The following is a 144,179-nucleotide window of genomic DNA, read 5'->3' as shown; positions in this document are numbered from 1 at the left end:
AGGAAGATTAACCCATCAGTGACAGATGGCGGGGAGTAGAAATTATAAGTGGGAGAGATATTAGTGGTATATTGCAATAATGACCGAAGGAGAGTGGTGTTTGTTATTTCAAAAATAAGAAATATGTATATAAATCTAAAAAAAGGGTAAAACATCATTACTATAGTCTCGAATAGGGATGTATTATTCTTATAAGGAAATTAGTTTAAAAAAAAATCTTTCCTTTAATTGTGTTCTTTCAAATAAGAAGAATAAAAAGTTACAATATGATGTGACACTATACCAACACTACTTATAAATTACCAGCAAACTACTACAAAACTGGCAATGAATTCATAGGCCTTTTCCTGTTTTCTTATTTTTAGCCTTAGGCTTTCCTTTTCCTAATCATTTAGAAATTATAACTCATAGACTTCTTTTTATTTTATTTTAATGTTTATTTTTCAGAGACAGTGAGCACAGGTGGGGGAGAGGCGGAGAGAGAGGGAGACAGAGGATCCAAAGTGGGCTCTGTGTTGACAGCAGAGAGCCAGGTATGGGACTCAAATTCACAAACCTCGTGATCATGACCTGAGCTGAAGTAGGACACTTAACCAATTGAGCCACCCATGCTCCCCTCAGAGACTTCTTTTAAAGTTATATCACTGTTATATTTAGTAATTTGTACATAGAGGTAGAATTCATATTGTTAATATGTCTAAGAATTACCATAACTCGAGAACACCCCTCAAAGGCCAGAATCATATATTATGCTTCGTTAGATTTCAGTACAAAGCACAATATCTGATGCATAGTAGATAATTTTGCTATATTTGATAAACTACAGAAATCCCAGTGAAATTTGGATTTCAGATAAACAATGAACTTTTTTGGTATAAACATGCCACATTTCAAATAAACAACAAATAACTTTTTGAGTAGGCCCCAAACATTGTATTACATGGTATATATTTACATGTTCATTGTTTTTATGAAATCTAAATTTCATATTTTATCTGGCAACCCTAATAGATGTTCACTAATGTTAAAGGAATGAGTGAATGCTTGTATGTGGTCTTTTTTATTGTGATACAATATATGTAACATAAAATGTATCATTTTAACCACTTTTAAATGTAGGATTCAGTGGCATTTAGTACATTCCCATTGTTGTGCAAATATTACCACAATCCATCACCAGACTTGTTCACCATCCCAAACCGAACCTCTGTACCCATTAAACAATAACTCCCCATTACCCCATCTCTCAGTTTCTGGTAATCACTATTCCACTTTCTGTCTCTATGAATTTGTCTATTCTAGATCACTCACATAAGTGGAATTATGCAATATTTATCTTTGGTGTCTGCTTATTTCACTTAGCATAATGTTTTCAAGGTTCACCTATGTTGTATTATGTATTAGAATTTCCTTCCTTTTTAAGGCTGAATATATGCGTTTTTATTAGAGCATCTTCTTAGGATGCTGGCATAAAGATCACCCTGTAATGCTCATACAGCTTTCAAGCTTTGCCCCAGTTCCAGCACTTTGAGAGCCAGAATTGTGATTCTTCCTATTGCCTATTTCGTTCAAGTCAACAGCTTTCCATTCCCAGGAAGAACACAAAGTGGGGTCAGAGGTCAACACCACCTGTAACAGAATCATTCAACAAACTCATTCCCTTCTTCTGTCCCTTAGTGTTGCTGCCTTCAGCAATCATACCTTCTCCCTTTTCTGGACTCTGTAGCTTATCATCCCAATCCTTCCAGACCAGCCACCATTCTAGCTCAGCTGAATTTCCTGATTGTCTAGCCATAGATCCCTAACAACCTTCTTCCCAACTGCTACTCTGTACTGGGGGTGATAGCCCATTACAATATGTTCAGTAAGCAGTTTTAGTGAATATTTGCTAGCATAAGTTGAGTTCTTTTTTATTATTTTGAAAAATTTACAATCACTGACACATTGTTGGCCATTTGAAATGATGTTTGCTGACTATACATTTAATTCCATGGTAAAACTTTTAAAAATCTTTGAATTTATGTTTATATAACAATATTTTGATACAGCTGAGATTTGTTTAATTTTCAGCTCTATTAAAGCAATTTTGTACCATTCTTCATATATATGAGATGGTTGCTAGGGAACTATTCAATGTAAATATCAAGTAATTCAGGTTTGTGCTTCAAAGGGCAAAGAGCTAAATTTGAGAGATCAGAGGGAGATAATAGTGGGGTTTTTTTCCCACTTGAAAAAATAGAGAGATATTGCAAAGTCTCCTTATGTTCCTATGCAAGGTGAGTCAACCATGGCACCCCATGCCTTGCCTCTCATGACACTTACCACATCTTACAGTAAGGATGGCTTTGTATTCCCTCTTGTTTCCTCCTCAGTTCCCTAACACAAACTCAGGTCTACTGTAGGCTCTCAATAAACACTTCTTGTTTAAGTAAACAAAGGGATAAACTTGCTAGACAAATAGAGTAGCTCCTTTGCTTTTTCTCCACTTTGCCAGGATTTTTCTTTCTTCTAGAAGCAACAATCAGTTATGCAGGCAATCTAGCACTGGGAAATGGATGTAACCCATCATCCTGACCCTCACACTGAGAGTGATTAGCTCAGGAATGGCATCGTGATCCAAACTTGACCAAATCACAATCAATTTTGGATTTTTGCTGTAACTCCTAGAAAAAGAGAAGCCCTCTTTCCCCTGAGTCACGATGGGTCTCCCTATCAGTAAAGCCAACATAGAGAGAGCAGACCTGACCAAGAGAAAGACTGAGGCCTCCTGCCAAACCTTGAGCACCTGAATCCAATTCTGCCTGAACTTTTCTATCTCTGTACTTTTCACCTTCAGCAGTCAATATTTTCTCTTTCACTGTTTAAGAGTTTGAGTTTTCCGTCACTTGTGAACAAGAGTCTTGCCTGAAGTAGCAAGTTTTAAGGTAGATGGCCCACTTGAAAAACCATAATAGTTATGAGCAAGATTTCTCATTGTGGAGGTAATTTAAATAGCTCTCAAATTTAACTGTTGTTGTTGTTGTTGTTAACTGTATAGTAGACATTGTTGTTGTCCTTTTCCAAATCTATAACTCCACATTGAATTAGCCAGGCATTTTGAGTAGAATCAACCTTACTTCCTACTATGGTACTCTAAGCACTTGAAATCCTTGTCTCACAGTGATCGTTTAAGGATAGGTATATGGCCTTAGTTGATCCAACCAGAGTGAAAACCAGAACTTAACACTCAATGGTTTTAGAAAGAAAAATCTCCCTTCTGAATGGATGTGGTGGGCAGCTATATGACCTGGAGTTGCTGCAGCTATTTTGCTACCATGAGGAAAGCCAGCCTGAAGGGAGTCAACACATAGAGAAAGACAAAGCTGTGAAAATTAGGAAAAAGTAAAGTCTAATTTTTGATCAATATAGTCTACCTCTGGGCTTTTTAGTTCATGAATGAGTATGTTCTATTTATTGTTGAAGCCAATTGAATTTAGTGTTCTGGGGTTTGGTGTTTAGTGTTCTTGGGTTTGGGAATATTATGTTAAAATATCTTAATTAAACCACAATCAGTCAACTGATAAAATAAGAAAACTCACTGCAGAGTGCCTTATTTTGCTAAAATACCTCTTTTGAGGAGCCAAAAGCACCATATTTGAAAGTACCTACCAAAGATCATGGCGAGTAGAAATACAAGAAATATTGACTTAATTGCTGAGTGTTATTTTTAATACTAGCTATCATTTTAGTTATACCAGGCAATGCTAAGGATTTGACATGCACTTTTTCATTTAATTCTCACATCAAATTACAATAACCATAATGATTGGTTCAGGGTTGGACATATGACCCAAGCTATCCAGAGTGAATCTCAAAACTTTTGTAGGAGATACAGAAGAAGAGGCTTGCTTTTTCCATTGGATATGAAGTTGCAAGAATACAGGCCAGAATCATCTTCACATAATTGATGAAGGTCCTCTCTGAGAATGGGACCAACACAGAAGAAACAAAGCTAAGAGTTAAAGAAAAAGCAGATCTTAACGTAATCATTTAAAGTTCTGTGCTCAAAGTTTTCACCTATTCTGTATCATTTATCTGCTTCTGTGTGTGAAACAAACAAATAAGTTCAGTGGCTTAAAACAATAAGCATTTATATTTGCTCACAAGTCTATGCATCAACTGAGTAGCTATGTTGACCTGGTCAGGCCAGTTCATTTTGACTAGGCTTACTTATATGTATGTGGTCATCTAGGGACTGACTGGTCTATGAGAGCTTCATTTACATACATGGTGGTGAATTGTCTGTAGGCTGGGGCTAAAGAGAACTATAATTGATCTTTCATTGTCTGACAGGAGAGTCCATGCTTGCTCACATGGCTATAACAGTGTTTTAGGGAGGGAGCAGAGAGTGTATAAGGACTGTTTACTCTTGTATAAGGACCATCACTTCTGCCAAATGCTATTGGCAGGTCACAGGGAAGCCCAGATTCAAGTGGGAGGGAATAGATTCTGTGTCTTGTTGGAAGTCCCATTGGAAAGAGTGTGGATGCAGGGAGGCATGAAGAATTGGTTTTGAAATAAATCTACCACATGGGCCTAAATTAAGTTCTACTCTTAGATGTCGCAGTTATGTGAAGCAATAAATTCACTTTTTTAAATGGTTTTTTTATGTTTATTCATTTTTGAGAGACAGAGAGAGAGACAGAGTGTAAGCATGGGATGGGGCAGAGAGAGAGCGAGACACAAAATCTGAAGCAGGCTCCAGGTTCTGAGCCAGACAGGGGGCTTGAACCCACGAATCATGAGATCATGACCTGAGCCAAAGTCGGACGCTCAACCGACTGAGCCACCCAACAATAAATTCACTTTTTAATCAAACTTATTTAAATCTAGTTTTCTATCTCTCATATCTCTGTGTTTTAACTGATACAATGATTGCCTCCCCTTTGTAGCTGTATTTTGGGCTCCTCTAGAGTGAGAGTCACATACACATTTAGGTCCCTCAAAGTTACTCTTATTAGGTGCCTGAAAATGTTACTGTTTTAAGCTACTGTAGTAGAGGAAGCATCATACCAGGACTGTCCAATAGTAGCCACTAGTTATATGTGACTATTGAGCACTGAAATGTGTCTAATATATATAACAAACTTTTAATAGTATTCATTTTTTTAGTATTCAATTTTTTTAAAATTGATATTGAAATAGCCACAGGTGGCTAATGATTAGCCTTGCAGCACACATCTTGACTGATAATCTCACCTATGCCCCAGGCTGGCTGAATGACTATGGGTCAGTCATAGAAGCCTTCTAGTGTTAGATCCCTTACCTATTTGATGAAGTGATTAGACAAAGTGTTATCTAAACAAACTCTTAACTTTAACATTCTATGATTTTAAGTAATTCAGTAATTTCTGCTGGAAGGATGAAAAATTCTGAGGGAAGTTCGGTATTTTGTGAGGATATACAAATGGTATGAAAGATTTTTTTTCTTCTTTAAAGTAGCATTTATAGCTCTTTTTCTTGCATCAAAAGTCATATGTGAGCACTAAGGAAAACTGACAATAAAGGAAAGAAGAAAATCAAAGTCGACTGTAACTGGGATGAACATATAATTTATTGTCCAAACAGGCACTTTTGAGAGTGGAAAGGGCACTAATGACAATCACAATGGGACAAGTAGAATCAGGAACTGTCCCAGACCAACTAGGCTATATGGCCACTGTGTACATAACCCACAATGTGCCTTAATAGAAACTAACAGCATAACATGCGGCTAACACAATGTGTCCAGGTGTATATGCTTTCTGTTACCTGTCATACTACAGGGATAGATTTTATAGTATATAAAGAAAGAAATGGATGATATAGCTAACAGTCAATTCTTCAAAAAATAATTGTTTCCTCTGGCTAGAGCTTCAAAAGGTATTGAGCAATGATGAATTAAAGATCGGGATACCAGGAGAGTACCTCTATAAAATATTGCAGACTAAAAACAAACCCATGTCTTTTAACAGCCACTCAAACACAGGGTAGAATTTGCCTCTTCTATTACTAGAATTAGAAGTCTTTTGTGAAGATACTATTTCTTTAATTCTAGGAAAATAGAAAAAAATAATCTCTCATTTATGTGAATGATAATTTGCTTACAAAATAAGATAGTTTTAACTATGACAATAATAGTGGTGGTTTTTACTTTCTTATTACAACATTGGAAATAATTTTACTTTGAAAATAAAATAGACCTTGAAAAGATCAACTACTATCAATTTTATGTAGCATTTCAACCAATAATAACTACTTCATTTTCTTTTTTTTCTGAACCTAGCTGTATCTTTATATTTAAAGTGCATTTCTGGTGGACAGTATATAGTTGGTTCTGTTTTTAATCCAGAAACTGATAATATCTGTCGTTTAATTGAACTATTTAGGCCATTAATATTTAATGTTAGTATTGATAAAATTGGATTTAAATCTATCACCTTAGTTTTGTTTCTTCTTTATCCTAGCTGCTTCATCATTTCCTTTTTCTTCTCTTGCCTTCTTCTGATTTTTTTTTGTTTTTTTTTTAAGTTTTTATTTAAATTCCAGTTAGCTAACATACAGTGTAATACTACTTTCAGGTGTACAATGAAGTTATTCATCAATTCAGTACTATACCCAGTGCTTATCATAACAAGTGCACTCCTTAATCCCAGTCACCTATTTCACCCATCTTCACACACCTCCTCTCTGGTAACTATCAGTTTGTTCTCTATAGTTAAGAGTTTGTGTCTTGGGTTGCCTCCCTCTCTCTCTCTTTCCCCTTTGCTTTTTCTCTTGTTTCTTAAATTCCACATATGAGTGAAATCATATGGTATTTGTCTTTCTTTCACTGACTTATTTCACATAGCACAATACTCTCTAGCTTTATCCACATTGTCGCAAATGGCAAGATTTCATTCTTTTTATGGCTAGGTGATATTCCATTGCATATATATATATCACATCTTCTTTATCTATTCATCCACCCATGGACATTTGGGCTGTTTCTGTAATTTGGCTACTGTAGATAATGCTGCTATAAACATTGGGGTGCATTTATCCCTTTAAATTAGCATTTGCTTATTCTTTGGGTAAATACCTAGTAGTGAAATTGCTGGATTCTAAGGGTAGTTCTATTCTGCCTTTTTTGAGGAACCTCCATACTGGTTTTCAGAGTGGCTGCACGAGTTTACATTCCCACCAACACTGCAACAGGGTTTCCTTTACTCCACATCTTCTCCAGCCCCTGTTGTTTCTTGTATTGTTGAATTTAGCCATTCTAACAGGTGTGAGGTGATATCTCATTGTAGTTTTGATTTGTATCTCCCTGATGAAGAGTGATGTTGAGTATCTTTTCATGTATCTGTTAGCCATCTATATGTCTTCTTTAAAAAAATGTCTATTTGTGTCTTCTGCCCATTTTTTCATTGGATTGCTCGGGGTTTTGGCGTTGAGTTTTATAAGTTCTTTGTATATTTTGGATATTAACACTTTATCATGTATGTCATTTGCAAATATCTTCTCCCATAACACAGGTTACCTTTCAGTTTTCTTGCCTTCTTTTGGATTATTTTTATGATACCATTTTATCTTTTCTATGGACTTTTTGGCTATAATTCTTTGTTATATCTTTAGAGTGGTGGCTGTAGGTTTTACAATATGCATCTTTGATCACAATCTCCCTTTAAAAATTATACCATTTCTCACATAATGTAAAATGCTTACATCGTTGTTCCATTCTTCCCCTTCCACCCCACAAGTTATTGTTATCATACATTTACTTCTACATATGATATTTTTTATCATTGCAACACTGGAAAACAATCTTACTTTGAAAATAAAAGACATGAAAAGACAAATTTTATCATTTTTATATAACATTTCAACCAATATTAATGACTTTCTTTTCTTTTAACTCACCATGAGATGTTATTAATTTCTGCTTTAAGCAGTCAATTGTCTTTTGAAGAAATTTTATTATATAAAAATTTAAATATACCCACATACTTACTTTTTCTAACACTTTTTATTCCTTTATTAAGATTTAATTTCCATCTAGATTTAATTTTCCTTTTATCTGAGAATCATTTTTTTCTTGTTGTATAGATCTGCTGATATTCTCAGCTCTGTTTGTGTAAAAAAATTATTTCCTTTTCTTTAATTTTTGGAAGATATTTTCCCTGGATATTGAATTCTTAGTTTGACAATTTTTAGCCAGATTCTAGTTTGGCAATTTTTTCAAAACTTTAAAGATGTCATTGCATTTCTGAATTGCAATTTTTTTCTAATGAGAAATCTGCAGTTATTCTTTATTTTCTCCGGACACTTCTAAGATTTTGTCCTTATCGTTAATTTTTAGCAACTTGCATATGATGTGGCTTTATGTGGGTTTTTGTGTGTTTATTCTGCTGTGTTTGTTGAGTTTCAGATTTGTGGTTTTATGGTTTCTATTAAATTTGGAAACAATTTTAGTCATTAATATTCCAGTCTTCCCCTCTAAGTGCAAACTTCAATTACACATGTTTTAGACTATTTAATATTGTACCACAGGTCACTGAAACTCTACAGTTTTTTTTTTTCGTCTTTTCTTCCTTTTTGTGTATCAACTGGGAGAGTTTCTATTGATTTCTATGTCTTCAAGTTCACTGATCTTTCCTTCTGCAGTGTCTAAAAACTCCATTAAGCCCAACAAATCAGGTTTTTTTTTCATCTCAAATATTGTCTTTTTCAGTGCTAAAATTTTCATGTGATTTTTCTTTATTTTAGAGAGAGGGAGCACAAGCAGGGGAGAGGGGTAGAGGGAGAGAAAAAGAAAATCTCAGTCTCCATGCTCAGCACAGAGCCCAATATGGGGCTCAATCCCACAACCCTGGGATCATGACCTGAGCTAAAATCAAGAGTTAGTTGCTCAGTCAACTGAGCCACCCAGGTGTCTCTCAGTGTAACTGTGTAACTCTTCCTTTTTTTTGTTTTTTTTTTTTTGGTAACTTGGGCAGGGATGGTCTTTTTTTTTTTGAGAGAGAGAGTATGTGCATGTGTACACAAGCACAGGAAGTGCAGACAGAGAGATGGAGAGAGAGAATCCCAAGCAGGCTCCATGCTGTCAATGCAGAGCCCAACTCAGAGCTGAAACTCATGAACCATGAGATCATGACCTAAGCCAAAATCAAGAATCAGACACTTAACCAACTGAGCCACCCACGTGCCCCAAGAGTATTCTTAACACTAGTGCTAGTGAGCCCTACTGTTAAGGTATGACCTTTCTGGGGTTCCTATTGAATGTCCAAGGAGTTCAACAAGGGCTCTCTACTATAGCTTATTACAACTCAACTCTCTCCCAGTCCTGTGAATCTCCTGGCCCTGTGTGAGTAATTGGAATTGCTCAGCTTATAGATCCTCAATCATTTTTGACCAGCCTTATGGAGTTTAACCCTATGCATGTGTAGCTCAGTGTTCACTGGTAGACTCAAGGATAACTCTTGAAGTGTTTTGGAGCTCTTTCTCTGTTCTTCTTTCTTTCCAGTTCTCATCAGTTCAAACTGCAGGTGTTTTGCCTCTCTTAAATCTCGTATCTGTCACCTCAGCTTATTGAGAGTGTCATTTTCTGTTTTGCTTACCTTTCTCCTTACCATATTCCAGAAAGTGCCTTCAGGCACAAAGCTGGAGTGATCATAAGGTTTGCCTCGTTTATTTTTTTTCTTAGTCACGCACTGCCTGTTGCCCAATATATGAAAACAGTTGTTTCTTTATATATTTTTTCAAGTTTTCTGTTTGTTGTTGTTGTTGTTGTTGTTGTTTTTAATGGTAGGAGGGCAAGTCAGGTTCCAGTTACTCTTTAATGGCCAAGGATGCTCATGAGCCTAGCCCAGATTATTAACCGTGGTTGACCTGTCTTGACTCTTTGTTAGGGAAGTTTCTGTTTTCCCCTCCAGGTACTGCTGCTATATTAGTTGAGAACCCTGATATCACTGTACAGAAGTATGTTCAGTCTGATATACTCCTGAAAGCTGGAGACAGAACATTGAAATCTTAGAAAAAGAAAACATAGCATGGCCTACTTCCTGAGGCTATTATTTCTGCTGTAGCTCAAGGATCATGTCCCCAGTATAGCTGAGCCAGATGTCCAGACTGGTGAACCTTGTTGCTACCAGGGATTTACTCAGGATCTTGGCCATTATTTGTTAACCCAGAAGGTCTTAATTTCATTAACATTCTCTAAACTGTTTATGAACATCTGCATACAGTATGTATGAAATATTTCACAATACAGATTAACAGTTTTGCTAACAGTAAGGATAAAATGTTGGAATTATGAAGTTCACATTTTGTATTTTAACCATTGTGAGGCAAACATATTCTGGTGGGCACAGTGTTACCGTAAAATAAAAAGCAAGCACACAAACAAACAAAGAAATAAAAACTTACATGCCTGGGAATGCAAGCTGGTGCAGCTACTCTGGAACACAGTATAGAGGTTCCTCAAAAAACTAAAAATAGAACTACCCTACAACCCAGCAATTGCACTACTAGGTATTTATCCAAGGGATACAGGTGTGCTGTCTTGAAGGGACACATGCACCCCAATGTTTATAGCAGCATTATCAAAAATAGCTAAAGCGTGGAAAGAGCCCAAATGTCCATCAATGGATGAATGGATAAAGAAGATGTGGTGTATATACACACACACACACAATGGAGTATTACTCGGCAATCAAAAAGAATGAAATCTTGCCATTTGTAGCTATGTGGATGGAACTGGAGGGTATTATGCTAAGTGAAATTAGTCAGTCAAAGACAAATATCATATGACTTCATATGAAGAGTTTAAGAGACAAAACAGATGAACATAAGGGAAGGGAAAGAAAAATAATATAAAAACAGGGAGGAGGACAAAACAGAAGAGACTCATAAATATGGAGAACAAACAGAGGGTTACTGGAGGGATTGTGGGAAGGGGGATGGGCTAAATGGGTAAGGGGCACTAAGGAATCTACTCCTGAAATCATTGTTGCATCATATGCTAACTAACTTGGATGCAAATTTTTTAAAAATTAATTAAAAAAAAGAATGAAAGTAAAAAAAAAAAAGATGCCTACCCCTAAACAAAGTTTAATGATAGAGGTGAGGGAGTAATTGATGGATCAAGGGCCCAGATGGTATAGCATCAAGGAACTGGAAGAGACACCCTTCATGCTCAAAACTAGAGGAAAGGAATACATGTGAATGGTTTATATAAATTATTTTGTAGGTGAGAGATCTGAAAATTCAGAGAATTTCTGCATAATGGCCTAAGTTTTGTCAATGAAAGTGGGCTGAAAGTGAGTGGAGAATTGGATGAGATTTGTACAGATTTGGAGTAGTAGTTGAGGGAAAGGAAGCTCAAGGGATTAGTAGGAGAAGCCAAGGATCTGGCTGCAGTTTGAAATTATGATTTTATGGCGGCAGCATCTGTAAGACTGGGAGATTTTTTGCCTAGTGGTGTCCAACCGCTCAGGTGTAGGAAAGAGAAGATGATAGTTTGAAGTTCTAATTCAGTTTTTGTTGCATTGAGTTGAGAGGGTAGGGTTTCAGAGTTTTTCTGAGTAGTAATTCAAAGCTTTCTTTAGATAATCAAAATCCACCTTTTAAAACTTGTCTCTCATCTCCTATAAGGGGGAGAGGTAAAATCAGTCCCCCAAGGGTTCTCTTGGGAAGAACAAAGTATAGTATTATTTGGAAGAATTATTTCTTGGAGTTGTGAGTGAGACCCCCAAATGTATATTGAGGCAATAAATGATGCTCACTAAAATGATATGCATGAGAGAGGGAGGAAATTTTGGTTTGCTTCAACAGAGAAGGAAAGAGTACAAAAACAAGAAGAAAGAAGGAAGGAAGAGAGAGGGGCTACTGATGTCTAACCCCAATACAATATAACAACTCCTCACGGTCATCGCTAAATATTCAGGGACATTCTCACAAAGACTTAGTGGAAACTAATTTATCATGTCAACTACACCAGGGACTGAATTTCACATACAGGTTAATGCAAGATGTACAAATGCAGGAAATACAGACATAGGATCTGGAAGCAGAGTAGATCATGAGAATTTCAGTTTCTAGGACTGGACATTAGCGATCCCTGACAAGTTCACCTTCAGAGGCAGGAAAGCCCCATGATAGCTTCTAAAGGGCAGGATTCAGACTGATCCCTCTGTATCTCCTGACTGCCTATCATATGCCTTATACATACAAAGCATTCAATAGATAACTCTATTCTGAGTCATCCTCCTTGAGGATGAATGCTACCTTTTACAAGAAGAACAGAAGGAAAAGAGTGACTGGATCTCTGACCTTTCACTGCCTTCAAATAAACAACACAAAGCACAGCTCAGCACTGTCATTTTCAAATAACAAGGGCACGACATTTTCAAACATTAGAGTACTGTGATAGCACATGTAAATTTTCCAAGAGAGACTGTATAACCAGAAACATGTGTGCATTCCAGAACTATTATACCCTTGTAACAACCCTGTGCCAAAACTGATAGGCATCTGTTCTGAAAGGTGAATGCTGGCTCTCAGTTCTCCTCTGGTCCAGAAACTTATCTGGAAAAAAATTTGTCAGGTTGGTCACTTTTGGAGCTAATGCTGGATTAACCAATCATATTAAATTTGTGTTTAAGATGACAGCAAAGCTGGGGCACCACATTTTTTTTTTTTCAATGAAATGCTTCCAAGTATAGGAAAATGTGTTGGGCAAGGTTTAGTTTGTGTTTTGTTTTTTATTTTTTAATTTTAGATTATACTGGGAGCTGATGAGATGTGAATAGGAAAGTTTTCCTCAACCTTGTTAGGATCCCTGGCTGAGTCTGACAATTAAACTGATAAAGACAGATTAACAAAAGAAAAGCGTACACATTTTATTGACATTTTACATGTACACAGGGGCTTTCACAGGAGAATGAAGACCTAAAGAAAAGACCAGAGTAGGAAGGTGTTCCTTTTTGAAGAATGAAACAAAGAATTCGTGAAGAATTGGTAAGATACAGGGGTTTGGGTTCAGGTAGCAAGTGGTGAAGAAGTAACTACAAGATAAGCATAAGTTTAACAAGGTTTGTACAGATTTCTTGACCTCAAATTCCCCATCTCTGGTTATAAGAATGTCACCCTTCTTCCTTGTACAGGAAGAATATCTTTTACATCGGAGTTTCACGAGTTGTTTCAGGGAAGAAGGGTAAGGAGGATGGTGGCAAGTTATCTTCCTTCTTCTGCCCTTTTCTCAAAATCCTCCAGCTTAAGACATTCAAATGCCACATTCTCATATTTTGGGATACCATGTCCTGAACCCCGTAAGATGGAAACTATACTTTTCTTAGTTTTGTTAATAATTATGTTCAAAAATTACACCGTAGCACTGCCTGGGTGGCTCAGTTGGTTGAGCGCCGCCTCTTAATTTCAGCTCAGGTCATGATCTCAGTTCATGGGATTGAGCCCCTTGTCGGGCTCTGTGCCGGCAGCATGGGTCCTGCTTGGGATTCTCTTCACCGCCCACACCCCTCTGCCTTTTCCCTCATTCATGCTTTCTCTCTCAAATAAACACTTTTTAAAAAATTACCCTGGAGGTGGATATTTTCAGCAGACATAATGGTGTTGCATCCTAAACAAAGAGGTATCAAACAAGTTGGAATAGTAACTAAAGAAAAAGAAATTATCCAAGTTCATTTGACAGAGATAAAGGGCAGAAAACATGTCACAATTTTGCAGTACTCATTCAGCTATCAAGTCTTAAGCAACTCAAGCTTACAGTTAACAATATGTTGACTAATAAAAATCCTTGGGGGACTGATTTAACGAATAGATAAGAATTATTCAAAGATTAATTATAATTAGCATATCAACTGTATGCAAATTAACTACTTCTGAAAGTACTTGAGGGTATTGAAGGTGCTTAGAAACAGTTGATAATCTACATTATTTTAAACATTCTGCTAACACTAATACAATTAAATTGTACTGTTCATAAGCAAGGAATTATTTTTGACAAAGATGAACTCTATTCCAATTTAACTCAATCTCAGAAGTTCTAAATCACACAAAATCGGAATATTGTGAGGAGTATTTTGAAAGGTTTTATTGTATTTTTTAAGTTCTCTTTTTTCCTTTTTTTTTTTTGTCTTTTTAGTGATATTGGGAAGGAGTTCCAGAAGATGTGGCCATAATTGACATGAGTACAAGAAGGTCCAAAGATATATTGTATAAACTATTAAAACCTATCTTAAAATATACCCTAATTGGTCACAAAGCTTTCCATAGCACATATAACATCTGAATGACCAGATTGGTATCTTCTTTTTAACTACATCCTTGTGCCCAATGGGATACAGGGAAAGATTTAAAAAAGAAAGAAAGAAAGAAAGAAGAAAAAGAAAAGAAAAAGAGAAAGAAAACCACTTCCCCTGCCTACCATAAGTTCTCCAACTGGAACCCAGTAAATTAGACAGACAAAAGACAGATTAACAAGAGAAAAACAAACAAGTTTACTAACGTATATTTCACACGTATCTGAGAGAAACTCAGGGATTAGTAACTCAAAGGGGTGGCTAGACCTTGGGCTTATATAGCATTATAACAATGGAATCATAATTTTTTTAGAGCAGCTGCAAGACAAAGGGAAAATACCTCAAGATTCTAGGGCTCAAATCATGGGAAGACAACTATCTGGGAAACTAATGGTAGATAAAGGCTGGTTAGTAAAGTTTGTTACGTAGATTCCTCGGGTGCTGTCTCCAGGCTGATAAGGGACTAAAGTTGTTCTTTATGTGTTCTTCCTGGGGGAGGGGGAGGAAGGGCATCTTTGTAAATTTATGTCTTGCTTTTAGATAAATAGGAGGAGAGCTTTTTTCATATTTGCTTTTTTTCGATTGCCTTCAGCTCAAAATCATCCTTATGCCAAAGTGGCATGTTTTGGGTGGCAAAGTCTTCTACCCTTCAAAGGACAAGATTTTGTTTATTCCTCCCCAAACTTAACAAAACTCTCTGCATTTGAAAATGTGAGAACAAGATAACTTTTTATGAGATATAAATAAACTTTTTCTAATTAATATCAAAAGCAAGTCCATTAGCCCATTAACCAAGGTAAAATCAAGGCAATATTATCATATTATCAGGAATACTATAGGTGGGAAAATATCTTATTGGCCTATTAAAGAAGCTTCATATCAAAGACAGTTTCCAGGCTATACTAAGTGTCCTGAAAGAGTAATTTTAGCATAAATATCTTGAAGCTTAAGTATCCTTTATGTATTTCAATGCTAAAGAGAAACTATAAATTCTTTGTATTTGCTTTTTTCCCTTTTGAGATATCAAATGTGGCAAATAGATAACAATTTTAGGAAAGTCTTATGACTTCAAAAAGTTAAAATTTCAATGTGTACCCTAAATCTCTACCCAAGTATCTTATAAAGACCTCATGTTCTCCTCTGCTTAAAACCTTCCAACAACTCCCTGCTGCATTTCCCTTAAGGTTCAAACTCATCAGCATGTCTTACACAGACATTTGAGGATCAGGTTTCCTCTTCACTCTCCGTTTCTTACACCCAAATCTTCAACACTATTATCATCTCTCTGTGTACCGGTTCTGAGCACTTTATTCTCTCTTCTGACTCCCTGATTTGCAAATGCTGTTTCTATATCAGTGATGCCTTTCCAGCCTCATCTATTGGCAACCTAACAGTTAAAGCTTCAACCACCCAGAAAACCTGATCGTGTATCTTCAACCCTCTCCCGCTTACATTAAAAAGGAAAAATTGTGGTGGAGACCTCCTTTGTGCTTTACCTAGTTGTGCTGGTACTGCACTGAATTTTGGGGGTTTTTTGCACCGAATTTTAATGATTGATTTCCTCATATCTTCTCTCTACCAGAAGTCTAATTACTTGAGGCTGAGGACAGTTGGGTTTTTTTGTTTGCTTGTTTGTTTTCAGTAGCTTGAACAGAGATTGAAACATGGTAGTTTTTTAATAAACACACATTAGATAACTTAATTTTCAAAAATTTTGAACAGCCACAGTGAATGTATTTCTGCATCTTTATGGGTCTGGATTACCAAGCCTACAGGCTCATTCTGCTATCTTTATCTTCTTTTAAGTCTCTGCTTAAATGTCATCTTATCAGAATGGCCTTTCCTAATCTCCCTATTGAAACATATCACTCAATTCTCATCTATTACCCTCGTTCTACCCTGCCTTGCTAGTTTTCTACATAGCAGTTATCATTTTCTGAAATACACACATATATATATATAATTTTTTTTTCTGTCTCTCCCCCTGGAATGTAAGTTCCTTGAGAGCAGTCTTTGTTTTGTTCTCTACTGTATCTCTAGTCCCCAAAATCATGTCTGAAACATAGAGAGTATAAATTTTATTCATTTAATAAATATTTATTGAGTGCCAGGTACTCTTCTAAGTGCTTAGGATACATTGGTGAACAAAGTAAGCTTTTTCCCTTGTGAGTTGCCAGCGGGAGGAAGTTGTGGGGGAAGAAAAAAAAAATAAAAAATCAACATAATAAATGAGGAAAATATTTCCTAGCTTGGAAGATGTTACGAGAAAATGAATGTAGAGTAAAAAGGATTAGGTGTGTGAAGGGGACAGTTTACGCTATTAAATAGGGTGGTCAAATAAATATTTATGAATAAATAAATGTTTATTGAACAATACATATTTGTTCAATGAATGAATGAATATCTTATATTTCATATAGTCAGCTATTTTATATATATTTAAACTAGGATTAGTTAAATAACTTTAGCTCACTAACAACAACATGAATGAAAACCTTTGGAATAGAAAATTACTTTGTTTGAATGGAATATTTTACCTAATGTAAGAAAAAAAGTTACATGATTCATCCTACTCAGTTTAGGCAGCTAGAGGAGGAGCAAACTCTCCTAAATTATCAGTCCATCGCTCTTTCCATCACATCAGACTGGTTCAAATCCAAACTTTCATTTCTGAGTTGACCTACTAGCCTTACAGAAACACAGCACATCTTGTGTATGTAGGTAAAGTCAACTTGTTTTTCTGTATGTCAGTCTTCCATGCTATGAAACAGGATAAGGAAGAACAGATTTGCCATCTGGTATGCAGGCATATCACTAGAAATATAGTGTTCCTAAATGAACTTTCTTCTAACTTCCCACTCTTGCTCATTTGTCTTATATATCTATGTAATTACTTATTCATATATTCAAACATTTTTATTGAGTGCCAATTCTGGTCCAGGGACTGTGCTAAGCCCTTAGGATGTAGAGACGATTGCCACTTGATTTAACAAAGTCTATCCATGAATTCATTCCATAATTATTTGTTGACTATGTACTTTGTGTCAGGCATTGTTCTAGGTGTTGGGAAGGCAGCAAAGAACAAAAAATGCAAATTCACTGCTCTCTTGTCAGTTGCATTTTGGGAGATGAAACAAATAATAATCAACTAAACATATAGACACACAATATGTTAGGCTGTTAATTCCTAAGAAGAGAAAATGAGGAAGGAAATGGAGTGATGGGATACAGCTGCCTATTTATTTATTTATAGTTGGTATTTTATTTTATTTTATTTTATTTATTTATTTAAAAAAAATTTTTTTAACATTTATTTATTTTTGAGACAGAGAGAGACAGAGCATGAACAGGGGAGGGGCAGAGAGAGAGGGAGACACAGAATCTGAAACAGGCTCCAGGCTCTGAGCTGTCAGCACAGAGCCCGACGCGGGGCTCGAACTCACGGACCGTGAGATCAGGACCTGAGCCGAAGTCGGACGCTTAACCGACCAAGCCACCCAGGCGCCCCAAGAGTTGGTATTTTAAATAGAACTCTCCAAGAAGGCCTACCTGAGCAAGACTTGAATGAAGTCTTCTGAGCAAGACTTGAATGAAATAAAGTAGAAAACCCTGTAAAGATGTAAAGAAGAGGGGTGCTTGGGTGGCTCAGGTCATGATCTCACGGTTTGTGAGTTTGAGCCCTACGCTGGGCTCTGTGCTGACAGCTCAGAGCCTGGAGCCTGCTTTAGATTCTGTCTGTCTGTCTCTGTCTCTGTCTCTGTCTCTCTCTCTCTCTGCCCCTCCCCAACTTACACTCTCTGTCTCAAAAGTAAATAAACATTAAGTTAAAAAATGTGAAGAAGAGCATTCAAGACAGAAGGCACTGCCTGAGGCTGACTGTCTTTGGCAGTGGGTTCTAGATACAAGGCAGCCTATCTCAGTGGTGTGCTAGAGCCAGCTTGAACATGCCCTCAAGAGCCAACTATGCTGACTTTTTCCATGTTTAGTCACATTTGTAGCTTGAAATCAACCTTGTGGAAGTATTTATGTCATGAAAATCAACAAACATAACAAATCAGAGTTTTTCTCCCAAAGAGACTCTGTTCCCATGCACTGAGGGAGGGGAGACTGGTAGAGGTGAAACCATTTACTTAGGGGCCAAATTTGACTTCTGTGAGATCAGTTCTCTTGGTGGAGACCTAGCCAAAAGGTTCTGGTTGTTTCTTTATGTATCCCTTCCTGGACCCCAACACTTGAGGTGGGGGAGTAACCTTAGTAGTCACTGCTCCCAGTAATTGGTAAATGGCATCAATGAAAAAGCCCTTCCTCCCTACTCTTGCACTTATGTGTCACTCCCAATTTTTTAAAATGTTTAGATAACACCTGTTTTATCATGTTCACAGTACCACCAACAGCTAAACCTGAAAGAATAAAAAAGCTAAGTAAAGGACAAGAACAGAAAATACTACCAAGTGAGTAGGGCATAATAATAGCAATAATAACATTAAGGTACCCAAATAGAAATATAGAGTGCATTTGTTAAGTCCCAAAATACTCAACATAATGGAACTGTTATCACAGTTTTTAAAGCTTTATGTCAAGTATTAACATGATAGAAATGATAGGTAACTGATACATTAAAAGAAATGTCATACAACTTGTTTTTTTCAATTAATTGACAGTGTATGCAGTTTCAATTAATAAGTAATATGTATATGTATATATGTAATATGTAATAAGAGAGAATCTTATTTTTACCCATTTTATATAAGCAATAGAAGATTTAGTTTATAAATGGGGATCCTGTACAGAGATACAGTAGTTAAAAACAAAATAAAGTGTTTACTGATTATAACCCTTTGGTTGCAAGTAATAGAAAAAACTTGAGTGGCTTACAGAAAAGAAAGAGAAAGAGAGTGAAAAGAGTTAGTTAGACTCATGGGTGAGAACATCATTACACCTTAGGAAGAACTGGACCTAGAAACTGGAAAGCCTGATAGACAGGCAATATAGCCTTTGTTAGTTAGTGTTGCTCTCTCTTTGTATCAGCTTCAATCTTTTATTCTTTCATGCAGACCATTTATCTCCACTCCTAACTCACACGGTAGAATATAGTTGTCCAGTACTTCTGAGTTAGGGTGTTGCCTTTCTAATCACTTAAGAACACTGACTGAGAGTTTTTCCTCCTGTATCTAAGTTTCTAGGTGGAAGAATTTGATTGACATACTTTGCTAGGCTGCCCATTCTTGGCCTAATTAGCTATGGCCATAGGAACTGGGCTCTCGCATTACAAATATGGCTGCTGAAAGCCCATCATGTGAAGAGAGTCAAGGAATTGAGAGAGAGAGAGAGAGAGTTCACAGAGAAAGAACATGTATTTTGGGGCTAAGCAAATATTCTATAAGTGCCCCCATCAAAATACTTCATACCAAATTCAATAGCAGAAACGGACTCAAAAAATCACCTAGTTCAATCCACTGCCCTGTGCAGTGATCTCTTCCATCCTCTCTCTGATGGATACATTCAGCCTCTGCTTGAGCATACAACAGAGAGCTGACTAAAGCATGAGGCCGCTCATTCCAATGTGAGGCAGTTTTATTGTTAGAAGGTTCATTCTTGCACTGAGCTGAAATTTGCCTCTCTATAACTTTAATCCCTTCTACTTTGTGGAACAATAAATAATATGCTTAAGTCCTCTTTTTACATGACAGCCCTTCACTTATTTGAGGACGACTAACATGTTCTTCACTGGTTTTCCCCAGGTTCAACATCTCCAACTCCTTCAAACATTCCTTTTCTGATATGGATCCCTCATCCTTTGCTATTTTAATAGCTAGTTTGCTTTTGATTGTCTAAAAAAGACGTTCCTACTCTAAATGTATAAAGCAATAAAGGAATCACCCTGGCTCACATCACTGGCAAGTCTACTAGAGTCAGTCTTCAGAAACTAGGTGATCCAGCAGATCCCTTCCTCATTCATTCGTCAGCAAATGCTTGAGAAGTATCTACTCTGTGCCAGACATTTGTATTAGGTGCTTGAAATACATCAAGGCCAAAACAAACTGCCATTCTAGAGCTTATATTCCAATGAGAGGGGGACAGATGGAAAGCAATACATATAAAAAAATAAACTCCATGGTACATTAGAATGTGGTAAGTGCCTTTAATAAAAAGAGTAGAGCAAGGAAAAGGGGACTGAGATAATTGGAGCAGGGTGGCAGGTGGCTGTATTTAGTAGTGTGATCAGGGTGCATCTCCCTGAGATTTGAATAAAGGCTTAAGGAAGAGAGAATTGGGGGAGGCATGGGAAGTAGGCAAAAGTATTTGCAGGAAGAGCAGAGAAACAGTTTAAATGAAGGCCCTAAGGAAAGACAGTGCTTGGCATGTTCCAGGAACAGCAAAAAAGGCTAGCACATGGCAAAGAATGAGCGAAGGGGAAAGTCATCAGGATTGAAGACAGAGGACAGGGGACCAGATCATCTAGGATTATAAGTTTTTATAAGGATCCTGCCTTTTACTCAGAATGAAATCAGGTTCCATTTCAGGGGTCTGAGCACAAGAGTGACATGACCTTACCTACATTTAAAAAGAGTCTTCCTATCTCCTACTCAAAATAGATTGTTGGGAGGTAAAAGTTTCTTTCTGTCTTTCTGTAGGTTTTACATTTAGGTAAGTTCATTTTGTGATTATAGTGTGGTTGTTTGCAATGATCAGAGCTGCATACCTCCACATTTGTGTCCATCAAGAGGGAGATGATGATTATTACCCTCATCAAATGATAGCAAATTTCATGCTGATAGACCCACTCCTGAACCAATCCCTGGGCTCAAAGGAATGCCATATTCTGATTGGCCTTAACTAAGAATTACCCAAAACGATCACTACGGAAGGCCAATGATTACCTTGATTGGGTTCTCCATGAAGCTGGAAATAAAGGCTCAACTACTCCACAGTAGAGAATAGAACAAATATTGAGCTGCCAACAATAATGCCCTCCAGAAATATACCGGTCTAATGATTACTGTTTTCTTAGCACTTATTCTAAGTAAACATAATCTATGGGCAAAATTTGAGTAGAATACTTTCATTCCATTAACAAATCCTAAGATCGTAATTGTTTTTGCTCGATGCTTTATGATTTCTTTAGAGGTTCTGTCATCAAACCATATATCCCCTAATATGTAGAGTGTTTTGCAGCTGTTTCTTTATTTTTTTTTTAAGTTTATTTATTTATTTTGAGAGAGACAGAGAGAGAATGCAAGCAGGGGAGGGGCAGAGAGAGAGAGGGAGAGAGAGAATCCCAAGCAGGCTCTGTGCTGTAAGTGCAGAGCCGCATGTGGGGCTTGAACTCATGAACCGTGAGATCAGGACCTGAGCCGAAACTGAGAGTTGGGCACTTAACTAACTGAGCCACCCAGGCACCCCTTTAGCTGTTTCTTTTAACCTAAATATGAGACCTTACATTCCTTTCAATACCATCTTGAATGTGGATTCTATCTTCCTGACGCAGGTTATCTGTCATTTGCAAATTTGGTAAACATACTTCATTGTGAATATTAAATAAGGACAAAATCATATTCTTCTTTCTTTTCTTAAAAAGCCGCTTTGTTTCTCTAATCGAAAGTGGGTGTAGGGGGTCCGGGGATCATGGACGGAGGTGACAATGCTCCAAGAGAGACATCTATTGTAAAATAATTAAGAGATTTAACCAAATCTGAACTATTTTCAGCTCTCATTTCTCGGTTTTTCATTGCCAGTGTTAAGGAGCAAATGTATTCAAACTACTTAGAAAACTTAGAAATATTAAAAGATTTTGAAAAGGCCGATGGTTTCCATCTGTTATTTGGTTTCTTTCTTTGTGAAGTTATCAAAGAAGAATTTAGTCAGGAAGAGCTACTCATTCCAGGAATGAGCTGAAAACCTGCATTTTTATTTGCAAATCACTTGTCAGTTATCATTTATGTGGCTATTTACATAAAGCTACGTGAATTATAATGTGGATTTTATAATATATTTATAACATTTCAGAGTTTACAATATTTTAAAGCAAAATGATGTTGTTTCCTTTGTATGTAGCATGTTTTTTCACCTTTTACTTTTCTGTGTATTTTTCTTTACTTTTCTCATTCTCTTCCCTACTTTAGTTCTTTATGCATGATCATTCTAAAAACTGCTGATCCACTCAAACTATTGTGTTCTCTTCCAAGAATAATCTCTATTATATGCACAGTATAGGAAGGACAGCCAGCTATGCTGAGCTTTTTTCAGTGAGCATGTAGATAAGCAGTCACTTTTGCTGAATACAAAAGAGGCAATGTTTGTGCAAAGACAGTCCTTTGCTCACTGCCATCTAATCCTTTCATTTTTTAATGTAAAATGTATTTTTATCAAAGTAACACATGCACAAAGCTTAACAAGTAAATAGTTCTGGAAGATTTATCACAAAATAAACAAAACCAAAACTATACTCTTCTGTCTCACCCTTTCCTTATCCCCAAGTACCATGCCCCAGAAACAACCACTTTGAACTCTTTTCCCTGATTTTTTTGGTATTTACCTCTATGCTTCTGAATAATATACTCACTTGCTATTTTCTCACCTATCAATTCTAGACATTATCTGTTGACTTTCTACTTTGGAGTATGAGAATTCATATTCCCACCACACACACACACACACACACACACACACGCACACATCCATACTTCTCTTCTATCCTCTCATGATAGTGTTTCATAATATTAATTTTGTTAATATTCAATGCTCGCATTGTGTGAAGACATAACTATTTTTTACAACTGATCCATAGAGTGCACTGTGACTTATTTCCTTACAACTTTTTATTTATCTGAGTTAATTTCTTACTCTATGCTTGCCAACAGCATTACAAAACTGCTCAATATAGTCAGACATTTTTGGTCTATATAAGTTCTTTGTTTTGTCTTAGAGACATCTTTCCTGGGGCCCTCTGGTCTCCTATCATATTGGAACCCAAGAACTGCTATATAGCTGTGTAGCTGTTGGCCTGAGTGTTCTTTGATCAATATCTAATTTATTTCTCCTCTCTTACACGTTGGATGTCTGGCTTCCAGGATACCATATTTTCTTTACTGATATATTCCCTCATTGGGAAATATATCTTCCAGAAGATATCAAAGAAGAAATGCATAGGGAACAAACTTTTTGACATATAAATTTAGTGTATTTAGAAGCATGTTTATTCTATTTTCACACAGATTGATAGTTTTGAAAGGAATCCTTTTTCTCAGTAGTCAGGAAGCTTTGTGCTATGTTTCCTAGGGAAGGAGACAGGTGGGCATTGACAGGTGAAAAAGAGTACCTGAGTACAGTTTTATCTCTAATTTCTCTTATTGTAAGTGGGGCTGAGCATTTATTTTTGTTTTTATTTTTCTGTAATATTTGTTCAGATTCTATTTGTATGCTTTACTTATTTTTTCTATTTGGCTGTTGACTTTTTTATTTGTAGTAACTCCTTATATATTAAGGAATCAGCCCTCTTTCTTACAATAGGAATTGCTAATATTTCCCCACAAGGGCTCACTAACCTGAAAGACAATTTGATAGTATTTTTAAAAATTTAAAAATGCATTCTACCCAGGAATTTAGTTTGTTGTATAAAATGACTTAGAAACACAAATATTGATTGCAGAATTATTTGTAAATACTAAAATTGGAGGCAACCTAAATGTTCATCAATGAGATCCAGTGAGATACATCATCATTTACTCATTTAGTGGAATATTATGCAGCCATATACAAAGAAAGAGACAGTTCTAAATGTACCAATAAGGAAAGATTTCTATGATATATTTTTAAAGTTGAAACATAAGTTGCAGAAGTGTGTACTGTAGTTATTACTTTGAAATAAAAACTGATACTATGTATCTAATCAATTTATGCATTAGAACATTATGCAATAAACTGGTAAGATGGGTTGCTTCTGTAACACAGCAGCTGGGGAGAAGAAATAGGTGCTTTTTCTTTTTGTAACAGCTTTATTGATATATAATTTATATGATATGAAATTCACCAATATTGAGTATATAATTCAATAAATTTTAGTATATTTGGTATATGTACAACTATCACTACAATCTAGTTTCAGAACATTTCCATCAGCCTAAAAAGAAACCTATGTTAATTTACAATTATTACCCATTTTGTCTGTAGGTATTTACCCTTTCTGGGCATTTTGTATATGCTTTTATACCTTTGGAATTTACTTTATCTATTTTGAATTTATATCACCTATTCAAAGATACATATCAAAAAAATAAACGATATAACTGATCACATTATTATTCTCTCTTCTCATAAGAAGAAACTGCTTTATGAAAACGTTAAAGGAAGCCTTTGGTACTATATGCAGATGAGAGGAGACAGGAATAAAATCAGAACACTATGAACAAGATCCTATTTCCTACTTTTATTGCATCCATATTAGACCTCATTTTGTCTTAGCATACACTGAAATTTAGATTTAATCATTTTTCACATAAGTGTAAATCTCTGTAAAAGGTCAAAACATTTACCACTCAGAAGGGAAAGAACAAATTGTTACACTGAAAAAAGATATGGGTATGAAAATAATACTGTACAGGCACTCACTTTTTATTGCCTTTTTTTTTTTTAGGAATCCATAAACACTAATATAATCTTGTCATATATTACAAAGGTTGGCCATGTGCTAATGTTGAGATTAATAATCTGTCTCATGGTTAACTCATAAAAATCATGTAAATTTAGATTTGGATGAGGTTTCAAAACTTATCTATGACATTTTCCCAGATTTATTCCACTAGATACCAGCCAATCTAATTACTTCAATGACATCTTTAACCTTTGTGAAAATCTCTATATCGATTTATTATATGAATACTGTTGATTGCTAACAATCCAAGAGCTAAATTTGTTACCGGTTTCTTGTTGAGTGAATAACAGTTAATAAGTAAAATAACTATGATGATAGCAGTCTTTATTGAATATTTACCATAACCCATCACTGAACTAGAGAGATACTTTACATACATTAAGGCATTTAGACCTCACGACCATCTAGGATGAAGTCCCTATTTTAAATCCCTTTTTCATTTTCAGTAATAAATCCCATATTTTCAGTAACAGAAACTTTTTCCTGGAGGAGTTAGTGAACATACCTAATGTCACATAGCTGCTAAATGAAAGAGCTCAAATCTGAAACTAGTTTTTAATCAACATGTTTTTGTGATATACATTGTTACATTAGCCTCTTTTTGACTCCATGTTATATTTTTGTCCATTTGTCTTACTCCTTATTTGACTTTGATATTTCGTCTAGTATTTTATATGTCTTGACTTGTAAAGAACTTTAAATCTTTTCTAGAAAGTGGAGGGTTTAAATAAACAATCATATTGACTATTATTTGTTCATACTCTTGTACTTTATTAGGAGAAAAAATAGAGAAAAACGTGGTTTTGTGAATATTACAATATCTTTTGCCATTTAAGGACAAGCTTCCCTCATGGAGACAGTTTGTCTTTCACCATCAATCAATATCGATTGAGTCAATATGGAGAATACAGAAAATTATGCTAGAGTTCCTGTCCTTTGGGAGCTTACATATTTAATTGTTGAGGGAAATACATGTACAAAACCACAAATATATGAAAAGTGATAGGACTGATAATGGGTCCTTTATATATTGTAAGTCAATGGTGAAGGCAAAGGCATTGTTGGAAATAGATTTTTTTTAAAAAATATTTATTTATTTTTGAAGGAGAGAGAGAGACAGACAGAACACGAGGGGGGGGAAGAGCAGAGAGAGAGGGAGACACAGAATTCAAAGCAGGATCCAGGCTCTGGGCTGTCAGCACAGACCCCAATGCGGGGCTCAAACCCACAAACCGTGAGATCATGACCCCAACGGAATCATGACCCCAACTTCACCGACTGAGCCACCCAGGCGCCCCCGAAATAGATTTTTTTTAAGGATTGCCAATCCCTGAGGTAAATAACATTTGTATACTTTTAAGAGTTCTATAGCAAAATATTTGGACAAGATGCTCTTTAAGGTCTGTCCACCTTAAAAATAGTATTATTTTATGAATTGTATAGAACGTACCGGTTAGTGCAGTGAAATACCAATCAATAAAGGAGTAACAGGGTTGCATGTAGGAGGTATAGACCCAGAGTGGGCACTGAGAGTAACTGGAGAATACGGAGAATACTTGTCGTGTGTGTGTGTGTGTGTGTGTGTGTGTGTGTGTGTGTTGTAGTTCGGGGTGATGGATGGAGAAGAGGGTAAGTTGCCGGCCAGAGTCACCCCACTAAGCACATTTCCCCAAAATGGATGCTTGTTCAAATTTTGTCGAGCCCCTGAAAAACATGTTAAAGGAAAGGTCCAATATACTATTAGAATTAAAATGAAGACTGTGAGATACACAGAAAAGGGAGTCAATTTGTGTGGCCCATTTCAATGTTCCTTCCATCCCTAACCAATGAAGACTGAGGCACCACTCTCATCCCTGCATTTTTCATACCTACTGTCGCTGCATTTTTCATACCTACTCTTTATTACAAGGCTCCACCTGTGTTCTTTTCCATCCAAGGTACTGTGACTGTTTCCTGTAAGTGCTCATTATCATCAGCTGAGGTGAGAATTACATTCTCCCAGTTGGCAGGGAACTTCAAGGGTCTGGAAGCAAAAATCTAGGTTCAGTCTGATTTGTACAAAGCAGTGGTTTCATTTAGTGGGGTAAAGGTTTTGTGTGTGTGTGTTTGTTTGAGAGAATGGAGAGGGTCTGCAAATAAAAGATGGCGTAGGAGGACAGCTATAAAATGGTTTTCCCTTTGCCCAAGTAGGTCGAGGGTGGCCAAGTTGGGACCTGGTTTGGAGTTAAAAGTGGAGGCTGCTTGGTGGCAGTCGTGCAGTTCTGGGACCACCCCCGTGAGATCCAGGGCAATGGGTGTGAAGGGTTGAGAGGTGTTCCATCCACGCTGCCCAAGAAAGACATCAGGGACTTCTCAGAGGCGCGTGCAAAAAGAAGCTAGGCTGCCCTGCTCCACCGCAGCAGGCCTGCGCCCACAGGGCGGAGGGCGGAGGGCCCCAGGCGCGCGGCCGCGCGGAGGAAGAGGCGGCGGCGACGGCGCCCACTCCCCCTCGTCCCCGCGCCCCGCGGCTCGCCTCCCGCAGCCGGGCGCCGGCGCGCTCGGCTCTTTCCGCCGCCGCCGCTGCCGCGCGCTGCCCCGTGCGCTCCGACACCTTCGGCAATTTCCGTCGGGCCCTGGCCGCCATTTTCTAGCCGCTTGTGTGTCTCGCTGGCTGCGTGGCTCGGTTCTTGTGAGCGAAGCTTTGTCCGGTTCGGCAATGGACGGGTATGTAATGGGGCCGGGAAGGAAGTGTGTGAGAGGGGATTTGGACCCTCCTTCGGCCCGGTTCGGGGTCGGCCAGAAACCCTCCGGCGGCCCCTCCCAGGGCTGGGCTGCCGTTACCCAACCCCCGCCCCATCGCACACACCCCTCCCTTCGCTTCCCCCGGCGGGCTCTGGTCGAGAAAATGAGAAGAAAGCGGGCTCGTAGACTGGAGAGGCATTGGGGCGATGGCGGGGGCGACGACCCCGGAGAGGGAGCGGGCACGGACTTGGCGGCGGGGGATGGGGTGCGAACCCCAGAACGTCTGGCCCGTCCCTGCCCCCTCTAGGAGCCATTTCGATCCGTAACCTGGGACCCGAACCCTGGGTAGCCGCGCCTGTGGGAGCGAATGTTGTGGCCAAAGAGAGAGGCCTGTGTGGGGGTTGTTAGGGGATGGGAGAAAGGCGTCTGTGTGCACCCCAGCCGTCCTCCATCTGCCCGGCCTCGCCCGGCGGGCCCAGGCTGGGGGAGATGCCGGTGGCGGGAGCTCGGGGGAAAGCTAAGTGGGAGCCGCTGGGGAAGGGGGGGGGGCGGGGAGGGCGTGCGGCGGCGGGAGGAAGGGGGAAGGCAGATGTCATACTCCTTTGTTTTCACTTGAGTCTGGTAGTGGGGGCGGGAGACCGAAAAAAAATGCCTTTTTGTGGGGGCCTAAACGTTCAAGGCTTGGCAAAAGGGCCCAGAAATTAAATCATCTGAAAAACCCAAGTGTTTGTGGTCGGCATCAGTCACATGGGCAAAGGCCAACAGCCATGGCAGAAACAAGAGCAGATAGTCAACACAGGGCCATTTTTTTTTTTAGCCACTTTGACCGGTTTCGGGAAAAACAAAAAGCCAGAACCGTGCTGCATCTTTGAGAGCCCTAGTGCAGGTAGAATGCTGAGTGAGGTGAGGGCAAGGGCTTAGGGAAGCGACCGGGACCGGGGTCTCCCTGGTACTTAATGCTCTACATCTGAAAAGACTCTTAATGATTTAATTGTTGGAAAGGAGGCACCCTTGAGGGCGAAAAGAGAGCTGTATTGGGCCCATTTGGGGGTATAAAAACGAATCATTTAAAAAGTACATCTATTAGAATCATTGGCAGTATATGAAGAGTCCTGTAAAATATGAGTTTATTTTAATTAAGTGTTTGGAGTTTGGTGTTTTTAAAAGATATTAAGGGAAGACCATATCAAAGTGAACAAAGTAACCAAACTTAAGTTGTCCGAGAGGTTATCTAGAGATAATTTTCCACATGAAATCTAGATCTAAAGAAGTTTGCTATTTCCCCAGGTTAACATGAAAATTGACGGCAAAAGTTGGCACTGGAATTCATGTTTTCTGATTCTGTCAGGATAACTAAATTGTTTTAAGTTTTAAACTATTAATCTAAGTATACTAGCTTTGTGGAAATGGCATTATAGTTCTTGGGGTTTTGTTCTTTTTGATATTTAATAGGTTATTAAAAAATACCATGAGTTTAGTGATTTCATCTTAAGTTTGAAAGCAGTTTTTAGAAAACTGAGTTTAAAATAGTACAAAGAATTGTCACTGACCATCTGTGTATCTGTTTTCCATTTGCATGGTTAGTGGAAGATTTATGAATGGTGAACTACCCTAAAGTTTTAGAGACCAACAGTGATCATTAAAAGAATAAGAGGTTGAAACTATTTTTTTTTCTTTACAGAATTGTCACTGAGGTTGCAGTTGGCGTCAAGGTAGGAAAAAATTGAAACTAATGAAAACAGAATGGCCGAATCTACTATTACCATCAATGGAAATTTTTAAGTTAGCTTTTGAAAGTTAGAGTTAACAAAACCCAAGTGTAAAGTGTTTCATTTAATTTTAAAAGTTGGATTATATAATTTATAATCTAAATAGACAAAACTAAGTTTTTCTAGAAAGGCTGTGAGAACATTCTAAAGTAGGTATGAATGGTGTTCAGGGAATTAAAAATGCTTTCAGACATGACTTTTTGTGAATATAAAAATGATATCCCAATTTTCTGAGGGGAAGTTACGGTTTTAAGTGGGCAGATAAGTGATTTGACATAAATCATATAATTTTATTAATCTAAGTGTTTTTAACTTTTGATTATGAAGACTAAAATGTGTCCGTAGTGAGCCACATTAGAAATCAGTTATCTTGATCTTTAAAACAAGCGAAACTTGTTTCAGTAATTAGCTTCAAATTAGAGTCAGAAGTTAAGAGCTGGTTTGTCTTTCTATTAAAGGAAAATAGCTGTTATGGTACAGATCATTTGGAATCTTTCCCTCACTTTTTGGCCAGGAAAACTACTCCTTTAGACCTTAGTTCTAATACTTAGGCCTTTGATTTCCTTGAATCGTTGCACATTTTAACAGCATAATATGTTAAAATTTTTGTTTGCAAACCTGTCTGCCGTGTTTGGGCATGGTCCTGGTCTTCTGTCTTTTTAATTTTTCAAGCCTGGCACAACATACTCCAAACCTGATATACAGATACTTGTTGGATACAGTAACATTTCCCCCTTTCAAGCGTGAGTAGTCTTGAGAGGCTGTGTCCTTAGTATAGTGATGGTGACTGTTCACAGTATTTTTTGTGATAGTCTTTAGAATACTTTAGGGAATATTTTGTATTTCCTTGCTTATTTTCTGTCCTCTGCCCTGTAGTGCACTGGATACTTTTCCATTCTTTAAATTTTTTTTTTTAATGTTTTATTTATTTTTGAGAGAGAGAGGGAGGGAGACAGAGCACCATTGGAGTGTGGGGCAGAGAGAGAGACAGACAGAGAGAGAGAGAGAGAGAGAGAGAGAGAGAGAGAGAATCTAAAGCAGGCTCCAGGCTCTGAGCTGTCAGCACAGAGCCCAACACGGGACTTGAACCTATGAACTATGAGATCATGACCTGAGCCTGAGGTTATGACCTGAGTAAAAGTTGGATGCTTAACTAACTAAGCCATCCACTTACCATGCTTTAATATTTAGGCTTATTTGTTGAGTTTCTACTATGTACATTGGGGGAGAAAGAGCTTTTTCTGGGGAAGGCATTTTTATTTGGCAGTGTTACTTTGTAAGTTGAGGTAGTTGCAGGATTTGAAATCGGGAATAGCTCAAGAGTGCAAGATGTAAAATGTATAGTTACCATTCAATTAGGTAGGTATCCTGTAGAATTTTGTAAAAGAATGAATGACCCAAGTCTGAGTTGTTCACTGTTAGTGGGTGAGGAGAGAAGGAATTCAGACAGGAGCCACCATGAGTAGGCCCAGAGATAGGAGGAGACTCGGGATTGGATGTCCAGGTATGGTTTATTGGTTCTACCAGTTTCTGTGTTAGTGGTTTGAGGAGAAAAAAATGGAAAATGATGTAAAAATAATTGCCAACCATTTTTTTAATCCTTTGTTCAATATAAAAGTTTGAATAACCGAACTTTTGTTTTATGAACTTTTCTGAGACAGTGGTTAAGAATTTTTGCTTTGGAGTCATGCATATGTACAAGTAGTTAAGTTCTCATTGTATATATATTTCTATGTGCCCTTAAAAAAATTTAAAGTGGAAGGTATGTCTCCCCAAAGCCCAGTCCTGTTTCTCAGGTGTAGGTAATTATGTTAAATTTTTCCTGGTGCTTTTTTCCCCTCTGAGGTGTTACCATTTTGTATATTATCAAACATTAGCATCCTTGCTTACTTACACAGGTGGATTCATAACACATGTACTGGCCCACATCTTGCCTTTTAAAAACGTAACTTTATTGAGATTCAATTTGATATAAAATAAACTGGACATATTTTAAGTATACAGCATCTATGAGACCATTACCACAATCAAGATAATGAACATATCATTTTGCCCTTTTGTAACCCTTCCTTCTGCCTTTCTTTCTCCAACCACTGATCTGCTTTCTGTCACTATAGGTTGTTGGCATTTTATAGAATTTTAAATGAATCCGTATGTACTCCCCTTTTATTTGGTCTTATTTCACTGTGTGATTATTTTGAAGTTTACCCGTGTTGTCTGTCAATAGTCCATTCCTTTTTATTGCTTAGTAGTATTACATTTTATGGATATACAGCAATTTATCATTCAACTCTTGATGGACATTTGGTTTTTTTCCAGTTTTTGACTATTGTAAATAAAGCTGTGAACGTTCCTGTAAAAGTCTTTGTGTGAACTTTTCGTTTGTCTTGGGGAAATACCTTTGATGGGAATGGTTAGATCATATGATACACATATGTTCTTAACTTTTTAAGAAACTGCAGACTATTTTCCAAAGTGGTTGTATAATTTTACATTGCCACCAATAGGGTATGAGATTTCCATTCCTTCTGCATCCTTTCCAATGCTTGTCTTTCTGATTCTAGACATTCTAGAGGGGGTGAAGTGGTAATCTTGTGGTTTTAATTTGCATTTCACTAATGTCTGTTATGTTAAATATCTTTTCATGTGTTTTCTTTTGCCAGCTGCATATCATCTTTGGTGAAGTATCTCTTGAGATCACCTGCCCACTTTTTAAATTGGGTTACTATTGAGTTTTAAGAAGCCTTCATTCTGGTTATAAGTCCTTTATCAGATATATGGTTCGTAGATTTTTTTTTTTTTTTGCCATTTGTAATTTCATTCTCTCAGTAGTGTCTTTTAAAGAACAGCAATTTTTAATTCTGATGACCTTTACCATTTTTGTCTTCTTATGGCTTGTACTTTTCATGTCTTGTTTAAGCCATCTTTGCCTAACCCAAGGTCACAAAGATTTTTTTCCTTTGATTTGTAATAGAAGTTTCATAGTTTTGGGTTTTGCATTTGAGGTTTTTTTTTCTTTTTTTAATATGGTGCATTTCTTTTTTGGGGGGTATGGAGTTAAACTTTTTCCAGCACTGTTGAAAAGGCTGTCTTTTGTTCATTGAATTGGCTTTTGCACCTTTGTCAAAAATCAGCTATCTGTATGAGTGGTTCTATTTCTGTACTGTATCCTTTTCCATTGACCCATTTTTGTCCATGTAGATGCCAAAAACATACTGTCTTAATTACTGTGACTTTATGTTAAGGCTTGACATCAAGCAATCATGGTTTTCTTTATTTTTTTTTAAAGTTGTATTGGCTCTTCTATGTCCTTCATATTTTTATAGGAGTCAGTTTCTACAGAAAAGCTTGCTGGGATTTTATTGGAAGTAACTTGAATGTAAAAAGCAATTTGAGGTAAATTGACATCCTGACAATGTTGAAGTTTCCCACTCATGAACACAGTTTATCCATTTATTTAGATCTTCTTTAATTTCTTTTAGCAGTGTTTAGGTTTTTTTAAATTTATTTTGAGAGAGAGTGAGAGTGCACATGTGTGCAGGCATGAGGGAGGGGCAGAGAGAAGGGGAGAGAGAGACTCCCAAGCGGGCTCTGTACTGACAGTGAGGAGCCGGATGCAGGGCTCAAACCCACAAACCGTGAGATCATGATCTGAGCCGAAATCAGGCACTGGATGCTTAACCCACTGAGCCACCCAGGCGCCCCAGCAGTGTTTAGTTTTCATTGTACAGTTTTTGGACATTTTTGTCAGATTTATTCCTATTTCAATATTTTTTGGTGCTGTTATAAATGGTATTTTTAAAATCTCAGTTTCTAGTTAGTAGTGGAGAAAAACACAAATATTTTGTGTATTGTTCTTGTATTATTCACTCTTGCCAAACTCACTTGTTAAGATATAATAGCTTTTTTTGTAGACGCTATCAGGTTTTCTACATAGACCATCTTACTTTTTCCTTTCCTATCTGGATGCCGTTTTTTTTTCCTGTGATATCTTAGTACAGTGCTGAATAGAAGTGATGATATTAGGGTGAACCCCTAAATGCTATTCTTTCTTAAATGTTTGGGCAATTCACCAGTTTTCTTTGTGGAGGTTTTAAATGACACATTTAGTTTATTTAATAGATCCAGGACTATTCAAGTTATCTATTTCTTCTTAAGTGAACTTTGGTGATTTGTGCCTTCCGTGTGAATTAGTCCATTTCATCCAAGTTACTGAGTGTATTTGCATAGAGTTGTTTATGATAATTACCTTTTTATACTGTTGATGTCTGTAGAATCTGTAGTGCTGTCACTTTTTTCATTCCTGATATTGATCATTTGTGTCTTTTTTTCGTTGTCAGTCTAGCTAGAGATTATTGATTTTGTTAATAGTCTCGAAAAATCAGCTTTTGGTTTCATTGAGTTTTCTGTGTCCTATTTTATTGATAACTACTGTTTTAATTTTCTTCTGCTTTGCATTTAGTTCTTTTTCAAGTTAGTTATGTTGAAGCTGGTATTGTTAACGTGATACTTTTCTAACATAGAGGTTTAGTGCTATGTATTTTCCTTTTTTTATTTTTTTAATTAAAAATTTTTTAATGTTTTTATTTATTTTGGAGAGACAGAGTGTGAGCAGGGGAGGGGCAGAGAGAGGGAGACACAGAATCTGAAGCAGGCTCCAGGTTTTGAGCTGTTAGCACAGCTGGGCTTGAACTTGTGAACTGCAAGATCATGACCTGAGCCAAAGTCAGATGCTTCACTGACTAAGCCACCGAGGTGCCCCTATATATTACCCTCCTAAGTACAGCTTTCGTGGCCTCTCTCAGTTTTTTTTTTTTTTTTTTTTTTTTTTAAAGTTTATTCATTTCGAGAGAAAGAGAGAGAACCCCAAGCAGGCTCTGCACTGTCAGTGCAGAGCCGGATGTGGGGCTGGAACTCGGGAACCATGAAATCATGACCTGAGCTGAAATCAAGAGATCCATACTTAACCGGCTGAGCTACCCAAGCTGAGTTACCTAAGCACCCCTGCATCTCTCTAATTTTGACATGCATACTTTTTATTCAGTTCAAAATGCATTGTAATACATTTTTCTGCCCCATGTGTTGAGAAGTATGTTATTTATTTAATTGCCAAATATTATGAGTGTTCCATAGATGTTTGTTACTTTTTTCATTTAATTTTTTTATTTTTTAGTTTGTTTTTGAGAGAGCTAGAGCCCACGCGCACTTGCACACACGCATGTGGGAGAGGGGCAGAGAGAGAGGGAGACACACTCTGAAACAGGCTCCAAGCTCCAAGCTCCAAGCTGTCAGCACAGAACCTGATACGGGGCTCGAATCCATGGACTGTGAGATAATGACCTGGGCTGAAGTTGGGTGCTTAACCAACAGATGCCCAGACGCCCCAATGTGTCTATTATTTTAATTCAATTCCATTGTGGCTAGAGAACATACTGTAAGACTTGAATCTTTGTAAATTTGTTGAGACTTGTTTTATGATCCTAATATCATATATCTTAAGTTTTATGTGCACTTGATAGAGATGTGTGTTCTGCTCTTGGGTAGTGTTTTATAAATGTCATTTGTTTATTGATAATGTTGTTGAAGTGATCTCTGTCCTTCTTGATTTTCTGTGTATTGTGCTATCACATTGAGAGAAGGATATTGAAATTTCCTCTTTTACCTGTGCATGTCTAAGTTTCTCCTTGCAGTTCCAGTTTTTATTTATTTATTTTTTTTAAGTTTATGATTAGTACATAAATGTTTAGGATTACTATGTCTTCTTTGTGCATTGACTCCTTTTTTATTATGTAGTGACCATTTTATCCTTGTTAATACTCTTTGCTTTAAAATCTACTTTTATGATATAGCCATTCTGGCTTTCTTTTGAATAGGGTTCACATGGCATATCTTTTTCCATTCTTTTACTTTCAACCTATTTGTGTCCTTAGATTTAAAATGTGTTTTTTGTAGATAGCATAAAGTTGGAATTCCATTTTTACATCCAACTTACACTCTCTTGTTTTGACTAATAAGAGTTTTAAAACTACTACTTTGCTGTTTTTCTGTTTGTGCTTTGTGTTCTTTGTTCCCTTTTTCTGCTATCTTTTGGATGGATACTGTTTTAATTCCATTATATCTCTTGTTAACTGATTAGCTTATAACTCTGGTTATATTGGTGGCTGGTTTTAGGAGTTGTATCATACATCTTTAACTTACAGTCTTCTTTCAAGACTTATTTCTTCTCTCTTGGCCTCTGTACTATTGGTATCGTATATTTTACTTTTGTATATGTTACACGTCATATATTATTTGTTGAAACAGCTAATTATCTTTTTTTTTTTTTTTTTTAATTTTTTTTTTTTTCAACATTTTTAATTTATTTTGGGACAGAGAGAGACAGAGCATGAACGGGGGAGGGGCAGAGAGAGAGGGAGACACAGAATCGGAAACAGGCTCCAGGCTCCGAGCCATCAGCCCAGAGCCTGACGCGGGGCTCGAACTCACGGACCGTGAGATCGTGACCTGGCTGAAGTCGGACGCTTAACTGACTGCGCCACCCAGGCGCCCCGCTAATTATCTTTTAAATAATACTTAAACAGTAAGAAAAATATTTTCTATATTACTCATAACACAGTTGTGTGCATGCATTGAATTTTCGGGGGGATTTTCCACAGATTCCCAGAGCTGCCTCTGTGCAACTCTCTTTGGTACTTTGCTTCAGAAACCCTACTTGCTTTGGTCTCCTTGGACTCATGTCCTCTTAGGGAGTTTTTGAAGTTTGGCCATTTTCTCCACCTGGGCTGTGCCATGGCCTGGTCTTTCAAGATAGTAAGCTGGGGCAATCATGGACTGACCTTGTTTTCTGAATTTCAGGGATCATTGTCCATCATTGTCTGGTTCTTGAAAACCATTGTTACACGTGTCATGTGTAAATTTTTTTTTTTTTTTTTTTAAGTTTCAGTGGGAAACTCGTGCATATTACACTGTCTTGCCTGGAAGTACAAGTCCACCTATTTTTTCCTTTTTTCAAAAAAAATTACATAATGTGGTCTGTAGTTCTAGATCTGCCTCATTCTTTGTTATGTGGCTACACCACGATGTAGTTTCTATGTTGATGACATAGTTTGATTCTAGTTTGTAGTTAAAGAGTATGTGGAAATATTTACAATGGAAGTAAAAATCCTGTGTCAAATGAAATTTACAGTTAAAAAGTTTATGAAAACCAGAATGCCAAAAGGATTCTTTCCACAACTATGTATGGGAATGCCTGGGAATCTTTGTTACACTTCTGTGTAAAATTGATTTCCTGTACACATTGTAGGTACATTTTCTTACAGATTATTATTTTGAATTTCTTCATGTAGTGTTGGACATATAGATTTATTTGTATTATTAAGGAGTATAGTTTTTTTTTTATTTGATCTTAAATGTTTTTAGCTTCAAGTCCTTTACTTTTTAGATGAGATTATAATAGTTTTGAAGATTAAATGTGATTATGCATAAAAAGTATTTTTCACAAACCAGGTCCTCAGTTAATATTAACTGATTTGCACTACATATAGAATATCTGAATTTTATAACTTTAGGGTTTGTTGAAATTTCATTTTTCATTACCCTTATAAATTTGATGTAGCTACTCAGTTGATTTTAGACTTGTTTCTTTTTGGTTAGCTTAGTGAGAGTATAAAAATAAATTTGTGAGTTTTTTTTAAAGATTTTTTAAAAAATTTATTTATTCTGCGTGGGGGCAGAAAGAGAGGGAGAGAGAATTCTTAGCAGGCTCCACATTCAGCACAGAGTCTGACAAGGGGCTTAAACTCATGATCAGGAGATCATGACCTGAGCTGAAATCACAAGTTGGGTGCTTAACCAACTGAGCCACCCAGGCGCCTCGGAAATTTATGAATTTTTAATAAAGAGATTTATTGCATTTCTGTAAAATGGTTTTTTTGTTCTTTGTAATTTGTAATTAACTTCATGGTTTCATTTTTATACTCTTAACCATTTTGCCACTGAAATCGCAGTGTAATCGGCCTTTTACTGAGGAAAACAGAAATGAATGAAGTGATTGCACAGTAATTCAAGATTATACTCCTTGTGGTAAAATGTTAACTTTTTGGATGGATAGTTTAAACAGTGAAATTGGTGCTAGCTCTCATACTAAATTAACTACTAAATGAAGCCTTTAAAACTGGACAATAGAGGACATATTTGTTAAAATAAGTTATTAGCATTTTCCATGTTGGATCTCACTGGTATATAGAAAGCACTGTTTGTAAATTGCTGAACTTAACTGTTTGAGATGTGAATTCACCAACGTGGGCTTTTTAGATAATTGCAGTGAAATAATGCGATCGAATATAACTGGTTGGTTGTAATAAGTGTGTTATTAAAAACTTCTGTTTGGACTTTTAGAGTGTGATTTTTCTTAAAATGCTATATGCATGCTTAGGTGTTTATATTTGAATTGCAAGTTGCAGACATTTATAGTGTGTCTACAAAATGCCAACACTGTTAACTGGCAGTTCAGAAACACTGAGAATATGTGCTCTTTGAGGGTAGAGGTAGGGACCTTATTTGTTTTATTGTTCTTCCATCATCAGTAGTATGTGTTAAGTAGTACATACACACTAAATATTTAATAACTCCTAATGGGTCTGGCTTCAGTATGCTTATCATCTCAAGCCACTTATCAGTGAAAAGATAAACATCAATTTTATTTCATAACATTCTTCCTATTTGCTGGAGATCCAAAAGAGCTGTGTCTTCTAGGACCTCATCTGGTTAAAGAGATAACACAAGGTTTAAGCAAGTGCCTATGACTGTTATAAAAGATTAGTCTGGTTTGGTAGGATCAGAGTAGACCTCACGAAAGTAGTGAGTTGTGACCTATACATTAAAAATAGTTGGGGAGAGGAGGTGAGTAGTGTATGGTGAGGGAATGACATGGCCAGAGTTGTGATAATGGGCTGGCACAAATTGAGAACCACTGAATAGCTTTTGTGTCAGTAGATTTGTATATGAATTTGAGAGAAAGATGGCATATAGGTTGTAGAAGGTCTCAAGTGCAGGTTATGAAATCTGTACTTGATCTGGTAGGCACTATTCTGTAAATACTGTTAAGTTCCCATACATAAGAAGTAGCTCATTATTATCCTCTTGTTAGAATTTGGAGAATTAACTCCAAAAAGACTGGCTTTGGTATTATGTGGGGTGCTATAAATTAGAATCATGAATCTATAAATTTAAAATTTAAACTCTTATGTGGTCTATTTGTGTTGCTAAAGTGTAATATTTAGTTTTGGACATACTGCATTAGGGGCTTAAGGTGGTTAAGTAATATTTTTACTTTAGAAGTGGTAAAAGTATCACAGAAACTTATGAAAGATGTGTTTTTGAACAATGATTTTTTATACCTATTGTGAAATTTGAACATAGAAAAAGACCTGATAGTTATGAACCACTATTTGTCACTTAGTCCCAATAATCATCAATAAACCATTGCTAGAATTTGTGATATTCACTGTACTTTTCTATGTTATTTAAAAAAAAATTTTTTTTTTAATGTTTATTCATTTTTGAAAGAGAGAGAGAAAGAGCACAAGCAGGGGTGGGGCGGAGAGAAAGGGGGACACAGAAACTGAAACAGGCTCCAGGCTCTGAGCTGTCAGCACAGAGCCCGATGTGGGGCTCGAACTCACGAACTGCGAGATCATGACCTGAGCCGAAGTCGGATGCTTAACTGACTGAGCCTCCCAGGCGCCCCTCTCCTATGTTATTTTGAGATGAGTAGCAGATACAGTATTTTACTTGTAATGTTTTGGTGTGTCTCATAAAGATAAGATTTTTTTTTTTTTTTTTTTGATATAACCACAATACTGTTAGGACAGAAAAAAAAAAACATTCCTTAATGTTATCAAGTGCCAAATTAATGTTAAAATTTTTAATTTGGGGGCATCTGGGTGGCTCAGTCAGTTGAGCATCCAACTTTAGCTTAGGTCATGATCTCATGGTCTGTGAGTTCGAGTCCTGTGTCCGGTTCTGTGCTGACAGCTCAGAGCCTGAGGTCTGCTTCTGATTTTGTGGATCCCCCTCTCTCTGCCCCTCCACCTCTTGTGCTCTGTGTCTCTCTCTCAAAAACTAAATAAAAACATAAAAAGAAAATTGAGTAAAAAAACATTTTAATTGTCTCATAAAGGTCAAAGTATTTGTTACAGGGTTTTTGTTTTGTTTTTTGTTTTTTTTTTTTTTGTTTTTTTTTCGGTGAGGAGAGATAAGGATGAAACAAGATGAGCAAATTCAATAGGTTGATAAGCCTTTTTTTAGTTTTTTTTTTAATCTGCATGTTATCCTTTCACTCGTGAAGTTTTTTTTTAACATTGCATTTTATTAAACATTTTTTTTCATGTTTTATTTTATTTTTGAGAGAGAGAGAGAGACAGAGAGAGGGAGCAGGGGAGGGACAAAGAATCTGAATCAGGCTTCAGGCTCTGAGCTATCAGCACAGAGCCCTGCACAGAGCCTGATGCGGGGCTGGAAATCACAGGCAGTAAGCTCATGACCTGAAATGAAGTCGGATGCTTAACCAGCTAAGCCACCCAGGCGTCTCATTGCATTTTATTTTTGAAGAATACTTGTTGATTCCACAGAATTGCCCCCCGAGTCTGCATCTACTAATTGTGTTCTGATGTTATAATTTAAAATGTTCATGTATCTGTCAATTGGTGTTGGATCTAGAGACTGTCATATTCTTTTTGTTTGTTTTTGGTAATATTTTATAAGTGGTGGTATGTTTTTACATTAGAAGACATATATTTGATTTTTGTGTGTGTCTGTAATGTTATTCCCAATAATATTTCTTATAATAACTTCTTTCACCTTTTTTGTGTTCATCATTGTCTGCTCAACATAGTTCAGTAGACATCTGTTATCAGTATTCTTAAAGGATATGTAAAAGAAATGTATCTTAAAGTTCACTTAAAATTTATATGATGGAAAGACAGTATTAAAGTTCAACTTAAATTGTAGTTATTGATGGTAGACAAGAATTTTTTAGTGGAGGTCTTGTCAAGAGCATGTGATTTAGAATTTGCTAGCAGGCTAGAGTATGGCCTCTCTATAACATTGAAGGTAATCTCTGAGCTTTAGTTTAACAGATTTTTAAATGGTCTTAATAGGACTTACCTCAAAAGTTGTTTTGGAGATTAAATGAAATAACATGTAAGATTTAGCACAGAATGGCACATAAGTGCTCAAATGAGGATCATGGTTGTTACTGTAGCTCTTTACTCTGTACACCTGATTTGGGAGGAACACCACAGTGGACTCCCAAATATGAACTTTTTTAACTGGCTATTAGAGACAAAATTTTTTCTTTAAAAATTAAAATTAAAATTTTTAAAAAGCTTATTTATTTTTGAGAGAGAGTGTATGCACACATGTGCCAGGTAGGGGAGGGGCAGAGAGAGAGGGAGACTAGGATCTGAAGCCAGCTCCCCGCTGACAGCAGAGTCTCTGATGCGGCGCTCAAACTCATGAGCCACAAGATCATTATCTGAGCTGAAGTCAAATGCTTAACTGACTGAACCGCACTGGTGCCCCCAAATTAAATTTTTTATTGAAGTATAGTTGACATACATAGTATTAGTTTCAGGTGTACATAAGTTTTTTCAATATCTTACTAATTTTTTTTAGTAATCTCTGTAATCTCAAGTAATCTTTAGTAATCTCAAGACCCCAAAATCAAAGGAGTCGCATGCTTTTCCAAGCTGAGCCAGCCAGGTACCCCCTCAAGTGTACATAAGTGTTTTTTTTTGTTTTTTTGTTTTTTTGTTTTTTTTAACATTTATTTATTTTTGAGAGAGAGAGAGAGAGCATGAACAGGGGAGGGCCAGAGGAAGAGGGAGACACAGAATCTGAAACAGGCTCCAGGCTCTGAGCTGTCAGCACAGAGCCTGACGCGGGGCTCGAACCCACAGACTGCGAGATCGTGACCTGAGCCGAAGTCGGATGCTTAACCGACTGAGCCACCCAGGCGCCCCTGTACATAAGCTTTTTCTTCCTTTTTTTTTTTTTTTTTTTTTAAAGGAGGAGAGATTATTTATTTACGTTTAAGAGGAGGCAAGATCTTTGAATCTGGGAAGATTTATTTTATTTTTTTATTTTCAACATTTATTTTTGAGACAGAGAGAGACACAGCATGAACAGGGGAGGGACAGAGAGAGAGGGAAACACAGAATCGGAAGCAGGCTCCAGGCTCTGAGCCATCAGCCCAGAGCCCGACGCGGGGCTCGAACTCGCGGACCGCGAGATCGTGACCTGAGCCGAAGTCGGACGCTTAACCGACTGAGCCACCCAGGCGCCCCCCTGTACATAAGTTTTTAAGAGAGCTTTGAGTCCAGGTTAAAAATAGCTGGGCAGATAACCCTACAGAGAGAATTAGTAAATTAAAACATAAAAATTACTCAGAATTTAACACAGAGCAACAAAAAAGCAGAGGTTAAAAGAGGAAAGGAAGAGAAATTCTAACAAATTATCTAGACTAGCAGAAAGTGAAAGTTAAAGATTGCAGGGAAGTGGAATATGAAAGTTTAAAAACCTCCTAATTTACCAAAATTGATGAGCTTCATGAATTCTTCGATTTAGGAAGCACAAGAAAACCTAGCCACATCACAGTGAAAGAGCAAGCCATTAGACACACGGAAGAGCTTTAAAGCAGCCATAGAAAAACCAGATTTCCCAAGGAGTAACAACTGTAAAGATACAATATGCTTCTTTAGCAACATGGGGATCCAGAAGATGGTGAAATAGTATCTTCAAGGTGTTGAATGAAAATAAGTACCTACCTGTTATTTTGTAGTCCGCTAAATTATCACTTAAAGAGAAGAACAAAATAGTCATTTCAGAAACCCCTTTTCCCTTCACCCTCCCCCAAAAAAGGCAATTGAGGAAATTTATCAACAGACTCACTGAAGAATTTCTAGAGTTTATGCTGTAGGAAGAAAGCTGATGACTCCAGAAAGGAGGTTTGGGGTAGGAAAAGTAAGGTTAACCAAGAAGTTGGTAGGCCTGTGGGTAAATATTGACAGTATGAGAAAGTGATAGCAGTGATTGTTTGATTTGGGGTTTAAAAAGTTGAACTAAAAATATTATAACAACGTGTAAGAGAGTAGTTGAGTAACTGATGTTTAAGTTCTGATGCTTCTAATACTGTTTTGAGCTATGGTGTCCATTATAATAGCCACTAGTCATACGTAGTCATTGAGCACTTGACATATGGCTAGTCTAAATTGATCTCCAGTTGTAAAATGTACATAAACTTCCAAGACTTAGTATGATTAAAAAAAAGTAATTTTATATTTATTACATGTTGATATTATTTTGTGTTCAATAAAATTGTGTTCTTTTTTTGTCTTTTAAAAATATGGTTATTAGAACATTTAAAAGATCGTCTTACATTATAAGATCATCCTATATGCTCATCTTACATTTCTTTTGGACTGTACCAGTCTGGAGGGTGGAAATTTTAAGACTAAAGTGAATCAGATAAATTTATATTTTAAAATTGTAAGGGTCAACACAGTAAACATAGGGATAGAATATATAACTTCTAAAATAATTGGAGAATTGGGGTGACTAAAATTAAAGACATCTAATCCAAAAGAATTCAGGGGGGAAAAAAGTAAAAAAGGTCACAAAGTGAACTCATTTTAATGGTGTTAGGAAAGGTTCATTGGAGGTTTCCTTTCAGCCTTTAAATATAGAATTTTGAAGGTATGGAGTTGGACTTAATTTAACCCTTTTCCCAAAGGGTTAAAGTCTCCATTTTCAAATACCATCACATTGGGAATTACAATTTGAATGTATGAACTTTGGTGGTCATTAACATTCAGTTCATTGCATCCTGTATTTCCCTCCACTTCCACTCCAGGTAACCACTATCTTGAATTTGGTGTTTGCCATTCCTGTGAATGTCTGTACTTTCCCTGTGTGTGTTATTTATGTTTTGTGTCATAAGCAATATATGGTTTTGTTTTACATGTTTAAACTATGTATATGTGCCACATGCTGCTTGTATTCTCTAACTTGTTCTTTTTGTTCAATGTTATTATTTTTTAATTTTTTAACGTTTGTTTACTTTTGAGAGAGCACAAACAGGGGAGGGGCAGAGAGAGAGGGAGAAACAGAATCTGAAGCAGGCTCCAGGCTCTGAGCTGTCAGCACAGAACCTGATGCAGGGCTCGAACTCTGACTGTGAGATAGGTCATGACCTGAGCCAAAGTCAGACGCTTAACCAACTGAGCCACCCAGGTCCCCATTTTTGTTTTTTTTAACCCAGGTTTACATGTGGCTCTAATTCATTTTCATTGCCATATGGTATATGATTATGTGAATGTACCTTGCCCTACTGACAAATATTGAGGTTGTTTCTAATTTTTTCCTGTTATAAATTACTGCTGTGAGTATTCTTGTGCATGCATTAATAAATGCCACTATTCAGGTTTCTCTGGAAGTGGAATTGCTGGATTATATTGTGTGTCTATTTGCAAGTTGATATTGACATGTTGCATTCCTAAATGGTTGTGCTAATTTATACTTTACTAGCAGTGTATGAGAATTCTTGTTTCTGTACGTCTTCTCTGATAATTGGCGTTGTTGGAATTTTTAATTGTCAGACTGAGGAACATGTGAATAGATCTCTTGTTTTAGTTTGAATTCCCTGAGAAATGGATACATTTTCTTATTTATAGGCCGTTCTTGTTAAATACCTGTTCATGGATATAGTCTATCCATTTTCTTTTTAATGTAGTTTTTATCCTTTTTTAAATTGTTTCCTAGGAGTTTTACACATTATGGGTCCTAAAGCCATGTTACTTACGTACATTAACTCCTGTCTGTGGCTTGTGGTTTTTTTTTTTTTTTTTCATTGAATAGAATTTGGAAATTTTAATGTCACATTTATGTTTTAGTTCTAAGAAATTTTTCTTTAACTCAAGATCTTATATATAGTGGTTTTTATCATGAAAGTTTTGAAGTTTTGGTTTTCACATTTAGGGCCTCAGTCTACCTGGAATTTAACTTTATGATAAAGTTTAATGATTTTTCCCCCCTTATGAATAACCCATTTAGTACCAACTTAATTGAATAGTTCATGTTTTTTCCCCACTGATCTGCAGTGTCAGCTGTCAGATTTCCATAGATGGATGGAACTGTTTCTGGGCTATCTGTTCTGTTTCATTGTTTGTCTATCCTGTACCAGTACCACAGTGTCTTAATTTAGTGTAGCATCACAGTAAGTCTTGGAACCTTGTAGAGTGAATTTCACAACTTTGTTCTTCAAAATTGTCTTGGCACTTTCTTTACCATGTGTATTTTAAGATCAGTCGGCTGAGTTCCATGAAGACTTTTTGGTTTTGATTATATTGCACTAAGTTTGGGGAGCTTGACTGGTTCAGTCGGTTGAGCATCTGACTCTTGATTCGGCTCAGGTCATGATCTCATGGTTCGTGAGATGGAGCCCTGTGCCAGGCTCTGCACTGACTGCACAGCGTGCTTGGGATTCTCTTTCTGCCCCTCCCCTGCTCCTGTGCATGCTCTCCCTCTGTCTCTCAAACATTTAAAGAAGTTTATAGGATAATTGTAATATTATATTTACATTATCAATAAAATAAGATGGCAGTGCTTGAGCTCAAAGGTAGGAAACTAACATTTGAAAAATTTACCTCTTTCTTCCCCATAATATTTTCTGCAATTATAGAGGTTATGCTTAATGCGTTAGCCAAAAAGGAAAGTAAATTAAATCACCAGTGATTTTACCGAAGTTAATCAGCACTGTATATACTTCCCATCATTTCCTCTATATATTACAAAGATTTTATGCAGCTTATATATAAAGGGTGAGGAAAGAGGGATACGTCTTTGATAAATAGTTCAATTTCTTCCAAAGTTACTAGTTTATTTACTGCTTTCTTAGAAAATTATATTTTACTGGGCTTCAGATATCTCAGAATTCTATAGCATTTTTAAATTCCTTTTTATTGCTAATTTTGATAATTTGTATTCTGTTTATTTCTCTTGTCAGAGACCTTATTTTACTGGTCTGTAAAAAGAATCAGCTTTTCTTATTTTTTTTTTGTTTCTGTAATTGATTAATCTGTGCTTTTATCCTTATTTTTCTGCCTCACATGAGATTTATTTTATTGTCTTTTAGTCCACTTGAGATCCTGAACTCATTGACTTTCTTGTTTAAAAATGGATTCAGGGGGCGCTCAGTCTGTTGAGCGTACGATTTTGGCTCAGGTCATGATCTCACGGTTCATGATTTCAAGCCCTATGTCAGGCTCTGTGTTGACAGTTCAGAGCCTGGAACCTGCTTCAGATTCTGTCTCCTCTCTTTGCCCCTTCTCTGCGTGCGTGCTCTCTCTGTCTCTAAACTAAATAAACATTAAAAAATTTTTTTTCTCAGACTGTCTTATTGTACTGTACTCACCCTTGTGATGAAATAATGGCTATGCAAGGAGATGAAGTGAGGTGAATGACATAGGTGCATTGTGATGTAGGATTAGGATGCTCTTGACCTTCTGACAATACCTCAGAAGAAGGATCATCTACTTCCAGGCTATGGTTGGCCATGAGTAACTGAAATTATAGGTAAGAGGGGACAACTGTATATGACTTGAAAATATTTTCTCCCATTCTGTAGGTCCTCAGGTTGCCTTTGGTGTCAAACCAAAATATCATTGCCTAGACCCTTGTTAAGGAGCTTAGCACCTATGTTTTCTTTGAGTTTTATGCTTTCAGATCTTATATTCAAGTATTTAATTCATTTTGAGTTAGTTTTTGTGTATAGTTTGAGATAGTAGTCTAGTTTCATTCTTTTTATATGTGGCTGTTCAGTTTTCCCAGCACCATTTATTGAAGAGACTGTTTCCCCATTGTATATTTTTGCCTCCTTTGTCATAAATTAATTGACCATATATGTGTGTGTGTGTGTATGTATATGTATGTATGGTTGCATTTCTTTTCTATTGATCTATGTATCTAGCTTTTATGCCAGTACCATCGTGTTTTGATTACTAGTTTGAAATTAGGGAGTGTGATGCCTTCAGCTTTGTTCTTCTTTATCAAGATTGCTTTAACTCTTCAGGGTCCTTTGTGGTTCCGTACAAATAGTAGGATTGTGTGTTCTATTTCTGTGAAAAATGCTGTTGGAATTTTGATAGGGATTGCATTGAATTTGTAGATTGCTTTGGGTAGTATGAACATTTTAATGATACTGATTTTTTTCCAAACCAGGAGCACAGAATGTCTTTCCATTTATTTGTGTCAATTTTTTTTCCCTTTTTAAATTTTTTTAAAACTTCATTATTAAACTTTCAAGATACATAAAAAGGAGTGTGAATGGTAATGGTACAATAATACACAAATCCTTCCTGTTGGATAATATTAAAGTAAATCTCAGAGATCATTTCATGTCCTCACTAAATACTTTATTGTGTGTCTCTAACATAATAATCTCCTAAGGATGATATTGATACCATTATTATACCTTAATAAAATTTAAAATAATTTCTTAATATCTAATTTCTAGCAGTAAGAATTTTCCATTTGCCTCAGAAATGTCTTGGTGCCTGGGTGGCTCAGTCAGTTAAGTGTCTGACTTTGGCTCAGGTCATGATCGCACAGTTTGTGGGTTTGAGCTCCGTGTCAGGCTCTGCGCAGACAGCTCAGAACCTAGAACCTGCTTCAGATTCTGTGTCTCCCTCGCTCTCTCTGCCCCTTTCCTGCTTGTGCTGTCTCTCTGAATAAATAAACATTAAAAAAAAAATGTTTTTTTTCTCTTTCAAATCAGATTCCAAGGAAAGTCAGTATGCTGATTTGGTTAACGTCTTTTAAGTCTCTATAAAGATAACTATGAATCAGTTTGCCTTCCATTCCCTTTATTGCTTTTTCTTTTATTGCTTATTAGAGAAACTGGGTCATCTATTCTGTACGGTTTTCCACTTTGTTGATTTTGGTGATTATACTTCCATGTCATTGTTTTACATGTTCCTCATGTCCTGTTTCCTGAGGTGAGGCTTGATCAGATTCAGGTTTAATTTTTAGCAGGAATATTTTGTAGATGCACTGTGTGTTTTTCCTGTTGTATCACACCAGGAGGAACATATCTCATTATCTTTTTGTGACGTTAACATTTATCAGGAGGTTCAGGTTTGGTTAGCATGATGTATCCAGTATAGAGTGCTCCCATTATCCTTTCATACCTTCTTGATTTTATTAGTTAATAATTGCAGTTTCGTTGGGTATTGCAAAAATGGTGATCCACTCCTCCCCCTGCCCCCGCCTATTTTAGATTTTTCTGTTAACTTTTTACGTCAGTATTTTGTCATACTGGAATTCCCTTTTTATAAGAAAACAGGCTTCTACATTTATTTCCCAGTCTTATTGCAATGATCATTCTTTAAGAAGTCTTTAATTTTTCATTTTGAGCTTTTGAGAGCTTATAACACCAGTAGCTATGATACTTACTTGCTTGAAGTATCATTTCTTGTTCTAGATCTTAGCCATTTCTTTAAAAAAAATCCTGGTTTCTTTGGGTGAGTAGTGGTCCTTAAGAGACCACAGTAACGTGGGTGCAAAGGTGCTAATTGCTGTTAGGTGGTCATTCAAAGCCCTTTTAGTGAACAGAGCTAGCAAATAATTTGGAGACATAATATTGTGAGCTCATTTGTTATTTCCAATTTAACTTTACAGTTTTTACTTTTCTGATTTTATATTTCTACCTCTTGTATAAATTGAATAATTTTGCTTGCTAACATTAAAATTGTAACACATGTACATATATATACACTAGTTAAAAAGGAACATCAGTATTACACTGACATTATAATTACTGAATACAGTTTAATGTTTCTTTGCAGTTATTTTTGTCCTTATAGTATAAAAACAGAATATCAAAGTTTATTGAAAGAATTCTGTGTGTGGTTCTACTACCAAGCTGATAGGTTTCATGTTTTCATTTGGTTTTGATTTTTAGGGATTTTTTCCCCCTAACATTTTTGGCTAAATTTTCCCAAATCAAAAGTAAAATAAACTACATTTATAGAAGTCTGGTTAATACTTCCTGTCCACTCTCCTTTGCTTTGTCTATCCCATTATAGGTGTCATTTTCATCAGTTTTTGGCTTATCCTTCTTTTGTGTAATGTAAACAAATGTGAATTGCTTCCTACATTCTCCTTCCCATCACCCTAGAGAGAGTGACAGTGTATATAGGTTATAACAGCTACAACTTCCTTTTTAATGATAAGTTTATCCTGGAGATCACTCCATGGCTGTACAGGGAAATTTTTGTCTTTTTTTTTTTTTTTTTTTTTGTACTGCTGTATAGAAAATATATGAGTGCCTCCATTCCCGATAGCTTGTTGAATTGAGTATATTGTTCAGTGATTGGGGTTTTGCCAGTCTGATAGATGAGGTGGCACCTAAATGTAGTATTAATTTGAATTTGTTTTTTTCTATGATCAGGGTTAAACAGCTTTTCATATTAATCTTTTGCCCAGTTTTTTAAATGGGGTAACTAGTCTTTCTAAAATTTTATAATAGTCTGCATTTGAAGTTTATATTCTCATTTTGATCCAAGTTATATAGGAATTATTTCAGAATTTCATCTGATTAGAACATTGAATTTTCAGAGTGCTGCCTGGGTAGCTCAGCTGGTTAAGTGTTTGACTCTTTGATTTCAGCTCAGGTCATGATCTCAGGGTCGGGAGATCGAGCCTCTTTCTGCCCCTTACTCACTGTATCTCTCTCTATTAAAAGAAAAAAAAAAGGTAAAACAATTGAATTTTGTTCAATTTTTTTCCCCTCAAAATATTCTGTTTGAGCAAATACGGTTTGCACAATTTCTTCTTTATGGAATTTATTGAGTTATTACATAGATTATGATCTGCTTTTGAGACTTTCACAGGTATTTAAATACAAGGATGAATTGCACATAACTGAAACATATCAGAGAATTTAAAAAACCGTAGTATACTAATATACTAGAATGCTACGAAGCTGTTGATAAAATGAACTAGATTAGTAGTGTTGATCTTTTATTTAAAAAATCTCTAAGCTGTTTTATTAAATGAAAGGAGAATGGTGTTAAGCAGCAGGTATGGTGTGATTGTTTTGTATGAATATTAAAAATGTAGATATATATACATTTTTGGAAAGGAATTGTATTGAATTTAAGGACAAATTTTGGACTGTGGAGAACTTTACGTTTTCTATCATTTTGGACTTGAAGTTTCTAAATATTTGGAATTAATATGGAATGTTTTCAGTGCTGTTGTATATGCTTATGTGTTACCCTGCTATGAGTAGTGACTGCCCAGAATTATTTTATCTTTTTCATATTTTGTCATGTAAATGACAAAAATGTTTTGTTTTATATTTTTAGTTTTGTGAAAATGGTATGCCTGTTTTCTGTTTCTCTCACTTGTGTTTTACCTTAACAGTGTTTTTAATTATTAGCCATGCTTTTGTATATAGTTATGTAATACTCTTTGCAATGTAGTATTCATCTGTTAAAATACCCTGATCTATCTCTTTTCTTGTTGGAATTCCTCTGGGTCATTTACTGTTTTTGACTTTAAGAATAATGCTGCTCTGAACATATTTGTACTACTTGGTTCATGTGTGCAAAAGTTTTTGAGGGTACATATCTAAGGACAAGTATTGCTAGGATGTACAGTGTGTTAAACTTCATAAGGTAGTACAGATTATTTGTCGGTGTTTTGCTCCAGTTAATGTTAACAGTAGTATACAAGAGTTCTTACTGTTTCAGATTCTCATCAGCACTTGGTCAAGTGTTAAATTCCTTGGTTTTTGCCATCTTGGTATGTAATAATTTCTTTGGTCTTTCTTTATATTTCCCTAATTATTAATGAGGCGTTACATCTTTATTTTCCCCCGACATATTTATGGTCATTAGTGTTTCTTTTGTGAAATTTTATGAAATATCTATTTATGTCTTTGCCTAATAAAAATTTGAATTTAACCAACTTCATAGTTTTTTATGTATTGCTATTGATTTCCTGTTATTTATGTTACTCATATCATTTCCTAGTTTGTAGATTTCCTTTTCACTTAATACTGTGTTTTGATGAATAAAAACTGCTAATTTTAATGTATAGAGTTTTAATATGGCCATGAGTTCCCATTGCCATCATAATTAAAATTATTTATGTGTTCTTTTTCCACCATTTGAATCTTTGCCTTGTTCTTATTGATATCTTTGCTGTTGATTGTTGGAAATCTTTAAAGCCATCTCTAGTAATAGTTTTTATGTTTTCATCTGTTGTTGGGATACAGTTTCTTTTAGAGAAATTTTGTGGCTACTCTGTAGGAGTATTTTCTCACACGGTTCATTTTCTTGTGTTATAACTTAAAAAGTCCTTACATGACCTGAGGGTCATAAAGATATCTTCATATGTTACAAAAATTTTTAAATTAATGCCTCTGACATTTGTCTAACCCATCAGAAAATTACTATTTTTTGTGTATTGTATTAGATAGGGATCCAATTTCAATTTTTGTGACCTTATAGAGATAACCAGTTAAATAAAAATGGCAGTGCCATTTCTTCACATTACAGGTAAAAATATGTGTTAGGGTGAAGGCTAAGTTACTGTAATAAAATGCAGAACATAGTGGCAGAAATAGGCAAGTTTATTTCTCATAAGCCAAAATCCTGCTGGCTTAAAATGGTATCAGTTTGTACCATAAAGGTTATTCACTAGGCCAGCTTCATCTTGTGGCTTCCTTATTTCCTAAGCTTTTGTTCTTGTCTGCATGGTTTGGTGATGTATAATTGTGCTGTCTTGTTTCATTTTTTTCCTTTGATCATTCTCAACCTGAGGTTTGTCAAGGACACCAGGAATAGTCATGTGAGTGAGTTCCTTCCTTTCTGAAAATCTAGTTTTTCTCAGGAACTTGATGTTGGCATCCTTGCCCCATGACTTTCTGTCGTGGTTCCTTCTTCTCCAGAAAAGAAAGTCTTTGGGCAGTTCTTAGTCCTGAAACCTGGCAGAGCCCAGGACTCTTGTCAGCCTCAGCCTCCAGTTATTGCTTGCCTTCCTGGTAGTTTCAGCAGCTCTTCCACCTGGGAGTGATGGATGGTACTTGGATTGTACTATTATGATGAACATAATATCTAATAATAAAATTTAAAAAATTTCAAATACTGGAATGATTGTAAAATGTCATTTAAATGTGCTTTTATACTTATCCTATATGTTTACGCTTATGTTTTCTTTGACGTAGAAGTTGTATCTTTCCATGTTAGCATTTTTCTGATTGTTTTTGTGGGATACTAATTTCTCATGAAATGGTCATTATACAGGAAAAAGTTTCTGTGGTCAGATTTTAAAAAGATGTCACTGTGTATCTTAACACTTCATTTCTTTTTTTAACGGAATCTAAAATCAATTGACATCCATCTTAGATGAATTAATTATAAAAATATGTATTTTTAGTAGAGATTGTTATTCCGAATTTAAGTTCTAATTTAGTTTGTTTCCATAGCCAGTATTGTAGAACAACCATCAATCACGATTCTGTTGAGTCATTTGATTTTATATCTTTTCCAAGTTAAGCATCAGTGTCAAGATATAGCAAATAAAATTGTCCTATAAGTTAATGTGGAAACATTAACGTTATTGGTACTATAGAATCACTTATTTTGGGCAAAGTAGTGGTAAGCTTTATATTCAGTGGAAAGGCCAACATAACTTTAAAAAAAAAATTTTTTTTTTAATGTTTATTTTTGACAGAGTGTGAGCAAGCATGAGAGGGGGAGGGGCAGAGAGAGAGGGAGACACAGAATCTGAAGCAGGCTCCAGGCTCTGAGCTGTCAGCATGGAGCCCAACGCGGAGCCTGAACTCACAGACCGTGAGATCATGACCTGGGCCCAAGTTGGACGCTCAACCGACTGAGCCACCCAGGCACCCCATAACTTTTTTTAAAAATAATGTTTATAAACATATTTTCAGTAATTTTGGTAAAAATATCAAGAATTGCAAATAATTTTATATTCTGACTCTGTTATGAAGGCTGTTAAACCTACTGTATTTTAGCAGCATGTGTGAAATCATTTGAGGGAGAAACAAGACCACAAATAGAATGTTAAAAAAAAAATTAATTCATTAATGAACATATGTTGTAGGAAGGAGAGTGTTCTGCACACCACACATCAGAATTACAGGCTTTTATACTTCAGAAGACCTAAGATTCCTCACCCCTTATCTCCAGAGTTACTTATGAACCCCCACTGGTATGGAAGGATTATGACTCCCGCAAACATCTAAAAAGTAAACTAATAATATATATATATATACATGAAAACAGGTCAAGTATACTTTTGAAAAGTATGGGAGTCTGTGTTTTCTGAGAACTTGGGCAACTGTTAATAATAATCAGCATTCATTCGTCAACAGTTATATATGGACCCTGTGCTTGGTTGACACTTCAGAATATTATAGTGAACACTGCTGCGGTGGGCTAGGCACACTGGTAACCACTGTTTGTGTGTTACAGCATTTAATCCCAAGGATTTTAATTAAATACTTTCTCCAATGAGGAAGTTAAAACTTAAGATAGTTATTTACTAGTTACATAGCTGGTAGGTGGAAACTGAACTACAGAGCCCCTTTTCTTAATGCAATATTGCATACTTGTAAAAACAATGAAAACTAGGTTAATCTATTATATCAGTAGACTGAAAAAAGAAAAATCACATTTGACAAATCTAACATCCACTTATGACAAAGGCTAGAAATAGATGAGAACTTCCTCAACTTGATGAAAAATATCTACAAAAAATAAAAAACCTACAGGTAACATCTTACTTAATGGTGAGAAACTCAACACTTTCTAAGATTAGGTACAAGGAAAGGACATTCCATCTCCTCACTTCCTTTCAACATCCTATTGGAAGCTTTTGCTAATGTGGTAGGGCAAGAAAAGAGAAAAGGTACACAGATCAAGAAAGAAGAGATAAAATTGTTGTTCACAGATGACATGGTATATGTAGAAAATCTGAAAGAACTGAAAAAAATCTAGAACTAAGAAGCAATAATTGCACTGTTGCAGGATTCAAGTTCATATACAAACATCGGCTGCTTTCCTATATATCAGTGGTGAACAAGTGCAATTTGAGATTAAAAACACAGTATCACTGACAGAACCGCAGAAAGTGAAATACCTAGGTATAAATCTGACAAAATATATAGAAGATCTATGTGAGGAAAACTGCAAAACTCTGATTAATGAACCAAAAACCAAAATAAATGGAGAGATATTCCATGTTTGTGGATAGTAAGACTCAGTATTGTCACGATACCGGTTCTTTCCAGCTTGACGTACAGATTTAGTGCAATCCTAGTCCCAATTACAGCCAGTTATTTTATGGATATTAACAAACAGATTCTAAAGTTTCTGTGGAGAGGCAGAAGACCCCAGAATAGTCAAGACAATATTGAAGAAGAACAGAATCGGAGGACTGATCCTGCCCAATTTCAGCACTTACTGTGAAGCTACCGTAATTGAGACAGTGTGGTTTTGGTGAAAGAATAGACAAATAGGTCAGTGGAGCAGAATAGAGATCCTAGTATAGAGCCCCCTGTAAACATAGTCAGTTTATCTTTGATGACAGAGCAAAGGCAAGACAGTGGAGCAAATATGGCGTTTTTAACAAATGCTGCTGGAATAATTGGACATCTACTTGCAAAAGAATGAATCCAGACACAGTTAACACTCTTCTGAAAAATTAACTCAAAAATTAACTCATAAACCTAAATGTAAAATGCAAAACTAAAATTCTTAGAAGATCATATAGGAGAAAACCTATATGATCTTGGGTATGATGATGCCTTTTTAGATATAACACCAACGACACAGTCCATGAAAATATAATTGATATGCTGGACCACATTAAAATTAAAAACTTCTCTTTAAAAGGCAGTATCAAGAGAATTAGAAGCTAAGCCCCAGACTGGAGAAGGCATTTGCAAAAGATACATCTGATAAAGGACAAAACAGATCAAGAACTCTTAGAACTTAACAGTGGGAAAACAATTAGAAAATGGACCAAAGACCGTGATAGTCACTTCACCAAAGACGACGTACAGATGGCAAAGAAGCATATGAAAAGATATTCCACAAAATATGTCATTGAGGAAATGTAAACTGAAACAAGATACACACCTATCAGAATTGCCAAAATGTGGAGCACTGACAATCTTTAATGCTGACGAGAATGTGAAGCAACAGGAATTTTCGTATGTTGTTGGTGGGAATGCAAAATGGTATAATCACTTTGAAAAACAGTTTGGCAGTTTTTTTTTTTTTTAAATTTTTTTTTTTTCAACGTTTTTTATTTATTTTTGGTACAGAGAGAGACAGAGCATGAATGGGGGAGGGGCAGAGAGAGAGGAAGACACAGAATCGGAAACAGGCTCCAGGCTCCGAGCCATCAGCCCAGAGCCTGACGCGGGGCTCGAACTCACGGACCGCGAGATCGTGACCTGGCTGAAGTCGGACGCTTAACCGACTGCGCCACCCAGGCGCCCCCAGTTTGGCAGTTTTATAAAACTAAATGTACTCTTACCACACAATGCAGCAATTGTGCATCTTGGTATTTACCCAGAGGAGTTGAAAACTTAATGTACACACAAAACCCTGCACACAGATATTTATAGCAGCCTTATAGTCAAAACTTGGGAGCATCCAAAAGTCTTTGTGGTATGTCTAGACACTGGGATAATTTTCAGAAGTAAAAGAAAATGACCTATCAAGCCAAGAAAAGATAAGGGGGAACCTTAAATCCACGTTACTAAATGAAAGAAGCCATTCTGAGAAGTCTACATACTGTATGATTCTAACTATACAACGTCCTGGAAAAGGCAGAACTCTAGAGACCGTAAAAACTTAAGTGATCACCAGGGATGGGGTTGGGGAAGGATGAATAAAGCAGAGCACAGAGAATTTCTTAGGTCAGTGAAAATCCTCTATATGATATTATAATGATAGAAATACATCCTAACACATTTGTTCAAACCTGCTGAATGTACAACATCAATACCCTCCGGTAAACTGCAGACTTTCAGTGATTATGATGTGTCCATGCAGGTTGATCCTTGGTAAAAACTGTACCACTGTGGTGGGAGTTGTTGATCATGAGGGAGGCTATGTATGTATGGGGGAAGGGAGTAAATAGAAGTCTCTGTTGGCTGCCTTCTCAATTTTCTTGCAAACCTAAAGCTGCTCTTAAAAATTAAAAGAAAATAAAGAAAGCTTGGAAACATTTTTATTATTGGTAGTGAGCCAATACTTAGGTGAAAGGAAGAAAGGAAGCCCTGTTGGCTTTGTGGAAAAGAGAGAGATTGACAAGAAAGTTAATTTTCTATTTTAGTGGTTACAATTTTAAAATACTTTAAAATACTGCCAATAGTGTATGTAACACCTGACATTTGTTTTTCAGCGAATACTTGGAAAATACAGATAAGTGATGGATTAATATTTTTAAGTTTAAAGATAACTTATGTTAATGTGTTTGTTTTTTCTAGAGAGGATCTGACGAACTACTCTCAGGCAGTGTTCTCAGTAGTCCAAACTCTAATATGAGCAGCATGGTGGTTACAGGTAAGTGTTACTCTCTTAACAGTGTTTAATTTAATTATTTGCCATTTTATGGGTCAGAATATTAAAACTAATATTTAGTCTGCTTTACCAGAATAGCTTTTTATAATTTATGGTAAATCTTTTAAATGTTCCTGTTGGAAAAAAGAAATGTTTCTGTTGAAACACTACAGAGGAAGTTTTATTAGAGTATATATGTGTCAAGTAAAATACCTAAAATTGGTCACTTTTGTGGAGAAGTAGTGTTTTTGCCCTTTCTTTAATCACAAAAATATAAACTTTTCCTTTCATGTTAAAAGTCCCCTCATTCTTGCCCCTTTTATCCTTTTGTTTTCAGTTTTTGTGTTTGAGTGTCTTACAGAAAAATTTTTTATAATAGTTCCCCTCACCTCCCCGGGCTTGTTTTCCAAGTTTTGCAGTGGATGCCTGAAACTGTAGATGGTACAAAACCCTGTATATACAGTGTTTTTTCCTGTACATACATATCTATAAAGCTTAATTTATAAATTAGGCACATTAAGAGATTAACGAAAACTAAAAATAGGACAGTGATAACAATAAACTGTAATAAAAGCTATGTGAATGTGCATACTCTCTCCCTCTGTCTCTCAAAATATTGTATTATACTCACCCTTTGTTTTCCTGTGATGGTGTGAGATTATAAAATGGCTGTGTGATGAGATGAAGCAAGGTGAATGATGTATAGGCATTGTGATGCAGTGTTAGGGTACTGTTGGCCTTTTGACAGTATTTTAGAAGGAGGATCATCTGCTTCTGGATCATGGTTGACTACTGGTAACAAATCATGGAAAGTGAAACAGCAGATAAAGGGGATTACTATATTTGAAGTATTCTCTATCCCACAAGCTCTAAAGCCCAACTAAATAAAAGTCAAAATATTGAGCTAGATAGTTTTCATTTCTGTGTGCTTTCAACCTTTTTTTCTTTGCTATAACAATATTTTAATTCTTTGAATTGGGTTTTTTAATGTTTTCTCCATATTATCTTCATAGGGTATTTTTCTTAAATTGTATATATGTCTGAAATAAAGTTGGTTGTGTGTAAGGTCTGTCTAAACAAATATAAACTAATTTTTAGACTCTTGTTTTATGGATCAAAATTTGATATGGGGATAATGATGATGATAATGACGATGAATTAATTATTCTGCCTATACCCCTGCATTTTACACTGTTTACCTAAAACTGAAGTTCCTTTTTTCTGAACCCTTTCCTGAATTACTTGCTTGAGGAATTAATTGTTTTGGGTAGTAAAAGGATTGTAAAAAACTAGAAGCATTTTGATTTATTTCAGGTAGCCATTGCTTATGTATAGGTGCGCCTTGGCACACACATACATATGCCTGGCAGTTCAGTTAAGTAAAAACTATAATGAAGTACTTAACGTAGTCATAATGATGTGATAATGAATTTGCCCACACATCATTATTATTGACTTTTCCGTGATTACAAAACAAAATCACTAGGCCATGATTTTGATAGTCAAAATACTGTGTACAAATAATTGAACAAATAGGTTCAAATGTCTAACGCTGCTTTGCCACTTTGATTTTTTTAAAACAATACATATAGTGATGAATAGTTGAAATGTTTTAAAAATTAGTATGTAGGGCTATGACAGAATAACTGATAGCACCTTTTCCTTCTCCTTCCATGTGCCCTCCAAAAAAAAATAATAACTACAAAACTGTATAAAATATATTGTCTTGAATTGATGAGCAGACAGTACCAGATAGATCTGAGATCTAATTTAATTGCTTGCCTAAACAAAACCACACCCCCTAAGGAAGACATGACTCAGTCTTTTTTTGTGAACTATCATTCATAATATCCCCCATACCATCAAAAATTACAAATTATGGAAAGAAGCATGAAAACATTCCATCTAATAGAGAAGCATTCAACAGGAGCGGACACCAAAGTGACCTAGATAGTGGAATTAACACACAAGGATTATAGATATTTTTAAAGCTATAAAGGAAAATACTAGTGAGTGAACACACAGAGACTGTGTGTTGATGTTTATATGACAACAGTTAGCACTAAGTGAAGATAAATAGAATTTTACAGTTGTAAGGTTTTTATTATTTACATGAAGTGATAGAATATTAACTCTAACTTAAAGTAGATTCTATTAAGGTTGCATACTGAAATAATTAAAAAAAACATACAAGGAAGTACAGTTAAAAGTGAATAAAGAAAAGGTTGGGAGGACTGATTCCCTGTTTTCAAGTTACAATAAAGCTGAGTAATCAAAACAGTATCATAGTGGCATAAAGAAAGATAAATAGATGAATAGAACAGAATAGAATCCAGAAATAAACCTACATAATTATGGACAACTGGTTTTTGACTAAGGTATCTATGCAAAAACCAAAAACAAAACACCAAAACACACTTGGATGTGTACCCCATACCATATTGAAGAATTAACTCTGAGTGGACCTAGAAGAAACATAGTAAAAAAATTTTGTGACCTTGGATTAGGCAGACGTTTCTTTGATAGGACCCCAAAAGTACTATAAAAGAACAAGTGGGATTTCATCAGCTTTTAGACTCTAAGTTCTTTTGCAGATACTGATAGTAGAATGAAAACACAAACCATAGAGTAGCAGAATATCTTTACAGAGCATATGGAACTTTGATCCAGAATATATATAAATTCAGACTGTATAAATGCTAAAACTTAATAAGGCAACAAACAACCTAGTGTAATAAATTGGCAAAAATACTTGATAGTTCAGCAAAAACATATGGCAAATAAGCACATGAAAAAGATGCTCTATGTCATTAATCATTAGATGCAAATTGAAGTGAGATAACATTACGCACCTATTATAATGGCTAATATTTAAGAGATTGACCATACTAAGTGTTGGAAAGGATGTGGATGAACTGTAACTCTCATGTTGGTGAGAACGTAAACTTGAAGAACTACTTGGACAAAATAATCTTGCAGATTCTTAAAAAGTTAAACTACCAAATGACGTTTGTCAGCTGTTTATCTCTTAGGCATTTATGCATGAAAAATGAAGGCATATGTTCATTTAAAAAAACCCAAAAAACTAAAAAACTCAGTTGAATGTTCATAATAGCTTGTTTGTAATAAGCAAAGCCATAAACAATCCACATGTCCATCAACAGATGAATGGATAAATAGATTGCAATTTTGGCCTCGTATTCCTTTGCGTACAATGAAATACTACTCAGACATGTAGAATAAGCTATTTTTCTTTTATGAAAGCTGTCTGCCCAATGTGGGGCTTGAATTCATGACCCCAACATCAAGAGTCTTATGCTTTACTGAGCCAGTCAGCCACTCCTAGAATAAGATATTGATGCATGTAATAGCAGGGATAAATACCCAAATAATGCTACTCTGTAAAAGAAATGGACGGGGGAGGGGAAATACATTCTGTATGAATTCATTTGTATAAAACCCAAGGAGATACAAACTGAAGCAGATTGGATTTGGGAGTGGGGAGGAGCAAGGGGGATGGGTTGCAAAGGGTACAAGGAAATTTAGGGGTGAATGATATATATACTTTCTTAGGGTGAAGATTTCGTGGATGTTTGCATATGTCAGAACTTGTCAAATTGTATACTTTAAATGTATGCAGCTTATTGCATGTGAATAATACCTCAGAAGGGCTGTTTAAAAGGAAAAAGCCCATGGAGGAATTAAAATGGAATATTATCAAATATTCTGTTAGTGCAGTGCAAGAGAAGAACACCATGAAAACACCAGGCAATAAGAAAATAAATAGATGTTAAACATAAATGTGTAAATGTAAATTAGCAAAAAAAAACCCCAAAAAACAGAAAAACCCTTTAATCTGCTGTAGTAACCACTAGCTATATGAGGCCATGAACTGTGCTGTTCCTAATGGAGATGTATGCCTTTGTGTTTCAAAAACATAGTATCAAAAGTAATAATGTAAAATATTTCATTTTTTAAAATATTGACTATATGTTGATATGGTAATATTTCAGGTATATTGATCTAAAATCTATTCTTAAAATTAATTTCACTCCTCATTTTTTGACGTGGTTAATAGAATATTTAAAATTATATGACTTGCAGAATATTTCCTTTGGACATTAGTGGTCTAAGAAGTCCAATTAAAAGGCAAAGATTGTCAGACTGGATTAAAAAGCAAGGTCTGACTGCATTATCTTCTAGAGTCAGGTTGAAGTACACAGATAGGCTGAAAGTAAAGAGGAGTGAAAATAATATTCTGTGCAAACAACAAGCACAAGAAAGTTCATCTGATTATATTAGCCTCAGAGTAAAATTCAAGACAGGAGTATTACCAGATATAAAAATATCATATTTTGTAGTGCTTAAAGGGTTAATATATTGAAAAACACTTTATACCAGTAATAACAGACCTTCAAAGTTTATGAAAAAATACACGTATGTGTAAAACTAAAGAGAGAAACCAGTCTATAATCATTGTTGGATATTTTAACATCTTATAGTAATTGATAAGACAGATCTTTAAAATAAATAGAGGATTTGAACAGTGCTGAACATTCAGCTGGGCTTAACTCACATTCACAAAACTATACCCTAACTGCAGAAAAACTTGTCAAGTGTATATATAGCACCATGATCGACTATATATTAGGACATAAAATAATAGATTTCAAATGACTGAAAGCTCATATAGTATCTGATCATAGTAGAATTTAAGAATCACCAAATATTTGAAAATTGAACTACACAATTCTGAATAATACATGTTTTGAAGATATAAAGGGCATCTTTCTGACTGAATGAAAGTGAAAATATTAAAATTTGTTGGCTCATTTGAGAAAGTACATGGGGAAAATATGTCTATGTATATACCCATATTAGAAAATACCTACTTTAGAAAAAGCTTTAGAGGTGCCTGAGTGGCTCAGTCAGTTAAGCATCAAACTCTTGATTTCGGCTCAGGTCAGGATCTCATGGTTCAGGAGTTCAAGCCTTGTGTCAGGTTCTACGTTGGCAGTGTGGATGGAGCCTGCTTGAGATTCTCTCTCTCCCTGTCTGTCTGCCCCTCCGCTGCTTGTGCATATGTATGCTCTCCTTGTCTCTCTCAAATAAGCATTTTTTTAAAAAGTTTAATCTGTCAAGAAAAGAAAGCTATATTACCAATATCAGGAATGAAAGTAGAGGTACCACTACAGATCCTACAGAAACTAACTGGAAAATAAGGCAGTACTGCAAAGAGTAGTAATACCAATAAATTCAGCAACCTAGGTGATATAGACAAGATCCTTCACAAACCTAACTTACTAAAACTGACATGAACTGTTACTCCATAATAAATACAGATTAGCTCTATGTCTATTATAAAAATTAGATTAGTAATCTTCTCACAAAGATTACTCCAGGCGTAGGTGATTTCACTCATAGGTGAGTTTACTCAGATATGGGTGGTTTCACTGTTGTATTTTATGAAACTTCAAAGTAGGAAATAATAGCCATCTTCAGTATACTGCTTTTAGAAAAAGAGAAGCAGAGAATACTCCAAATTCACTTTGTGATGCTGCTATAACTGATACCAGAGGATATAAGAAATCAAGATTTCAAACCAATATTTTTCATTAACATAAATGCAGATATTCTTAACAAAATGTTACATTTTAGAATTATCATTTGTAAATGATAATTCATGATTATTAATTGAGGCGGACCCAAGGATTGTAAGGTTTAACATTTCAAAGTGAACTCAGTGTAATTTATCACAATAATAGAATGAAGGGGAAAAAATGTCAATAGGAGAATAGGACAGATACAATAGGACAGATACAGCATTCATTCATGATAAAACTCAGAAAACTGGTAAGGGAACTTCCACAGGTTGAGTGAGGGACATCCAGTAAGAGCCTAAAACAAATTCCATTCTTTAATGGTGAAATATTGAATGTTTTCTCTTTAAATTTTTTTTTTTTCAACGTTTTTTATTTTTATTTTTGGGACAGAGAGAGACAGAGCATGAACGGGGGAGGGGCAGAGAGAGAGGGAGACACAGAATCGGAAACAGGCTCCAGGCTCCGAGCCATCAGCCCAGAGCCCGACGCGGGGCTCGAACTCACGGACCGCGAGATCGTGACCTGGCTGAAGTCGGACGCTTAACCGACTGCGCCACCCAGGCGCCCCTGAATGTTTTCTCTTTAAAAGCAGGAATGAAGTAATGTCTGTTTTCACATTTTCTCCTGCTTTTTCTTTACATAGGGCAAATAAAATAGCATAAAGATTAGAAAGGAAGAAGTAAAACTATCTTCTGCTCAGTAAACATAATTTTTAAAATAAAAAACCCAAAGGAATCTAAAAAATGTTGCATAGAACTGATCAGTGAATTTAGAATGGTTATATGATGCCAGTTCAGTATACAAAAATTGTTTCCTGATATTATTAGCAAATTCCTGGAAAATGAAATGAAAAAAATCCATTTACAAAAATACCAGAAACACAAATATCAAGGAATACATTTAACAAATAATTTGGGAGACAAGTATACCAGTAACTATATAAGATGCTACAAAGAGATATTAAAGACCTGAATGAGAAAGAAACCATGTTCATGAATTAGAAGGCTCAATATGTTAAAATGTCATTTTCCCCCATATTGGATGGAATTGAATCTATAAGTCAGTCAAGCTCACTCAACAGGCTTTTAAATTGAAATTGACAAGTTGATTCTAAAATTTATGTGGAAATAAAAAAGGACCTAGATTAAAACCATTTTCCAAAAGAAAAAAAAAGTGACACTATCTGATTTCAAGATTCACTGTAAATTTGTGGTAATCAAACAGTTTAATATTAGCAGGATTAGTATTTATAGAATAGTGTGCAGAAAGAAGCTCCTATATTTATGATCAACTGATTATTTACAAAGGTGCCTTGGTCATTCATTTGGGGAAATGGTGCCAGAAAACAGAAACACATATGAAAAAAAAGAAACAAACTACCTGATACTGTACAGAAAAGTTAGATGGATGTATATCTAAACCTAAAAAACTAAATACATAAAGCATTTTGAAAAAATATAGAGTATATATCTAACCTTCAGGTAAATGAAGATTTTTTTTTTTAGAGAACACACAAAAACCACTACCCATAAAAGAATAATTTATAAACTAGACATTTCATCTAAATGAAAAACTCATCCAAAGTCATTGTTAAGACAATGAACAGGCAAGGCACGGGTTGGGTAAAGATCCTAATATTCACATATTTGTGCATATATCTGACAAAGGACTTGTATCCAAAATAGCTTAAGAATTCTTTCACATCTGTAAGCACAAACAGCCTAATTTTTTTTGAAATAGACCAAAGAAGGTATATGAATGGCTGATAAATGCACAAAAATATTTGTCATCAGGAAAACACAAGTTATAACTGCTGTGAGGTATGTCACACCCACTGGAATTTAAGCTAAAATTAAATGGATTGGCAATGTAAATGTTGATGAGGAAGGATGTGGAGCAATTGGAACAACTTGCCATTGCTGGTGAAAGTGTAAAATAGTTTGGAAAACAACTTTGGCAGTATTTTATAAAGTTAAACATGAAGACAGCTTATGACCTCGTACTTTCTGGTCTAGGTTTTTACGCAGTGTAAACATGTTCACTGTAAGACTTGTACAAATGTGTATAAAAAACTTGATTTATGATGGTCCCAAACTTGAAATTACCCAAATGTCTGTAAATAGGAAAATGTCAGTGAATTGTAGTATAATCAAACAGTAGGTTACTACTTACTCATAACAAAAGAATGATTATTAACACAAAAACATGAGTGAATATTAGACCTTCTATGAACCAAAAGAAGCTAGACACAAGAGTACTCACTGTGTGATTCCATTTTTATAAAGAACAGATAATCAAGTTTTAGTATAGTAGCCAGAATAAGGGTTGCCTGTGGGTGTTCGGATGAACAGGAAGTACAAGGGAATTAATTCTCTGTGGTGTTGGACATGTTCTATATGGATTTACAAAGTTTTCAAACAAGTCCAAAATTCGTTTGAAACTGTAGAATACCTCTGGGAACCATGAGCTAGTCCTAGTTTTATCTTGCTGAAATGTGAAATATGAGAAGGGGAGTGACTAAAGTTGAGTTCTGATAGGTTAGAGGTTTGCATATAAGATTTGATTTGTTATGTTAGGGATCTTGGACTTTACCAGATTTACATTTTAGAAAAGATTTTTCTTCCATTTGTGTTTCGTGGGGTATGGAGTGAAGGTTACTACTGTACACAGGGTAGACAGTTAAACACTGTACTGTAATCTTCAGAGATATTAAGGTGTTCTGAATTTTAGGTTCTTAGAATATGGAAGAAATAATGTATCAAGAAATTAGAACTTCTGAGTTATTTGGAAGTAGACTGGTTTGGGAGAAGTATTCATTTGGGTTTAGATAATCACTAGATTGATGGATGATAGTCCCATTAACAAAGGGAAGATCATGGAAAAGGAGATTGGGTTTTGGTGGAAAGAAACAATAATTTGTTACTATCTTTTTAAAAGTATCTTTAGGAAAGACAATGTACTTCAGTGACTAAAGAATGATTGAGTCTTGTGTTCTGATGGAATAAAATTCCTTAAAGCCTTGTTTTAACATAAGAAATTTACATGCTTTCAATTTATTTTACCTTCATTCACATTGGAAACCCTGAGTTTTAAGATGTTTTTTCCTTAACAAAAAAGATGAGAGTCTGTACATGATCTCACAGACCCCAATTTGAATATTATTGCTTATAAGAGCAAACAGCATAAAAGACCTTTAAAAACTTGTGATTCTACTTGCCTGGAAAAATATGCCATTGTCAGGGTACTTGGGTGACTCAGTTAAGCAACTGACTTCAGGTCATGATCTCACGGTTCGTGGGTTCTTGCCCCGCGTTGGGTTCTATGCTGACAGCTCTGAGCCTAGAGCCTGCTTGGGATTCTGTGTCTCCCTCTCTTTCTGCCCCTCCCCACTCATACTGTCCCTCCCTCCCTCACTCTCTTTCTCAAAAATAAATAAAACATTAAAAAAGTTTATTAAAAAAAAATGCCATTGTCATCCAAGTGTCTCAAAAAGGTACTTTTACAGACAGTATTACAAGGAAACTTTTATGATTATCAGATACAGAAGAGGATTTCATTCTCCTATTCCAGCTTTATCCAAAATGTTTCCTCAAAATCACTTTACTATAGAATTCTGTTTCTAAAAATGTCTGTTCAATGGCCTTTCCCTCATCTGTCCAGACTTTCTTTCTATATACATGCCAGTTTTTTGTGTCAGAAAAAGAAAAATTTTTTTTTAGAAGTGAGAAAAGTTAACGTCATTAGAATTTTAGTCTCAGGTAAATAAGAAGTCCCTGCATTAAGAATATTTTGTAATAGAGGCGCCTGGGTGGCTCAGTCAGTTAAGCAGCCGACTTCAGCTCAGGTCATGATCTCACGGTGCGTGAGTTTGAGCCCCGCATCGGGCTCTGTGCTGACAGCTCAGAACCTGGAGCCTGTTTCAGATTCTGTGTCTCCCTCTCTCTCTCTCTGACCCTCCCCCGTTCATGCTCTGTCTCTCTCTGTCTCAAAAATAAATAAATGTTAAAAAAAAATTTTAAAAAAGAATATTTTGTAATATATTCCTTCAGAAATAAAAGTGAAACATTAAAAAAATAAAAAAACCTAGCTCCGACTAGTATTGGATTTGGCTTTTATTGAAAGGAATGACTAGTTTTCATTGGGGAGGAGGTTTGACAATTGTAAAACATGGTCTCTTTAATTTTTTGAGTCATTTCTTCATAGCTCTGGATATGGACTGTCCCTTTAAAGTATACATATTTCTGCCAGTAATTCTGATTGTTATTCTATAATAGTAGGATTTAAATATTGTTAAAAGTGTGATATTTTGCTTTATGTGAAAAAACTGAAATCATCCCATAGATTCTGGTATATGTTACTCAGAATTCTTTGAGATTTTAATTTTTATGTGAAGACATTTTTATATAATGCCATTTCATTTTGCTATAATGCTTTGAAGTATTCCAGCACATGAGTCTTCTAGTTTAGCCTTCTATTTTTTCCTAGCTCATGTGTAAGGTACTTCTGGCAAGTAGGCTGTGCAGTGCAGCTTCTTGAAAATGCAGAGTTATAGCCAGTTTTTACATTAAGCCTAAGATTTTTTGTGTGGTGGCTGTTGGACCTGACTAAACAGCTAGCAGAATAACAGAAGTATCTTTCTGTATATACCTGCATTTCTGGTCAATTCTTCTTTGGGTTTTCTGTTTTCCCAGATAGGAATGTAAAGAATATGAGCATTCATTTTTTGTAACTCAGGTTTTTTTTTATTTTTTATTTTTCTAAAGCCAACAGCTTTTATAACATTATGCTTTGCCCTGAAGCTTAACTAAAACTGATTGGAATTGAAACTGCTTTTCCTCTCAGTTTCACATTTGATAAGGATGCTACCAATGCTTTTTTATAAATGGCTGGGTCTGAAAGACTTCAGAGAATGAGAATGTACTTATCTTTTGTTAAATAGTTTCCACTGTATAAATAAGTGGAAGTATAAAGTTTTGTAATGTTGCACTTCAGGCTGATGCAGTTGAAAGTATAGAATTAGAAAATTGGTGAATGAGTGGGACTAAGGTAATAGATTTGCAAATTAAATGAGCAGGTGGTTTTTGAGACCCAGGTTTTACATGAGGAAGTAAAGATAGGACTTTGGGGCCAGTACAGCTTGAGGAATTCCCACCATTACTGGGAATGCGTGCTTAACAGAAAGTTCAAACAACTATACAGTGAGTCAGGGAAGTAAGAAAACTAGATGTGAATTGTTAGGGGTGCTGTGAGAACAGAGATAATGGTAAGTATGAGAGGGCTTACAGTATTTTGGCCATGGATGGATTTAACAAATTACCCAGAATCTTGGTGAGACTGTTACGTGAAAACTGTGATAAACACCAGTAAAAAGCAAAGGTCAGTCAAGGGAAAAAAGAGACTGATTAAAGGTGAATGAACATGGTCACTTTAGAATTGAGGTAGAAAACCACTTTTGAATTTGGCAGAGAAGTATTCAAATAGAAACAGTTTTTGCATATTTTTACATACTATTTTGTTTCAAATTTGAGAAGAACATCGTAAGCAGAAGGCTTTAAGAAGGCTGAATAATATATGGAAAATAATATTAAAGATTTCTGCAATTTATATACAACCTGTATGCATAAATAAAAGTATTACTATATTGTTGTTGCCTAAGTTCTTAGAAATCATTTTAATTGTTACTGGTTTTACATACACAAACCAAAAGTTTCTGGATTTACTTGAGGAGTGGAAGGGAAAAGATCATGGAAAGAGGTTCAAATTATTCTTTGCCTTTGAAGAATCCTAGATCTGTAACCCAGAGAGACCCAATCTTCCTTACTTCTCTGATAGGGTAATAAATGGCATATGTGTTTTATAAGCTAAGGGCTGTATATTTTCCTGTGCCCATTTTCTTTTCTAGGGCTGGAGTGTTTTTATATATGAAAGTATGCTTTAGTCAATATGATTAAAGAAGTCCTTATTTCCCAGTTTCATGTTCTCATAGTCTCATATCTAAAATGAAAACTTTAATAATATTTCACACCAAAATATAAATATTTAGTACTAAAGTATGAATATTTAGTAGCTACCCCTTCTAAACTATTAACTAACTGAGGGAATATCAGAGTGTGACAAAAGTGTAAGTTTTGATGTTACATGGTCTTTGGAAGAAAAGGACAGATCCTATCTTGGCAATTGTGTATAATGCAATATTTGTCTTTGGGATCCTTGTATAGTGTGGTGGGTTAAGACCACAGGCCATGGAGTCCTATTTCCTGAGTTTCAGTCTTTTTCTATTACTTCCTGTCTTTTACTACTTAATGTCTGACCTTGGTCGACTTAACTAGCTCTTATCCATAAATGGGATTGTACTATAGAGTTGTACAGTGTTTGGCATGTGGTTAATTTGCAGGGAATGTTAAATATTGATGTAAAAGAAAAGTAGCTTCAAAAAATAAGGTTATTTATTTTCTTTGACTTTTCAAAATGATTCTACCTTTCCATATTATTTAACTGTTTTACTAACGTTCACAATTCACACTGCCTAGGAATTACCCAACACAAATCCAGAACAATAAACTATCCTATTTTCTTTATAATGGGAAATTGCAAGCTGTTAACCTTTTGAGGATCATATTCTAAAAATAACTTAAAAAGGGAAGCCTTTATGTATGCAGTAATAGATAGTATCTTTATTGTGATGTACTTTTTTTTTGCTTTTTTTTTCCCCAGAAAGAAAAGGACAGACTAAATTAGGAAAAACTGAAATTTACTGATACCATAACCTATAACTCCTGGGGCTCTAGATTGGATTATGAAGTATTCATTCTTGTTATTCCAACAAATGAACAAATGAGAACACAAACTGTCAGGATTCTGTACTCCGTTTGCTTTGCCAAGAAATGGCTGTAGTCTTACATAAGAGTATATGTTTGTATGCCAATTATAAGTCTTAAAGTATACATGTATTCTTAAATTCCTGCTTTACTTACATTTTCGGCTAACAGACCCAGTCATGATTTTGTTCAATAAAATGCCACAAAAGAGAAAATTCAGCCTCTTTCTTCTTTCTAATATATTCAGATGCTTGTGCATGTACAAATCGTCCTTAGTTATGAAGTATAGAGGGCTTCCTTTAGTTTTTCTTATTTCTGGAGTGATTAGGAGCTAGCCAGCAAGATTTTCATGGTAATATATCCAGAGGCCAGAGCCTACTACTCTTCTGTACAAAGCCATCCAAAGAGGATTTCTAAAGGCATTGGCTGGCCATTCCTGTATGTAAACTTCAGTAAAGCTCTTAGCATAAAATATGACTTAAATTTAACTTAATAAGTTAATTATCAAGTGAGTTCACATATTATTTCCTAGAGATACCTTCTTTAATCATCCAATAAAGTCACTATCACACCACCTTCTTCTGGTTCTCTGCTAAGTCCATTTTAATCAACAACATTTTGCTTTGCTTTATTCATAGCAGTTAATCACTATAAGAGATATTTTGTTCATGTAAGTTAGTCCACCTCTCCTACTAGACTGTAAGAGAGCATTGGGGATCTTACTGATCATTTTGTTCACTGCTGTATCTCCCAGAGCCTCAAACAGTGCTAAACATGTTCTTGACACTCAGTAACTGTTTTTTTTTTGATATTCAGTAACTCTTAAAGAATCAGTGTGTAAATGAATTTTAAAGCCACTTAGAAATCAAATTGATCTTAGAATTTTATAGATATTGTTGAATATGTATACATACACAACACACACATATAATGTTTATGGGTAGTGTTGATTTGGGGAGTACCATGAAGTACCTAAAATTATACACAAGTGGAGTATACATATTTCTCAGTGTTATTGAGGATCCTTCATTTTAGTTAGTTTCAGAAATATCCCTTAGTCTTTAGACAATTAGGAACTACTCTTGTGGAATATTGGATAGATTGCAAGTCCTTCAAACAGTTTTACATAAAATATCACCAATTTTGTGTCTTTAGTAGGACTTTTCTTTTTGGTGAGGCTTTGGAATAAAGGCAGGTAACTAATTTGTTGGATAAAAATATATCAGTTTATTTTAAAGGTCAGAATAACAGTAAGTTAATGAAGTCCATGAGTGTTTTATATTACATAGATGTTGATAGTGACAAAATACTTAGGTGGATTAAGTGATAATATTAGTAAATTAGGAGAGACTTATTGTAGTTAAGCTGTAATGTGGATTGACTGCATGATTATTTTTACAGCATTGCCTTCTTTGATTCCACTTTTTGAGTACAATATTTTTCAAATTAAACCATTAATAATTTCTTATCACCCTAATTTTTGCTAAGTCAATATTTCACACTTTTTGTGTTTCTGTTAGTCTATAATAAGATGATTAAATTGTAAGATAATTGTGTTCTTTAGCCATTGGAAAATTTCTTTCTGAAATTGCATTTTAATACGCTTTACGTGTGTGTGTGTGTGTGTGTGTGTATACATACACACACTCTGTTCAGAAACATTTACCCAGTAGTTACCTTAATTGGTAACATAATTTTATTTGATAATAATTGGTGGATATGATTTTTCTCTCTCCCTTTGAAAGCCCAGTTTTTTAATTTTTAGAAATTATGCAGGCATACTCAGCTATGTTTTTAAGTTAAAAAAAAAATTTTTTTTTAAATGTTTATTTTTGAGAGACAGAGACACAGGGGAGAGAGAGAGAGAGAGAGGGAGACACAGAATCCAAAGCAGTCTCCAAGGCTCTGAGCTCTGAGCACAGAGCCCGACATGGGGCTCGAACCCACGAACCGTGAGATCATGACCTGAACTGAAGTCAGATGCTCAACGGACGGAGCCACCCAGGCGCCCCTTTAAAAATTTTTTTTTAATGTTTATGTTTATTTTTGAGACAGAGAGAGACAGATCATGAGCAGGGGAAGGGCAGAGAAAGAGGGAGACACAGAAAGCGAAGCAGGCTCCAGGCTCTGAGCTGTGAGCACAGAGCCCAATGTGACCCAGGGCTCAATTAAGTTCTTTTTTAAACTTTGTTTTGTGGAGTTTCTTTTTTTTACACAAATGGGGAAAATTAATAAACTATTTTTTTAAATGTCTTTCAGCCAATGGTAATGATAGTAAAAAATTTAAAGGAGAAGATAAAATGGATGGTGCCCCTTCTCGTGTACTTCATATTCGAAAGTTACCTGGTGAAGTGACAGAAACTGAAGTTATTGCTTTAGGCTTACCTTTTGGTAAAGTGACCAACATCCTTATGCTGAAAGGAAAAAATCAGGTATGCTTCTTTCAGGACTTACAAAACTGTTAAGCCCCAAGCTATCCTGTGTGTGTGAATTAGCTATCTCCTAATAAAAGGGTAGAATATAGTAGGTCCTAACTTTTGTAAAAGAGCATAACAGAAGTTCTTGACTTTTCCTGGTAATGGTGTTTCGGAAATTAATACTAGGGAGCCAAAATGAATGAGTTACTGTAGTTTTAAATTTTGCCTTTTGAATTCACTTTTGGACTCTAATTGAACAGTTGTTATAATGAGATTGTGGAAAATACAAATGAAATATTTCTTTCATTGTGGCTTTGATATCAGAAAACAGGGTGGATACTAGTAGCATCTTCTCCTTTAAGTTTATCTCATGGAAGTGTTTATCTGATAGCATTAGAAGAAAACAGTCATTAATCCTAGATAATTCTTCATTTAATAAATGTATCTGTGGCAGAGGTGCCCTGGCATATTAAAATTTTGCTTTAAAATTTCTAATGATATCATTTAGAAGAACTCATGAAATTTAACATGCTCTTAAATATAATAAATGTCACTAATCTGATATTTAATTCTTAATTTTTTTCTTTCTCTCTTGAGTTATACTGCTTTAAAAATGACTAAGATTTCTTATGTCTCTAAGAGTGGTAAAATTCTGATGTTAGAAAACATTTAGATTTTATTTTCTTTAGCTTTTGTTGGGGGACTATATTTGTGGTATATGGAAAATAAGGATAAGTAAGGATAACTTACTTGAACATCTAAATGTAACTGGGAAGGTTATAGTCTTGTACTGATTTTTCTTATTAACTGAATATATTACACAGATACTGAGGTTTATTTGAATATAATTCATGGTATTAAAATGTTTGCTATTTAAATTTTCAGGCATTTTTGGAACTAGCAACAGAGGAAGCCGCTATTACTATGGTTAATTACTATTCTGCTGTGACACCTCATCTCCGTAACCAACCAATTTATATCCAGTACTCCAATCACAAAGAACTAAAAACAGATAATACATTAAACCAAGTGAGTATGTGTAGGTACACAAATAAAATGGCCTAAGACATATTAAGAGTCTGAAACATATTAACAGAAAGTAAAAATTTTTAACCATTCAGAAGCTATGGGCATTTCTTGTTATTTTAAAGACATTTTCTTGCAGTATGTCCCTAAGTATTAAATATTATGTTAATTTACAAAATGTATGTGAAGTCTATTATGTGCATGTTTTAAATTGGTACTTGATGAAGTAAATAATATTTTTTCAAAGCTTTAAGGTTCTAGTCAAAATGTTCATTTTCATGTTGCGAGTTCAAATTTTTGTATAGAAACTGCACATGAGATTGGGCTTACTATTAGCGTAAACTGTACAGGTCTGTTGCTTAGAGTTTTAAGGTATGTTTAATACCTTTAGTTATTAATAACAAAATTAGAAATAAAAATGTTAGAAATAAAAATATTTCTATAAGAAACTTAAGACCTGTAGGTCTTATGAAAATATTTTTATTGAAGATGTGTGAATGGTTTTCTGGTGGGAGTGGGGGTGTTTGGGAATGTAAGAATTGAGAATATATGAATATATTGAATTTTTTTAAGTGTGATGTAGAAGATACCAATTATTTAAAATTAATATGTATATATTTTTTAAATAGCATAGGAATGATTTTAGACCTAAAAACATAGCATTTAAGGAATGGTCTTTTGGCTCTTTTAATACAGTTTTTAGCTAATTATATGTTTTATGTTTCAGTAAAATATAAACTATCTGGCTGTTTGTCTTACTGAAAATGTAATAGAAAATAATTCCTCATATATTTTAACCTTCATAAAAACTGACCTTTCCAGATAATTTTGATAGTTGATAAATATTTAAAATTTTTTGTCTAAAGACCAGGCTGAATTTTCAGCTGGGTTTTGTTTTAATTTGGTAATAATTTTCATTCCTTTTGAACCAGAAATTGTACTTCTAGGAATTTATGAGGAAATATGCTAAAAGATATTCTATATTTATTTTACTCAGAATTTAAAATGGCATTCAGTATTTCAATTTTATTTATATATTAGTATTTTTAGTAATTTGTGAATGCATTCTCATTTTAAAAGATTCCATTGCAGGGAACATGAAAAAAGATAAGGCATCTATAGACAAATGCATGTAAGGGAAGGGGATTTATAATTTTAAATAGAATACTTAGTGAAAACCCCATGAACAGGTGACATTTCAGTTACAAACTTCAAAGTGATTTGGAAATAAATACAATTATTCTGGCCTGGACTATTCCAGACATAGGGAACAATCAATGCAACAGTTGCTTGTGTTGGGAAAACAAAACAAAACAATTGTTTTTGCAGCCATATTTTTAATTTTCAGAAGCCCTTTAATCTTTTTTGATAATCCTTTTTAGGTTACAATTGGTCAGTGTTTTGTGATTTCACAATTCTTTAAGGATACTACTAATTAATAGTATTTTTAAAAATACCTCACTCTATCTAAATTATGTCATTCTTTCAGTGTTAGCTGTTATGTTTATCTTCTGTCCATCTGTCTGTCTTCCTCCCCCCAGTTGTGTTTATATATTTTAGAAAGGACAATTAGGTTTTATTGGACTGGTATGCTTTCCTCTAGAGTAAAATAAGGAGTTTGGACACTGAGCTGGGATCCCATAAATCCCAAAGAGCACCTTATTCTGGGCCTGTAAAACTCTCTTTAGAATTTCTTTCTTTTAGGGGAGGATTTTGTTGTTGTTGTTTTTTTAATGATAAGGGAGAGAGATGATGAGGGAATGGGAGAAAGAGGAATTTGTTCATTACGCAGACTTTCCATTAACCCTTTGATTTTCGTCCTAGGACTCTGCCAATTTCTAATCTGACATAATGTGGCGGTTAACAGTGCAAACCCTGTTTGTTCTGTGTTCACTAAGTCTTCTTTGTTCCCATTTGTTTCCATTTATTTTCTGCATTCCAGGAATTTTGGTAAAAGTATTCTATGCTAATGAAGACATTCTCTCTATTCAGTGTTTGGGTTTATTCCATGTTGTATTAATTTATAGGCATTTTAAATTTTAATTCCAGTGTAGGTAACACAGTGTTAATTAGTTTTAGGTGCACAATATAGTGATTCAGCAATTCTGTATGTTACTCAGTGCTTATCATGATAAGGGTACTCTTTAATCCCCATCACCTCATTTATAGGCATTTTTCTGGGCTTTCATAAATAGAAGAGAGTCCAATAAATATGAGTCAACCTTGAATTCTTCCATGATCCTTCCTCAAATTACCAAGTCTTACCAGTTCACTCTTGTTAATATCTGCCTAGTTTTCATCATCTTTCTTGCTACTTTAGTAGCTCAGACACAGTTACCTTTTGGCTGTACTGTGATAACAGCTCTCTTATTGATCTGCTTTTTTGCTTTCCCCTCTTGAATTCTTTCTCCCTCCCTACTTCCTCTCCCCTTCCCTATTAGTCTCTTTCCCCTCACCCTGTCCCTCTCTCTTAAATATATATATTTATATATATTTTTTAATAGTTGGTTTATTTATTTTGAGAGTAGGGGAGAGTGTGTGCAAGTAGGGGAGGGACAGAGAGAGAGGGAGGGGGAGAGAGAGAGAGAGAGAGAGAGAGAATGAATGAATGAATGAATGAGTGAATATATATCCCAACCAGGCTCCACACTGGCAGTGCAGAGCTCCATGTGGTGTTCGAAGTCATGAACTGTGAGATCATGACCTGAGACGAAATCACGAGTCAGGTACTTAACCAGCTGAGTCACCCAGGTACCCCTAAGTATGTATATATCTTTGTAAAACAGACAAATCTGATTTTAGTTATTCTCCTGCAGCCATATCCTTTTCATGCTCAGGATAAAGCCCTTCAGAAGAGATGGCTACTATTTCTGTCTTACAGCTGTATGTTTCCCTGTGCTTCTATCCAAAAGTAATTGTAAATCCTCCAACCTGGCATGCTTTCTCTTATTTCCAGTCTTTTGAGGCCACTATGTTTCTGTGATGTCACTCTTGCCTGGAATATTAAGGCCTGCCTACCCTTGTGCCACTTTTCCAACCCACACTTGACATGGCCGGTTAGTAGACATCTTCAGGTCTCCCCTTAGTTTCCTCTAGAAAGCCATCTTTTGATCCACAGTGTGGGTGAGGTTTGCATTAAGAAACTTTGACACCTGCGCCTGGGTGGCTCAGTCAGTTAAGCGTCCAACTCTTGGTTTTGGCTTAGGATCTGATTTCACAGTTTAGGAGTTTGAGCCCCATGTTGGGCTTTGCACTGCCAGTGGAGAGCCTGCTTGAGATTCTCTCCCTCTCTCTCTGCCCCTTCCCTGCTAGCATGTGAATGTGTATGCTCTTTCTCTCTTTCTCTCTCTCTCAATAAATAAATAAACTTAAAAAAAAAAAAAGAAACTTTGACATAAATTAAAACCACATTGAGCTACTACCATGTACTGTGTCAGATTGCCTATGATTAAGATGGGTAATGCCAGATGTTGGTAACAAGGTTGGGAAGCTGGAACTTTCATATATATATGCTAAGAATGTAAATTAGTAGACTTATGTTTAAAAACTTGAAATATGTAGTAAAGCTGAGCATATACATAATCTTTGTCTTAGTAAATCTATCCTAGTTACATACCTGAGAAAATATGTAATATGTGCATCAGAAGATACATATGAGAAAGTTCATGGAACACTAATACATAATAGTCCCAAACTAGAAATCATCTACATGTTCAGCAGCAGTAGAATATGTTGTGGCATATTCATTTGTTGGAATTTCTTAGAATACAAAAAGAATGATCAAGCTACTTATACTTGCAAAACATGGATGTATATCATAAAAATGTTTAGTGAAAGAAGCCAGACCAAAGTAGAACACATATGATGCCATTTTATATAACTGGGAGAAAGCATGAATGTGGCCTCTAGGGTTTTGACAATGCTCTATTTTTATCTAGTCATTTTACAGATATGTCCAATTTGTGATGTTTTATTGAGCTGTATACTCTTAGGATCCGTGTCCTTTTATATGTATATGTAATAGTTCACTAAGTTCAGTTAAAATCTTTGTTGGCAAGCCAACTCTGTTTCATCAATTAAAAAAAATATGGAAAGTTATTTGTTAATGATAGTAGAAAACCTAATTGTTAAGCTAAAAAGAGAAAATGGAGAAAAGTGAATAGTACTGGGGGGAAAGGTTTGTAATAGACATATCGCACACACACACCTAGGTGATATATGGAAGGGTACCCATGTTTATATCGGTATGGAATGGGTATGAGAAAGGATACAGGGTGACAGGGTTGCAGAGGAAACTTTTAACCTTTTGTTCCATTTGGATAGTATATCATGTGATTCCTGTTTTAAAAAGACATTCCATTATTTGAGGTAGGAGATGTTAGTATTTTCCTAAGTTGTGATATTTCCATGCTTGCAATAACATAAATATATGTAAGGACATGCTTCACTAGTGAAGGAAGTAATATTGCAGTACACTACTTAAAATACTTCAAGTCACCTCAGCCAATATATAGATCTGTAGGTCATATTATTGTTTAATTAGCATTTAAATAATGAGGTTTGACCAGATGGGCATGTGGTCTCTGAGTTCCAAACTGCGTGATCTCCTGGTTATGGGACATGTCAATGAAATGACTTTTTTTTTTTTGTTTCCAGCTTTATTGAGATAAAAATTGATATATTGTGTAAATTTAAGGTATATATTGTGTTGATTTGACACACTTACGGATTGCAAAATTATTTCTACCATAGTATATGTGCTGTCAAAGTTACCAGTTTTGTTTATTCTCATATCTTTTGTGTTCGCCTTCCTTTTCATTTATCATGCTGAGTTTATATTCCTATTCATCTGCCAGTACAGCTTTTTCAAACTGTAAAACAATGTAGTAGTATTTGTTATTGTTACTTAACAATTATTTGCCTTTGTATAGGTTTTTTGACCCCAGATAGGTAGAAATACTATTTCCTTACTGGTGAATCTATCATAGTAGTAATATTCTAGTATGTATATTTTTTCACATTTTAAAATCTCAGAAATTAAGATGTGTCTTAAGTGTCGTTGATTTGTCTGGTTTAATTAGTAGTATTTTAGAAGTTATGCTACTATGAAAAAGACTTAATATATGTCCTGAATATTTCTCCTTTAAGATTGTATTAGAAATAATAAACTTTACAGGAGTTCTTTTGGATAATCTGGTAATCCCCTTGCTGAGGTTTACTGGGTACCTTTTTTATGGAGTGAATAATGTTAAGTTGAAGTTTTATTGTTATCTAAAAGTTTGTTTAAAACATTTTCTGATGATATGAATCTGCCAAACTATATTTTGTTCTTTTGAAAATAAATTATGTTGCCTTTCTTCGTTTGTTCAATTATCTAGGTCCCAAACCTTAGATAATTGTTTTGAAGTAAATACCAATAGATACTTGAATTATAAACCGATAATACCTGGCTCATGGTAGGAGCTCCAAAGTATTTATTGAATGATTGTTAAATTTTATTTAATCTGTGTGTGTTGTAGAAAAAAATGAACTAATAGTGTAACATGTAGCAAAGTTTAAATGAAAATACGGAGTGTGTTTCTAAAGTGCTTATCTTTTAATTTTCAGCGTGCTCAAGCAGTTCTTCAAGCTGTGACAGCTGTCCAGACAGCAAATACGCCTCTTAGTGGCACCACAGTTAGTGAGAGTGCAGTGACTCCAGCCCAGAGTCCAGTGCTTAGAATAATTATTGACAATATGTACTACCCTGTAACACTTGATGTTCTTCACCAAGTAAGTTTAACTTAATTTTCATGTTTACCTATAAATTGGAGAAATAAACATAACAGTAGATAAATAATATTTTGATTTTAATTTTTTAACAGATATTTTCAAAGTTTGGTGCTGTATTAAAGATCATCACATTTACAAAAAATAACCAGTTTCAGGCTCTTCTCCAGTACGGTGATCCAGTAAATGCTCAACAAGCAAAACTAGTAAGTCTGGAGCTTGCTTTTTTTTTTTTTTTTTTAATAGATAGTGATCTTTTTCAATGGTGGGTACACATAAACACATATATTGCTAATGTTACTAATATGGACATAACTTGGCAATACCATGTAGCATTGTAGATGGCACAAATTGGTATCATTTACATACAGTTAGAAAAGCTTGGTATTTGTGATAGAAATGTTTATTTCTAAGGATAGTTCTGTCTATAGTTATCTATAATAATTGATTTCTGTTACTTTCCATTTTTGATTTAGGTCCAAAGTTTTATGCTCCTGAGGATATGGCAGGATATATTGTGCATGAACACCAGTAAAGATTTTGAGTGTTTTCCAGTGGGAGTTTCAGAGTAATTAATTTAGCTATCAAGACACTTGGGCTGAAATAATCATCACACATGTGGTTCAGATATTATGATAAGCTCTCAGTTTATTTAAGACTACAGTATATTTAATACTCTCTTTAAAGGCGTTTTTTTTTAAGACTGCTTTTTTGAATAGATTCCTGATCTGCTTTTTATTTCCATCATTTACGTTTTTTTTTGTTGTTGTTATATATGGAGGATAAGAAACTACTAAAAGAAGTAAAATACCTTCCCGTATCATGACCACTATTGAAAACTGCATATCATATCTTTGCTACCAACTGCCTTAATCTTCTATTTGTGTATCGTATTTAAATCTACCTTTGCTCTAGCTCTTTAACGTCTTGTGCCATGTTATCTCATTGTGATTATTATTCTGTTGTTAAACGATCAAATACTCATTATTAAACCATTACATCAGCTGTCTTATCTTCCTTTACCTTCTGTCTTACCTCTTTTTTTCTCCCTTTTACTCATACTTTCAAATAATTATGGTCTGTAATACTTCAGTGCTTCCTCTAGATCAGGATAGATTGTATTGAACCCAGACCATTTTTGATTGTTTCATTGTGTTTCCAACTTCAGCATGTCATTTCGGAAGCAAAAATAGCTTCAGATATTTTTGCTATACCGTTTATATTGGCATAATTGAAATGTTTACCAAGTGCTGTTATCTCGTTTTTTTCCTAATATGTAGTCAACAGAACAGGAATTACTCTTGTGTTATAAGGGGATGCTAATATTTAAAGAGGTAAATTACTTACAATGTTCACTATATGTAAGGTAGACATATTTTCAGTCTGATTTTCTCCAGTATGTTGCTACTCACTTGTTCTTAAGTTACATGATCTAATCTTATTATATTTTCCTTTTCAGGCATACATTAACACTTGGGATTCTTTTTTCCAAAAATACTGATTTCTCTTTACATGTCCCTGACCTCTAACTTTGGAGATATTTTATATTTAAAGAGTAACCAAAATCCATGTGGTATGAGGTTTGATCAGTAGCATACGGTCTAGAAGCCAGGATGTTTATGGCACTTTTCACAGCTTCCAAATATTTAAATATAGTGCATGTTTTTCTTTTTTTTTTTTTTTTTTTTTTTTTTTTTAAATTTTTTTTTCAACGTTTTTTATTTATTTTTGGGACAGAGAGAGACAGAGCATGAACGGGGGAGGGGCAGAGAGAGAGGGAGACACAGAATTGGAAACAGGCTCCAGGCTCCGAGCCATCAGCCCAGAGCCTGACGCGGGGCTCGAACTCACGGACCGCGAGATCGTGACCTGGCTGAAGTCGGACGCTTAACCGACTGCGCCACCCAGGCGCCCCTAGTGCATGTTTTTCTTAATGTGGAATATTTTTTGTCATCCCTTCTGATGGATAGGGGAGAGTATTTGGTAGAAGGCAATGGAATGGAATTTAATTTGAAATTACACTGCATTTGGGGTATAATCCAATGGGGAAAGTAGTTTATGTGTTTTGTCTGAGGTAATCTATAGTAATGAGAACAAAAGATTGTACTTTAATTATGTTATCAGATATTTGAGGTTTAAATTTAACCAGTCGTCTGTGTAGGATAATAAGCATCAAATATTTGTGAGGGTTGCACTCAATCATGTCTTCTCTATAAAGATCTACAGTTGTAATTCCGAGGGAGTTATTAGGTAATTATTTAATATTCATTATTTAACTATTCTTGTATCTGAACTGAACATCATTTCACTTATTAGAGAAGGAAAAAAGAGGTCGTTTCCCGAACTTGCTTGCCCCATTATCTTGTAATCCAGATTCCTTGTTAAAACATATACTTTTGATGACTCTAGTAATCTTTCTTCATGCCTGTATCCAGACTGTTGGGTGTAGCTAGAGAATATCTTGTAATCTAGCAGTTGATACCAGTTGAAGTTTATCAGCATTAATTACAAATAGGCCCTCTATTCTGCTTGACAAATGTCACCACATTTCTCCAGCATGCTGTCCCATTTTTCACAAAGACTGTATCAGAAAATTAGTCTACCAACTCTCTTCACTCCTCCTTATGAGCTTGCCTACTATTTCTCAGAAAAAATAGAAGGTATCGGATGGAAACTCCCATCAGGTTTTCTCACAAAATCCACTTATACCACACCTATCGTTCTCTTCTAATAAAAGGCATAGATAACTTTAGGACAAGTAAACACCAGATCCTGTCTTCTTCTCCCCTTCAAGAGACTTTGCACTATCGTTCATCCCCTCTTTCTCTTACATTTTTCTCTGTGTTGGCTACTTGTCAGCAGTGTCACAAGCATCATCAAATTTCTCTCATTTTGAGTGAATTTACCCTGAACTCCACACATGTATCACCCTTTCTCCTCCCTTTTCATTTATAGCCAGACCTACTAAATAAGCTCTCTGTTTGCTGTGTATACTTTTTCCCTTTTTATTTCCTCACCTGCTATAATTTGGTTTCAGCCCCGATTTACTGAAATTATTCTTCCCAGTGTCCCCAGGATCACTACAGTAGGTAAATCTCACCAGCCTTATTCAGTCCTTACCCTCTAGGTACCTTTGATACAGCGTGAGCCATTCTCTGTCTTAAAATCTTCTCTTCTCCTGGTCTCAACACTTCTTTTTTTTTTTTAATTTTTTTTTTTTCAACATTTTTTTATTTATTTTTGGGACAGAGAGAGAGCATGAACGGGGAGGGGCAGAGAGAGAGGGAGACACAGAATCTGAAACAGGCTCCAGGCTCCGAGCCATCAGCCCAGAGCCTGACGCGGGGCTCGAACTCACGGACCGCGAGATCGTGACCTGGCTGAAGTCGGACGCTTAACCGACTGCGCCACCCAGGCGCCCCTCAACACTTCTTGCCTAGATATGTTCCACCTCTCTTTGTCTCATCATATCCTTTCCCTTCTTTCTGCCTGGGGGACTTCACCTGTTCCCATAGCTCAATTATACCTTCATGACTGTGACATGCCCACGTGGCTCTTTCTAGCTCAGATCTCTTCTGAGAGACCCAGACTAGGAACTTAGTGGACCATTAGGCACCTTCAGACTTAGTGTGATCAGTTCAGCTCCTGTCACCCTCCCACTCAGCCTTTCTCCCCCCCCCCCAAAAAAAAAAAACCCAAACCCTTCCTCACCTGTGTCAGTAAAAAGCTCAGGGTATCGAATTCCGTGTCAGTAACAAGCCAGAAAACATGTCTTTTATTCCTCTTCCTTTCATCCTACCACCAAATCTTATTCTCATCCTAAATTTCTGTTGAATCTATCCTTTTGTCTCCCAGCTCTCTTGCACACCACCCTCGTCTAAACTAGGTGTTATTCAAAGTGCTGGTCTCTGATGGTACCAGGAGCGTTGGCCAAAATACAAGTCAGCATACTTCTAGTAGTGTGTTTAGTGCGCTGTTAATACAGATTCTGACACACTCCTTTTCATGCAGAGTGATTTGGACAGCTAGTCCAAGAATCCCAGAAGGCCTCTGACTCACCTCACCACTTTGAGTTCTTCCTCTACACTTATTTTTCTCCCGAGCACTAAGGATGATTCAACATAAAGTCCTATTACTTCCATTCTCAGTGCCCTTCAGTGACTGGCTTTTGTCCTTAGTGTAAACTTCTCAGTCCTTAACATGGCTTACAGAACTCTAAAGCAGTCCTCAGTGTTTGTCTTTCCAATCTCATCTCTCTTCTTTTAACTAAATTGGAATTTTTTTAAATTTTTTCATTTTATTTATTTTAGAGAGAGTGCGTAGGTGGGGAAGTGGGACAGAGGAGGAGGAGAAGGAGGAGGAGGAGACAGAGAATCCTAAGCAGGCTCCATGCTCAGCACAGAGCTCAACACGGGACTCATTTCCACAACCCTGGGATCATGACCCAAGCTGAAATCAAGAGTTGGACACTCAAGTAACTGAGCCACCCAGGCACCCCAACTATATTGGACTTTGTAAAATAGCTTGCATATGCTGTATTTTCTCTGATTTCTCAGGCTTAGAACCTGATGTTTCATTTGCTTCTACTGCTTTCTCTTTGTCTTTTTATGTCCACCTCTACCTGTCTTCCTCTTTCAGGTTTAGAAGTCTCTGAGAAGTCTTCCGTAAACTTCCAGCTACATCACATCCCTTCCTTTGTTCTCACTACCACACATCAAATTTGTAATTACTTGTGAGATGTCTATATTTTGTTTTCCTATAAGTTATATAAGAGTGGGTGGCTCTTCTGCTTTGTTCCTAGAACATATATTCCTAGAACACAGCACGGTGTATAGCACATTGTAGGTATTAGAACTTTCATACTGTGTCACAACTCTCCTAGCACTTGCGGAGAACATCACCTGCTGTGCTACAGATCTCTTCCTGTTTTGCAGTCATTCTTGTATATCTCAGTATACTACAAAATGAATTGGTTCTAAACTTTGTAGTTCAGTTGCCACATTTTTTAAAAAGTTGTTTTAATGTTTATTTTTGAGGAAGACAGAGTGAGCAGGGGAGGGGCAGGGAGAGAGCGAGAGACACAGAATCTGAAGCAGGCTCCAAGCTCTGAGCTGTCAGCACAGAGCCCAACATGGGGCTTGAACTCATGAACCATGAGATCATGACCTGAGCCGAAGTCAGGCACTCAACGGACTGAGTCACCCAGGCGCCCCTCAGTTGCTACATTTTTATGCTTATTAAGACAATGAAGGCTATGTAAAAAACAGATTAACAGTGGAGCATTAGTGAGTGTTGGAAAAATTCAACAATCTCTTGAATTTGTCCTAAGGTTCATATATATTTCAGTCCACTCTTCAAAAGTCTGCAAAAAAAAAAAAAAAAATGCTGGTCTACTACTAAAGTACTATAGTTCTAACTATATACATATAATGGATCTTGGTCTGTGTAAACATCAGGCTTAATCTACTGATCTATTATCAGAAGAACTTTTTTCATTTTCATGGTGATTTAGCTAAACATTCTTCATTTCTGAACTATTGTTTTATACAGTAAATGTTTATTCTTCTAATGAAAAATTAATATATTCCCTTGTTCTTTAGTTTCTTCTAGGCTTATATCCAGCTGGAGTAGCAATTGTGATTATATAGGAGCAGGAAAAAAAAACCCATAATAATCATAACAGCAGCATGGTCTTTTGTAACTCACATTATACTTACACATACGTGATCTTTTGTTTAATCCTCAAAGTAACCTGTGAGGATCATGGCAGCCATTACCATCTTTGTTTTCCAGATTAAGAAAGATCCTGATACTCAGAGAGGTTAAGTAACTTGCTCAATATGACGTAATTGAATGTAGACTTTCAGCTCTAGAGCCTGTACTCTTCTATTCCAGAGCTTTCCTGGGATGATGTTGGATTTTCTAATTCAAGTTATTTTGATTCAGGTTGAACACCTCAAGTTACAGAAATAATAGTTTTTGCCCCATTTTATGGGACTTGCTATTATGCCTTATAGTGATACTTACTTGGCTTGAGGCACTTCATAAAATGTGTCATCAAACAAAAGTTACCTTACAAAATTCTAACAATTCTTCTAAGTACTGCCATCCAGCAAAAAATGTGTATAATAAAATTAAAGTATTATGCAGACTATTATGGTATGACTTTGACAGGACTGTCATCCTTGTTTTAATAATTTTTTTAAATTATTTGCAGATATTTTGAATTAAAAGCATTAGCAAATGTGTTCAACTGGTTGTATTTTAGATTTAAGTAGCACTTTCTATTTAAAGAAGATAGTATTTGTGGAAACAAATAATGTACAGCTGGGATAATGAAGAATGATGCATGATACTTGGTCCCTTTCCTGGTGCCTTTTATGTGCAGGTCTTCAATATTGGGTTTTATTGTCGAAATCCTATTTCTTGCTAATTTTCATTCCTTAAGACTGCTGATATACTTTATTCACTTTTACAGGCCCTAGATGGTCAGAATATTTATAATGCTTGCTGTACACTAAGGATTGATTTTTCCAAACTTGTGAATTTGAATGTAAAATACAACAATGATAAAAGTAGGGATTATACTCGACCTGATCTTCCATCTGGGGATGGACAACCTGCATTGGACCCAGCTATTGCTGCAGCATTTGCCAAGGAGACCTCTCTCTTAGGTATGATTTTTATTGTCTATACCACTTTTCTCCCATTTTGCCAAATGGGAAAGTGCCTATTAAAACTACAGTAAGTATAATAAATCCTCCATTTTGGAATTTAAGAAATTGTGTTAGGTTATTATTATTTTTTTTTTTATGATGCATATGAATGCTGTTGGGAGAAAAGCTTAAAGTGTTAATTACAGTTCTATCAGCTATATTCCTTTCATCATCCTCAGTTTCTCTGTTAAAAGAAGAGCTCTAATAAAGAAATACTGTTGAGTTATTTACACGTTAAACTTGATTACACACTATCTTGGTCTATGTCTAGAGTCTTTGTCCATATTCTTTAGTCTTTAGCAATTCTGATTGCTTTAATTTAGTACTGCACAGAAACAGTGAAAAGTGAACAGGTGAAACATGTAATGGGATTAGTCATATGGGTTTTTTCAATGATATTATAATCTGTCTCTTAAAAAACAATTTAAACGAAGAATTCGCTATGAAAATTTATTCTGGTATTCACATTTTGTCTCAATCATTTATATTTCACCTTGTTCTACAATGGATTTGAGTCACCTCCCATAAAAAAATGCAAAAATTTGCAACAACTAGTTGATGGAGTAAAGATGAAGATAATAGGGAATGAAGAATAAGGGAAAATGTTACTTTGTAAGTAAAATGAGTGATTTATAACTTAGGATGAAATTTTAGTTTTATTTGCTGTGTTTCAGAAATTCTTGACATTTGATATTTGTAAGATTTTCTTTAAATCAGAGTGTGTCCATATGGAACCCAAGATTGAGGAGTTAAAAACTAGCTCTTACAGTTTAGTTTGTGTCCCTCAGTCAGAAAAAGCATATTATAATGAAGTAATTCTTAGAAATAGATTTATATTTATTGTGGATATGTAACAATGGTGTTTTCCATTGAAAGTGCAGTATAGGTGATACATCTGTGAACAGAGACACCCTAATGCACAAGAGAAGCAGTTGACATTTGAAATTAATTCTGGTGACTTCAGACCAAACTGACCCTTTATTCTAATGTTCTAACACATCTAGCACAAGCCCTGTCTATCATGACTTTAACAGAGTCTTAAGGTTGGTAATATTTTTTTCTGACAGAATCTCTATCACAGTGTGGGCCTACTTTAAGCCTTTACTCCCTTAACTTGGCTTCTTAAATTATTTCGTAATGTACCATTTTAAAGGTAAAGGCAAGAGTGAGACAATGAGTGATACATGATCTTTGATTATAATCATTACTATAGATTCTTCAATTCTTTACTGATAGAAATGATATGATTTTTACAGAAGAGAAAACATCAACATTTATCGAGTAGCTTCTAGGTCCTAGGCATTCTACTAGGCACTGTTCAGTCACATTATTTAATCCTTAAAATAACCAAAGCAGATGACGTCTCTTTTTTGAGAAGTTTAAAAATTCACATGGAACTCGTTGAACAATTTAAGGGTAAAATACCAAGAAATTCCAGCTAGTGACAAGCATAGGACCATAACAATCAGTTCCTTGGACTCTTAAGGAGTTTGTGTGTGTGCTCATTTGGGTATAGTTAGATGTGCCTCTGTGTGTTTGGATTCTGGATGGAATACAGGTTAGAAGTCATGAAGATTCTTCTAGGGAGTTCATCACTGTTTTCCTTGTAACCTCATAGCCCTGATGAAATTTTTTTTTAAGTAATAGTAAAACATTTTTCTCATAAATATGAAGCACTGGCATAACTAACTTGTGTCTTCCTCTGTACTTTCATTATCCATTTTTCAGGTATTGTGTATTTTTGCACTAAAAGCATATGAGTAAAGTTCACTCCTTAATAAATAAATGTGGCTACTGTCTTCTCCTTCGCTCTGTTTTGACTATTTTAATATATCTTTGTTTCTGCACCCCTGCTTGATAAGGAAAAAGGAAATGTTTTGTAGTGGAAATATGTGAATTCACCTTTTACTAAATGATTTCATCGTTTATCTATTTCAGTGGTTTTGGATTTTGTTATAACTGGGTTTTAAGTATCCCCAGATATTTTTTGAATGTTAGGGGAGTTACAAGATTCAAAAATCAGATAATGGAATGGACTCTGATAGTTTTGATCATTTACAAGAGGTAACCACTGTTAATATTTTTGCTCTTATTTTCTATGTAAATACGTATTTTTGTACAAAATTAAAATCACACTGCAGTTTTGTGATATGTTCTGTTATAATTGTTATTTTGTAAGAATTTTTTTGAAAACTAATTTTAATATTTTTGAAAGTACCTTTGTTGGACATTGAATCTTCTTCTATACTTTTTATTAGTATATATGGCATGTGACAGATACCCTGTACATAACTTTTTGTCTTTCAAATTATTCCCTTAAACTAGATGCCTAGAGCTAGAATTACTAAATCAAAAAAAGTGTTAAAGACTCCTGATTCTTACTGCAAATTTCTTTCTAGAAAGGTGATATTAAACTAATATGAATGGGGGGCGCCTGGGTGGCTCAGTCGGTTAATCGTCTGACTTCGGCTCAGGTCATGATCTCACGGTCTGTGAGTTCGAGCCCCGCGTCGGGCTCTGTGCTGACAGCTCAGAGCCTGGAGCCTGTTTCAGATTCTGTGTCTCCCTCTCTCTCTGACCCTCCCCCGTTCATGCTCTGTCTCTCTCTGTCTCAAAAATAAATAAACATTAAAAAAAAAAAAAACATATGAATGGTATATGAGGCTGGCTATTCCACTTTTTTCCCTACTAGCATTGAGTATTTTTTTTTTATTTACTGGATATTAATTTGATAAGAATGTGTCAGGTTATTATTTTAATTTTTTATTATGAGCTAGCTTGTAATTTTTAAATGCTTATTAGACAGAAGTCTCTGAATTGGTTGTCTTTCTCTTGGGATGTACATGTAAAGTGTGTTTTAAGGTTATCCATATTTCATATAAGCTGAGTCTTCAGCTTGATTCACACAGTATTTTACGCTAGCCAGTTTATAGAAAAATTATTTTTAAATTTATCTCAATCCAAAGATATCTCTTTATCGGACATGAAGTTAATTTTTTCCCCCACATTGGTGGATATTGTCATCTTTATAAGGAGCCACTTACTATTTTGCCTTTTATAGTAGCTTTCAGGCACCCTTTATAGCAACATCCAATATTACTTTAGTAAGGTCATGCCCTCTGGAATGGTAACTAAATCTTTTCTATGTTTATTTGCCTGCAATGATATTTAATGTCAGGTGACTTCAACATACAACAAACTGGTATTGATGGTATTGATCCATTTCCTGCTGAGACTTCCTCAAGCAGTACTTGTTCAAAATGAAATAATTGATAGATGACCCTTTATTTCGAAGATTCGGTAAGAACACAAGTACTAAATATTTTCTGCAAATATTTAGGGAATTCACTTTACCTCGTATAATTTTATATCTAAGGATTTGGCTGAATTCGGAATCAATATTATACATTTTAATTGGTTTATTTTACATAATGGTTTATTAAGACTAGCATTTATACTTGGCTTCTCTTTTTCTTTTAGTGCTAGGGATTACAGTGTCTCAGGGTCTCAGAAAATGTACTTCTTTCAAGAAGTGAGACCTAATGCTTTGTAAATAATTAGAAATCTGACATCTAAATACATAATCACAAATGCAGCAGACTATTAGTTATTCACGTATTCTACTTCAAAGAAAAAGGTGATAAAAATCCTTGAGATTATAAATTGAGATGTCGTTACTATGATCATTTTATCATGTTTAAGAAGTGTATTTAATTTATTAAGGGGTGGATCACTTTTAGAAAAATTGCTGGAAGTAATTTTTCATGATCATGTTGTCTACATTTAAAAAATTAGGGAAGGTACTGTGTACAAAGAGTACTTTAGAGCTTTCCATGCGTTTTGAGTTGAATAAAGTAATTGTCATCCATTTCTTCATATGGCCTTAACAAAAGTCAATACAAAACTTTTTATACGAAATCTGTTGATGTCAAAATAATTGATAATTGAGGACCGATCTAACAAACATTTGTTCATAAAGGTAAATCTGTAGTTCTGTAGGACAGTGTCTCTCAAATTTTTCTGCATGTGGAAATCACCAAGCCCTACCCTTACACTGAAAATAATGAGGAGTGTGTCCCAGTAGTTTGTAGTTTTTCAAGATCCCAAGATGGTTTTACTGTGTAATGGGAGTTGATAAATACAGAGAAAAGTTAGTAATTTTTAGATGCTAAATTTAGCTTTTTAGCAAAGTTAACAGAATTCTCAAAAAAAATTCTTTATAGCTATTGAACAGTATTTTAATACTTTGTTTATTCATGCCAAATAAATATATTTTGGCATTTTTCTGATAGAATGTTGTCTAGCTGTTAAATTGAGTTTTTTTCCTGTTTGTGATGCATAAAATCAACAAGTAAACTTTAAAATATTCTTTTAAAATTATTTTTAAGTAATTTCTGAAAGCTTTTGTTATTTTTGAATGGGTTATTCATATGGTAGGTTTTAAAAACTTTTTACTATCAAAGATTTCAGTCATCATATACCAGTATAGTGAATCCTACATTCCCATCATCTTGATTCAATAGTTTCCACACTTGTTTTATCTGTTCATCATTTTTTCTATTGTATTTTGAAGCAAATCCTTGACATCATGTCATGTCATCTCAAACATTACCATAATATCTTTAAAATAATGACATTTTCTTACCAAACCATAATATGATTATCACACCCATCAAATTTGACAGTGACTTCTTAATGTCATTGAATACTCAATCCATCTTCAAATTTCCCCGGTTTTCTCAAAAAAATGTATTTTAAGAGTTGCTTTGTTCAGAGTATCCTCTCGGGCCATATATGACATCTGGTTATTTCTCTTAAGACCCTGGTAATCTGTACTCTCCTTCATGCCCACCCTCAGATCCATTGACTTAATGAGGAAACCTAATTATTTTGAGAAAGTCCTACAGTCTGGATTGGTGTGGCTCTTTTTTGTAGTGTCATCTTAACTTGTTTCCATGTGAACCAGAAGTTAACTCCAAAAGCTTGATTAAATTTAGATTCTGTTATTTCTATTTCTCAAGAATATTCATAGGAATACTTCATAGGTGTTCTTGTTTCATATTGTATGTCTATTGGAAGCATAAAACATCTGGTTATCCCACTTTTAGTCATGTTTCAAAATAGATTGTAGTTTAGGTGTTATGATCCTTCATTATATAGATCTAATGGTTTGAGAATCCACCAGTGATTGCTGCCTTAATTTATTCTATATGGGGGTTGCAAATGTTGCCTTCCTCCTCCCCATTCACATATCCCTTTCCATTAATTAGTTGAAAATCTTTGTAGAATTTTCCTTCATCAACTAAGGCTGTTTACCTTATAATTGGTTTGTTCTAGACAGTTTTAAATTCTTGCATTTATTTACTAGTTTTAGGTGGAAGAAATTGATGCCCAGCTTTTGTTTTTTGTTAATTATTTAAACCAGTTTATGAATGGGTACAACCTAGATTCTTCCCAACTTCTGCTTTAAACTTCAGAAACTGTAGGTTGCTTCCTGGTTCTGGTAGCCCCAGAGTGGTTTGAGATAATGGCCTTAGCCCAGAGGTGAGCAGTTTTATTTATGTAATAATAATTTTTTATTTTGGTCGTAGCCAGTGGCCTAAAAAAAGAAAAGGGTGGTGGTGGATAAGGACTAAACAGAGCTAATTAAAATTTAAATACGTTTCTCCCCCAAAATAATACATCACCCTAAAATAAAGAACTGGGAAGCATTAGTGTTTCCTTACTAAATACCAAAAGAATATAAATCACTTCTCCTGCAGCTACTTATGAGGGGAAAAAAGACCCGCAGATATGAGTGTGAGTTGTTTTCTCAAAGGATTAACATCCCTTAGGTGTTCTTTTCCTTGTATCTGTGGGTATATGCAGTCTGTTTATACATTTTTAATATGGTTCTATAAGATATGCAGTAAAAACAAACATCTTTTATGCAACATTGCAATATGCTGTTTCAGTAGGGTGATGAGGGGGAAAACTACAAATCCAGACAAATTGGAAATTAATTAGTATGTCGCAATGAGCAATAGACCAATACTCATCTATTTTCTTATAATATATTTAAGTGATGCCCATGTTTTCCCATGTGTGGTTTTAAAATAAGATACTCATTATTGTCTTTTAGATATTACTTAATAAATTTAGGTTGTTACAGTATCCTCCAAAGGTGAATGCTATTTAGAAATTCTTGTGTGTGTTTTTTTTTTCTGAACCATTCAGTAGCCTCAGAGCTTAGTCTGATTTCATTTAATTATTATGATGTAGGCCATTAAGTAGACTTTTTTAAAAAGATCCTTGTGGAAAGGAGTCTTGAGGATACTTTATACCACTTTCTAAGAAGTGGGGTCTTTTTGGATGATGGGTATTGACAAGAGATAAGCTGTTTTTTTCCTAACACTATTTGCTTTCCCTAGAAAAATATGGCTCCACTGTCAAAATGCCTAGATCTTTTGGGTAATTCCCATGATAGGAATAAATATTTAGAAAATTATTAGTTTAAAAGTAGTTACTTAGATTCCACCTATTTTGCTGCAGTTCTTCATTTCATTTATTTTGTAGCAAAAATATTTGAAATACCATGGCTTAGAATGAAATTGTCTGATGCATATGGATACTAATCACTAGCCATTTATTGAATATGCGTTATGTGCCAGGCATTGTTCCTAACCCTTGTGAGTTAGTCCTCACATTGTCCGTAAATGAAGTTAACCCTTAACTGTCCGCCTACTTTATCGATTTAGAAACTGGAATACAAAAAGATGAGCAGTTTGCTCAGATTCTTATAATTAGTGGGTGGCTGAGGTATTCAGGGATGCTGGCAGTCTGGCTCCAGAGTTCATACTCCTAACAGATAATTGAATAAAATATGCAGTAGACTAGTTGGGCCTCTTAGTCTGACTAAACTCCCCCCCATGGAGTTAAAATAGAATAATGTCATACATATAGTAAATATGTAAGTCTTACAGTTTTAATTTCCTTTTTGTCCCTCCTGTACTAAGGTGTTTTGTGTTGCCAAGACATTGGCTTTTTGTTGCCCAGCCCATTAGGTGTTGGACCTGGTTATTATATGATTGTAAAAACAAAAGTATTGTTCATATATCCGTTCAAAAGTGGATCCAAAATAGAGATGTATGTATCATGGAAACCAAAATATAGCAAACTGAATTTGTATTTTTATGTTTTTACAAAATACACATTAAAACTTAAATACCAAAATCTTAATTTTAGCAAAGCCTGTCTATAATATTCCATTATAAGACTGAATTATAGCAAAGAAAATTCTGGTCATAAAATCAAGCCAAATAACTCATTTACTGCAGACACATTTGCAAGTCATCACCCAACAAAGATTAAGATAATTACAAGTATACACACATTCTAGAAATATTTCCCAGAAATATGAAACTACATAAATCTTTAAAGTGTATCGGTGAATGTCATGACATCAAAAATTTTTTAAAAACCATATAATTAGAAAAGCAGTATTTTATCATATTAGACATAAACCATAAATCACACGAAAATACCTGTTCTAATTCACTGTCCCATATCTTTGGCTTTCTCATTTCATTTCTGTCTTAACATCTAAGAAGTAAGAAACTACGGTTGAACATGCCTATCTCCCTATGTGTGCATTCTTAGAAAATGATCCTGAGTCTTTGGATTATTGAACTATCCTCTATTTTCTCAGGGCTGAATTTTTAAAATATTAATTTCTCAGTCTTTAAGATGTTTCTTTTAGAAAAGAAGTAATGAGAGCTGAGATAGAATTAAGTCCCAGAATTGATTGTAGTGTATTGGCTCAAGATTATAGTGAAAATGCTGGATCCTAAAAAATAAAGAGGTACTTGTTTAGATCACTGTGAGAACTACAAGGGATTATTGTCAAGCTCACACAGAAATGGGGGGGCGGGGAACAATGTAGGAGCAGAGCTAGAACCAGAACTGAAGTTGTCATTTGTGTAGTCTATATTCTTTCCTCTCACCATTGTGTTTTTATGAAAAAAAAGGAAAAGGGGAAACAGATGAAGGAAGGGAGGACTTCTGAAATTGGTTGGAAAACTTAAGGGGATTCTGATCTCAATTCTAGACTTTCTGAACTTAAGTCTAGTGGATTTGTAGAGAACTCTTGAAAATAGATGAGGAAGTCAGCTGATGTTAAATAACAAAATGTTTGTGAATCAGTTTTGGGGTATGTTATGTGTTCTGTGTTCACTCTAATACTTAAGCACATGAAAGTTTAGCCAGAGTACAAGATTGGATTTATCCAAGTCTGGCACTGAAGAATATCAAAGAAATTTAGGCTACATTGTGAAGTCAAGTCCAGGAAGAATAGAAAGGGCTAAAATAAATAAAGGCCACAAGTGGATTCAGTGGTTGTATGGGGTAGAATTGAGAAAGATGGAAGAATGAAGTCGGGAAAGGAGATTTAAATGTTAGAAATGGATGGCAAAACAAAAAGAAAAAGATGTAGTGAGAGAAGTTGCTAAAATGGATTGATGTAAAAATTATCAAAGAAGTTTTAAAGAAATTGCGAGATCAGAGTGTTTGACATATCACAGGATGATAATAGGGGCTGAGAGAGGAGGAGGAATAAAGCCAGGTGCTTAAAAAGTCTATATAATGAGTGAAAATGTCCCGGTAACCTGATGGTTGTTTTGATGAGAAATGATTTCATGCAGAAGCTGTCTTAATTGATGGTGGTGGGACAGCAGTCTGAAAGAAACACTGGGTGGTGGGGTAGAATGATGAATAATACATCCTTTCTCTTTCCTTTGGGGAAGGGTTTATGGAGGTAAAAATGACTTTTTGAAAGGGTTATTATAAGAGAAGTTCCAAGAGGATAAAGCAAGCTTTTAATTAAAAAGTTTCTCTAAGGAACACGTTGAAAAAGAAAAATTTGATTGTTAATGATAGAAAAGAATGGATTCCAGCAGGTACAATAAGGAATTGAAGGGTAGGTTTGTAGAAGAGGAGGCATGGATTGAGGATAGAATAGCGCTTCTCATTTTTGTCAAAAGCAAAATTTTTAGTTTCAAATCAGGAAATAAAATGTTCTAAAACCTCCCTCCTCACTGAAAACCCAATACTTTATGAATTAGAAGGCCCTTCCAGGATACTGTGTTCAGTAGTATGTGAGACTTAAAACTACCAGATGTCCTAAACAGGGTAAAGAAGTAAGACCAAGAGAAATAATTTAATGGACTTTGGGTATAAATTTTAGAATGGGAAATGAAGGGATAAAACAAATTGTGCATCCTTAAAAATCATGGGTAAAATAATCCTAAGGACAAGTCAAGAGAAGCCTAAGGGGATGAGACATGACTAAATGTATTAGAGGATCTTGGAACAAAAAAGAATATTAGATGCACACCAAGGAAATCTGACAAAGTATGGACTTCAGTTGATGATAATATATGAGTATTAGTTGATTAATTGCAATAATTACACTAACGTAAAATGTTAATGGGAAAAGGAAGTGTGCAGGTTATATAGGAACTCTGTAGAAGCTTCAGTTTTTCTGTAAATCTAAAACTGTTCTAAAATAAAAACCTTACTAAAAACCATGGATATATTTGTAAATGATTTAAAGGAAGTTAACAAAAAGGTTAGTTTTTGGGGGCAGCTGGGTGGCTCAGTCAGTAAGCATCCGACTTCAGCTCAGGTCATGATCTTACAGTTCGTGAGTTCAAGCCCCACATCAGGCTCTGCGCTTACAGCTCAGAGCCTGGAGCCTGCTTCAGATTCTGTGTCTCCCTCTCTCTCTGCTCCTGCCCCACTCACACACTGTCTCTCTCTCAAAAATAAATACATAAATACATAAATATATACATAATAAATAAATACTAAATATAAAAAATAAAAAAATAAATTAGGTTTTTTAATTCTTCTGGGCAAGATTAAGGATGTCTGTGTGACCTTAAGATAAATAAGTAATATCACTTCATCCCACTGGACTTTGAACCTGTATCATATACATGGCTGTGTGTTCATCCATTTCAGTGGTGGAAGGGTTAGTAATGTGTCAGAACTAACATGAGAAATCTATAAAATTGCTGAGTCAACTCAAAATATCTGGGTGACCCACCTGATGAAGATCACTTCATATGAAAAGGATTCTTGTTACACCTTTGTGTGGCAGTTTATGAAGCTCTTTGACATTATTTTATCCTTATAACAATCCTAAAAGTAGAACAGGCATTTTTATGTCTCATCATGAACATGTGTCAATATTTTTTTCCAGCATACCTGCTGCCATAGCTAAAGATATACAGTATTAAAATTAAAAGTATTTCTACAACTAGAATTAATTTGCTGGAGCCAACGTATATAACATGTTTTATGTAATTTTTATGAAGGGGAGATTGTAAATTTGTTGATTTACAACTAGGAGTTAACATTAATATAAATATACAGAATTATTTTTCAGAATTTATCATTATGGTGTAAATAAATAGTGCATCATGAAATATTTTGTAGGTTGTTTTTATTTTTTTATTTTTATTTTTTTTAACGTTTTATTTTTTTTATTTATTTTTGAGACCGAGAGAGAGCATGAATGGGGGAGGGTCAGAGAGAGGGAGACACAGAATCTGAAACAGGCTCCAGGCTCTGAGCTGTCAGCACAGAGCCCGACGCGGGGGTCAAACTCACGGACCGCGAGATCATGACTGAGCCGAAGTCGGCCGCTCAACCGACTGAGCCACCCAGGTGCCCCAATGTAGATTGTTTTTAATGTGGAAGACATTTAGGTTAAACCGAAATTTTTTTTCCTGACTGATAGTAATTTTTCAGAGAAGAGTGTACTGAGAAATTAATTGTAGAATCTGTCGTTAGAGACTTTAAAAGTCCAGTAAAAACTCAAGACTAATTCCAGTGATTTTAGAACTATGTAAAGATGGCTTAAGTAAGCTTTTCTATCAGCATGGGGGAGGATACAGTGGAAGAGAACTACTTGCTAGTGGTATTAAAGACAGACTGCCCTCGTCTCTTAAAGTACTCTTAGGCCATACCCTGGGCTACCTAAAATGAAGAAAGATGATTTGGCAGTATCACCTGCCATAGCACAGTGGCCCAGATTGGTGATAATAAATAGAAAAGTGGGGAGACGTATATCATTTGGATAGTAGTAACAGCAGTGAAGATCTCAACAGCTTACATTCCACTTTTTGTTTCCCGTTACCTCCGTACTAGAAGGAGGTAGTTGCATCTCCTTTGAGCCCATTTTCTCACTAGAAAATTAGCAGTCTTATTTTTACCAAAGTGCAGTGTTGTTTGTTAAAAGATGGCATTCCCTGGCATTTAAAAAGTCTCTCAGATCTGTCACACTAAAAAAAGACTAGACTTTTTTTTTTTCAATTTCCATTTTAAATTAATTTCAGTTCTCTTTTAATTCTCAGTGGTCATTTCTCCATGATAAGTCTTCATGTTTTAAATAATGTGCCACCAAGTTACTCCATTATAACATCCAGATTTCAATAAGAAATGTATTTCAGGGCGCCTGGGTGGCGCAGTCGGTTAAGCGTCCGACTTCAGCCAGGTCACGATCTCGCGGTCCGTGAGTTCGAGCCCCGCGTCAGGCTCTGGGCTGATGGCTCAGAGCCTGGAGCCTGTTTCCGATTCTGTGTCTCCCTCTCTCTCTGCCCCTCCCCCGTTCATGCTCTGTCTCTCTCTGTCCCAAAAATTAAAAAAAAAAAAAAAAAAAAGAAATGTATTTCAAAAACCATTATGTCGTGAATGAAGTTTCTTTGAACAAATTTTCTATCACCTTTGAGTATATTGGTGAAGTTTTCATTAGATCATTGAATTGTATATTGACATTGTAGAGGGGTATTTCAGAAGAAGCTTTATTGAAAAAATGAAATATTAAGCTTAGACTGTCATGTTTAGATTTATATATTGAATTTAGGTAGATTGATATTTTATATTTCATGAATTAATAATATTGCTTGAAATGTCAACAAGGAAAGACGAGTAATAGATGACTTCAGACTTAATCCTGGAAGTGTCAGTACTGTGTAATCTATTGCATGTCTCATTCTTGTGTGTGTGTGTGTGTGTGTATCCATCATATGTTACAGCATTTTCTTTTTTGGAAGTGAATTCTTTTTTTTTTTTTTTTCCAATTCCTTATTTATTGATAACCATAGATGTACAAAGCATCATACCAAGAATACATGGCAGTGGTTCACAAAATGTTTAGAGATCTCTGGAGGCCCTCTTAGGGTGTCTAACAAAGTCCAAACTATATATCCATAACACTACTAAAATGTTGTCTTTTGACTTATTCTCACTAGCATACATTGCTTTAAAGGATAATAGAATATGTGATCATGTATACTTGTTCTTTTTAAAACAGTTGTTGGCTTTAATTTCTGATATGTTAAATACAACTCATTTAAAAGCTGTTTGTATTCTTCAGTAAATTTTACGAGTATAAAGGGGTCCTGAGACTAAAAGAACATTTTCATTGTGGGATACAAAGTTCAAGACTATTGTAGTAGATAAGTAGGAGTATTTTAATGAACAAGATGGCAGTGAAGAGTAGGGATGTACAGGGAAAATTTTTATATTAATGTTGGTAACTAATTCTTCAGTTAAATTTTTCTGGCTTAGTGGGCCCTGAAAATTGTTTCTTGTCTGGTAGAATTGAAAAACCAGAAATTTAGCTGATTTAATTTTTTGTGAAAGGAGCTGCTCTCAGATGTCTTTGATGGATTAAAAAAAAAAAAAAAAAAAAGTCTTTTATTCCTAAAAGGGAATTTGAGGGTTGATATTGACCTCTTCTGCATACCATGTATTTTCGATAGTATTTGTTTTGGGCCATGGACTGGATCCCATTAAGACCAAGAATCTTAACAGTATTTTAAGTTACTTTTTCCACTGAAAAGTAGCCAATTAAAGTCAGGGAAATGAGGAAATAATTTGACAGTGTAATGCCTGCATCTGGAGTTTCTGCCAGTGTGAAATAATTGTGTTGTCAACTTTAGTTGAATGGTATGTACATTCAGCCACAGCTATCTGAAAATACTTAAGGAATACTATATTTAAAGAAAGGATGAGGGGTCACTTTCTAACAGTATTCAAAAACAAAATTACTGTTAGTGCATATCTAAGAATTGGGAATGTATCCTCATACTTGCCTTTGGCAGCAAATTAAGATATCTATTGAATGTTAAATGGAAACAACCTATGAAGTGTAATCAGAGGGCTATAGTATTTGACATGGGGAAGTTTGTAACACTGTAGAATAATTGGTTAAAAAGATTCACACCGATGGATCCAAAAAGGCATCAAAGAACATGAGAAGTTTCTATTTTAAAAGTAAAATGGGTGAATGGATGGAACAAGATTGGCCATAAGTTGGTAATTGGTAAACCAGTGTGATGGGTATGTGGGATTTGTTATTGTAGACTCTCTTTTCTATGTGTTGGATATTTTCCATCACAAAAAGTAGAATCTAAAAAATAAGATGGAGAAATAAAAAAGGGGGAATCTCAAAAAATGGGCAAAAAGCACTAAAATAAGCTTATCCACAGAAAGATTGAGAAAAATATCTTTCCACTGTTGGAGTGCTTAGAAGAGATACAAAGAAATTGGAGGGAAAAATTAGAAGTCAGAAACTGAAGAGATTAAGAATTGTGAATCTTAACCTTTTAGACTGTCAGTGAAAGGCCATCATAGTTTCTATAACGTAAAAAGACTTAAAAAAAAAAAAAAAACTTGGCTAAGATATTGAGAGATCTGAAACCAAAGGCAACAGCACATCCTTATGACATAGACAAGAAGGCTGATGGAAAGAGAAAAGAAGAAATAAAACATGAACTTTTGGGACAACAGTACAAAGGGCCGTTTTGATCCAGGTATGTCACGGATTAACTTCATGTAGGTTGGATGTTTCCTTTTTCATGGGAAGAATAAAAGTAACATACAATTTACTTCATTAGTGAACTAATATGTATTGAGGAATCAGCTGGTATGTAAGAATTTCAGGGATGAAAGGATTTAGAGTTCATTCTTTTAATTGGAACGTGGATAAAAGATGAGACAAAAGAGAATTCTCTCTAGAGTGAAGACTGGCATATCTTAAAGATAGAACAACAGTAAGACTGGAAAATAGAACAATAGAAATGAGAAGGAAATGTTAAAACTGGTAGGCAAAATGTGGGAAAATACTGAAGGAGAAAGCCTGTGTGGATACGGTGATGTTTTCTCATTCCTTCTACTGGGGAAATGTGTTTGAGAAATTTGTTGTGTTCATTATGACTACTTGAGTATGGAATTAAGGCAAACAAACTTCTGTAAGATTTTCTTTAAGTCATTTGAATGAATTAAATAATGATGTTCAGGGTGATAGGTCTCCCAGAACTGAAGGACTGACTTACTGTTTGTTTCATAAACTGTAGCTGTCCAGTTTCAAGTATGAGTTTATGAAGATGATAGCACTTGTAGAAAAAAGTGTGAGTTACTGTTTTGTTGAAGATGATATTTATTTTAGATGTGGCTTCTTGCTATAAACCGTGGAAGTGAATTTTTCAAATCTCTGATTTAGAAATATTACATCCTTTATGCTTTGTTTGCTTTTTCATAGGAGATGGAATATGGTATATTTAATTTTTTAACATACAGGTATGTACCTTAGCCCTAATATTTAATGATTTCATTGAAACCAGTTAATTTTCTCTGATGCATTATCAGTAAACCATTTTTCTAAATGTTATACAAATTAACTTTCAGGAACCATTTGGAATGGTCAGCCGTAAGCCATGCAGCCATCGTGCTTAAATTGGTTTTTGTAAACGACTTGTGTGTGTTTCGTAAAATATGCTTTATTTTAAAATTAGGGCTTCCTGTTGCAGCTGTTCCAGGAGCTCTGAGTCCTTTGGCTATTCCAAATGCTGCTGCAGCAGCTGCTGCAGCTGCTGCTGGCCGAGTGGGTATGCCTGGAGTCTCAGCTGGTGGCAATACAGTCCTGTTGGTTAGCAATTTAAATGAAGAGGTTAGTAAAATAATGTTGTAATGTTTATTCTTTAACTCCATTTCATTTGTGAAAGTTTCTCATGTTTATTTCATTTTGCACTTGCCTTTCTTTTTATGTACATTCATTAGTCAAAGTATTTTCTGTACGTTTCTATTTCTGAATAAAATCTATGTATTTGTTTAGGTAATATTTCCCTAGGCAGTCATATCTCTTTATATATATATATATTATTATTATTATTATATTATTATTTTAACTTAACTACCTATTTTTCCTAAGAAAAATATGGTGAAGTACTGTAGTATGGCTTTTTCTTTCTGTTGTTCTCAAAGGCAAATGTGATCTAATTTGCAGATTTAACTGTAAAACAATTTTGTTCTTTGCCTTTTCTAATTATTTGCTTGTTCATTTCATGCTTACGTGTCATTGCATTTTTTTAAATCTTATTTTATGTGAACTACTCTAATACATTTTTCTTTGAAGGTTCTTCCAAAGATCTTGACGAGGCACTCTTCCAGTCTTTCTTAGTAATTTTTTCTTTGCAGTTATTAGTCATTGTCTTCTAAAAATATTTTTCAACTTTATTCCCCCTCCCCCTTGTTAAATAAAATTTATTGCTGAGTTATTTTCTTTAGTTGTACATTTTATGTCTGGTATATTTTATTTTGATTGCTATGAAAGCTGGTATGAAATGTGGGAAGCTCAGTGTATCAGTTTACAATGTCTAATTTGAATATTTGTTTCATTTTTAATTGGCCTCTGTTAATACGAACATTAAGCTTATTTTATCATTTGATACTATTGTCATTCACAGTTCTGCATGCTAAAATGTTTGAATCAGAGTGCCTTTGTTTTTCTTTTAAGAATTTTGCCTGCATTTCATAACCAGCCATGCTTATGCAGTTAAAGTTCAAAGTTTATAATTCCTGTGCATGCTTTCCTTCCCTATGTTGAGATGAAATGCTGTAATTTACTCTTTGATATAGATGTACTTTACCCATATTTGTCTTGGATGACTACATTTTACTCAGTTTTTCTTGTACAGTACATAAACCAACCATTTTCTGACCAAATTCCTGCATTTCCTATGTACTGACCTATATTTTATTTTTTTTTTGTTCCCCAATTCCTTATTTTTTTCTTCTGCATTGCTGTTTCCCTTCCCCATTTCATCCTTTTCCCTGTGTGTTCACCTTCCCTTTCCTTGTCTTTTCCCAAATGCCCATTCCCTTCCCTGTCTTATCCTTTATTTTCCTTGTCCTTGTCTTCATTCCCTGTCTCCATTCCCTATGTTCATGCTTCTGTGCTTGAACAAATGTTCCTCGGACCAACTTGCCCCAATTAACCGCCTTGAACCATGATCCATGACCACCTCACCATTCTGCGGGAACCACCCTTCGTTATGGATGATCTGTTCATCTCCGCTCTTCCTCGACTCTTCTCTCTTCTTGTCTTACGCTGCTTGCTCTTCTCTCCTTCTAAAGATGGTTACGCCCCAAAGTCTGTTTACCCTCTTCGGTATGTTATTGTTAGCACTATACTTTTATTATTGATTTGATTTTTGTTTCACCTTAATTCTTATTTGTAGCTAGCACTTTGGCTTAAAGTTGAATAGTAAATCTTTTGCTATTTTTCTTTGCTATTTAAAACTCTCCATAGACACAAAATTTGTTTTAATGCATGCTGATTTATTTTGCATGGTCTTTAATTTAATATCATTCACATAGCTTTGAGGGTTTATCAAAAATTATTCTTTTCAAAATTCACTGTTCAAAATCTTGATCTTCTTTATTCATTTGTGAGAATGATGAGTTTGAATGAGTGATCATGTTGATGTCTGAATGTTTCATTAATATGTCAGAAAGATAATCTTCAGCTGACTTGCATGTAACATTAATTCCATTTTTGGATTACCTCTCTGTGGCTCCAAAAAAGGTGTTTATGGAGATGTGCAGCGTGTGAAGATTTTGTACAATAAGAAAGACAGTGCTCTGATACAGATGGCTGATGGAAACCAATCACAGCTTGGTAAGGTTAAACAGTTACCCATACGTCTATAAATCTGAATCTGTTAATAAAATCAAACCCCTTTATGGCAGTAAGAACCTTTATTTACTCATTCATTCATTCATTTATTTATTTATTATTTTGGATAGCCAAGGCTCAAAATGGCACGTTAATTTTCGTATTTTAATGCGAGTCATTATACATGATGAGTATGTTTGTGGTTGTCTGCTGTCCTCTTACCATTCCTCAAGTACAGTCCAGTGGAAAAAGGTTTAGGCTCCAGAATTGCAGTAATAATTTCACATAAGAATTATGACATTTGTATTAAAGATCCCTAGTGTTTTTCATTCCTACTTATTCCCTGTGATAGAAGTTAACTGCTATGCTAAATATAGTCCATGGAGTCCTGATTAATGTGGTGTTATCTTAATTCTCCTAGATTTTTGCTAAACTTAATAATAGAAAGAGTCACATAGAAAACGTATTTTAGGGGTACTAGGTTTTTACAAAATGAAAACCTTGTGCCACATACAATACACCATTGTTAATCCCTTTTGGAATCTTAAAATGTACTGTAGCCAAATTACACTTACATTCTTAACTTAGGTAAGTATTTTAATTAAATTAATACATCATTTGCCTTCATACACAAAGTCAGATCACATAAATCTGGAATACAACTACACATTCACATTGTGAGAAGACTGTAAATATCAGTATGAACTTTAGCTTGTAATTCTGTTCATTGACATTCGGTGCCTCAGGTTGGTTGTTTTCACGTTGTTAATTTCGAAATTTGTCACTTATGACGTAAGGACTAGTGTATTTTTGCTCTTGTGCCCAGTGAAGGTCATAAACTTGAACATGACATATGGACCTTTTGGCATTTGGTATCAGATAGAAGTAAATTTGAATTTTATTATTTCTTACCAGCTTTCATGGTAGCTCAGACAACGTATAAAACTAGACCTCTGGCTCTCTGCTCTTTAAAATGGAGATCCCCATCTTTAATGAAAGATGTATAAAAAAGTGCTAATCATGTTCTGGGTGTCCTTGTAAATCTTTTTTTCTCCCTCTGCTGTGTATACTTCTGTACTCTGGTAAGGGTAGTCATGGCCATTGCTTTTATGTACATTGTAAGTAGCATTTAAAAAAACATTTCTCAAATGTTTCATTTGTTTCTCATCACTGTGTGAGCTGTGGATGACATTACCCTCATGTAAAGGATTTACAGTTATGGTTAAGAAGTACCTCAGGTAGAATTTAATCAAATTCTTCTGGATATTTTATATATATAATGACTATTTTAAGTAAGTGGCATTTTAGTTTTTACTATACTTACATCAGTTTGTGCTGCTAACACAATACCACAGAGTGGCTTAAACAACAGAAATTTTTTTTCTCAGGTGCCAGTAGATTGAGTTTCTGATAAGGGCTTTCTTCCTGGCTTTAAATGGCCACCTTCCCCGCATCTCCTCACATAGCCTTTCCTCTGAGCTCTCTGGGTTTCTCTTCCTCTTCTTCTAAGGACACTGGTCTTACTGGATGAGGGCCTCATCCTTGTGACCTTATTTAACCTTCACTATCTCCTTAGAGGTTCAGTATATGAATTTTGGGAGAATACAGCTCAGTGCGTAACAGTACTTATGTTTTACTAGAGCCTTGACTGTCTAATAGCATGATTTGTAGTTTTTAAACCATATGTAATAGCAAATAATTTATTTTTTCTCATTGCTTTTAGAGTAGATTTTGAAGTATATGACCAGAAAAATATGTATTCACACCATTAATGCCTTTAATTTTTTTTTTTTCAACGTTTTTTATTTATTTTTGAGACAGAGAGAGACAGAGCATGAACGGGGGAGGGGCAGAGAGAGAGGGAGACACAGAATCGGAAACAGGCTCCAGGCTCTGAGCCATCAGCCCAGAGCCTGACACGGGGCTCGAACTCACGGACCGCGAGATCGTGACCTGGCTGAAGTCGGACGCTTAACCGACTGCGCCACCCAGGCGCCCCCATTAATGCCTTTAAAATTCACACCCACATACTCAAATCCCACAGAAAACTAAGGTGTGCTGTTGAAAAAAATTAGTGAGAATAAAAAATTTAGTATGCTTTGTTTTGGGGCCCTGTTCTCCCTTTGGTTTTCATAGGACTCTATTTGGAAATACTCATTGTTTTATGGTATAGGCAGATATATATTTTTAAAAAAATTTTTTTTAACATTTATTTATTTTTGAGGCAGAGAGAGACAGAGCATGAGCAGGGGAGGGTCAGAGAGAGAGGGAGACACAGAATCCGAAACAGGCTCCAGGCTCTGAGCTGTCAGCCCAGAGCCCGATGCGGGGCTCGAACTCATGGACCGCGAGATGATGACCTGAGCCGAAGTCGGACACCCAACCGACTGAACCACCCAGGCGCCCCTAGGCAGATATTTTTATGTTTAGGAAGTAGTATGGGGGAATTAAAGAACATTAAGAGATAGTAGTGTTTAAATGTGAACGAGATTGCTGCAAATCTCAGAGGCCATGCTAAATCATTTTAGACCAGAGTTTTAAAATTTGCAAACTTTAAGGTGTTTCTTTAATAATCTTTCTACCATGGCTTTCTACCATGGCTTATTCAATTTAGCGTTTTCTTAAATTGTTGTTTTAAGAGTAACATATTATCCTAAATGAACTTTAACAGAATTTTAACAAAATACCAAAGAGTATTTTTATATAACTGCCATCTCAAAAGTAAACTTACTTAGTTCTTTATAACAGACCTTTAGCCACTATATTACATCTGTCAAAGTGTGCTGTAAAGTGCGTGGAAATCCTGTAACTCTAGTGTTAATGATATTTGAGCAATTTTTAAGTGTGTGTCTATATTGGCTTTCACAGAGGAACCGTCACGCGTAGTGAAGAACTCTAAGTCACACTTTGAGGTATTGCCGAGATTTCAAGAGATTCCCCCCATCCAGTGGAGGGAAATAGCAAATGGTATGGAGTTTAATGGGGGAAAATATAAATTTTAAAATTATGATAGAATCTAAGTCCCTATACATCAGTAATAACAACAACAACAAATGTAAAGTAGTAAATGCATCAGTCGAAAGGTCGTCAGATCTGATTTTTAAAAAGTTCTTTACAAGAAGCATATAAAGCACAAGAATGTGGAAAGATTGAAAGTAAAGGGATATAGAAAAGATAGATTAATTTAGATCACCAGGAAAATAAAACAGTTTTATGTGGGTGTGCCCCTAATGAAATATCCTCAAAATATGTAAATCATAAATGAATAGAACTGGAGGAAGAATTGAGCAAATCTTCCATCACAGAGATGTCAACACACCTTTCTGAATTATTTCAGGCATACAAAATGATCAACAAGGATACAAATGGTACAACACAAATGACACATGTATAGAATTATACATGTAACACATTCTTTTTAAGTACATAGGGAACATTACTAAAGCAGCCCTCCATAAGGCAAAGAGGAAGTATCATGTAGACCATATTCACTGTTGCACAGTCAAGTTAGAGCTAGTAACAAAAAGATACACTTATATTTCCCAGTATTTCATGGATCAAAGAAGTTACTTTAATAAGAATTTAGAATACTTAAAAACTAAAATAATGAAACTACTATACTAAAATTAGGTATGTGTAGTACAGTGAAAGCAGTGTTGTGACAGGAGGTTAACTTTAAGAATGATGGTGTAAACCCAAGGAAAGAAGAAGATAAAGACCAGACTAGAAATCACTGGTATAGAAGACAGTTGAGAGAAAGAAAGGAAAGCTAGAAGCTGGGTTTTTGAATAGATTAATAAAATAGACAAGTAGATGTTAAGATTCATTTTTTGGAATAATGAGAGAGGCAACACACCTAAGTTTTTTGAATTATAAAGGGTATAATTGTTGACATAGCTCCATTTCCACATATAAACTCGTCCTGTAGCTATATATATCTATATATATATCTATATCTATCTATCTATAGATAGATATATATATATATTTTTAACCATCTTCTCATTGTTCATTAATATCTTCTTCAGAGATTAAGGGAAAAATAGAAAATTATACTCAACCCAAAGTGCCATTTCCACTGTGCGACATTGGCTTTTTTCTCTTTTATCGTTCATTGATTGTTTTGTCCATTTATGCCATATTTCTTGTAACAGGCTTCAAGTTATCAGAGTCCCAATATTTAAACTTGATTCATCTTAAATTAGTAATTCAAGTACTCTTCTGCTTTTTGCTTAATCATTATGTATGCCTTAGTATTTGACAAGGTTTTCTTTTCTTTTCTTTTTTTTTTTTGAATACTTAAAAACCCTGGTACTCTACCCCTCAACTTCGGCCCTCATCCACTTCATATTACTTCATATTCTTTTGTCAGGTCAGCTGACTTGACATACTTCTCATTACCTGACTACTTCTAGAGATAGCTTTTTGGTTTTTTTGCTTTATTTTAATCCCATTAGTCTATTATCCATCTCCTCTTGGTGCAGGTGCTATTCCTAGAACTTTTTATTGTTTTCTTATATCTGCTCTTCAGTATCTCAAAGCTCAGCTGTTTATGCCGTCTTTTCATGACTTTTTGAAGATGAACAAAGATAGCTTTCTTATAACAACCTTAGTCTGCTTCTTTATACCACTTCATTCCTTATAACCCATGCCTTATATGATGTAGTAGCACTTTTTCATAAAGTACTGTTCACTTAAAACAATAGAATTCTAGAACTTTGAAAATATTTTATAATTCAAATAAGTTTTATAAAAGGAGTTTATGTACCATCTCTGAATAATGCAGTTGATTTTGTAAGTGAAAATTTAGAAGTATATGTGAAATGCAGTAAAACAAGTGAGAAAGAATTCAGGCCTGAGATTTTTTTTTTTTCTGTTGGCCTCAGTTGCAAATCTAAAGAAAATTACAAATACATAACACTACAGTAAAAGAATTGGGAAGAGTAAACTTGTTTTTACAAATTAGGGAAGCTGTAAGTGAAATAAGAATTTACTTTTGAATCTTTTCTGAATGGTACCGTAACACTTCCACAGCATTTTCCTTTTCAGAACTGTTTTATGTTTAACTGGTTTATATTCTATGTGAGTAAGTAGGAAAAGATGCTTGGATTTAATAAATTGTGCATTTCTCTGGTGTCAGACTGTGTACGTACTGTTGTGAGTAGGATTTTGTCCTCATTTCCCTTTTCTTCCACCTTGCCTTTATCTCTCTGCTGTTAATACACATACTTGGAATAGTCAAATCAGACCTTCAGTTTAAAGTATATGACTTATAAAATGGTCGTAAGTTGTTGTGACTAGTGAGTAAAACATAAAACATGTAACTTATCTGTAACCTCAGACCAGTTCGCTTAGTTTAAAAATAACCCAACTGCTACCACAGAAAGTAGGTATGTAATAATGTTCTGTGTTAGGCACTGTGCTGTGTGCTGGGATAGAGACCGGGGTTCCTACCTTCATGTCCTTTGCAGTCGGAAGGAGGAGGAGTTAGATAATTAAAATAAATTGTGATGAATTTAAGAAGAAGAAAATCGAGTGCTGCATGGGGAATATGAACCTTTCCAGAGAAGAACAGTGAGAAAGACTAGGAGGGATAATGACCAGATGAAAAATTATTGTAGCTAGAACAGCATGCACACAGGGCTAAAAGGTAAGAAAAACTGGCACTTCAAGGAAGATAGGGTTTTGTATAGCTGGAGGGTAAAGTTCAAAGAGTACAGTACTAAAATACTGTAAGTTCCATGAGGGGTGAGATGGTTCTTGTCTTACCACTTGATTCTCAGCACTAACAAAGTAATTGGTTTTGTATATCATCAATAAATATGTTCAGAGATGCTGGGGAGATCAGGATATAGTCCAAATTCATTTCTTTAACATGGCTTTTATACCTTTCCTAGTCTGACCCTAAGGATTTTAAGCAGGTAATAACATGAGATTTGCAATTTATAGAGGTCATCCAGCTGCTCTTTGGAATAGGATGCATTTGAAAAAAAGTAGGGAAAAATCCAACAGGAAGACAAATTGGGAGACAGAGTTAGCAGATCAAAAAATTGTGACAGTGAAAAGTAGAGAATTGAGAGATAATTAGGAAGAAAAGATTATCATAGGACTTGGCAGTTAGGTTATGGGGCAGGAGAGAGAAGTTGTTACAGATGAGTACTAAGTTTCTTTCTGAGGCATCTAAGTATATGATTTATCAGGATTGGCAAGGAAGAGAAGATTCATAATGAGGATTTTCATTCTGTGAAAGAGGCTGGCTTTTTTGCCAAAATGGTCTAGGGCAAATAAATTTAAATCATCTTGTCACCAGTGACTGTTGAAAACTCAAGATTTATTTAAAAATCATGGGGCGCCTGGGTGGCTCAGTAGGTTAAGTGTCCAAGTCTTGGTTTTGATTCAGGTTGTGATCTCACGGTTCGTGAGTCTCAGCCCCTCACTGTCAGCATGGAGCCAGCCTCTCTTTGCCTTTCACCCTTTCATGTTCTCTCTCAACATAAATAAGCTTAACCAAAAAAAAATTTATTTAAAAATCATATAATTCAGTTATTTCAGCTATTCAAAAGAAGAATTCTTTTTGTTTTGAACTTTGTTAATATTGTTTTTTAATAGGCATTTTTTTTCGTTTTATAGCCATGAACCATCTTAATGGACAGAAAATGTATGGCAAAATTATTCGTGTTACTCTGTCTAAACATCAGACTGTACAACTACCTCGAGAGGGACTTGATGATCAAGGGCTAACAAAGGATTTTGGTAATTCCCCATTGCATCGTTTTAAGAAACCTGGATCCAAAAATTTTCAGAACATTTTTCCTCCTTCTGCAACCCTACACCTATCCAATATCCCGTAAGTATTAAAGCTGGAGATTTTTAAATGGGTATACATTTTAGAAATAAAATTTGAAAATTATTATTAATCTTTACTTTTTTCCATCCAATTTTCCTAGTCCTTCAGTAGCAGAAGAGGATCTACGAACACTGTTTGCTAACACTGGGGGCACTGTGAAAGCATTTAAATTTTTTCAGTAAGCAAGCTTTCTTATCTTTAAATTAGTGACTTGATAGAAGTTAAAAGTTTTCTTCAAGTAGTTTTTATTCTTTTTGTTTATGGAAATTTTTGATTCTGTAGTGGGCAAAAATTCAAGTATTTAAGCCCTTCCTAATTTTTATGAAGTATCTAATTTTATAATTTTGTTTCAGAAGAGATCACAAAATGGCTCTTCTTCAGATGGCAACAGTGGAAGAAGCTATCCAGGCCTTGATTGATCTTCATAATTATAACCTTGGTGAAAACCATCATCTGAGAGTGTCTTTCTCCAAGTCAACAATTTAAAAAGGGGGAGGTGAAGATGGAGGGTGTATCACATTGTTTGGTGTCATCACCTATTGACTGTTCAGAAAAGTGGGGACCAGAGTTTGATTTTTTTTTTTGTTTCCTTTTTTTTTTTCATGCTGTTATCATTCCTTGGTTATAAAATGAAATGGCATACATAAAGGCAGAGTGTTAACTGCTATATTTCATCTGTTCTATAGGGAAGCCATTTTTATTGTCTGTTTAAATTTTTAGTTTAATTATACTTTCCTTTTTCAACTTAGTTGACATACGTGCCTTAAAAAGGAAAACTAGTGTTGCTATTGTGCATTTACTAGGAAAAAGGAATTGGTTGTCTAGGGCACATTGTTATATGGGAATTACCATATGTTTAGGCAGGGGTGTGTAAAAAGGTTAAGTTTTTGTTTCTCCTGCTTGGAACTTATTTTGAATTATTGGCTTGTCACATTTCTTTCTATTTACTCAAATAAGATACATGATACTGAGAGAATTAAAGCAGCATTTTTTAGTTTTTACTACCTTAGGCTTTATTGCTTTAAAAAAACATTGGCCTTTTGTATCTCACAATTCTGGTCTAGATTCAGTTATGAATGTAGGCATTAGTTAAAATTAACAAGATGCAGAGTATTAATTTCTTAAGACAACAAAGTGATTTCTGTAAGTTTGAGCCCTATGTGGAAAGCATTGTGGAATCTTAACCTTTTTGTACACACTCTTGTGGGACGTATCATATAAATGTCAGCACTAAGTAATGTCTTGTTTGTGGCTGAATATTTTTCGTAGATGTTTTTGAAGTTGACATGACTTACGTGCATTTAAATATATATTGCCATCCTTAGTTTGTAATTAAGATTTGGAATATGGTTGTGGATTTCTGAGCATGTGCAGACTGGTCTAGCTAGTTCAGGAACTGGTGCATGTATTTTTCAAAGATAAAGAAAGTGTACTGCGAAAATTTGCAGGAAGATTAATTTTGTGGCAGTTTTCTAAAACTGACAACCAGGTGGGACCAAAGTTTATGTGCCTTTAGTCTTAATTTACCTTGCATTGTAATATTCAGTTTTAATAAATCTTCAAAATATTTTGTATTTAGGAATAGATCTGACTTTAATAAAAACATGGCTCAGAATCTACAGGTCAAATTAATTTGAACAGTTCTTGTCAATCTGAATTGTTGATTCTGTTTAAATGACCAATACTTTTTGAAATTGATGTACTTAGTTTCAAGATTCATAGATTCTGTTATCTATGTAGACAGAATGGTCATGTATATTTTCTATTAGTTGAGTTTTTACATCTTTAGAAATGTAAAATTCAGTATAGTTTGAAAGCGGCACAATTAAAAATTAATTTTCTAACAAAGTTGGGAGGTTTGATGGTTGTTTAATTTCCTTTTGTGTGTACTCTGCTTACCTCTGTAGCATGCTCAATAAACACTTCTGTAGCTCTGTATTCACCTTTTCTGTCTTTCTCTGCTGCCTTTTCTCTCTCCTCTTCTTTGTTTTCACTCCACTGTGCTTCTGAATTCATGTTTATTCTCTGCCAGGGTGGGAAAGGAGTAATAATATTACAATTCTATGGCTTTATACCATAAATAAATCTAGATGCTGTGAAAATATACCAGCTGTTTTTTTTTTTTTTTTTTTTTTTTTTTTTTTAATTTAAAAGATAGTAACTGCTTTTCAGGAGGACACCTATTAAACATTTCCCACCCTGTTATAATCTGCTTTAAAGACATAACTTTTATTATTGTATCTTGTTAATTCTCTCTATCTCTTTTGTTGTTGTTGTTTTTTTTCCAGATTTATGCACTACTAGACCTTTTGGATTTGCCATGCTCTCTCGCTGCAGTTTCATCTCTCATCTTTTGTGTCTGCTAAAGATTTCCTACTAATTTTAGATTACCTTGTGAGATTTTAACAAAAGGTACTAGATGTTGTTGGGAAAAACAGTAACATATAGTCTACTTTTGCCCGGTTATTTAAAAACTTCAGGGTAATTTGTGATGTTACAATTTTCACTTTTTAAAGGAGTCCAGTTAGGGTGCTATTTGTATTACCCAGTATATTTTTGGCCACTTTTAAAAAGTAGGTATGTTGGTGTCAGGTAACTTTGGAGTTATACATTTTGCATAGAAAGTAACTGAGAATTAATGCAAAACTCCTACTTTAGGAGAATAAACAACAATTGGAGTAGGAGGTAACTTTAAATGTGCTATATTAATACAACAACTCACTCCTCTCCAGGAAATAAGAATATAGTAAATAAAAATAATTGTTACATTTGAGTCAGCAACATTGAGGTTATTTAGAAGCTAGATGATCTCCTTCATGTCTTTTCTTCCTAAAATAGGATTGTTACCGAAGCACTCTGAGCAACAGATGTGCCTAAAGTGTATAAAAAACCCAACACCATGATTAATGAATCGTAATTGAACAAAGTTTCTCTGAACTTTTTCTCAGAACTATTGGGTGGTGGTCGAAACAGCTGATAGTAAGTACTTGCCACATTTCAAGTAGTTTTCTGTGGTTTGAGAAGAGAAGTTTGAGTTGGAAGAAGAAAGAGAAGTCCTGAAATGCACGTAGGAACTGGGTTGCTCCAGTTGCCGACCTGGGGGAGTTCACAATACCTCTGATCAGGCATGACTAGCAACCAAGGTTCTTCCCATCCAGGGAGTGGCAGATTCTTCAGTCTCTTAAGAGTACACTGTGATCCAGCCTTCCTTCCAAAGCACCAAGTCCATGAAGTGGTAATTTTGACATTCTAGAATATTTAAAATTTGGTACATTAAATTGACCCCAGTCATCGTCATCACTAGTAGTACCACTATATGCTGCAGTCTTTTACAGCGAACTGGCTAACAGGGAAGTGTTCTTAAGACTTAGCTGCTTGTTAATATAGAGGCCTTACCTTGAAGATTTAGGAAGAGAATTTTTTTCTGTAACTGAGCTAGAAAAACTTGGTTTTGACATTAATATTTATTTGGAAATGGGTTTCAAAGGAATGGATTCATATGTATTTATATCTAATGTTATATTTAACGATAGAAATGGAATTTAGCATTTGAAAGTCACTAAGAATAGCTTGACTTAAGCAGGAAGGGTAACAAATCATTCTATTAGTTATGTTAGGAATATATTAACTGATGCTTTTTTGAGGCATTTTAAGATTTAAGGTTAGTCTAATCAAATTATAATAAACTGAATTTGTTCCTGTAGTTCTATTTGGATCACCATATAGTTTCTAGAGGGACAAGTTACTTTCTAAGCCTCGGTAGCCTTTATAAAGTGGAGACTGTAATTCCGCTCTGCCCACCTCACCAGGGTTATTGTGAAGCTCAAACAAAAGCAGAAATACTGTGTAATTGGTAAACTGCTTATATAGGAGAAAATGTAACACCACCAGAGTTTTAGGACTGCCAGATTTGCCAGTAGTAAACTTTATCCACAATAAATCTTACCCTACTGCCTTTTTTTGCCACAGGGAAGTATTTTTAATGATCTAAAATTATTTTATAAGTGTCAGCCTGGTAAAACAAAAGGATGGAGAATGGAAATATATAATGCATCCCAAAGCCAAATGAAAGGAGACTGGATTTATTATTATTAGCCTTGTATTTTGTTTGAACTATTTTAATATTCCAGTAATATTATTACTATAATAATATCTATGTAATTGAACATAGATATGTAGGGGTACCTGGGTGGCTCAGTTGGTTAAGCGTCTAACTCTTGATTTCAGCTCAGGTCATGATCTCACAGTTTGTGAGTTCGAGCACTGCATTGGGTGCTGCACTGACAGCGTGGAATCTGTTTGGGATTCTCTTCTCTCATTCCCTATTCACATCCTCTCTCTCTCTCTCTCGTGCAAAAATAAATGAACATTAAAAAAAACATGTATTTATAATTTAGGCTCTGCTTAAAACAGATTTTTTTTTTATGTGTACAACTTTAAACGTTGCTGTGAAACGTGGAGGTAATTGTAACACGTAAAGGCTATGAAAGGAAGAGAGCATATTTAATATTTTAAATAGAACATAAATCTGAAAACATGTTTGTTCATTCAGGAAAAGAGGGTATAGTATTGAGTGTTTTGGTTTGGATTTTTTAAAGCTTATTTATTTTGAGGGAGGGAGAGAACGGGATGGGCAGAGAGGAAGAGAAAATCCCAAGCAGGCTCTGTGCTTTCAGTGCAAAGCCCAACTCCAGGGTCTTGATCTCACGAATCCTGAGTATTGTTTAGTGAAATTGAGTATACATTGGTTTCTATTGTAGTTAAATGTTTCTAGAAAATCTTAATTTTAAGCCACAGTATTGGAATCTGTGTATCAGTTAATTAGAAAAAATTTTTCTTAAATGTTTATTTTTGAGAGAGCACGCACACGCAAGTGGGGGAGGGGCAGAGAGAGGGAGACACAGAATCCAAAAGCTCCACGCTCTTGAGCTGTCAGCACAGAGCCCGATGCAGGGCTCAAACCCATGAACCACGAGATCATGACCTGAGCTGAAGTTGGCCGTTTGAGCCACCCAGGTGCCCCATCAAAAAAATCTTAATTTTATGGTTCTTTATTCTCCTAAATATACACTTTTTCAGGGTTTTTTTTTTTTTTCATTTTAGGTTTTGCAAATAAAAGCATAAATGTTGAGGTGTCATTATTCACATTAAGGACAAACAAGTGTTCAAATCTGCAGAAGAATACAGACAAAATGTATTGAACACCTATGCACTTAGCACTTGATTCTTTTGACATTTTCCATACTTTACGTATAATTTTAATATTTGAGATAAAACATTACAGATTGAACTACCTCTTCTTGATCTAGTCCCTACCAAACATAATTCAATTACACAAGGTAATTCAATCATTACCTTGAATTTAGTGGTGTTTTTCTTATTCAGTGGTTGCTCTTCAAAGGGAATTTGTTGTGTATTCTATAGCCTAAATTTATTTTTCTATCTAAATACTGCAAATACTCCCATTATTGATGATGTTGGGATGATATTTTGTTGTCCAACACATAAACTATAATTTTTTAAGATTCAGATACTCCCCTTATAAAATCTCATGACATTTAACCAGTTTTAGGAAGGCTTTTAAATCACTTCTTTTTCAGTAAATGTTGAGTAAGCTGTTAGAGTTTCAACTTTCTCTTAATGTAAAGATGTAAAAAGTAAACAACTATTGTTAGTATCTTAAAGGCTGAAATTAGGTGTAAGAGTCTTAAACACAAATGCATCCTTTCTAGCTTCCCATTATAGCTACCCTTCTTGCAGCTTCCTGCCTCCCTCCTGTTTCAATGGAAAGAGTACTTGGCATCTTTGTTTTCATTCCCTTAATTGGCATTAGTGTTATATAAGATTTTTTAGTCCAGGAATTTTAACTCTTTATTGTGAAACATTTCAAATGCACAAACAAACATAAGGCTAGCCCCCCATCATTGAGCTTCATTTGCCAACTTAGCCTTTCTTGTTCCTCCACAACTTCTCACCTTCCATACTAATACAAATCCCATATCTATATCATCATGAGACTCTCTGGTATATTTTCCTTGTAGTGTTTGATTCCTGGTCATAGTTGCTAGTCTGTAATACCTGGGCTAGCCTCACTAGTCAGCATTACAGTTTCTTCAGATCCTAGAACCTTGCCATTCAAAATGCAGTCCCCAGACCAGCAACAATTAGTATCACCTGGGAGCTTATTAGAAACTGTCTCTGGCCCTGTCCCTGACCTGCTGAATACATTTTGACAAGATTGGCAGGTGAGATCCATTTGGACATTAAAGTTTGAGAAGCACTCTAGAATATGCTTTTTCAGTCATAAAAATCAGCTTAAAACGTGGGTTTTTTTCTGATGTGAAAATTGTTGAACATTTTTAGTATTTTAAGTTGCTGAAAGATACATATTGTTAGTAACACTAAGGAATAATTGTAAAACTGAAAAGGACTGTGCGCGCATATATAGTACACATGTATACATATATCTATATGTAGAGATACAAATGTATATAGTTTCTAACCTTGTTTTAAATACAAACTTATAGAGAGGTCAAATGAATCGTTTAGCAACATATTTATATTGACTTACCTGTACTTAGAATACAGGTCCTTGGGTTCCCAGTCCAGTCCTCCAGTGTGTCCTAACAATTAAAAGACAGAGGTCTGCTAATTAAAACTATAATGTACAAGTTAATAGCTAATAAAAGCTAATAGTAGAAATCAATATAATTTTTTTAATTCAGTACTAAACATAAAATTTAGCTGGACAGGGAAAGAAACTCCATGTGAATTGATTTTAAATGATTAGAAAGTAACACTTTTAAGTGTTGACCCTAATTAAAATAATGGTAAAATAAAATGATGCCCTTGGGTCATTTCAGTAAATAGACAGCTTTTCGACTCAGTGAATGCTTCTTCAATCCATTTCCCGACTCCCAACTGGATAGCAGTTTCATAGTTGAAATACCTAACACTCATTGAGTGATATTGCTGGTACTCTCCATAGTTAGAGCTGTGGTACAAACAGAGATTTAGCTTTGTCATAGCATGCCCTTGGGGACTATTACCCTTAGTATAGTTTTTAGTGTTCTTTTGGCTAGCTGTTTTCTCCAGTGTCCTGTCTTGCTAAATATTTCCTGCTTACCACCCCTATTGCTGTCTCTAAACCTCGTTGCTGCTTTAGCTGTCTTTACACTGTTCATTTCTCTCATTTTTCATCCCTCCTCTCTTCTTTGTGATTAAGCTTCTTGCTCCTGTGACTTTCATTTTTGTAACCATAACCAACCAATTAACATTACTCCTTTTTCTGATTAATGAACTGACAAACGATAGTGCATTGTATGTAATATTTAGATGTTTTCCTATTTTTGTCTGGTTCAGCTTAAACTCCTTTTGCCTTATTTTTATTTTGCTTTTTTAGTTTTTGGGATCGTAACAATTCCAGATGATTCAAATCACTAGGAAGTCTTCCAGAAACATGAAGGAAGCATTGGTGTGTTTATCACTATGTTCAGTTCTGGTGGAGGGGAATTTGTCAAAGAATTGTTGTTAAAAGAGTTCTTTTAAGGAGACTTGTAAAATTCTAAAAGGTGATTCCAGTTCATTTAGTCATGATACCTAGAAAGTAAAACATGTATGTTCAAAGGCATAATTACTTATATTTTTTAAAGATGTAAGTGAAAGAGCTCCAGGGGAGATAATAACATTACTGTAGTTCTCTCATAAGTTTGGAATTTTATAATGTGAGGTATTTATATTTTATTATTCTGGAAAAGGTGTAGGCATTGATGTTCAGTTAAACTGTATTCAAGCTATCTTCTGCTACCCAGTAACAGTGAGACCTTTAAAAGCCTTAACTGTCCCATCTGTAAAGTGGGGATAATATCTACCTCAGATGTTCACTGTGGGAATGTATGTGGAATACAGTTCCATCCTATTGATAGTTTTTCTTTTCCATTGCTTGGGAAAGATTTTTTGCATTCCATTTATGGAAGTTTTTTCCCTAAATATTACATTGGACTTCTTATTCAAAAGACATTTATTGGACACTTGCTATGTGCATTACAGGGAATTCAAAAACAAATAGAACCACAATACAGTCAGTTCTATAACAATTTTCCAACATATTTGATAAGTGTTAGGGAATAATTTAAGCATTACGTGAATTTCACATTTACATGTGTGCAATTTCATCACGGGAAACATTGATGAAAGCAAAAAGCTGCACCCAGCTAAACCACCTGTGTAGAAATTTACACAAAATGTGTTTATGTACACTCCTCAGATATCTATCTATTGGATACCTCAGTTCTCCACATGTATTAGGTACCACACTTAACCCATATCTGGTGTCAACTTTTTGTCCAATTTGAGGTAACCAGCACTGTACAATAATAACTCACGAGCTCCAAACTGCTTGCCATCGCCACTTGAACAAGAGCAATGTAAAGTCTTTTTCAAAATAAAGTCCTATTTATAACAACATATATTTTTTAATCACTTACCATATGTAAAACTGCTGCCATTTTTCTGGCAAAGTTTCTGATGAAGTTTTTGAGTATTGTTCTCCAAACCCATTTTTTCCCATAGCCCTGTAGTTTTTATTTTGTGATTTTGCATGATGTGGAAGTTTCTGGAAATGTTTATGCTATGTTATAGTAGAACTATCTACTTTCAAGGAGCTTCTAGTCTAATTCACATTATGACAAGACAGTATATGGCAAAATATTAGACAATAGACATTGGAAAACAGGACTTGATGTTGGGCATCACCATTTACTGATCGTGGTAGCTTGAGCAAGGCCAGTTAGTTATCTGAGCCCATTTTCTCATCTATGTTCTGTTTCAGGGTGTTATTTTTAGTTTCAACCAAGATAATTTATGCAAGCACTTTATAAAATACCAATTCCTGTAGAAATAGAGCTTTGGGAATGTCTTGTACAAAGATTACCAAAAGGGCCAATTTTAAGGTGGTGTGATTATAAAAATTTTTCTGAGCTAATGGAGATATTTTTTAACCTCAAAGCCCATGCTCTTTACAGTGAGTAATAACACAATGTATGTAAGTTTCTGTGGTTATTACCACTTGCGTGTTTTTAAATAACTGAATTTATTTATCTTTAACTACAGGAGAGCACCTGAAAAGAGAGATTCCAGTTTTAAAGATTGTCAGTATGAAACATCCAGTATTGTGCTTTCAAATGAAATACTAGCCCCCAAAACTATGATTTCTACCAACTAGAAATATAAGTCAATTTTAGAAGGATTTTCTACTTTATCTGCTAACATCTTTTTGCCTCTTGAGAATTCATTTATTTTTTTCATTCAACAAATACTACATGCTAACCATGTGCCATCTTAGATGCTGTGAAACAGCACATAAAATACAGTTCCGGGGCGCCTGGGTGGCGCAGTCGGCTAAGCGTCCGACTTCAGCCAGGTCACGATCTCGCGGTCCGTGAGTTCGAGCCCCGCGTCAGGCTCTGTGCTGACTGCTCAGAGCCTGGAGCCTGTTTCCGATTCTGTGTCTCCCTCTCTCTCTGCCCCTCCCCCGTTCATGCTCTGTCTCTCTCTGTCCCAAAAATAAATAAAAAACGTTGAAAAAAAAACCAAACAACAAAAAAACCAAAACAAAACAAAACACAGTTCCTTCTTATCATGGGGCTTTCAATCTGGTGTGAGATAAGTAAATAAGCACTTACATAGTTTAATGAGTTTGATGGAGAAACTACTGGGCGCTATCATATATATATCATACTCAACTTTTATCAGGTAAGGATTCTTGGAGGTAATTATACTTAAGAGCTGGGTTGGAGGGAGGAATGAGGAAGGGAAGGGTTGAAGACAAAATAGTGTGTTTAAAAGAAAGACACCTGAATCAAGGTTATGGCACCCTAGAGTAATTATAAATTTAACATGACTAGTTTGTAGATTATGAGACAGAAGAAGTAGAGAAACGCGTTATGATAGTAAGAGGCCAGATTATGGGCCATGGTAAATAAAGCATTTGGAATCTAAGACCAGTGATTTTTAAACACAATTATTGGTAAAATGGATTTGAGAGAGGAGACAGGGTTGATGTGACAAAACTGATAAATTTACCCTGCTTATTAAAAAATACTTCTTTTAAATATGAAGTTTTTTTTCCTGATTCTAAAAAAGTCACACAAAAACTGAGTTTATTTAAACCGTTCCATCTAAGAATCTCAAACAAAACGATACTGAATTAAAGAATACAAAGTTAAGGCTTCCAAAAGTGTTTTTTGTTGAATACCATAAATTAAAAAGACACTTACTCTAATGCATTATCCTGACAGTTTAAACCCTATGCCCATGCTTTTCTATATAATGATTAGACAAAGGCATGGGATGCTGCATGTTTTTGGATTGTCTTTTTAAATGGTAATTAAAAATATTTTCCCACTAAACATGGACATATCATGTTCTGTCATTAGAAGAATGCAAAATATAAAGCTTATAAATTATAACGTAAGATTTAAAATGAAATTTCAAAGCAACCATGGTATTTTAGCCACCATGCTTTAAGGACCATTTTAGGTTGTGCATCACGATAATCCAGGAATATCGGTTCACTCTCCTTTGCTGTTTAGACTGCTATTTGGTTTGAAGAACTCTAAGAATCCCTACTCTTAAGTAATATAGAAGTTTTAAATCTGAAATGCCAATTTTATTGAGTCAAAAGAATTGGTGTAGACAAATACCCCTTAATAAAAGTGTTTTAATCATTAAAAAGGAATTGAAGTCTCACAGAAAATTTAAATATTTCCTAATAGAAGTATGTTAACCATACTTTATCTTTTAACTAGTTCAAGTAAAATTATACTTGTGTTATATTCTTGAGTTTACAACCATACTCAAAGCCAGTTTAATGATTGGAAATTCAACATACTTTTCTTTACCACCTGTGCCTCTGAATTTGCTATCTACTCTGGCTTATCATTTTGTATACAAAAGCTGTATGTAATTGAGTTTAATGAAAATTATTTGAAATCAAGAAAACAAGATGTCTATGGGAATATTGAGCTTCATGATAAAGAGAATTGCCAGAAATACTTGTGTTAGCATTTGCTTGCTTTTATTTTTTTAACATTTATTCACCCTTGAGGGAGAGCAAAATGCAGTATCTAAGGCAGGCCCCAGGCTCTGAGCTGTCAGCACAGAGCCTGATGCGGGACTTGAACACACAACTGCAAGATGATGACCTGAGCCAAAGTTGGAGGCTTAACTGACTGAGCCACCGAAGTGCCCCAGCATTTGCTTTCTTTCTGATCACTGAGTTACCATACTTAACCTGGAACTCTGTAGAGAGGTTCCTTACTACTATATGCTCTCTCGAGACCTCAAGTATCTTTTTCTCTTTGTTTTTATTATTTATTTTATTATTTATTTGTTGTATTATTTATTTTATTCCTAATTGGGATGGTGTATAGAGTAGATATCCAGGCCAAATTCCAGTTTAGAAACTCCAAAAGGCTGTCAAACTTTTGCTATATATTTTAAATGACTTCATACTGAACAGATGTAATTTAGTTGTAAATAGTTTAATAGTGTTCACCTAAGGAGAAGTTAGACCATCTTGGTCTAACATGTGGCCTAGTAAATGCATAATAACTGGCAAAATTAATTGAAATTTTGTTTTCATTTGCCATCTCACTTTTTATTAAATTCTAAATCTGAACATGATATACACAAGTACTATATGCTAGCACAAGAATTTTTTGTTTTTTCAAGAGTTAGAATCTTGTCTTCTGATGGGTTTGGAGAGCTGAAGTACATGGTTCCTCATAAATTCATTGAGCAAGCAAATGACAGGAAATCCAGCTTATAAAGATACAGAAGCAGCAGTCATATAACATGTAACAGAACTTCTGAAAGAAAACAAATATGGTTAGGTGTGTCTTTTTCCAGTTTTGTATCTATACACAACAATCAACATTTCACTGCATGGAGATCTGAAATCAGTGTGAGCCTTTTCTTGCCCTTTCTTCCATTGGGGAAAGGGAGAAAATGTTATGTATTCAAGAATCTGTGACAAAGACATGGTCAGAGCCAACCATGGACCTAAAACTTTGCTAGATTCACAGCACCAAAAGAAGACAAATTTCTGTAATTTGTCTATACAACCATAACTAAAAAGCAAATTATCTGTATGATAGCTCTTCAAAGAAAGATGAAGAAAAGATCTTTATTGAATCTATCCATCTTGGTTATTTATCTGTATAACTCTTACCCCTGACACAATTACATTAACATCTTTTATGTCCTTTAGATGTAAATCTTTTTATCACAGGGTCTAACTGAATTTTTGCACTAGATAGCCTGAACTTTCAGCTGTCCTCCATCTTTTTCCCACAGGTCAAGCATGAGAACATCTGTTTCCCCTTTTCAGATAATGGGGGATTTCAGGAAATAGTACACATTTAGGAAATGTTGGAGCAGTGGTGACAAAACAAATCTAATGTCCAATAGGTCTAGATTTGTGGTCCTGTAGTAAATCATCGGCAGAATTCAAAAAAGATTTTCTAGTAACATTTACATATGAAATGATTTTTATACATTTGTACATTTGATTCCTATGGTAGCAGTGTGAAGTAAATAAATTATTTCCACATTAGAGAAAGTGAGGATCAGATGTTACTACCAAAATCACTTAGTAAATGGCAAAGCCTGAGCCCCTGTTTTAAATGCTAATCCACCAACATCTCGGCCTACAGACCTTGATGATAACTATCATATGCCTTCATAAATATGAGTCGTTTCAACCCATATACTTTTAAGCCTGTCTTGTCACTGTGCTACCTCAGGCTCTAGAGTTCAGAGGCAGGTGATGGGGCAAATAAACCCCAAACTAGGCTCACTTTTCAGTGAGAGTGTGTTAGAGTCCAGGTGATGGGATTCTTTGCTACCAAGTTTTGAAGCTGGCTATTTCTGTTTTTACTGACATCAGTGTACTGAGGCCTCAAGTCTTCTGTGAGTTTCTCAAGACCCTTGCCTCCATTTCCACCAGGGACCTTAGATTGATTTCAGTGTCTGTTGACATTGATCAGACCTTTGTTTTCTAGGGCCTCAGCCTATACCAGTTATAAAACAGGCCTGTGACTGTCTTCGTCTAACCTCCCACAACTTCCTCAGGCTTCAGAACACTAATAATAGCTAATAATTAAGAATTGCTCTGTGTAAGCTCTACATAATGTATATAATTTCCAAAGTCATATAGAATTTATATACAAGTGGTAAAGCTAGAAATCTAACTTAGGAAGTCTCCGTCTAGCACCCGGACTCAACCTATTGTACCTATGCTTTTTGAAACACTTGAGTCTGCTAGGGCCATCCTTTGAACACTGCCCAAAGTGAAAGTCCTCATGTCATTTATCGTTTGCAATACGCTCATCCTCATAGTTTTCTGCGCTTGCTCTTTTCAGTGCGAACCCTCACTTCACTCCTCAATCCATGGTCAACAAGCCTTAGAGAGTTCATATAATGCTTTTTCCACTTCCTTAATTAAAACCTGATTCTTCTCATTGTACATGTATTCCACAGGGCCAGAAGGTAGGGTATGCTCTTTTCTCTCAACCTCCACTTCTCTCCATGTTCTACTTTAAAGTAAACATTACTACTCTAATGAAACTTTTGCATCTCACTGTGACTTCTGCCTGTTTCCATCTCTACAGTGTAGCAGCCTCCTGTTAACTCCTTCACATTCATTGAAGACTTGGCACCTGGCTTTTTTTCTTACCTCCCAAGTGCTGACTTGTCCTGATTGATTTCCTATCCATGTTTATAACATATGGAATATATTTTCCTTAGAGTTTCTTGCTCCCCTAAACTCTAGTGACTCAGACCACAATATTTCAGTCATCCCTTCCCATGGCGTGTCTGATCTTTAAATCTTCAAAACTACTTTACCTCTGAAAATTTGAACTTCAACAAATATCTTGGGATTATTGTCTTTTTAAAAATCTATCGAGAGAGATAGATGGCGATGTAGGAGGACGCTGGGCTCACTGTGCGTCCTGCTGATCACTTAGATTCCACCTACACTTGCCTAAACCCAGAAAACTGCCAGAGGATTAGCAGAACGGAGTCTCCAGAGCCAAGCGCAGACAAGAGGCCCACGGAAGAGGGTAGGAAGGGCGGCAAGATGGTGCGCGCTCCATGGACTGGCGGGAGGGAGCCGGGGCGGAGGGACAGCCTGCCAGCCAAGCAGAATCCCCGAGTCTGGCTGGCAAAAGCAGAGGGACCTGTGTTCCGACAGCAAGCACGACTTAGCGTCTGGGAGGTCATAAGTTAACAGCTCTGCTCAGAAAGCGGGAAGGCTGGAGGACAAAGTGAGAGCTGCTGAGCCCCCGGACGACAGAGCTCAGTTTTGTGGGGAACAAAGGCGCTCGCCAATGCCATCTCCCTCACCCATCCTCCAGCCAAAATCCCAAAGGGAACCAGTTCCTGCCAGGGAACTTGCTTGCACCACTCAAACACCCAATGCTATGCTTCTGCAGAGCCAAACCTCCGGCAGCAGATCTGACTCCCTCCCGCTTCCACAGGGCCCCTCCTGAAGTGGATCACCTAAGGAGAAGCGAGCTAAGCCTGCCCCTCCTGCCCCCGTGCACCTTGCCTACCCACCCCAGCTAATACGCCAGATCCCCAGCACCACAAGCCTGGCAGTGTGCAAGTAGCCCAGACGGGCCACGCCACCCCACAGTGAATCCCACCCCTAGGAGAGGGGAAAAGAAGGCACACACCAGTCTGACTGTGGCCCCAGCGGTGGGCTGGGGGCAGACATCAGGTCGGACTGTGGCCCTGCCCACCAACTCCAGTTATACACCACAGCACAGGGGAAGTGCCCTGCAGGTCCTCACCACTCCAGGGACTATCCAAAATGACCAAACGGAAGAATTCCCCTCAGAAGAATCTCCAGGAAATAACAACAGCTAATGAACTGATCAAAAAGGATTTAAATAATATAACAGAAAGTGAATTTAGAATAATAGTCATAAAATTAATCGCTGGGCTTGAAAACAGTATAGAGGACAGCAGAGAATCTCTTGCTACAGAGATCAAGAGACTAAGGAACAGTCACGAGGAGCTGAAAAGCGCTTTAAACGAAATGCAAAACAAAATGGAAACCACGACGGCTCGGCTTGAAGAGGCAGAGGAGAGAATAGGTGAACTAGAAGATAAAGTTATGGAAAAAGAGGAAGCTGAGAAAAAGATAAAAAAATCCAGGAGTATGAGGGGAAAATTAGAGAACTAAGTGATACACTAAAAAGAAATAATATATGCATAATTGGTATCCCAGAGGAGGAAGAGAGAGGGAAAGGTGCTGAAGGGGTACTTGAAGAAATTATAGCTGAGAACTTCCCTGAACTGGGGAAGGAAAAAGGCATTGAAATCCAAGAGGCACAGAGAACTCCAGACGTAACTTGAATCGATCTGCACGACATATCATAGTGAAACTGGCAAAATACAAGGATAAAGAGAAAATTCTGAAAGCAGCAAGGGATAAACGTGCCCTCACATATAAAGGGAGACCTATAAGACTCGTGACTGATCTCTCTTTTGAAACTTGGCAGGCCAGAAAGGACTGGCACGATATCTTCAGTGTGCTAAACAGAAAAAAATATGCAGCTGAGAATCCTTTATCCAGCAAGTCTGTCATTTAGAATAGAAGGAGAGATAAAGGTCTTCCCAAACAAACAAAAACTGAAGGAATTTGTCACCACTAAACCAGCCCTACAAGAGATCCTAAGGGGGATCCTGTGAGACAAAGTACCAGAGACATCACTACAAGCATAAAACATACAGCCATCACAATGACTCTAAACCCGTATCTTTCTATAATAACACTGAATGTAAATGGATTAAATGCGCCAACCAAAAGACATAGGGTATCAGAATGGATAAAAAAACAAGACCCATCTATTTGCTGTCTACAAGAGACTCATTTTAGATCTGAGGACACCTTTAGATTGAGAGTGAGGGGATGGAGAACTATTTATCATGCTACTGGAAGCCAAAAGAAAGCTGGAGTAGCCATACTTATATCAGACAAACTAGACTTTAAATTAAAGGCTGTAACAAGAGATGAAGAAGGGCATTATATAATAATTACAGGGTCTATCCATCAGGAAGAGCTAACAATTATAAATGTCTATGCGCCAAATACCGGAGCCCCCAGATATATAAAACAGTTACTCATAAACATAAGCAACCTTATTGATAAGAATGTGGTCATTGCAGGGGACTTTAACACCCCACTTACAGAAATGGATAGATCATCTAGACACACAGTCAATAAAGAAACAAGGGCTCTGAATGATACATTGGATCAGATGGACTTGACAGATATATTTAGAACTCTGCATCCCAAAGCAACAGAATATACTTTCTTCTCGAGTGCACATGGAACATTCTCCAAGATAGATCATATACTGGGTCACAAAACAGCCCTTCATAAGTTTACAAGAATTGAAATTATACCATGCATACTTTCAGACCACAATGCTATGAAGCTTGAAATCAACCACAGGAAAAAGTCTGGAAAACCTCCAAAAGCATGGAGGTTAAAGAACACCCTACTAACAAATGAGTGGGTCAACCAGGCAATTAGAGAAGAAATTAAAAAATACATGGAAACAAACGAAAATGAAAACACAACAATCCAAACGCTTTGGGACGCAGCGAAGGCAGTCCTGAGAGGAAAATACATTGCAATCCAGGCCTATCTCAAGAAACAAGAAAAATCCCAAATACAAAATCTAACAGCACACCTAAAGGAAATAGAAGCAGAACAGCAAAGGCAGCCTAAACCCAGCAGAAGAAGAGAAATCATAAAGATCAGAGCAGAAATAAACAATATAGAATCTAAAAAAACTGTGGAGCAGATCAACGAAACCAAGAGTTGGTTTTTTGAAAAAATAAACAAAATTGACAAACCTCTAGCCAGGCTTCTCAAAAAGAAAAGGGAGATGACCCAAATAGATAAAATCATGAATGAAAATGGAATTATTACAACCAATCCCTCAGAGATACAAACAATTATCAGGGAATACTATGAAAAATTATATGCCAACAAATTGGACAACCTGGAAGAAATGGACAAATTCCTAAACACCCACACTCTTCCAAAACTCAATCAGGAGGAAATAGAAAGCTTGAACAGACCCATAACCAGCGAAGAAATTGAATCGGTTATCAAAAATCTCCCAACAAATAAGAGTCCAGGACCAGATGGCTTCCCAGGAGAGTTCTACCAGACGTTTAAAGCAGAGATAATACCTATCCTTCTCAAGCTATTCCAAGAAATAGAAAGGGAAGGAAAACTTCCAGACTCATTCTATGAAGCCAGTATTACTTTGATTCCTAAACCAGACAGAGACCCAGTAAACAAAGAGAACTACAGGCCAATATCCCTGATGAATATGGATGCAAAAATTCTCAATAAGATACTAGCAAATCGAATTCAACAGCATATAAAAAGAATTATTCACCATGATCAAGTGGGATTCATTCCTGGGATGCAGGGCTGGTTCAACATTCGCAAATCGATCAACGTGATACATCACATTAACAAAAAAAAAGAGAAGAACCATATGATCCTGTCAATCGATGCAGAAAAGGCCTTTTACAAAATCCAGCACCCTTTCTTAATAAAAACCCTTGAGAAAGTCGGGATAGAAGGAACATACTTAAAGATCATAAAAGCCATTTATGAAAAGCCCACAGCTAACATCATCCTCAATGGGGAAAAACTGAGAGCTTTTTCCCTGAGATCAGGAACACGACAGGGATGCCCACTCTCACCGCTGCTGTTTAATATAGTGCTGGAAGTTCTAGCATCAGCAATCAGACAACAAAAGGAAATCAAAGGCATCCAAATTGGCAAAGATGAAGTCAAGCTTTCGCTTTTTGCAGATGACATGATATTATACATGGAAAATCCGATAGACTCCACCAAAAGTCTGCTAGAACTGATACATGAATTCAGCAAAGTTGCCGGATACAAAATCAATGTACAGAAATCAGTTGCATTCTTATACACTAACAATGAAGTAACAGAAAGACAAATAAAGAAACTGATCCCATTCACAATTGCACCAAGAAGCATAAAATACCTAGGAATAAATCTAACCAAAGATGTAAAAGATCTGTATGCTGAAAACTATAGAAAGCTTATGCAGGTAATTGAAGAAGATATAAAGAAATGGAAAGACATTCCCTGCTCATGGATTGGAAGAATAAATATTGTCAAAATGTCAATACTACCCAAAGCTATCTACACATTCAATGCAATCCCAATCAAAATTGCACCAGCATTCTTCTCGAAACTAGAACAAGCAATCCTAAAATTCATATGGAACCACAAAAGGCCCCGAATAGCCAAAGTAATTTTGAAGAAGAAGACCAAAGCAGGAGGCATCACAATCCCAGACTTTAGCCTCTACTACAAAGCTGTCATCATCAAGACAGCATGGTATTGGCATAAAAACAGACACATAGACCAATGGAATCGAATAGAAACCCCAGAACTAGACCCACAAACGTATGGCCAACTCATTTTTGACAAAGCAGGAAAGAACATCCAATGGAAAAAAGACAGTCTCTTTAACAAATGGTGCTGGGAGAACTGGACAGCAACATGCAGAAGGTTGAAACTAGACCACTTTCTCACACCATTCACAAAAATAAACTCAAAATGGATAAAGGACCTGAATGTGAGACAGGAAACCATCAAAACCTTAGAGGAGAAAGCAGGAAAAGACCTCTCTGACCTCAGCCGTAGCAATCTCTTACTCGGCACATCCCCAAAGGCAAGGGAATTAAAAGCAAAAGTGAATTACTGGGACCTTATGAAGATAAAAAGCTTCTGCACAGCAAAGGAAACAACCAACAAAACTAAAAGGCAACCAACGGAATGGGAAAAGATATTTGCAAATGACACATCGGACAAAGGGCTAGTATCCAAAATCTATAAAGAGCTCATCAAACTCCACACCCGAAAAACAAATAACCCTGTGAAGAAATGGGCAGAAAACATGAATAGACACTTCTCTAAAGAAGACATCCGGATGGCCAACAGGCACATGAAAAGATGTTCAATGTCGCTCCTCATCAGGGAAATACAAATCAAAACCACACTCAGATACCACCTCACGCCAGTCAGAGTGGCCAAAATGAAGAAATCAGGAGACTATAGATGCTGGAGAGGATGTGGAGAGACGGGAACCCTCTTGCACTGTTGGTGGGAATGCAAATTGGTGCAGCCGCTCTGGAAAGCAGTGTGGAGGTTCCTCAGAAAATTAAAAATAGACCTACCCTATGACCCAGCAATAGCACTGCTAGGAATTTATCCAAGGGATACAGGAGTACTGATGCATAGGGGCACTTGTACCCCAATGTTTATAGCAGCACTCTCAACAATCGCCAAATTATGGAAAGAGCCTAAATGTCCATCAACTGATGAATGGATAAAGAAATTGTGGTTTATATACACAATGGAATACTACGTGGCAATGAGAAAGAATGAAATATGGCCTTTTGTAGCAACGTGGATGGAACTGGAGAGTGTGATGCTAAGTGAAATAAGCCATACAGAGAAAGACAGATACCATATGGTTTCACTCTTATATGGATCCTGAGAAACGTAACAGAAACCCATGGGGGAGGGGAAGGGAAAAAAAAAAAAAAAGAGGTTAGAGTGGGAGAGAGCCAAAGCATAAGAGACTGTTAAAAACTGAGAACAAACTGAGGGTTGATGGGGGGTGGGAGGGAGGGCAGGGTGGGTGATGGGTATTGAGGAGGGCACCTTTTGGGATGAGCACTGGGTGTTGTATGGAAACCAATTTGACAGTAAATTTCATATATTAAAGAATAATTAAATAAATAAATTAATTAAAAAAAAATAAAGCTGTAACGAGATGAAGAAGGGCATTATATAATAATTACAGGGTCTATCCATCAGGAAGAGCTAACAATTATAAATGTCTATGCACCGAATACCGGAGCCCCCAAATGTATAAAACAATTACTCATAAACATAAGCAACCTTATTGATAAGAATGTGGTAATTGCAGGGGACTTTAACACTCCACTTACAGAAATGGATAGATCATCTAGACACACGGTCAATAAAGAAACAAGGGCCCTGAATGATACATTGGATCAGATGGACTTGACAGATATATTTAGAACTCTGCATCCCAAAGCAACAGAATATACTTTCTTCTCGAGTGCACATGGAACATTCTCCAAGATAGATCATATACTGGGTCACAAAACAGCCCTTCATAAGTTTACAAGAATTGAAATTATACCATGCATACTTTCAGACCACAATGCTATGAAGCTTGAAATCAACCACAGGAAAAAGTCTGGAAAACCTCCAAAAGCATGGAGGTTAAAGAACACCCTACTAACGAATGAGTGGGTCAACCAGGCAATTAGAGAAGAAATTAAAAAATATATGGAAACAAACGAAAATGAAAATACAACAATCCAAACGCTTTGGGATGCAGCGAAGGCAGTCCTGAGAGGAAAATACATTGCAATCCAGGCCTATTTCAAGAAACAAGAAAAATCCCAAATACAAAATCTAACAGCACACCTAAAGGAAATAGAAGCAGAACAGCAAAGGCAGCCTAAACCCAGCAGAAGAAGAGAAATAAAGATCAGAGCAGAAATAAACAATATAGAATCTAAAAAAACTGTGGAGCAGATCAACGAAACCAAGAGTTGGTTTTAAAAAAATAAACAAAATTGACAAACCTCTAGCCAGGCTTCTCAAAAAGAAAAGGGAGATGACCCAAATAGATAAAATCATGAATGAAAATGGAATTATTACAACCAATCCCTCAGAGATACAAATAATTATCAGGGAATACTATGAAAAATTATATACCAACAAATTGGACAACCTGGAAGAAATGGACAAATTCCTAAACACCCACACTCTTCCGAAACTCAATCAGGAGGAAATAGCTTGAACAGACCCATAACCAGCGAAGAAATTGAATCGGTTATCAAAAATCTCCCAAAAAATAAGAGTCCAGGACCAGATGGTTTCCCAGGGGAGTTCTACCAGATGTTTAAAGCAGAGATAATACCTATCCTTCTCAAGCTATTCCAAGAAATAGAAAGGGAAGGAAAACTTCCAGACTCATTCTATGAAGCCAGTATTACTTTGATTCCTAAACCAGACAGAGACCCAGTAAACAAAGAGAACTACAGGCCAATATCCCTGATGAATATGGATGCAAAAATTCTCAATAAGATACTAGCAAATCGAATTCAACAGCATATAAAAAGAATTATTCACCATGATCAAGTGGGATTCATTCCTGGGATGCAGGGCTGGTTCAACATTCGCAAATCGATCAACGTGATACATCACATTAACAAAAAAAAAGAGAAGAACCATATGATCCTGTCAATCGATGCAGAAAAGGCCTTTTACAAAATCCAGCACCCTTTCTTAATAAAAACCCTTGAGAAAGTCAGGATAGAAGGAACATACTTAAAGATCATAAACGCTATTTATGAAAAGCCCACAGCTAACATCATCCTCAATGGGGAAAAACTGAGAGCTTTTTCCCTGAGATCAGGAACACGACAGGGATGCCCACTCTCACCGCTGTTGTTTAACATAGTGCTGGAAGTTCTAGCATCAGCAATCAGACAACAAAAGGAAATCAAAGGCATCCAAATTGGCAAAGATGAAGTCAAGCTTTCGCTTTTTGCAGATGACATGATATTATACATGGAAAATCCGATAGACTCCACCAAAAGTCTGCTAGAACTGATACATGAATTCAACAAAGTTGCAGGATACAAAATCAATGTACAGAAATCAGTTGCATTCTTATACACTAACAATGAAGTAACAGAAAGACAAATAAAGAAACTGATCCTATTCACAATTGCACCAAGAAGCATAAAATACCTAGGAATAAATCTAACCAAAGATGTAAAAGATCTGTATGCTGAAAACTATAGAAAGCTTATGCAGGTAATTGAAGAAGATATAAAGAAATGGAAAGACATTCCCTGCTCATGGATTGGAAGAATAAATATTGTCAAAATGTCAATACTACCCAAAGCTATCTACACATTCAATGCAATCCCAATCAAAATTGCACCAGCATTCTTCTCGAAACTAGAACAAGCAATCCTAAAATTCATATGGAACCACAAAAGGCCCCGAATAGCCAAAGTAATTTTGAAGAAGAAGACCAAAGCAGGAGGCATCACAATCCCAGACTTTAGCCTCTACTACAAAGCTGTCATCATCAAGACAGCATGGTATTGGCATAAAAACAGACACATAGACCAATGGAATCGAATAGAAACCCCAGAACTAGACCCACAAACGTATGGCCAACTCATTTTTGACAAAGCAGGAAAGAACATCCAATGGAAAAAAGACAGTCTCTTTAACAAATGGTGCTGGGAGAACTGGACAGCAACATGCAGAAGGTTGAAACTAGACCATTTTCTCACACCATTCACAAAAATAAACTCAAAATGGATAAAGGACCTGAATGTGAGACAGGAAACCATCAAAACCCTAGAGGTGAAAGCAGGAAAAGACCTCTCTGACCTCAGCCGTAGCAATCTCTTACTCGACACATCCCCAAAGGCAAGGGAATTAAAAGCAAAAGTGAATTACTGGGACCTTATGAAGATAAAAAGCTTCTGCACAGCAAAGGAAACAACCAACAAAACTAAAAGGCAACCAACGGAATGGGAAAAGATATTTGCAAATGACACATCGGACAAAGGGCTAGTATCCAAAATCTATAAAGAGCTCACCAAACTCCACACCCGAAAAATAATCCAGTGAAGAAATGGGCAGAAAACATGAATAGACACTTCTCTAAAGAAGACATCCGGATGGCCAACAGGCACATGAAAAGATGTTCAACGTCGCTCCTTATCAGGGAAATACAAATCAAAACCACACTCAGATATCACCTCACGACAGTCAGAGTGGCCAAAATGAACAAATCAGGAGACTATAGATGCTGGAGAAGATGTGGAGAGACGGGAACCCTCTTGCACTGTTGGTGGGAATGCAAATTGGTGCAGCCGCTCTGGAAAGCAGTGTGGAGGTTCCTCAGAAAATTAAAAATAGACCTACCCTATGACCCAGCAATAGCACTGCTAGGAATTTACCCAAGGGATACAGGAGTACTGATACATAGGGATACTTGTACCCCAATGTTTATAGCAGCAATCTCAACAATAGCCAAATTATGGAAAGAGCCTAAATGTCCATCAACTGATGAATGGATAAAGAAATTGTGGTTTATATACACAATGGAATACTACATGGCAATGAGAAAGAATGAAATATGGCCTTTTGTAGCAACGTGGATGGAACTGGAGAGTGTGATGCTGAGTGAAATAAGCCATACAGAGAAAGACAGATACCATATGGTTTCACTCTTATGTGGATCCTGAGAAACTTAACAGAAACCCATGGGGGAGGGGAAGGAAAAAAAAAAAAAAGAAAAGAGGTTAGAGTGGGAGAGAGCCAAAGCATAAGAGACTCTTAAAAACTGAGAACAAACTGAGGGTTGATGGGGGGTGGGAGGGAGGGGAGGGTGGGTGATGGGCATTGAGGAGGGCACCTTTTGGGATGAGCACTGGGTGTTGTATGGAAACCAATTTGACAATAAATTTCATATATTGGAAAAAAAATAAATAAAATAAATAAATTTAAAAAAATCTGCTGTATCTTCAGTACCTGAAATAGTATTTGGCACTTAGTAAATGCTTAATAAATATCTATTAGATCCATAAATTGCAACTTTTAATTTCTTAGTCCCTGTATATGTGATTTTTGAAAACAGCCTGTGTGCCTTGATTTTTCCCAGTTCTACCTCATCTGAAACCAAGAACTGTCATTTGAACTGCTGTCACTAAAATCTTCATTTTCCTTATACTTGTCTACTTATGCCATACCTGCCCAAATCCCAGTTCATATCCATATCAAAATCTAAATTGTTTGCTCAAATCACCAAGTATAGTTGAACAAAATCATACACCTTTAAATAATAGGTCAACTTATCTGAGTCCTTTGCAACATCTTTTAATCATTTTATGGATCAAGGTCAATTCTCTTTTTCTGCATATTTCCAACTTTGCCTCCAGCAAATACTGAGAGATCATTTAACATAACTTCACTTTTGGTACACATTGTCCTGTCATGATATTCTAACTTTCTTTGTTCCTAGCCTGGACTTGTGTTTATTTTTTAAAGTGATCTCTATGCCCAATGTGGGGCTCAGACTGATGACCCTGAAATCGAGTCACATGCTCTACTGACTGAGCCAGCCAGACTCCCTGACTTGTATTTATTCTTAAAACTGAATTGTACTACTGAAATCCTTACCTGATTTCTCAGCCCATACTTGTATTTTGTCTCTCCTAACCAACTGTTTATCTCTATCATTGCACATGCCAGATTTGTTCTATTTAAGCAAAAATTACAAAAATGACCCACACTCTAATGAAGAAGAAACAACCATATTGCCATGGTTATAATAGAGATGTATATATAATTGTGCTGTGAGAACACATGGGAAAGATAAGTTAATGTCACAAGGGATGTGACATTTGACTAGAGAATTAAAGGGTAAGTATTTGCCAGGAGAAATGAATAAAGAAGGAATCCTAGGTATGATGAAAGATTTGTGCAGAGGCACAGAGTAATGCAAAGACATGCTATTTTCCACACATGTGAATAGTGCAGTATTGATGAAACAGTATGAGAGGTGGGGAGTGGTGAGAGATAAGTCTAGGAAAGTTGGTAAGTTTCTGCTTTCATGCTGAAGATTTTAATCTTCCCTATAGATAGAAATTGTGAATATTTAAATAGGGGCTCTGTGGCCTCAGGGAGCCCTGTCTTGTACCCAATTCAGCTTCAGCTGTCCTGCCAGGTTGCTTTCTTCACAGAAAGCCTTAGGAGCACCCCAGCCCATGTCCCCTTAACCTTCATTTGTCCTTCTAGGGCCCCCTCTGTATGAAGAGCCACAGGATCCCTCCCTCATCTTGTACCCAATTCAGCTTCAGCTGTCCTGCCAGTGTGTCCCCTGCATAGAGAGTGCCACAACCCTTGCCTGCTTCAGCTGCAGCCATTCCACCAGGAAAACTCCAGCACAGAGTGCCCTAGGACACCCAACCCATGTCAGCCACATCTCCCCAAAGTCACCAGGCACATACAGTCTACTCAAGGGACAACCATACACAGGATCATTCCTTCAAGCTTAGGAGACATAGCTGTTCCACATAATTCATAGAAACAAACACAAAGTCAAGCAAAATGGGTAGATAGAGAACTATGCTCTATGAAAGAATAAGATATGCAAATGAAAGAATAAGGACTCAGGAAAAAAAAAAAGAACCAGACAAAACTAAGATAAGCAATCTACCTGATAAATAGTTCAAAGTAATGGTCATATAGATGCTCACCAGACTGGAGAGAAAAGTGGATGAACTTCAACAAAGAGAAAAAAAAAACTATCAGAGTTGAAGAATACAATAACCAAAATTAAAAATACACTAGAAAGGACCTATAGTAAGTTAGGAAATGCAGAACCTTGGATCAACGATCTGGAAAACAAGATAATGGGAAGCACCCACTCTGAACAGCAAAAAGAAGAATTTTTTTAAAATGAAAATAAAATAAGGGATCCCTTGGACAACATCAATCAAGCAAACATTCACATTATAGAGATCCCAGAAGGAGAAAAGAGAAAGGGGCAGAAAACTTACTTGAAGAAATAATAACTAAAAACTCTAATCTGGGGAAGGAAACATATATCCAGGCTCAGAAAACACAGAAAGCTCCAAACAAGATGAACTCAAGAAGGTCCACATACCACATAATCATTAAAATGTCTAAGATGAAACAGAGTTTTTAAAGGAGCAAGAGAGAAGCAACTAGTTACATACAAGGGAATCTCATAAAAAATAATCTGATTTTTCAGTAGAAACTTCAGCCCAGAAGAGAGTTCTGTGGTATTTTCAAAGTGCTGTAGGAAAAAATAAAAGCAAGAATATTCTACCCGGTAAGGTTATCATTCAGAATTAAAGATGAGTTGAAGAGTTTCCCAGACAAAAAAAGTTAAAGGAGTTTATTATCACTAAACCATTATTGCAAGAAATATTAAAGGAACTTCCTAAAATAGAAAAGGCCATAATTAGAAATAAGAAAATTAGGAAAGGAAAAAATGTCATGAGTAAAAGCAAACGCACAGGAAAGGTAGTGTAGCACTTATAAAGCTAGTATGAAGGTTAAAAGAAAAAGCAGTAAAAGCAATTATATCTAAAAAGTTACTTAAGGGGACTCACAAAATACAAATATGTAAAATATGACAACATATATATAAAATGTGGAGGGGAAAATAAAAATCAAGTTTTTTTAGAATGTGTTTGAAACTCAATGACTGTCAATACAGACAGCTATATATTTAGGATGTTATATATGAACCTCATGGTGAGCAAAATCCAAAAATCCATAATAGATACACAAACAATAAAGAGAAGGGAATACAAATATAACACTAAAAAAGGCCATCAAATAATAAGAGAATAGCAAAAGAAAGGAATAGAGATGAACAACAAAAACAAGCAGAAAACAATGACAGATATGGCAATAAAAACATACCTATCAATAATTACTTTAAATATCAATGGTCTAATCACAAAATAGAGGATGACAGATTGGATTAAAAAAAACCAAGACCCATTTATATGCTACCTATAAGAGACTGACTTGTGACCTAAAGACACATATAGACTGAAATTGAAGGAAGAGAAAAAGATATTCCACGTAAATAGAAAGAAAGAAAAAAGCCAGAGTTGCAATACTTGTATCAGACAAAATAGACTTAAAAAAAAAAATGTATAGTTAACATATAGTGCCATACGAGTTTCAGGAGTAGGATTCATTGATTCTTCACTTACACACAACACCCAGTACTCATCACAAGTGCCCTCCTTAATATCCCTCACCCCTCTAGCCTATCTCCCAAACACCTCTCTCCATCAACACTCAGTTTGTTCTCTATCATTAGTGTCTTTTGTGGTTTGTTTCCCTTTCTTCTCTCTTTTCCCCCTCTTCCAATATGTTCATCTGTTTGGTTTCTTAAAATCCACATGAATGAAATCATATGGTATTTTTCTTTCTCTAATTGACTTATTTCATTTAGTATAGTACATTCTCACTCCATCCACGTCCTTGCAAATGACAAAATTTCATTCTTTTTGATGGCTGAATAATATTCCATTATATACACACACCACTTCTTCTTTACCCATTCCTCAGTGGACATTTGGGCTCTTTCCATAGTTTGATTATTGTTGATAATGCTGCTCTACACATTGGGGTGCACATGCCCCTTCTAATCAGTATTTTGTATCTTTTGGGTAAATATCTAGTAGTGCAGTTGCTGGATCATAGGGCAGTTCTATTTTTAACTTTTTGAGGAACCTCCCTACTGTTTTCCAGAGTGGCTGCACCAGTTTGCATTCCCACCAAAAGTGCAAGAAGTGTCCTTTCTCCACATCCTCACCAACATCTGTTGTTTCCTGTGTTGTTAATTGTAGCCATTCTGACAGGTTTAAGGTGGTACCTCATCATGGTTTGGTTTGTATTTTCCTGATGGTGAGTGATGTTGAGCATCTTTTCATGTGTCTGTTAGCCACTGTAGGTCTTCTTTGCAAAAATGTCTATTCATGACTTCTCATTTCTTATCTGAATTATTTGGTTTTGGGGTGTTGAGTTTGATAAGTTCTTTATAGATTTTGGATGTTAACCCTTTATCAAATATGTCATTTGTAAATATATTTTCCCATTCTGTATGCTGCCTTTTAGTTATGTTTATTGTTTCCTTTGCTGTGCAGAAGCTTTTTATCTTGATGAAGTCCCAATAGTTTATTGTCGCTTTTGTTTCCCTTGCCTCAGGCGACATGTCTAGTAAGAATTTGCTACAGCCAGGGTCAGAGAGGTTGCTGCCCATGTTCTTCTCTCGGATTTTGATGGTTTCCTATCTCACCTTTAGGTCTTTCATCCATTTTGAATTTATTTTTGTGTATGGTGTAAGAAAGTGGTCCAGGTTCATTCTTCTGCATGTCATTGTCCAATTTCCCCAATACCATTTGTTGAAGAAACTCTTTTTGCCATTAGATATTCCTTCCTGCATTGTCGAAGATTAGTTGACCATATACTTGTGGGTCCGTTTCTGGGTTTTCTATTCTGTTCCATGATCTATGTGTCTGTTTTTGTGCCAGTACCATACTGTCTTGATGACTACAGCTCTTTAATACAGCTTGAAATTCAGAATTGTGATGCCTCCATTTTTTTTTTCTTTTTCAGGATTGCTTTGCCTATTTGGGGGTTTTTTGTGGTTAAATAAAAATTTTAGAATTGTTTATTCTAGCTTTGTGAAAAAATGCTGGTATTATTTTGACAGGGATTGCATTGAATGTGTAGATTACTTTGTTTAGTGTAGACAATTTAGCAATGTTTCTTCTTCCAATCCATGAATGCTTTTCCATTTCTTTGTGTCCTCTTCAATTTCTTTCATAAGTGTTCTATAGTTTTCAGAGTACAGATCTTTTGCCTCTTTGGTTAGATTTATTGCTAGGTATCTGTTTTCGGTGCAATAATAAATGTAATCGATTCCTTGATTTCTTTTTCTGCTGCTTCATTATTGGTGTATAAAAATGCAACAGGTTTATGCACATTAATTCTATATCATGCAACTTTTCTGAACTCACATATTCATTCTAGCAACTTTTTGGTGTAGTCTTCGAGTTTTGTACATAGAGTATCATGTCATCTGCAAATAGGAAATTTGACTTGTTCCTTGACGATTTATGCCTTTTATTCCTTTTGGTTGTCTGATTGCTGTGGCTAGGACTTCCAGTACTATGTTAAATAGCCGGGGTGAGAGTAGACATCCTTGTCTTGCTTCTGATCGTATGGGAAAGGCTTTCAGTTTTTCCCAATTGTGGATGATATTTGCTGTGAGTCTTATTATACGGCCTTTGTGATTTTGAGGTATGTTACATCTATCCCTACCTTGAGGGTTTTTTATCAAGCATGGATGCTTGTCAGATGCTTTTTCTGCACCTATTAAGAGTATCATATAGTCCTTATCCTTTCTTTTTTTTTTTTTAATTTTTTTTTAACGTTTATTTATTTTTGAGACAGAGAGACAGAGCATGAACGGGGGAGGGGCAGAGAGAGGGAGACACAGAATCCGAAACAGGCTCCAGGCTCCAGGCTCCGAGCTGTCAGCACAGAGCCCGACGCAGGGCTCGAACTCACAGACTGCGAGATCATGACCTGAGCCGAAGTCGGCCACCTAACGGACTGAGCCACCCAGGTGCCCCAAGTCCTTATCCTTTCTTTTGTTAATGTGGTGTATCACGTTGACTGATTTGCAAATATTAATCCAGTCCTGCTGCCCAGGAATAAATCCCGCTTGATCATGGTGAATAATTCTTTAATGTAGTGTTGATTTTGATTTGTTTGTATCTTGTTGAGAATTTTTACATCTATGTTCATCAGGGATATTGGCCTATAATTTTCATTTTTAGTGGGGTCTTGTCTGGTTTTTGAATCAAGGTAATGATGGTTTCATAGAATGAGTTTGGAGATTTTCCTTCCATTTATTTCTTTTTTTTTTTCAACAATTTGAGAAGAATAGGTATTAACTCTTCTTTATATGTCTGGTAGAATTCCTCTGGAAAGCCATACTCTTGTTTCTAGGGAGACTTTTGATTACTGATTCTTTTTTTTTTTTTTTTTAGTGATCATGGATCTGTGCCAATTTTCTATTTATTCCTGTTTCAGTTTTGGTAGTGCGTGAGTTTCTAGGAATTTGTCCATTTCTTCCAGATTGTCCAATTTGTTGGCATAGAATTTTTTATAGTATTCTCTTATAATTGTATTTCTGTGGTGTTGGTTGTGATCTCTCCTTTTTCCTACATGATTTTATCTATTCGGGTCCTCTCCCTTTTCTTTTTTTTTTTTTTTTTTTCCAACGTTTGTTTTTTTTTTATTTATTTTTGGGACAGAGAGAGACAGAGCATGAACGGGGGAGGGGCAGAGAGAGAGGGAGACACAGAATCGGAAACAGGCTCCAGGCTCCGAGCCATCAGCCCAGAGCCTGACGCGGGGCTCGAACTCACAGACCGTGAGATCGTGACCTGAGCTGAAGTCGGACGCTTAACCGACTGAGCCACCCAGGCGCCCCCTCTCCCTTTTCTTTTTGAGAAGTCTGACTAGGGGTTTATCAATTTGTTTATTATTTCAAAGAACCAGCTCTTAGTTTCATTAATCTGTTCTACTCGTTTTTGTTTTTGTTTTCCTATCATTTATTTCTGCTCTAGTCTTTATTATTTCCCTTTTGCTAGCTTTAGGCTTTTTTTTTTACTGCTCCTTTTCTAGCTCCTTTAGGTGTAAGATTAGGTTGTATATTTGGGACCTTTCCTGCTTCAGATAGGCCTGAGTTGCAATATACTTGCCTCTTAGGACTGCCTTTGCTGCATTCCAAAGAGTTTAGACTGTCCTGTTTTTATTTTCATTTGCTTCCATGTATTTTTTTAATGTCTTCTTTAATTTCCTGGCTTAACCTCCATGTATTTTAGGGTTTCCAAATTTTTTCTCGTGCTTGACTTCAAGTTTCATAGCATTATGATCCAAAAATATGCACGGTATGATCTCGATCTTTTTGTACCTGTTGAGGGCTGATTTATGACCCAGTATGCGATCTATTCTGGAGAATGTTCCATGTGCACTTAAGAAGAATGTATATCCTGCTGCTTAGGATAATGTGTTCTGCATATATCTGTTAAGTCCATCCGGTCCATTGTGTCATTCAAAGCCATTGTTTCCTTGGTGATTTTTTTGCTTAGATAATCTTTCCATTGTTGTAAGTGGTGTATTAAAGTCTCTGACTGTTATGGAATTCTTACCAATGAGTTTCTTTATGTTTGTTATTAACTGATGTATATATTAGTTTCTTTCAAGTTGGGGGCATAAGTATTTACAATTGTTAGATATTATTAATGACTAGACCACTTAATTATAATATAATGTTCTGCATCTCTTGTTACAGTCTTTGGTGTAAAACCTAGTTTGTCTGAAATAAGTGTGGCTACTCCAGCTTTCTTTTGATATCCATTAGCATGATAGATCTCCATCCCTCACTGTCAGTCTGCAGGTGTCTTATGTCTAAAATGAATCTCTTGTAGGCAGCATATCGATGGATCTTGCTTTTTAGGCATTCTGATTCCCTATGTCTTTTGATTGGAGCATTTAGTCTGTTTACATTCAGAGTGATTACTGAAAGATATGAATTTAGTGACTTTGTGTTTTTTTGTAAAGTTGGTGTTTCTGGTGATGTTCTCTGGTCCTTTGTAGTCTTTGCTGCTTTGGCCTTCTTTTTTTTTTCCCTCCGTTAAAGAGTACCCCTTACATTTTTGCAGGGCTGGCTTAGTGGTCACGAACTCCTTTAGTTTTTATTTCTCTGGGAAACCCTTTATCTCTCCTTCTACTCTGAATGACAGCCTTGCTGGATAAAGAATTCTTGGCTGTGGGGCGCCTGGGTGGTGCAGTCGGTTAAGCGTTCCACTTCAGCCAGGTCACGATCTCGCGGTCCGTGAGTTCGAGCCCCGCGTCAGGCTGTGGGCTGATGGCTCGGAGCCTGGAGCCTGTTTCCGATTCTGTGTCTCCCTCTCTCTCTGCCCCTCCCCCGTTCATGCTCTGTCTCTCTCTGTCCCAAAAATAAATAAACGTTAAAAAAAAAAAAACCTAAAAAAAAAAAAAAAGAATTCTTGGCTGCATATTTTTCCCATTCAGCACATTGATTATTTCCTGCCACTCCCTTCTGGCCTACCAAGTTTCAGTGGACAGGTCTACTCCTAACCTTATGTGTCTACCCTTGTAGGCTAAGGACTTTTGTCCCTAGGCACTTTCAGAATTCTCTCTTTATCTTTGTGTTTTGCAAGTTTCATTATGATATGTTGTAGTGTTGACCTATTTTTGTTCATTTTGAGGGGAGTTCTCTGGGCCTCTTAGACTTGAATGTCTGTTTCTTTCCCCAGATTAGGGAAGTTCTCAGCTTTAATTTTTTCAAATAAACCTTCTGCCGTTTTTCCCACTCTTCTTCTCTGGGACTCCTATGATATGGACATTGTTTCACTTTATGGGAGGCTGAGTTCCCTAAGTCTACTTTCATAATCTAATAGTTTCCTTTCCCTCCTTTTTTCAGCTTCATTATTTTCCATAATTTTATTTTCTATATCACCTATTCTCTCCTCTGCTTCTTCAGTCCTTGTTGTGATGTATCCAGTCAGTTTTGCATTTCAGTTATGGGATATTTTATTTCAGCCTGACTAGGGTTTAGGTCTTTGATCTCCTCAACAAGGGGTTCTCTGGTTTCTTCTATACTTTTTTTAAGCCCAGATAGTAGTTCGAAATTCTGTTGCTCTAAATTTTTATTCAGATATATTGCTTATATCTGTTTTGAACAAGTTTCTGGCTGTGATTTCTTCTTGACTTTTCTTTTGAGGAGAATCCCTGCATGCTGTGTGCACTCTGCTGTTGTGTTTTGGCTGCTCTTTCCCACTGATCAGTACTCTGCAGATTTTCTCCTTGCTTGCAGTGGGAAATATTTGAGCCTTTAACTAGGTTAGCTTTTATTTGTTTTTAAAGTATGCCTGGAAATAAAGGAAAAAGAAAGCCTGATCAAAAGAGAGTGAGAGAGAGAGAGAGAGAGAGAGGGGAAAGGGAAAGGAACAACAACAACAAAAACCCAAACAATCAAGCAACTATAAGCCTTATTCCAGAGAAAAAAAAGGAAGAAAAAGGAAAAAGAAAAAGAAAAAGAAAAGAAAAGAAAAAAGAAACCTGGTCTTAGAAAAAAAAGCGAAAATGAAATGTAAAAACTAACAAAAAACTATAATCCTATTCCAAAGTAAAAGAAGGAGGTGGAGGAGGAGGAGGGGTCGATGGAGGAGGAGGAGAAAGGAATGAGGAAGGAGGAAGAAGAAAGAAGAATAAAAGTAAGCCCAGTCCTATTCACACCAGAACTTCATGTGACACTTTGAAGCATTCTATGATCAGTATGCTTGGTGCATGCAGTGTGCTGCCGTTTCTGGTCTTCTGGAGGAGACACCCATTGTACTGGCTCAGTCAGTCCTGCAGTAAATATGCAGTTGCCAGGCACAGCGTGTGGGTTTGGTGTAAGCAGGTCCCACCTCCACTGGGGGCCTCTGTGTTGCTTTCTGAAGTCCCACCATGTTAGTACTGAGGAGGAAAATGGGATCTCACACCCCTTGCTGTTCTGGAAGCCCTCACAGAAAATTGAGGGTTGTCAGTCCACCCTGCACCACAGCTCCCCTAAGTTTTATCTTCAGCACTCTGGTAGGATTCAAACCTTGAAATCTTAGTGGACCTGGCAGACCTGCCCCCTCCCAATATTAGAGACTTTCTGTGCTGTTTCTTATGTCCTTTGTCCCAGAAAAACAGTCCCACACTTGAAAGGTTCATGGAATCTATAGTGAGGCACTGAAAAAGGGAGCAACCAGGTTTCTGCCCTCTGTATCTCTGGACATAAGATATATATACAGAACATTCCACCCAAAAACAACAGAATACACATTATTTTCAAGTGCACACAGAACATTCTCCAGGATAGATCACATGTTAGGCCACAATGTCAGTCTCAATAAATTTGAGAAGATAGAAACGATATCAAGTATCTTTCTGACCACAATGGTATAAACCTAGAAAATCAATTATAAGAGAAAAAAACTGGAAAAATACAAACACATGGAGCTACACAACATGCTACAAAACAATCATTGGGCCAACCAATAAATAAAAGAAAAAAAAAACATGGAAGCAAATGAAAATGAAAACACAGTTGTCCAAAATATTGGGGCATAGAAAAATCAGTTCTAAGAAGGAAATTTATAGCATTAGAGGCCTACATCAAGAAAAAAGAAAAATATTGATTAAATAATATAATCTTACACCTAAAGAAACTAAAAAGAGAAAAACAAAGAAAACCCAAAGTTAATAGGAAAATGAAATTGCGAATATCAGATCAGAAAAATGACACAGAGAATAAAAAAGTAGAAAAGATTAATGAAACCAAGGTCTCATTCTCTGAAAACAAAACAAAATGAAACAAAAAACAAAATTGGTAAAACTTTAGCCAGACGTATCATGAAAAAGAGAGAGAGAGAGAGAGAGTGAGAGAAACTAAATAGATTAAATTAGAAAGGAAAGAGGAGAAGTAAAAACCAACACCACAGAAATACAAAAGATTATGACACTACTATGAAAAATTATATGCCAAATAGTTGGAAAACCTAGAAGAAATGGGTAAATTCCTAGAAAAATATAATTGTCCAAAATTGAATCAGGCATAAATAGAAAATCTGAGCAGAACAATTACTAGTAACAAAATTGAATCAGTAATAAAAATAATTTCCAAAAACCAAAATTCCAGGACCAGATGGATTCACAGGTGAATTCTAACAAACATTTGAAGAAGAGTTAATACCTATTCTCACCAAACTATTAAAAATATATATAGAAGAGGAAGGAAAATTTCCATATATATTCTACAAGGACAGAATTACTCTGCTACCAAACCCAGACAATGATACCACAAAAGAAAATCATAGGCCAATATACCTGATAAACAAGATGCAGGGATCATCAACAAAATATTACTAAGCTGCATTCAACAATACATTGAAAGGATCATTTACCATAATACCACAATCCAGTGGAATTTGTTCTGAGGATGCAAGGATGCAAATTCAATCAACATAATACATTAACCCATATGAAGGATAAAAATTATATGATCATCTCAATAGATGCAGCAAAAGCATTTCACAAAATTCAACATCCATTTGTAATAAAAACTCTCAACAAATATTTTTAGAGGGAATGCACCTCAACATAATGAAGTCTATATATGATGAACACCCAGCTTACATCATTTTCAAAGGTAAAAAACTAAGAGCTGTTCTTCTAAGGTCAGGAAATACACAAGGATGTAACTCTCACCACTTTTATTCAACATAGTACTTGAAGTCCTAGCCACAGTAGTCAGACAAGTAAAACAAACATAATGAACTTTACAAGAAAGAAATAAAACTGTCACTATATGTAAATGACATGATATATACATAGAAAATCCTAAAGACTCTACCCAACAACTGATGGAAGTAATAAATAAATTCAGTACAGTTGCCAGATGCAAAATTAATATTCAGAAATCTGTTGTGTTTCTATACACTAATAACAAGGTAGCAGAAAGAAAAATTCAGAAAACAACTGCATTTACAATTGTACTGAAAGAATAAAGTATCTAGGAATAAAAACCAAGAAGGTGAAAGACCTGTACTCTGAAAACTATAAAACACTGATGAAAGAAATTGAAGACAGCACTAACAAATGGAAAGATACACCATGCTCTTGGGTTGGAAGTATTCATATTGTTAAAATTAACACATCACCCAAAGCAATATACAGATTCAATGCAATCCCTTTCACAATTCCAATAAGATTTTTTGCAAAACCAGAAAAAATAACCCTAAATTTTGTATGGAACCACCAAAGACCTCAAACAGCCAACGCAATCCTGAAAAGAACAAAGTGGGAAGTATTATAATCTCCGAATTCAAGATACACTACAAAGCTATAGTAATCAAAACAGTATTGTATTGACACAAAGACAGACATCTAGATGAACTGAACAGAATAATGAGCCCAGAAATAATCTGATGCTTATAGTTCAATTACTCTACAACAAATGAGGC

At 35.7% G+C, this 144,179-nt stretch overlaps 1 protein-coding gene across 6 annotated transcripts; it reads left to right on the top strand.

Annotated features, from left to right (window-relative positions):
* The first annotated feature begins 27,543 nt into the window (after positions 1 to 27,543).
* Positions 27,544 to 110,261, top strand: PTBP2 (polypyrimidine tract binding protein 2). 6 transcript variants are annotated; one of them, XM_058716467.1, is made up of 14 exons: positions 27,544 to 27,672; positions 29,372 to 29,402; positions 56,053 to 56,128; positions 70,806 to 70,978; positions 71,849 to 71,992; positions 77,597 to 77,761; positions 77,854 to 77,964; positions 84,237 to 84,432; positions 99,330 to 99,469; positions 100,936 to 100,969; positions 101,387 to 101,479; positions 108,107 to 108,323; positions 108,424 to 108,501; positions 108,680 to 110,261. In XM_058716467.1, the coding sequence occupies exons 1-14, from the start codon at positions 27,665 to 27,667 to the stop codon at positions 108,807 to 108,809; spliced, it is 1,596 nt and encodes a 531-aa protein (XP_058572450.1). In that variant the 5' UTR covers positions 27,544 to 27,664; the 3' UTR covers positions 108,810 to 110,261. The 6 variants fall into 6 exon arrangements, with proteins under 6 accessions (XP_058572450.1, XP_058572449.1, XP_058572448.1 ...); XM_058716466.1 differs by having other exon boundaries at positions 108,677 to 110,261; XM_058716465.1 differs by having other exon boundaries at positions 99,315 to 99,469.
* Positions 110,262 to 144,179: the final 33,918 nt, after the last annotated feature.

Source organism: Neofelis nebulosa, chromosome 2 (genome assembly GCF_028018385.1).
Source record: "Neofelis nebulosa isolate mNeoNeb1 chromosome 2, mNeoNeb1.pri, whole genome shotgun sequence".
In the NCBI taxonomy this organism is placed as follows: domain Eukaryota; kingdom Metazoa; phylum Chordata; class Mammalia; order Carnivora; family Felidae; genus Neofelis; species Neofelis nebulosa.
The sequence above is the reverse complement of the archived record's forward strand: the minus strand, read 5'-3'. Positions and strand labels throughout refer to the sequence as shown.

Bases quoted from the DNA above. Each gene is read 5' to 3' on its own strand.
- PTBP2 (XM_058716464.1), top strand. The intron at 84,433-99,314 runs GTATGATTTTTA...TTTTAAAATTAG, and splicing joins CAAGGAGACCTCTCTCTTAG to GGCTTCCTGTTGCAGCTGTT. The intron at 99,470-100,935 runs GTTAGTAAAATA...CTCCTTCTAAAG, and splicing joins TTAGCAATTTAAATGAAGAG to ATGGTTACGCCCCAAAGTCT.